This window comes from Patagioenas fasciata, chromosome 19, assembly GCF_037038585.1.
Source record: "Patagioenas fasciata isolate bPatFas1 chromosome 19, bPatFas1.hap1, whole genome shotgun sequence".
Taxonomy (NCBI): Eukaryota; Metazoa; Chordata; class Aves; order Columbiformes; family Columbidae; genus Patagioenas; species Patagioenas fasciata.
In genome coordinates, this window is record NC_092538.1 from 11,416,775 (window position 1) to 11,538,670 (window position 121,896).

Here is a 121,896-nt window from a genome sequence, read left to right on the forward strand (position 1 = left end):
TCCATCACCATGGATGCTATAGATCTCCGGTCCACCGCCATGGATGCTACAGATCTTGGTTCCACCACCATGGATGCTATAGATCTCTGGTCCACCACCATGGATGCTACAGATCTTGGTTCCACCGCCATGGATGCTATAGATCTGTTCCACCAGCGCTCCCTGGCTAACGCACTCACGTATGTCTCTCGTTAAGACAAAGCTTACATGGTCCATGGTTGCACGAAATGTATAAACTGACTTACGAACAGTAGCTTTATTTATACCCGGCTCTTTCCTGAGGCTGATGCCAGTCAAAATACAGCTAAATATTAGTGCTGGGAAGCCCATGTGTAACACATGTGCCGCAGTTACGAAATCTGGGCTCAAAAAAAACGAACTAAATAAGGAGAATCTGATTTTTAACAACAAAATTCACCAAGAAATTAAAACACGAGTGTATAAAGATATCCAAAATATTTAGAAATCCATACATAAAAAAAACAGCAAGTAAAAAGAAAGATAAGAAAAATAAAAAATGTTGTGAATAAATACCTATGTCTGGAGAACTTTATACACCGTAACACACTTAGGGCAATCCTATATATATATTTGGAGCTTGGGGTGGATGTATGGAAACGGTCAGACATTCACCACGTCCAACATATGGCTCAATGGTATGTTTTATACACTAAAATACCATCCACCAGTTTCCAGCACTAACTGACTACAGCTAATGGCCCAGTAAATACTCAGAACTGATCAAGACGGGTTTGTCCCGCCTGAAACAAAAGGGCAGACACAGCTGAGTAAATGAGGGCAAAAGATCAAAGGGAACAGAGTCCCCTTTTCTTCTATCCTGCTTGGAATTCCTCATAAAATGGGTACAAATCCACAGCCACATCCCCACGTCGGTGCTTTGGGGTCCGGTAGTTGCAGAGATCACAGTAAACACTTTTACCAGCCCAGCATTTGCGACAGAGACACAGTCTTTGTAACTGCAATTCATCGAATACAATGCCATAATGTTCATTTTAATACATTTGTCTTCAAAGGTGCTAAAAACCAAAGTCAAAATAAGCAAGAGAAAGACAAATAATTATTCTGTCATTAAACAACGACAGCTCGTTTTGCTCTAGATGACACATCTGGGAAGGCAATGTTCCCAAACCAGACTCATCTTGCAGATTTGAGATGAAGCTGCAGCCATTGGAAAAGTCCAGCACGGATCAGGTGCTGGTTGCACTATCAGTGCTGCAATAAATACATTTATACAGCACTTACCATTATAAAAGATACCTCCAAACCTTAACTAATCCACACGTTTAATAGCAGACTGATCGCACACCTTATGTAGGAAAACAGAAAGAAAACACAAATTCTCTTAGTCCGTGAGGCCCTATCAGTGCTTCCCAACAATCAAATCAGGTGTTTTTCTGCCCGCTTGCTCTGATCAATGGGAAAAACTTGAGCAGAGACATTCTAATTTAAACCTCTTTAACTATTAACTCAAGGCCACCATCGCATTTTGATATAGAACATTTAAATAATCAGAGGAGTTTCAGGTCCGTTAAAGGTGCAGTCAGGCATCTAAAGGGGTGCACAGTTTAATCTGGTTTACTGCTGGTTCGACATTAATTTTCACATTATTAATGGATGGAAAAGCTCTTTTGGAGCCAAGGAAGCGTAATTATTTACAATCTTCGATGTGTTGCGTTTCACAGCTCTGAGCTGCTGCGCTGGCAGCACTAACGCTCCAGGAAAGCCGCTCATTTATTTACCACATTTACAAGAAAAACCCCAGATATTTATAAAACAGCACCATTTTTAAGCTATTTACTATTGAGTATCTTATTTGAAGTTTCTTCTTTGACATTCAAATTACTGTAATTAAACAACAACGAAGTCAAAGCACAGAAGTGACCTGAACCTGATGTGTCATTTACTGGTGTCAGCACTGGATTAAGAGTCAGGGATCCTGTGGATTATTCATCCCTGGCACCAAGTTACCGTGCGGCTTCTCCATCCTTCATTGTCCTCAAACGAGCTTTCAACCCCTTTCATCCCTTTCCTGTCCCAGAACTCATCCCGTTCTGAACCTGCAAGGCACCTCTATGAATTTACACTTCTCTATTCAACATTCGGATGTCATACATATTCCTTACATATATCAGAACATACCTACTCCATCCCACCAATGTTAAAGTTGGTGCTACTGCCAAATGGAGGGTGTTCTTAGCTACAGGCATTTTTTACATATAGTATTTCCAGTTTGATTTTAAGGGCTTGTACTGAAAAATACTGCACCTTCTGCTCCTCCTAAACCGGTAAGAAGCCGTGACTGAATCCTGCAGCTGGCAAACACTTCTAGGAATGCATTTAAGGTGTATAGAAAAAAGCTTTTATTGCAAAAGGCTGTCCCAAGGGAGCATCACTACGCCTTCGTACTGAATGTCCTTTGCAGAGGCTCTAAGTCCAGTTACTTGTCAAATTGGTAATTGAAGCACAACTAAAAAAACTCAAATAGAGCATAATTCTCATATTTCCTGGCTACCCACAGCCACCTACTGGAGTTTTTGTAGATAGAGTTCTTGGTGTCGAAGCCTTCGCTCCCCGGTGTAACTGAGAACTGAGGCACAAACCTCACACGGACTGCGATGAACGATTGAGAATGAAACAGACTTCAAACAGATGTGGAAGCTGCTACTCCAGGCCAGGATCCCCAGAAAATACCAGTAACAGATACTGGGAGCACATGTATCGGTGTAACAGGGAAAATCCCCCCCGGAGCAGGAACACCCAGCTGAGGTTCCACAGGAAGGTGTCCAGGCGGGTTTGAATGTCTGCAGAGAAGGAGACTCCACAACCTCCCTGGGCAGCCTGGGCCAGGCTCTGACACCCTCACCATGAAGAAGTTTCTTCTCAAATTTAAGTGGAACCTCTTGTGTTCCAGTTTGAACCCATTACCTCTTGTCCTATCGCTGGTTGTCACCGAGAAGAGCCTGGCTCCATCCTCCTGACACTCACCCTTTAGATATCTTCGCTGTTTTTATCGGACTCAAAATCTCAAACATGGAAAGCAAAAGTTCAGATTGATAAGTTATGCCCTGATCCAGCTTCCTTTGCTCTTCCAGTGTCTCCAGCAAAAGGCCTTTGGGTAAAACACGTATTTATTTGTTGTGTCAAATCAAGTCCAATCAATGACTCAAGTTAACCTAAAAAAAGAATATTCATCCTTGTGATTCGTATTTCTATAAATCCCGAAAAATCCCCATTTTATGACCCTAAACGACAGCAAATAAACAGAACCCATGTGTCAGCTGCAACACTGACTCCAAATCCTGAGGAATAGGTTCCTTTCTCAGCTAATCATCAAAAATTCCATCCCACACGAGCCACATCTTGCAGGCAAAAGATTCTACTGTAGGCAACATATATTTGCCTTAAAATGAATGAAGATACAAACAGAATTAAAACCGGGGGGTTGGGTTATTTGGTAACATTTGCTCCAGCAAGAGGAGCAGCTGGTCAGGATTCAAGGGCTGAACCAACTGTCCCCATCACTTACAGTCTTTGCATTTAGGAGGCAGGTGAACCAGCCCTGTGAAATCTGCATCAAACCCTTGACGGATGCAACGTCCAAAACCCAAATAATCGAGTTTATCTTCTTTGAAATACTAGTAAGAAGTGTCTAGATATTAAAAATACATACCTTCCACATTTCTATTAAAAGTTGAAACAAAAAATTCCATACCCTTAGCTTCTCCGTTCATAAAACTTAAGCAAGCTTGATGTGCTTATAAAATTCTCTGTTTCCCTAGAAGGTGGAGCGGAAACCTACAGTTTCAGCTGATAGAAATGGTAAATATAAGGTAAAAACTGATCTGCCTGGATCTGATTTCTGAAGCACTGATCTCATTTCCATCCTTATGGATTCTATTTCTACTGTATTATCTGTGGCTGTATAGAACCAGCGCAAGTGTGGACAACAACGTATTTAGCAACTCATGTTCAGCTTTAGCACAAATAAAATGTCTATAATTTGCTTTTAAATGCGGTGCGAGGGCAATTTGCTAAAATAAAACTACAGCCCCGTAGACTCTAAAATTACTCTTAAAAGCACATAGAACAATTCCTATAGTAGGAATAGATGCGTATAATAATTTACGCACAAGTTGGTTTTAATTATGACAGCTCATAAAGGCCTTTATACCTCAGACCTGTCAAAATGAAGAGAACAGTTCTTAGTTTACAACGTGGTAAAAATCATAGGATGCTGCTGAAAAATGAGACCCTTTAAGCACGGGCAGTTTGCTAAGAGGGCTACAGAGCAGATTGCGGGATGCTGCCCAGTTGTGCCATTTACAGATGTGCCACTTACAGATGTGCCACTCGGGAAGGTCCCTCCGAGGTGAGTCGGAGCCATCGGGAGGCACCAGTTCTCACCAACAGCACAAACGCCACCATTAAAACAGTCATTTTAATTCTGCCCTCACCGCTAATAAACCAGAAAGGCAGCGAGAAGCTGAAAACCAACCTCGGCGCAGCTGTCGGACTGGACACTTCACAACTGCGTTGAACTGCGTCCTTTAATTTGGGCTCTATGAATAGCAGCCGCTCGCCACAGCTCACGCCAGCCGCTCAGCCGGCCCCGCTCGCTTTGGAGCTCATTTTGCAGCCTTCGTCCGTCGCACATTTTCCTGTATTTTTAACTTTTCCCTTGAGATGCAATCTGCAAACAACGGTCAAATATCCACTGGTGGGGTCTCATTTGAACATGTCCTAGCGATGGGTTGCATTTGTATCATTAGCCCAGAACTCCCTCACACGGAATACGAGCAGATTGGATGGATGGCTAAAAATCCAACCAGGAGTGACCTTATCTTCACTAAGTCACAAAAGCAACTCACTGGCACATAGCATTATATAAATAAATCATTATTTTGACATATAGCAAAGCGTATAGAAAAACTGTGTCAGCTTCCTATGGAAGAAAAGGACACACAAAATACCCCTATTCTGGCAATTAAAAAAAAAAGGAAACAGCAAACAATTAACACTGAACTTGCAATGGGATTGCTGAAGCGCTTCCAAAGCAGAATGTTACAGAGGAAGCGTGTCCAGGAGAAACGGCGTCCCCACGGCTGACGGCACAACGGGCACAGGGAGCACGTTAAGGAGCCTCACATCGTAATTTTTATTGTTACCCGGTTAGCGTTTCAGGTCTGTTTCCAGAAGATTCAATCAGCAACAACTGCCAAAGGAGGACCAGTTCTTTTTCACTTTTATTGAACTACTACGTATCTTACCTATTAAAATGAAAAACGTTAAGCAGAGAGGCAATAACGACACACGCAGGGCCTGGTTTTGGGAATTCCGCAGGACTGGGGGATTTGTGGAGGAGATGCCTGGCTGACGGTTTTCGGCTGCAGCGCAAACGCTCCCTCCACACTCCAAACCCAGTTACCCGCTCCCCCCGAACACCATTTGATGGATACAGGAAAAAACACAGAGAAAACCTAAACTACCAGGAACTGCAGTTTTTCTCCTTTAGTTTTTCCCTTTCTAATGATTTGCTGTATGTCTTAGATCGCGACTGTAAAGTCTCCACAAAACAACTGCCCCAGAAGGAAGCTTTTATTAACATAAGGGTCTGGAAAAGGTATCCGGGGACAGGCTGCGCAACATTATAAGAACAGCTACGGTGCCCCTTAAATATACTCAGAAACGATCCTTCAAGTTTGCTATTTTATTATTTTGCTAACACAATCCTCTAAGTTTTTATGGACTTGAATACCTGTGCGGCTCACGGGCTTTTGGGATGGCCATGATGAAATTAAGCATTTTGCTCAGCCATACAGGATGAAATAGTTCACTGCAACGGGCCGGTGCTCCCTGTTTGCAGTCGCTGTGCTCTGGTGCAGCACCACTGCACTGCAAAGTGGATTTTCACTCCAACCAGCCCATAGACAAAGACGGTATCAAAAGCCACTTCTTGTTTTGTTCTGCTCTGTAATGAGATCAGCTCGACTGGCAATATACCGCTATATAATGGATTAAGATGATGTTACTTACAACTCTGGCTTCAAACAGAATTCTGCCTTGATGTTAAATAAAGGCCAGAGAGGGCTGTGTGGAGAGCGGCTCTCACAGCGCGGGCAGCACGGCTCCCAGTTCAACTGGCTTGATATTCCTGTCCCCAGAACAGCCCCCAGGAATCAATACCTTGCTGTGAATCAGCCCCTCTGCAAATATCTCAGACGTAATCAGCAACCAGTCAAAAATAACACCAATTAGAACAAGTGTTTTGCCATTGGGTACCTTGTGGCACCATTAGATCTCAGGTAACAGTCTGTGTATGATCTACAAAGGATTGTCATTTTAGTACCTGAGCAAACCCAGAGAACTTGATTACACTACAAGTAACCCAATAATATGCAAGCATATCCTTCAATATAAAAAAGAACAAGTTAATTTGCTTTTGCATAAACATTGTTTCCCTTAAATTTACACAATTATAAAAATAGTCTTAAGAAGGCATTTCATTACTACCTATAAAGCATCCTCATTTAAGCAGCTGTATTTATTTCACTTAATCAGCGTTGCTTAACTCTCGGTATCTTGCCACAAAGCAAAAATATTACTGTTCTGGGATCGGCACAGTCGACTCAGTGAAACGCACAGAGTTCCACAATAAATTCTCTGAAGTATCAGAAGAAAATCCAGGCAGATGAGAACACGGTTTTCTGTGTCAAAACCCCCCAGTGAAAACGCTGTGAACCGCACTCCACCATTAAAGAGTTCTGACATAACAGATGGGATGTCAGGATCAGACCAACTGGCCAGGAAAAGTGAAAACATAAATGACATACATTTAGTTTTAGCCTTTGAAATGTGACTTTGTCCTCAAGATCTTCGTGGCATTCGCTATGTTTTGGGAACCGGTAATTTAGGCAAGTGGAGGCTGGGGATTCGGTGGCCATGCCGCTGACTGCTCCATCAGCCAAGCCCCTTCTCTGCTGTCTGTAGACAGACTGATACACACATTAATTGGCAAGTTAATCTGATTTATTAACTGACAAGATTTGTAGTTCTGTGCTGCCCACAGTCATTGTTCATTTAGAAAGAGGAAGGAGAGGAACAGGTACTTCTGAGGAGATTCTTAAAAGTATTTTCAGATTATAGTTGGCTCAGGAGAGAAGGTAGAATGGCTGACTTCTCACCAACCAAACACGTAATGGCAGCGTAAGTTACTCTAAGAACCAGGGCTGGTGAAATGATTCATTTGATTTCCATATTACGGAGGAGTCCAATTCACATGTGCTGATCCTCTGGATCCCTGCGCATTGGGACACCCGGATACCTGGCTGGACACCCAACAGAAATAACTCCTTAGTCCTTCTGCTACATCTGCAGAGGCAGAACGAACCTGCCCACATACACCACGGTGTGAGAGCTGCTGAAGCTTGAAATCCCCACAAAAACACAAATTACCCAGCGTATGACACATTCAACACTCAACAGTGAAGGTCAAAACCCCTGGGGCAGCAAGTAGATATTTGCAGGTATCACAATGCATAGCTGCAGTTCCTCCAAAGCAATGGAACAGACACCTATGGCATTTTACTGGCTCTGTCGTGTTACAACTACCGCATTAAAATGGTAAAATAACTCACCGCTGGGGTTAAAAGCCATGCAGCAAATCGGCTTCTCATGCGCAGGGAAATGGGCCACGATGCCATCGCTGTCCGAGTCCTCGCTGACCAGGACCTAACAACACAAACGGAGACAAAGGGATGTCAAGATGTAAAAACACACCCGAGAAAAATACATGATACAGAGATTCTTTTATAAGGTACACGCAGCTGAATGAATTAGAGATAGAACTGCACGTGAATTAACACAAACTGCTCTAAGCTTTCAGATACGAGACATGCTCCAATGTGGTTTTTAAACAAAAGGCTACTTGAAGTCGATAAAACTCCTCGGGCCACTCTAAAGCTGATTGAAGACACACAAAAGGGCCTCTAAAGGACGCAGCATCCCTAATATCTAAGTCTATGAAAATATATTCTTAGATGTATAGAAGGGAACCAAAAATGTGTGGACAAAACACATGCAAGAGCTGTAGAAGTGTTTTACTCCTTGGTTACACCACGTTGGAAACTGAATTAATAAAACAATGAGAAAGCTCTGTCAAAAAAGGCCTTAAAAGGGTTTCTGTGGTGAGTAAAAACCACCTTCTTAATAAGACAGTGCAAAATTCCCCATTTCGAGCTCAGAATAATTTGTCTGCTGCTTCCAAAATAATCTGAAAGGTTTTTAATACTTCCTATTCCGAACAGATATCAGAATAATTTGAAGATATTTTTATGCTTCAAAAAGAGAAATCATCTTTAAATGTTTAAAGAAGTCACGTAATATGGACCAAGAGGCCTGCGCCTGCCTGGCTTTGAATGTTCCAATCGCTTGGCACTGTCACATCAGCACAATTATGGTTTTGCTTTCCGTTGTCAGCATTTCGTGCTCATTCCAGAACCACTAACCAAAGGGTCTGGAGATCTTCCGAACAGCTTTTCAAAGCAGCTCTTCTTTCCTCGGCCTCTATGAGCTGCACTAAATCACTGCTACACAGCGGCTTTTCACAGCTTCCACTTTTAGGTAACTTGGCTTTATCCTAAGCATTTTGCTCTAATTAAAGAGACACTATAATGATCAAGTCAAATCATAAAGCAGCTTTACAAAAGAAACAGAAGGGGTTTATAAAAATCTAGAAGCAATAGTATCTAAATCACTGATAAACAGTTATACAGCTCATTTCACATGCATCATCTTCTATACAGTGTAAACTGGATTAATTCAGCGTGGCTTTTGGTTTCTTAAACTAAGGATAAATGCACCGCTGTTATTACATTTGTATGCTGTGCCAACCGATTCTACGCTTTAAAATGTGACTTTCAATCACTGCTTACAATCATCTTCCTGGAAAAACACCCTTTGCGTTTAATCTAAAAGGAGTTTTTAAAGGCCGTGACTTTTCACTGTAAAAGCTGATTTTCGGTCCTTATTTTGGCTGTTCCACAATTCCATTGTCTATCACAGACACACAAGGAAGAAGCGGCATAGCATCCCATGGAGATGGCACCTCCTGCCTTGACAGCTGCTAAGTCCAAAAAGACGCTCGTCCTTTTAAAATCAACATGAAAAAACCAATACTTTGTGGAACACTGGAGAAAAGCACTTATTTTCAGATCACCGATTTGTATTTAAATCTTCAGGCGGCACCGCGAGATCTGTCGTGTCCTTCCCCTGCACTTCTGCAGGGGGCAGATGGGGAAAACACACATCGCTGTTTAAAATCTCAGAGCTATAAAGGAAGGGAGGGGGAAAAATAATCAAAAGGAGTTACAGCAGTTGACTCAACTACATCATCAACCAAAGAAGAGCCTGTTTGAAATGCTCCTTCCAAACCTGCCACAAAATCGCCTGGTTCCTGTGCCAAGCGGAGCTTGCACAGCTTCACAAACACAGGGTGATTCTCACCATTGGAGACAACCCAAGGAAGACTCAATTACGCTGATGTAGCACAAGGTGCTTCATACTGGAACACATTATTTTGTGTATTAGAGATCTTTAAATGGATATACCTGCCTCAGTAGAGGGGGGTTATAGAAATTTGGATAGATCAAGTAGGACAAAGCCAGAGCTGTGGAGTAATGAAGAGTTCCCGGTCTCCTCACATTGGAGAAACCCCTTGTGGCGGAGGCTGAGGCGGAAGATGGATCTGCAGAGGTGCTGGAGAGAACCGTGGCCGCAGGTAACAAATAGCACATTAAATCAACGCTGACACTGCACAACCATTTCCTTTCGGCCACTTTATGCTTTCTTACCACTGAAAAGAGTGGAGCTGGAAGTTTTTCTTGGAAGTCGAAACAGCAGTACAAATGGCCTAATAACGCAGGGAAGTGCTGTCGAAACACAGCGGCTCGTTCAGCTTCCCAATGCACAGAGCGCACAAAGCCCACAGCAATCCCTTCTTTCACGCCAAACAGGCTTCGTTTCCCAAGGCAGTGCCCTCTAACCACTCTACTATTACAAGCAGAACACCTTGCGAAGTCTCTCACTGAAAAAGGTTCAGAAATCTCAGCACGATTCATAACTGCAGAGTCTGAGGTGCAGAGGATGCTCCAGCGTCCTCCTTGCAGAGCTCCCCACCATTCCCAACAGAAACACTGTTTTGGGAAAAACAACCCACAAGAAAGAAACACCGAGGCTCTTTTACGACTCAGCCTATTCGTGACACCCAAATAGTATCTTATGGAGAATACAATCTGCAAACACGCTGCCCAGGCCACGCTGAGCCCACGCGGCCGCTCCCTCAATCCAGCCCTGCTGAAGCTCCACAGACCAGAGAGGAATCGAGTCCACTTTATCTTAGTCTGAAAGAAAAACAGACAAAACACCTACGGGATCATCACATTTACCATCAGAACACAGCCTTTGCTTTGAGGCAAGAGATAGCCAAAGTCAAAGCTTTTTTCCCCTATGCCATCCATATTTTTCTTTGTTTGTTATATCTTCCATACAGCTGAACAGAAGCCACTAATAATTAGGACTTCAATTATTTTCATCTTTAAAGGCAAATTACACCACTTATCCCAGTGGAGACATGTTTTTAAATAAAACATGAAAGTAACACAAATAAAAATGGACGCAAATCTAATCAAGCGGGTCCTACCCTTAATAAAATTAAGAAAGAATAATCCCATCATCGTAAAAACAAATAGGCCTGGCGATATTTATAAATACGAATACTATATAATAAAGAGATCTTTGCATGTGTACTGATGAGGATGCCCATTCATTTCCATGGCTGAACTCAGGGCAGGGGTCGCTTGGGTTCCTAAGACGCGTGTACCAAACCAACCCCCCCAACTTACAGCCAGGGTCAAACATCAGTGGAAAAGGGCTCCAAGTGATAAATCTGGGGCATTAACTCCTGCGCTCCTTTTAATAGAACCCAGCGAAACTCAAACCAGCCCTGCGCTCAGCCTGAACCATTTATCTGAGACAAAAATGTCTGCTTGACGAAAACCAGATCTCCTTTAATAAAAGTAAGGCAGACAGTATTATGCTCTGAGGGAATCCTGTTGCTCTCTTTATATTTTATATATAAAAAAATTCTTCTGTAATACACATAGATGTAAAAAGTGAGGAAAGTTGATGCCGCGTATATGAGCATCAGAACATCAAATTAGCCCTTGTGAAAGCTGTTCTTAGAAATAAAAGCACCGCTGCTAATGACCAGTGGAATTATACATGCAGTTAAAGTTTTATTATCAAATACTCCTTACTCTTCAAGCCTCTTCTTGCTTTAGACCAAAGTTTCCCAACAATTCTTGCTCCCGATAAGCATCTTTATTTGGTTCAATTGTTATCGACTCCTTCCCAAATGCAAATGAACTTTCCAAACCGCAGCAGTCTGCAGTTTTTTCCGAAAATTCCTCTTTAATGCAATAAAAAGTTAATAGGGAACAGCAAAAAAATCACCGCCTTTTAAAACAGAAAAAGCTCAACATGTTATCTTGTTTTTACAAGTTATTTCTTAAATATTTCCTCAAATATTTGCACGTGTTTCGGATGATCCGGGAACGCAACGATGACCCATCCATCACATCGCTCCAGCGAAAGCATTAAGAAGCGAGTTTTGGAGTTTTAAATGAGCGCATATTTCTCTGTCAACTAAATGTTAGATGTTGAGCAGATTTACATGCAGTCACAACCCGGCGACTCGGGGAAGGTCGTTATTCCGACCACACGTGGGTGGCCCGGCCGAAGAATTCATTAAGAATACAGAAACAAACGCTGAAAGAAAATCATTTTTCTTTCAAACTCAAGCCACTAAAGTCTTACACATTTAATTCCAATTACTGAAGAAGAGGACATCTGTACAGCCTTAGTTTTACCCATTTCAACTAATTAACAGATTCACATAAATAGTCATTACATGTAACTGAAAAGTTCGCTAACACTTCATTAGAAGGAAGTTTAAACAAGCGCACGACCTTGTTAACATATTTTGGTTTACCACAAAGTTACTTGGGCATCTCAATAATTATTTTTACTCCTTTTACAAATATATCCTGACAGCCAACTTCACTAATTCTCCATTCCTTTGCATTTATTTCATTACTTCATCATTCAGATTTTCTTCAAGCGCCGTCGATTTTGAAAGTAGGAGCCAACCCGTAAACAACCGCCGGGTAGGAGATTTTACTACAATATCTGCATTCATAAGGATTATTAAAAATATCTGCCCTACGGATTTAACCCTGCAAAATGACATTAGAAGATTTCCTTGCTCTTTAATTGTATATTTTCAGTGCTAAGGCAGCATTTCAACCTCCGCTGTGGTAGCACAGTACGGTTCACTAAATGCATTGAGTTCCACCTCATGTTCTTTACATTGGGTATCTTTGAAATAGCAGATACGATAAACCACGAGAAAGAGGTTCAAGCTGTACTTAGTCCCTCTGCCTTACGTCCAAAACGTGTTCCTTAACTGTCTGAATTGCAGATAAATCTGTGTTTGCACACAGAGAGCAGCTCGTTCCATCTCCACAATGTGCTGCTGTGCTCAAGGTAAATGGACAAGCACATGCATCACTTTGGAAGCCTTTATATATATAAGAATACATAATAATGACCACGCACACACGAACCCCACAACTGCTCCCTTGCTGAAAAGGTGCTTATTTCTCCTTCAAAAGGAGAAATGAATTAATTCGGCCCAGAAGACACTTGGTAGGCACCCCCAGCGCTCCCGGCGGTGCAGGAAGAGCGATGGTTGCTTTAGGCAGAGCCACCAGCAGCATCCCCACCCAGCACAAACTCAGCATTTCAAAGAGGCACCGTCCGCACGGAGGAGGCAGGAACAGCACTACGTGGCTCTTTGTAGCCCCCAGAGCTCTTATTTCCCACCTGGAACCTGAAAACTGGGATGAAAAACCAGTACCTTTGGAAAAATCACTGCCAGGCGGTAGCAAGAGAACCGAGACTAAACCACAGATAGAACGGCTGCAAGGCGACTCCTTCCCCTAAAACACAGGTGAGCTGCACTCGGTGCTGCTCAGGCACTCCGCTATTTCAACCGGAGTAATGTACTTCGGATGACGACTCTCAGCAGAACAATTTGCCACGGAAAAGTGAAATCATTTCAGAAATTAATGCTGTGAGAAGAACTATGTAGCTCAAAGAGCTGCACGGATTTCACATCATCACGATGCTTAACAAGGAGTTTATTAGGGGCAGTCAACAGGGCTTCACCAAGGGCTTCAATTCTGACCCGGGAATCAGCCAGCGGGTCCTCACTCGCCTGTGACACCGGCACTGGGTCCCTGACACTCACACAAGTGCCACATCGGAACCTGCTCAGAAAACTTCCCTTTCCACCTGAAAATAGAAACAGCTGAGCGACGGCCAAGAACTCAGTTGGGATCACGAGCACGGGTGACACCCCTTGGGTTAGGAGGTTCTCTATGGGGCAGTGCTGAATGGCACCCTGGATTCAGACCATGCACAAGATGTATTTATTTTAAATCAACTTTCTTCCTGCTGGATGCATATTTTAGTGAAAACCAAAATTGTTAAAAGGTCTCCTGTATCACAAAAATCTAACAGTGCAAAAGAAAGATCCCTCTATTTTCCCTGGCAAAAAAAATATATATAATGCTAATTCTGAAAGCGAGGCTGAGCGCTGAAAATAAATTATTAATTTACTAGCATTTAAAAGTTCAGATCACTAAAATACGCATGCAAGAGATACAAACAATTAGGATTTCTAACTTAAAGCCTCCTTCCCAAGAGATTCAAGACAAAAATGATTTTACTGGAACTGATGGCTTATTTATGTTACAGCAGCAGTATTTGGACAAGACAAGCGTTATCATTTTTACAGCTCCTTTGCCATAATGCCCTTTCGGCTTGATGGCTCCCGACTATTGTTAAGGTCAGAGGACAAGTTCATAAAACCCCTAAATCATCCATAACAAGACTTACAAATCTAAGCTATGTCTCTGCTTTTCCCCAGACCTCTGCAGAGGAATATGTGGCAGATTCCAATCCGTGGCAGATAAAACTAACAGCAGAGGCAATGTAGGCCCACTGATGAACGAGGTGGGTGCCCTGGTGACAGAAGATGCAGAGAAGGCAGAGTTACTGAACGCTTCTTTGTCTCTGTCTGCTCTGCCGAGGCTGTGCTGAGGATCCCGTACCGCTGAGGCCCCAGAGGAAGGCAGCACAATGGAGGAGTTTGCCTGGGTTGGTGAGGACTGGGTTAGGGAGCAGTGAGGCAATCTGGACATCCATCAATCCATGGGTCCAGATGGGATGCACCAGCAGGTGCTAAGGGAGCGGGCTGAGGTCATTGCTGGACCGCTCTCCATCATCTTGGCCAAGTCTTGGGAAATGGGAGAGGTGCCTGAGGACTGGAGGAAAGCAAATGTCACTCCAGTCTTCAAAAAGGGCAAGAAGGAGGACCTGGGTAACTCTAGACCAGTCAGCTTCACCTCCATCCATGGAAACTGATGGAACGACTTCTCCTTGGTGCCATCTCAAGGCGTATCAGGGATAAGAGGGTCATTAGGGGCAGTCAACATGGCTTCACCAAGGGGAAGTCGTGCTTGACCAACCTCATTGACTTTTATAAGGACATAACAAGATGGATGGATGATGGCAGAGTGGTGGACGTGGTCTATATATAGAGAGTGTCAGGAGGATGGAGCCAGGCTCTTCTCAGTGACAACCAATGGTAGGACAAGGGGTAATGGGTTCAAACTGCAACACAAAAGTTTCCACTTATATTTGACAAAAAACTTCTTCTCAGTGAGGGTGACAGACCCTGGCCCAGGCTGCCCAGGGGGGCTGTGGAAAATGAAAGCACATTCTGTTTGAGTGCGAACTGCATTACCTGCCCTTCTGCGACGGTCTCGGTGTCGATGATGGTGACGATTCCCGGCACCAAAGGGCTGCGGCGGACGTTGCTGTGAGCTAAAATCTCTTCTTCGGTGGCTCCCGACGGCAGCGTCCCCGTCAGCTGCGTCACCACCTTCCCAACCATCGTCAGTCCAGTCTTGATGGTCTAGAAAGAGAACCAGGAAATAGCATTTAGGGCTGGGTTTAGGACCCATCTTCAATTTTCTCTCAACACAATCAATATAACGAGACTGCGCGCACCAGAACCACACACGTGTTTTTACAAGGGATATATAAGCCGCAAAACGCTGGATGGAACACAAGTGTCTTGAAAATATTTAGCATCCTATCAAGTTGAAGTATTCACCTTTATTTCGGAATTAAACGCTTCCAAAACATTATTGAAAAAATAAATATTTTAAAGTTGCCTAAATGATGCAGTGTTTTCCTTTCTTTAACTTTCTTACTTCTTTATTCCAGGAGGTGCAGAGCATGGGTAGTTGGAAGAATCAAATGATGAAGCCAAGATGTGGGTGTGGACATTGTTACCCAGAGAAATCCTCACAGCCCATAGTGGTTAATGCCGAAATAGTTAAGACTTCTGCACAAGCGTGAGGGACAAGGAGCTTGGCCTCGGGTAGAGCTGACAGACACGTCCCTTTGTTTCTCAGCAATTATGCCTTTTGCAGCACTAAAACTGAATATGGGACTCAAACTTGGCCAAATTAAAAAGGTACCAGAAGGGACAGCTCTGGACAAAGCACATGCAGATCCCATTACAAATAACGTGACTTTCCAGAGTCTGCGTGTTTGCCAGACGTGGGTTTGAAAACATATCCATCGCACCAGCTTTTATTATCTAAAAATGCCGCCAACTGTTTTTATGCTATTTGATTTGGAGAAAGCGGGACAGTACGCACAGTAGGAGAGAGATAGGTAAAACAATAAGTAAATAAAAATCCAAGCTACAACTTTGAATGCTTTCTCCTTGAATCAAGGACTGCGCCTTATTCGCCTATAAAGAACTGAGCAGATTTATTATGCAATATAAATAAGAAATAGCAAGAGAGATCAGAATGGAATGGCACTATAACAAGCCAATTCTTAACTAAAAAGACAAGCTAAGCTGCCTGCTAAATTGAAAAAGAAAAAAACCATACAGATCGCAGGCTGAAACCAAGAAGCAGCCACAAATCAATTGCAACTGCTTTGTTTAGTGCTAAAATCTCAAACTGCAGTGATTAGAAAACACATTAGTGTTCATCAATTAGCAGCCAAACGTTTGTTTTAATAATTCATAGGAAATGACTTACACAAAGTCTGTTAGTGTGTTGTCAGGAAAGCCTCTGAAGGGCCAACAGAACGAGGCGCCACACGGTATTGACGGCACATCCCGCCAGGAAGGCGGATTAACCTCTGAGCTGCCTCGCCTGATGGACTCGCCCATTACTGCTAATGGAGACACCACCGCTGCAATCGAGCACAGCAATGGCTTTGGGGTTTAGTGTCTTGAGCAATATCCTGCCATTTGCTCCTTCGTCTTTCTTTTTATACTCGGATACAACAAACGGGAATAAGACTTAAACAGTGGCGAGTTCAGAAATGTGACATAAAGCAGATGACGGTATCTGAGGAACAGGCCCAACGCCATCGGGAATGCGTTTCAACAGGCCCTTTCCTCACAAAAACTGACAAGGCCGTTTTCTGGTCAAGAGTTAAAATCATAGCAAAAGCACTGGCAGTTTATACACCAAGAAAATCAGCCTGGAAATACTATTAATATATAGCAAGATACCTACACACATTAAAAGAGCAAGAATCATAACTGACCTATTTTAGAAAATATCTTTAACTAGAGAAATAAGATGACAAAGTGCCAGGTATAAACTTACAGCTCTTTAGAATAAATTCACCACTCTTATCTAGGCAAACGAATTCCCATCACGCGCTGGACTGGGAAGTCCAAGGTGTACAACGATGTGGCCGAGGCCATTAGCTCCGAAATATCAGCGCAAAACCATTACGGCACTTACTTCTCGGTGCTGTGTGTATATCTGCAAAAACTTCCCTAGTAATCTTTAACCTTTCCCATGCCATATCAGCTGTCCCTTCATCCATTAGCGCTAATGACCTTGCTCTCACATAAGCTGTTTGTACTCATTAAGAAGTTATCAGGTAACAAGAGAAAACAGATGCAGCCTTTGCTAAGTCACTTTACCACTATAGGATTAAAAGATATGGAGAAAGAATCAACTAAAGAAGTTATGAGGTGAGAAGAACTTGGTTTATAATTTGACGCGAGACATTTGACAGACCCAATACATTTTAAATGAAGCGGGGTAAAGTTTGCACTGTCCCAGGTCCTTTGTCATTGATGGGAACCTGCCCGTGTGCACTCAGTGAAATCTTCCTATAAATAACATTAAAATACTCGGTCCATTCCCTCCGTGAGCAACGATGCACATTGTGCAAACACACGAGTTATTTGTGTGCTCACGTGTACACTATCTACTTCAAAATAAGCCTGTTCACATTCATTCAGATATAAAGACAGACATATATTTAATTAAAATAAATGTATGCACTCATACCTCACTTAATTGAAAAATAAGCACGACTTTAATTAGATGAGAAAAATAAAATGCATCATTCAGTGCCTGTTAGGCTGTTTTGTTCCAACAAAGGTCTTACATCCTTTTAGTGAGAAAACAACATATTGTTCCTGTTTCTCATAATAAATACATTTTACACGATTTATTTGTTTACAAATGAAAAATCTATAGAAAGCAGCAAGAGATATCAACAAAATATGCCTGAGTAATCAACAATGTGAAAGCCTCATGGTTAGTTTGAGCAAAATGAACATACAATCAATTAGAGATTCAAGTTCCAAATAAATGTTTGCTGCAATGCTCAGGCTTTGCAAAGATGTTTCCCCATTTCCCAGGCAAAACACAAAGTAGTACAGAGATCGTGCCCTTACGATTATCCATCTTCCTAACTTTCACCATTACTTTATCTCTGTGTTAACAACCTTTTTCTTTCTTATGATCATAAATACATCCTCTTCGGTAGCTATTCACACGATGCAATATCACTATTTCAGTGTTCGTTTATGTTCAGCTTAACGTGGGAATTTCAGGCCTATGATCCTCGGCTCAAGAGGAGAAGTCATCACCTGCCTTTCAAACCCAGTTATCCACGGTCTGGGGGGGTACAGGCTATAAAAAACATCCTCCTTTTTTATATTTTTTATCAATTAAACACAATATTGCTTAATTTTCAATGCCTACGGGAACGCTTTGACAATCATTACAGGGTTTAAGAAAGCTCGGGCCTGTTCCTCGGTCATGCCCAGGCCTGGCTGTGGCAGCGCAGCGATCCCTTTGCGAGACCTCACCACACGCGATCAGAACCGTGGCTGATCGTGCCAAGCCGGTTGGTTTTTCAGACTCATCTGTGCTATAAAAACCACGCTAACGACGCCGAGATTGAAGGAGCCTGAGGAGATTTTCCCTCCTTTTTGTGTTTTTGTTGCTCCCGGTGAAAGTATGCAACGAGACACGGCAAATTTCAGACGCCTTCAGACGACCAGCAATTCAAGCTCCCCTCAACAATGTAAAAACCTGTGATTTTTCTCCTCTTCCAACCACAGCGAGACCGTGTCCAGAGCTCTGCTGATGGGTTCTGTTTGGTTTTCTGTTTTGTTTTCACATGGGATGGCATCCTCCGGCCCTCTTTGTGGGTTCTCGTAACTGCTGTTTTCCTCAGCGCCGCTGAGCTTTCTGCTCCGCGCTGTCATTTAATTCCTATTATTAGATTTGTTTTGTTGTGTAGATCAGGAACGAAAAGGCTGGTGGTTACAAAGCTTGTAATCAGCACAGGGTTTGCCAGGCAATGCCAAAACTCACTCGGCGTGCGTGTGTGAGAAGAAGAAATTACTTGGCAAAATGCTGCAGGCAAGTCCTCAAGGAAAGGAGTGAGCAGGGGACAGTGGAACAACAGCTCTGCACACGCTTTGGCTCGCTGGAGAGTCTTCCAAGCCGTGGTCTTTGATATTCTGAAAGCTCAGATATTTCTCTGAAACCAGACTGATACTATAATGTCATCTGAACCAAGAAAACCAGGCAATGGAACCTTGATATCAACAGTCACTAATAAACTCCAACCTTCAAAGCAAGCTGCCAGGTAATTAATTAGCTCAAGTACTCACTGCCATCCTTCAGAGAGATTAAAACGTATCACGCTAGTGTGATTGAGTCCAAAAAGCACTTGTAAAGTCAGTTTTCATGATGTTAAAAGACTAATAATTCACTATATTCATTTCTAATAATGTGAAGTTGTAATATTACGAATAGCACTCTACAAATCCATTTTATTATGATTTTCCTGTAACGGACATCACTAATATGAGCAACCGTTTGCAATAAATAACATTTTAAAACATTAGGTTCGGTAGGATAGGGATACTTTGTGAAAAGCATCGGCTACTCAGAGCTTTGCAGGATCAGGACCACATCCCCGGCGCTAACGGCCTCATGTTTCTTAAATGCGTTTCCAACTTTGTGAATGGGGGGGCGATGACACACAGTACAATTCAGCAGGGAAACCTAATAATTCTGTGACACGCTAACCTCTCCCGGCGGCAGATGTACTCACTTTGGCAGCACTAATGACTGTGGCCGTGTAAGACTGAATGTTGTCTCCGCAGGCTCCGCCACGGGACTGATGGCACCGGATCAGCTGCGAGAAGAAAGACAGCGACCAAGTCACTACTATTAAACTACACAAACCCCAAGCCCATTACCAGAGCTCTTATTTATCATGTACACTGGTGTGTTTTTTCCTACAAATAGCAGAAAGCCCTGCTGAGACACTTAACCCCTTTTTCTAATCTTCTGGGTGCCACCCAGACTGTCGCGTCCTCAACTCCAGTTTTCAATTACAAGATGAGTAGTCGCTGAGAATTCATAAACTTTGAAATGGTGGGATTTTAGCTCTGGCAGCAATACCACAAATAAATTTAAATAAATATAATCAAAAGCCTTAGCCATGTATACGTAACATTAAATATCAGACATGCTAAGAATCCGAGTGTGGCTTTCCCTTCCTTTTTATGACTGGCGAGCAAAGAAATGACAAAGGGAAGGAGCTACTTTCAGCTTTACGTTTAATAGATTAAAGGAATGCACCTGGGGTTTACTCCGCATTGCCTCCCTTCAAAATTCATAAATCAAAACAAGACTCTTGTACCTGCCATCAACCTACAGAAGCAGCTTTTGCCTTTGAACCCTAACAAACAACAGAATCTGTGCTTCTGAACAACAAAAGAGCACAAAACTAGAGGTTTGTTGCTCATACACAGAATGTGTTGCTTGTTTAACTGTTTTAGCTTTCCTCGTAATCTACAAACAGAGAGAAGTATTGTTGGTAATGAATCCTTACCTTATTTTCTGCGTAAGCAAGCCAGCGGCTTCCAAGAGCAATGGGGTTCATGTTTGGGCCTGGACAGGGATAGCAGCCTGAAAAGTTTTAAAAGGCAACATGAAGAAATAGCTTAATGACTTCTCACAAAGAATGTTATTTATTGCCAAGAAAACAGAGTCTAAACAAAACCCTTTCCATCGCTAATATCACTCAGTAAACGCTTGCGTTTTTGGTCCTAAAGATAAGGCTGTGGTTAGATGAGTTATTCTGAACTGATAATTATGTGTAAATACTCATTTCTCCTTATGTCTGCATTTTTTTAATGCCGTTTTGATACAGTGGGGTGAGGGGGATATTTGAGTTTGACTGGATTCATTCTGTATCTTCATATTTGAATTAATTTTACTCGATTGGCGTCTTTCTGTTGGTCACCAGCTGCAGTTCACTTCAACTCTTACCGCATTTTGTGGTGTGAAAGGGTGTTTTGTGCTTTTGGTTATATTTGTAACAGCTCTCCAGACGGGCCCTTCGCCTCCAAATACTTGTGCACACACTTAACTTTACAAAGTGAGATAATCTGTAATTCCTTTAAAATCAGTGGCAAACGTTCCATTATCCACCTGCTTCCCATTACCTTTCTATATCATTAAAGGCAGATACATACGTATGCATAGAAATGAACATATTAATAGAATAGAGAATTATTCCTTTGGATTAAAAGGTGAAAATGCCTCTAATAGAAAACAGCTGTGAATGAAAATATGGCAAGGCTTCAAATCCATCAGGCCCATGTTAAATGCGATTTTACAGACAGTCCGAGTTAAAAACCAAAACACACAACAAAAAATTGCCTTGAGAAACAACCTCCAAGAATATCACGCTATTTGCTATTAAATTTTAAAATAAAGAATTTTAAATTATTGAAAATAAACAGAAATGAAAAGCTTGAGTGCATAACAGCATTTCCGAGAGCTGAATCCATTCTGGTGCGGCAAAACATCAGATAAAAAAGAAATATTGCAGAAGGGGGGGAGACGGGGGAAGGAGGGGACTATGGAGTGAATGGTTAATCTCAGTTTTCATCAGTTCTTAGGCTAATATAGACACTCCAGTGATTCATATTCTCTCACTGGTTGGCCAAGCAGCAGAACACAGCAAAGGCACCCATGTGGGTCTCATTTCGGAAAGCCCGGCTTTGCTGATCCCGCGTCGCGGGCCGAAGGAGCACGGAGATCGGGAAAACACAGAACCAACAACTGCCGCTTATTGCATAAAATTCTGCGCTGCATTCTGAGAAATTAAATCCAGCCAGCTAAGCTTCCATTTCTCCGAAGTCTGCGTTGGACTCTCAACACTGATCTGCCAACCAAAGAGGAAAATCAAACCTCTTCACTGTCTTCTTTTATCAGGGTCTTTTCATACAGGCCCCCAAATAGTCCAGAACATTTACTGAGCACAACAGACTTAAGTTCAGTGGCTTTATTTTCACGCCTGCAAAATGATGCAAAAGGTGCATGGGAGGGTGTTAACGAAGCACGTAGGTAAAGGTTTATATTGATATTTGGCAGCACTTAAGGCCACGTTTGATGGCATTTGCTGGGCACGTGCAGAAGCAGCTGCTCCACTGTTCTGCCGGCCAAGATAAACTGCTCCTTATTCCATTTTTCAGAGCAGAGCAGGGAGGGTATTGCAAAATTCAAAAGACCATAGCAAGCTATTTCAAAGGTCATAAAGTGATGGAAGGAGAAAAGCCACAATTCATCCAATTAAACCCATCTCAGGCCAGGAAAGCAAAACCAAGTGACTATTTTGTGCGGCCTTATCGCCGCCTCGATCTCAGGAAGGAAAACGAATTCTGAAGAGATGATGCCACAATTGTTATTGCATTCCAGAAGTGCATAAAATGTGGGTAGCCAGAGCCTCTTAAGGAACAAAGCAAGCAAAGAAAGAAAGGTTGTAAATACAGCCCCAGGTTGTAAATACAAACATGTTCTTCCGATGACATTATAGATCAGGACCGGTCAGGTTTGAATGTTGAATTTTGCTTCAGCAATTCTTATCTGGGCCAGGAAAGAATATTCAGGTCCCCTTTTATGCATCAAATGCGGCATTAAAGGCTGTGGGATGACAGCCCTCACCATAGAAACTTCCACAGCCACTTCAGAGCCAACCGCCTGCGTTTCCCAAACTCCACCAGCACCTCCCAGCATCCCGGAGGCACAAAATAAGGAGGCAGCACCAGCCAAGGGATGCGCTGGCACCACAAACTCGGGCAATGCAGCAGCGCTGAGTAATGAGAAAGGGCTTGCTTGGGAAAAAGAACTGCGAAAGGTGTTCTTCTTCAAGTTAAAAAGTAATCAATTAAAAATGTAAAGTTATTTTAGAAAAATTGCAGCTGTCTCCAGCAAACCCACTATGGGCAGTAGTTTGTTCCACGGACTGGACTCTCAATCGGACACACAAACCAGCCAGCTCTAATAATAACCTGAGAGGTCAACAATTCAGCTCAGGACTGAACTTGACTCTCCCCGATACAAAAACCAGCGTAAAAAAAGAGCCATTTCCTCCCTTTCTTCTCTTTGCAAGTCTCTGCGTTTTGGAAGCTCGCAGCAGTAGAAGGATAAACAAAGGGTTATACTTTATGGGAAGGAAAGGCAAATTGTTTTTCTGCTTTCCAAAAAAACAGCTGGAGTCAGCAGAACATCATCTACTGGGCAAATGAAAAAACAGACACGGCGTGACCTACCGAGCTGGGCCATCCAATCCCCACCGGCCTCGCTCCCTTAAAGATTAACTTCTCCTTCTACCAAACTTCAAAACAACTGAGGGAAAAAATCCATTCTAAGCAACAACAGCAGCAATTTGAGCATGTTTACAATAGCAATGAACATAACGAGAATGCAGAACTAACTGTCAAGAAGAGCAAAGTTTCCAAGTTTTAATGAAAGGTCATCCAAGAAGTGAGCGCTCGGGAAGGTCCTTCCAAAAGTACAGAGACCAAGCAAGGACTAAAATCATCTGATCTCAGAACAAACTTTACTCGGACTATCACCCGCAAAGATATAGGGGAAAACCCACTGGAAACTATGTTGAAAGGTTTTAAGTGCATAGTTACTCTCCCCCTCTGTTTTACTGAGAGCACAGGAATCCTAGAAGTTACTTAACATTCTCCAAAGAGCTATACAAATGTCGCTTAATGAGTCAGCAAAGAGAAGGCACGTTTATTTTACATTATTTTTCAATTACTTTTATGAAAGGCTCTACCACCCTTTGGAGATTCATATCCACATGCCCATAATAAACAGAATCAGCTCCTCGCATTCTGAAAACTCCCACAGTCTGCCCTTCTCTGCCTATTGCATTGATCTGTGCTGCTACAGAAAACGGGGCGCTGGGATTTCTCCGAAATGGCTTTGAAAAGCTCGTTCTCCAGCTCCAATAGGGGCAGCGGGACACACGGACAGCGACACGTTCCTCCCCTCCCACTGAGCCTGGACACAAACGGCACGACGGGCAAACACTGACAGAGGAACAGGCTGCTGGAAGTTTAAAGGTTAAGCCGATAAAGAACAAAACATGTGAAAACTTGAATCGTTTGAGCCAGGGCAGCTCTTCATCAAGCTCCACTGCTTTTTCATGAGGAAAAAAAGCTTGAGAAGAAAATATAATCTATATATGAGGATCTATATAAACCCAAAAGCTCAGTGTGGGATGGAGAGTTGGGGGCCGAACGCCACAAGGCTCCCGATACCCACAAAACCTGGCAGTCTGTACTTCCCACCCAAGCACACGGCCTTTGAATCCACAGGCACTTAAATCCTAGCAGCACTGGCCTTCCAGCAGCTCAGCATTCAGGATGTGCCCGATGCTGCAAAGCCAACCCACATCTCGGGTGTGTTGTACCCATGTGCCCCTCTTGCTCACCTATGGGTGATGGATGTGCCCTACGGCACTCTGCCTATATACCAGATATAACACCAACACCACCTGCTCAAAAAACCTGCAATGCAGGCAGAGAACCAGTATTTTAATCACCATTTTGCCCAGAAGTGAGCACGGCCATAATTAAGACCGTCATTGTTTCACTTGGTCCTTCTTTAGAAACCCTGCGCAGCCCAAACGGCTCCGTTAACGACGAGCTAAAGACGAACTTGTCACGGCAAAGTATTCAGACCTAAAAACGCCGCAGAAGGGAACGTTTCTGTCCAGAACAACCCGACACTCGCAGTCAGAACTTCCCTGAACGAAGCCAGAACCTATTTCCAGTTTACATAATGACGTGGCTGAACTCGGGCTCTGTATCCCGAGTACAACCGCGGCTCCTTATCCCGAGTACAACCGCGGCTCCTTATCCCGAGTACAACCGCGGCTCCTTATCCCGAGTACAACCGCGGCTCCTTCTCAGACCTAAAACATCGGGAACTGCTGCAAATTACTGTGTGAATTAAAGCTGAGAGAATGAAAAAGCCCAATCAGAAGCACCCAGAACAACACTGCTTCTCTTCAAACACATCCCAACACATTTATCTTAACACACTGCGGGTTGTTTCTTAATTCCACAGCGTATTTTAAGAACCTTTATTCTCTACACCTATTCTTACAGTCCAGGAGGGTATGGGAAAACAAGGTCAATCTGTTTGTGATATTTGACAGGCTTTCAGCCCCTCTGCCTTCACTTTGTTTTACTTTTTAATGAAAACCATTTTAGTGAGTTCTTTTCTGCCTTTTTTCCACCCCCCTGCCTGTTTAATAGGAAAACCTCCTTTTCCATCATTTTCCCCGCTTTGTTTTCCCTAGTTCTCTCTGCACTGACGCACACTCATCCTCTTTTGGTACCGGTTATAAGAGTTATCTTCCTAGAACTGGTTTTAACGGATGCTGCACACCTGTGTCTGTGAGCAATGCACACCAGCGCTGCCCACTCGCATTTCAAGCTCCTTCTCTGTGTTCATACAACATTACTATAAAACCTTCTTAGGATTCCGTCTCGAATCCCGACCCACGGGAGACGCCGCATCCCTTTGGAGGCCAAGGACGCAACTTCTCACTCACTGGATGTAGCTTATAATCAATTGCTAATTCTTTTTCTTGTTCTTATGAAATATCCAGCACTCTATGGCAATGAAATTGCAAAAACTCATTCTTAAACCTCACAATCCAAAGTAGGTAGAAAACAGATCCCTGACAGAGAATACACAATAAATAACGAGTGGAGTGATACTTGGTTGCAAAAGCATTGTTTATTCCAAGGGAAACAAATCATGTATTTGTTTATAAACCGTATCAAGTAATATTGTTTATAAATTCCTCCGGGTCCCTTCTAGATGAAAGGCCCTATGTAAATGTTATGACCCTCGCACTGTCACATACTTTCCCAAACTCTCCTATTGTTCTTGTACTTCCTTCTGTTTAAGTATCACCCATAAAACCGGAGCGAAAGAGCAGAGCGCAGGATTGCACCCCACCGGGAAATCACGCTCGCCAGCCGGGCCTTGTGCTTCAGATCATAACGGCCTGAGCGCTATTGAAACACCAACAAAAATCTAGAAATCAAGTGAAAGAGTAAAGCCACAAATGCTAAGTGAACTGTCATCATCCTCCCTTGTAGAGGAATAACAATGATTATAATAATAATCTCAATAATTGTGTTCACAACCCTGCAAGGAGCTGCAGTTTGTGCTGCCTTGGATCAGAAAATCTCAGTTCCCTCATACAAGCTTGGGAAAGGACCCGAGGTTTATTATTATTATTATTATCATTATGATTATTATTATTATTATTACTGCTAATGTCCTTACTATTATTCTTATTACAGAGACCTCCTTTCCCTGTCAATTCTATTATGGCAGTTTTAAGTATTTTGCTGTTACTCTACAGGTCTAAGACCAACACCAGACCTTTCACTAAAAATATCTGTGGCCTTTAATGTTCGTTAGGCTTGGTTGTTTAATTTAGCACAGATTCCACTGACTTCAGGACAAACTACATTTTCATCTCAGTTTTACTTTCTTTTTTTGCTCCGAAAATCGGACAGTGATAAATAATCATGTTACTCTAGAGGCGGCTGTTCCTGTAGGACAATGTGAGTAAGATGCTTTGCTTCGGCCTTTCACATGAAGGCTTTGGGTGCTTTAGATAAAAATAACTTACACAGAAACACACAGCCCTTCCCGTTCTCCGTATTATTTAAGCTGTCAAGCCCAGGAGATGTGACACATCCACATCTCGGGCACCAACACCGCCTTGCTGTCTTTATGCAATTTTTCTGTTGTATTTACACTTCCCTGCAATACATCAGAACACCCGGTAAGCAACCAAGACATCCATTTCCATACATCTACTGTGTTGCCGTTAAGACCTTTTCAAAAAGCATTTCGACATTACCCTGTGATTCCCACATGCAGGAAAAACCGCTCTTCTAAACAACGCTGTGAACAAGTAAAACCAAGAGGAAATCAAGGTTTCTCAGGGAAAGCAGTTACAAATCGCATGGAGTGTGTGTGTATATATATATATATATATGGGTATATAGAAAAATAAAAACTGCTTATATACAATTCACAGGAACACACTTGGCTTCTCTTGACTGATCAAACAAACCTTGTGAACCAGGAGCTCAACTCCCACCTGCCTCAAGGACTTTCCATCTGAGCCAAGGAGTCTCCCTCCACAGACAGGAATCCCATCAATTATTACACCGTGTGGGATATTCAGGATAAACTCCACTCGCTGCCCACAGCCGAGAAGGGAGACGCACAAACCCAATGTCTTGAGAAACGTAACTCTTCAGGCATTAAACCTTTTCATAAGACATCCAGTGTTTTCACTTCAAAGCAGAGAGATCAAACTGCTCCCTGTGCGCTGGCGGAGGAAACGGCGTTCGAACAAAAACGCACCAAAAAGCCTTGATGATTTCCAGATCAGAGCCGGGACAAACTGAAACAACCATATTCTTGCACGTGAATGTCAGCGAAAAGAGAAATACCCCATCCCAATCGCAAATTAGAGTATCAAACACTGGTTGGTTGGTTGGGTTTTTTGTTTGGTTGGTGGGGTTCTTTTAATTTATTTTGAGAGGTGCAGCTGGGGTACATTTAACATATACTGAACAATTTTTGGCTTGTGGTTAGGTAAGTCTTTTGAGACTTTCTATACAATAAAGTACTCTGACTAAAATCTGGAAAATTACCTCTTAAGGCTCTAGCTGCACAGCATCGATAGAAATGTGGTGCCAGCTAATGGCTGCAATAACTGTCTCCATCCCTAGGGAATAATGGATGGAGAATATATCAATATGAGGAGTGGAAGGGCCAGCGAATCTGAGCAGACACGTTATCGGACACAAAGATGATGCCACATGTATGATGTTATCTGGGATAATCTTTACTCGGGGCCCAGGGGGTGGGCAGGATGTTCTTTGCAGAGCGGAGCGTCCATCAGGCCGTACTCATCATCGGCAGCGTTCCACTAAGTAAGCATTTCTGGAGAAGGGCTGAGGGAGCACTGATGTAATAGAAATCAATGAAATTCAGCTTTTCTGCATCTATTGTTTAGAGCGAAGCAGGGGAAAAAAGCTTCTACATCACTTTCATTTCTGATCGGTCGGTCATACACAGCATTCAGAACAGGGCTCTGAAGGAAACCTTAAGTGAACGACAATGTAATTCTTAACTACTTAAAAATCTCTTTCAAATCTGCACCTTGACATCCCCAACTAGCAAAGGAAACACATTCTTACTAGAAGCATCAAATTACTTTCAGTTTGGCCACGTGGGTACTTAAAGCAGCGTGGGATGTGAAATTACCGTTTGGCTTTATCCTTCCCTCTCGTAACAAATCAGAGCCGTTCCCAGCACAGGGACGGCACAGAACGCGATGCCCAAGGCAAGTTACTGCCCTGAGCTCTTTCCAGACTCATCCTACACCTTTCCTTAGCAGACATTTAAAAATCAGGACACCACACAGCGGAGATTACAGGGTATGCTGGTGATTTTTCTACAATATCCACAGTATGTTTCCCCTTCAAGCTTAACACGCGTCTCAAATTCAGACACCAAGACTGGAGGCACCTGTACGCTGAGGTTTTGTCCACACATAAAATGTGCTGGCTCCCCGCCATTCGAACCAGCACACTCCCTTCTAATCATCTGCAGAAAAACACATACAAAATTAAACATTGTACTATGTCCGATTTGCTCAAGAAAAATCAGGAAATGCAAGAGTTAAACATTCCAACAGCAGCACGAACCTGACCATGTTCTACATCCTGAATATTTTATGGTATATTTATTACAACAATATATTAAGCTACACATTCAACCACAAAAACAAAAACAGAAAGACAAATCCGACTCATGTGCAACACAGCTGCATTAGCGTTACTGAGGAACACAACTTCAGAATTCCCGACACTGTTTAACTGGACATTCTGCCTTTAATTTCTATGTGTAAATAGCCAGGAATATGGACAAGACCTCCTGTTTAATTCCATTTGCTCTGTAGCTGTCTCGAGGTTCTACGGCTCCCACGCCACTCAGAAGAAATAGATGGATCCACATCATCACCAAATATTGAAAAAAAGACTGTTTTTTCTCTACAAAGTGATTTACACAGTAACAGAAATGTCTTCAAAGGGTGAACAATCCTCATTTAATATATTTGACCTTTTGTGCCATCACTTCTGACCAAAAACAGCCAGATAACCCAGCAGAGACTCTTCTGGGCTGGCCCAGGAGCACAGGACGGACCCAGTGGATCCCGGATGCTCCAGCAGCGCAAACAAAGCGCCTCCTCGAGCTTTGCCTGAGCTTCCTTTACCGGGATTTCTACTTTTCCAGTTCAAACCGACGCTGCCCTCTCCTAAATTTTTTTAAAAAGACAGCAAAAGAGTCCAGTTGGCCGAGTATCAAAAATCTGTGCGGCTAACTAGCTCGCTCATCTACATCAAACTTCAAGTACATCAGGGAACTGAAGCCTCTAAGGATACGCTCCTGGGCTGAAGCGATTCCAGCCCATAGGAAACGTGAAGGCGCAGACAACAGCTTTACTGCAGCTTCTGACGGGCCCGAGCGCAGCACCCGCTGGATCGCAGGAGCTGTGAAGTGAAACAATTAAGCTTCAAAACCCTGGGCACAACTGTGCACCAGCACAGGGCCAAGAGACACGTTTACCTAGGGGAAAACAACATCATATTTTATTTAATTGAATGTATTTGTTTATTTTATACTACTGAAATTCTCCCGCTGTTCCATAAAAGTTCACTTCGAAGCCAAAGTTATGGTTGGGAATAGAAAATTCCTGTTCCTCAAATTACAGTTTGTTTTTAAAAATAAACCGCACTATCTTAAAGAAACTACAACACGCAACACCTGGAATTAGAAAAGCACGAGACTCGTCACAACACACACTTGAGGGTTTTTGTTTTTTGACCTAAACTAAAGCAATGCTTGTGCTCTGATCCCCGTCGGGGGAATAGAGAGGGGCAGGGAGGACCAGAGGACACAACCAGCTCCTCTGGGAGCCCCAGCAGAGTCCTCCATCCAGCCATCTATAGGAACAAACTGACACCTATTGGCAGCTTTCATATTACTGCGTAACGCTGCTTTTCTTCAAACTCCTACAAGAAACAACTTCTTTAAATCCATAGACAACCTAAAAATGATAATTTTGAACTTTTCCACTTGTGACTGAAAATACACCAGGGAATTGCAGATTTACCTGTTTAACAGTAACATTCAGATCCTTCCAAAGTGAATTATGATTGCTCAGTAACCTATGGATTTGAAAGGCGATTCTAATTGGTATCAGTAGCACAAGTCACTGCCTGCTTGGAAATAGCAGATTGTCTCTTTTTCTGGGGTAAATAAATCCGTCCTCGGTGTTTAGCGTCTCAGGTAAACGAATGACCCCCTAATCCCAACCACGTCTGGGGACAGAGCACAGCACAACGGGTAGAAACACACCGGTTTGCTCTGCTAACATAACAGTGACTTATTGCAGATGTTAAAACTTTTGCATATATTTGTGCAAGTGAACAAAAGGATTTTTCAGCTCCCTGTGAAAGTCGGTGCACGTGCTCTGCACAACAGCGAGGAGCCACTTACAACAACAAATATAGAGGAAGAGCCAAAGATTCACAGAGTAACATTTGGATTATTTGGGGGTTTTTTGAAGCAACAGATTTCCTGAAACTCCAAATGAAGCCATGGAGACTCGCTATGAGGATTTAGAAAGAACAGCAAATAAACCACCTGTTTTATGTCACTCCACCACTAGAGCAAAAGGACTGAACCCAGCTATTATACATACTTGTAACGAAGAATTTTTTGGTGAAAGTGCAGCTGTCAAAGGCGGCGATTTTCTCCTGCAGGACCACAACAAGTATCCTGAAAACACAGAAAGGGAACATGGACTTTAAGCATTAAATGCATCGGTTTAAAGATTCAATATCTAAATGTAATTATTTCAAAAGCATCGATATAAATTCGGCGGTGATAAAGTGCCAGGTTACCAATACGTGGCAGTTATTGAGGATTCTCTCTGGTCCCAACCACACAGGAAGCGCCTCGAGCTGATACAAACAGCGGATTTATGACACACCTCCTGCAGTAAAAGCTCCATTAAAGAATGGAATCACAAGGACCCTGAAGGCTGTGCTGCCATCCAGAGACATGGACAGGCTGGAGAGTTGGGGGGGAAAAACTGAATGAAATATAACAAGGGCAAGTGTAGAGTCTTGAATCTGGGCAGGAACAACCCCAGGTTCCAGTATAAGTTGGGGAATGACCTATTAGAGAGCAGTGTAGGGGAAAGGGACCTGGGGGTCCTGAGGACAGCAGGGTGAGCATGAGCCAGCACTGGGCCCTTGTGGCCAAGAAGGCCAATGGTACCTGGGGTGGGTTAGAAGGGGGTGGTCAGTAGGTCAGAGAGGTTCTCCTGCCCCTCTACTCTGCCCTGGGGAGACCACACCTGGAATATTGTGTCCAGTTGTGGCCCCTCAGTTCCAGAAGGACAGGGAACTGCTGGAGAGAGTCCAGCGCAGCCACCAAGATGCTGAAGGGAGTGGAGCATCTCCCGTGTGAGGAAAGGCTGAGGGAGCTGGGGCTCTGGAGCTGGAGAAGAGGAGACTGAGGGGTCACCTCGTTAATGTTTACAGATCTATAAAGGGTGAGTGTCAGGAGGATGGAGCCAGGCTCTGCTCGGTGACAACCAGTGATAGGACAAGGGGTAATGGGTTCAAACTGGAACACAGGAGGTTCCACTTAAATTTGAGAAGAAACTTCTTCATGGTGAGGGTGTCAGAGCCTGGCCCAGGCTGCCCAGGGAGGTTGTGGAGTCTCCTTCTCTGCAGCCATTCAAACCCGCCTGGACACCTTCCTGTGGAACCTCAGCTGGGTGTTCCTGCTCCATGGGGGGATTGCACTGGGTGAGCTTTGAGGTCCCTTCCAATCCCTGACACTCTATGATAGAATAAGCTCTGTTCTGCATCCCAAAGTCTTTCAGGACCCTTCGGTTTATAACATCTCATCTCTATCCAGAAACAAGAAGAAGCACAAATTCTTGGAAGGAAGGTGGAAATCAAGGGACATTTTCAGACGACAGATTTGCAGATGGGGAACACAAACACTTTACTTGCCAAAAAAACAGAGGGCAGAACACACAACTCAACAAGAGGGGTTCGAGTCACACATGGAATTATTGTGGGATTTCTCATTCGCTTGTAGCTCTCTTATTGTGAAAAAGATGCTTCCCCACCTCCTCCTGATTCATAAATGCCCATTTTTAAAAGTTATGAACACTGCATATATAAATTAATATTTGTTTTGGACAAAAGAGTAGTTTTAGTTAAACAACAGATCTTCCAAATGCTTAAACTGTAGGAGAGAAAAACAAAATAAAATGTATCAATTCTGACTTCTCCAACAAGAAAGTTAACCAATGAAGAATGGAAAGACACTGAATGCATATGCAAGCGTCGTGTAGGTATAAAAGCCCCTACGTATATTTGATTGTAATATTTCCCAATCCTGGAGATCTGTTGTTTTCCTCTCTCGGAGGGTGCACTGTCTTTGTGCATTAATGAAACCGACCAGACGGATGATTCCTGAGTACAAATACATAAATAATAAACAGTTTTCCCTTCTTCCGCAACTCAAGTTTTGTTTTAAATTCAGATTTTGGACTCCATTAGTCTACACTGCAGTTAACGCACCATTAGCGCTGCACTTGGCCACATTTAATGCATTTCCAATCTGAAACACTGAGCTTGCCTTGGATAATAACAGAACCCGATACGTTCCAGCAAAGCCGCTACGCTGGACACAGCCACGCAGCTTTGAAGTAGCTTTGCCATTCTTACCACTGAGGAAAAGAAACATTAGCACCTGGAAAGGCTCTTTAGCTGGGAGAGACTTTGAACCATGATTTGCCTTCTGACTGTTTTTACAATTGGGTTTTGCTTTGGCGAGGAGGCCGGGCTGGAAAGATTTACTATCAGCACATAGCACACAGGGGAACATTCGGTTTTCCAGTTGGACAGGACCCGTTCCCAGCACCGAATCATCACCAGCTCAGCCCTGCAGGGAAACCCCACCGAGCAATCGCACCCACGGCCACAAAGAGCAGATTAATGGGGATAACACACGCTCCCACCCTTTCCTTCTTCAACCATTCGCACCATCAAAACATCCTCCTCGTTATTAGATTTGCCGCAGTATTAACGATGTTGGTTCAGTAGCACAACTTGCCTTCTGTAATTTACACTTCTAATTTAGTCATGAATGTCTGGATTTTTTGGTACGATGACAGAGAAATGTCTGTTTAACAAAACCTTTGTGGTGTTTTGTTGTACTCAAACGGAAATATTACTGGAGAAATGGAGAAGCAAAGCTATGTCTACAGTAAAGTCAAAATAACAATACAACGAATGCGCTCCCTGATTTTCATGACCAAAATCGTACATGCCCTAACACAAAAAGAATGTGTAGTAAATATCCTTACCTTTTATTGCAATGCAGATCATAAATGGGAGTTTTGAACTGTATGGACTTGACCATCTCTCCCGTTCGCAAAGAGTAAAGGTCCACACAGCAGTACGGCGGGCTTGTGCTACAGGGAACAAAACAGGAGCTGCATGTAAAGAAGGATTTTTGTACAATTATTTTCAATTATTTCAGCCTATATTATTTAGCACAGCAAGGGAAAAATCCAGCAGAACGCTAGAAAACAAAGGATCTCCTACATTAATGGAAGGTGTGATTAAAACTGAATTATGATCTCCGCAACAGTCAAGAACCTGTATTGTGCAAGCACTTAGTTTCCTTTGCCACAAATATGACTTAGGGACATCAGATCTGACCAGAAAAATACAAGTTATTTGATAGGCATGAAATCTTAGACCACATTCTAGTTATTCAAAACAATATTCTGCAGTAACACTTTGCTAAAGGGAGCAGTTACTGCCCTCTGCACCAGCCAAGTCCCGCGACTTGATCAGATAGAGACGCGTTACACACAATTCACGTCACATCTCTGATGGGCTCGTGTTTGAAACCCCATAGATCTTGCCAACCGCCCTGTGTCACTTTTATCATTTTAATATAAATAAAACTCCGAGGCCATTTCTTAATAAAAAGGCTCGCTTTCTTTGGAGAGGGAGAAAGCGCCGAGTGTGCCGATAGGGCCGGGGAAGGCAGCGGTGGAAACCATTTTACAAGCTGAGCAGAGGCTTTGATGTGGCAGATCTCTTCCATAACACCTTTTTTCCCCTCCAAGAACGCATTAAAACGTTGGCTACTTCTAGGTCAACCAATACGAAGCAGCACAAATTGCCAGCTGTACAAACACATCGCAGGGGCTGGGGAAGGAGGGCGCTTCCCCCAGTCTATATCTGGTTTATTTTACAGAGTCTAACACAATTCCCAACAAAACACTTGCTTGTCTTATGGAGCCGCTCAGGAATATTCTGGAGAAGCGGAGTACAAACATCAACTGTTCCCCTTGAAGGCCTCAAGATAATAAAATGGTACGTACAATAGGGATGCAGCAGGGAAACAACGTATGGTATACGCACAGAAAGACAACTGGCAAAGAAATAATAGGAAAAATATAACGTTGACATTCTGCCTAGCGGACTTCTTCCCAAAATCTACATTTTTCTAGGCACATACCTCGGCTAATAACTAGAGGGTGCTATTTATTACTTTCAAGCACTTCAAAGGCCCTTCAAAAACACTTTGGGAACAGTGAGATTCGAGTGCAGTTTCTTTACATTAGAAGCTCGTTGTGCTGGGAAACACAAAACGCCACGGCGAGCTCCATGTACAACCTTTTCTGATTAAAGTACATTTCTTACCTACGGGAAATTATTCTTTGATAAAAGGGTGCACAGATTCTTATTTCAAAACAGAAATCGCAGAAGTTGATACAGCTAAAATTGTATTAGCATCATTGATACCAATGACTGTTTTCGTATAAGCCCGTGTTGAACAGTTCCATTGGGACTCGACATCGAGCTCCGTATGTACTTTCTAACACAGATTGCACCAACAAAACGATGGGCAATAATCCTGCCACTCAGATTAATTCTATATATATATTAATGTGTCTAGTCCCCTAAAATTCCCTGACCCTCTGCATCCCAACTTTTCACAATAAAAGCTTGAAAACCTAACTCTGTAAGTCATTTTCATACTTTCATTGATGACACTTTACAGATTGATTCAGAATCAGGAAAAGCGGGTACGGTTTCTGAGGAAGCGCCACCTCCCAAACCCGTGTGCGGGGCAGGGGAACACAAAACAGCAGAGACGTTTCAAGTGGACCACAAATTGCAAAAAACATGGAAGCACTTAGTTTAAATCAGAAAAACCTGCAGCAATCTTAGACACGTGTCACTACATCTAATCCTTTAAAAACAAGAGAGGAAATTACTTGATACAGCACTGAAATATTGGTGTTAAATACCATGAGATACAAACATCACTCATGTATTTTGCTCAAATATTTTTATGAAGTCGATCAGTTTAGTAGAAATAGTTCCACCTTATCCTCTTGACCAACCTCACTGACTTTTATAAGGACATAACAAGATGGATGGATAATGGCAGAGCAGTGGATGTGATCTACCTTGACTTGAGTAAGGCATTTGACACAGTCTCCCGCAGCATCCTCACAGCTGAACTGAGGGAGTGCGGTCTGGATGAGCAGGTAGTGAGGTGGACTGGGAACTGGCTGAAGGGAAGAAGCCAGAGAGTCGTGGTCAATGGGGCAGAGTCCAGTTGAGGCCTGGATCCAGTGCAGTGCCTCAGGGGGCAGTGCTGGGCCTGTATTATTCAATATATTCATCAATGATTTGGACAAGGGAAGAGAGTGACTGTCAGCAAGTTTGCTGGTGACACCAAGCTGGGAGGAGTGGTGACACTGGAAGTTGTGCTGCCATCCAGAGACCTGGACAGGCTGGAGAGTTGAGGGGGGGAAATGTAATGAAATAAAACAAGGGCAAGTGTAGAGTCTTGTATCTGGGCAGGAACAACCCCAGGTTCCAGTATAAGTTGGGGAATGACCTATTAGAGAGCAGTGGAGGGGAAAGGGACCTGGGGGTCCTGGGGACAGCAGGGTGACCATGAGCCAGCACTGGGCCCTTGTGGCCAGGAAGGCCAATGGTACCTGGGGTGGGTTAGAAGGGGGTGGTCAGTAGGTCAGAGAGGTTCTCCTGCCCCTCTGCTCTGCCCTGGTGAGACCACACCTGGAATATTGTGTCCAGTTGTGGCCCCTCAGTTCCAGAAGGACAGGGAACTGCTGGAGAGAGTCCAGCGCAGCCACCAAGATGCTGAAGGGAGTGGAGCATCTCCCGTGTGAGGAAAGGCTGAGGGAGCTGGGGCTCTGGAGCTGGAGAAGAGGAGACTGAGGGGTGACCTCGTTAATGTTTACAGATCTACAAAGGGTGAGTGTCAGGAGGATGGAGCCAGGCTCTTCTCGGTGACAACCAATGATAGGACAAGGGGTAATGGGTTCAAACTGAAACACAGAAGGCTCCACTTAAATTTGAGAAGAAACTTCCTCTCAGTGAGGGTGGCAGAGCCTGGCCCAGGCTGCCCAGGGAGGTTGTGGAGTCTCCTACTCTGGAGTAGTCCTCCCAACAAACATCAAGGAAGTTAAGCCATTTGTATTTCAACACCAAAAAAAGCATTAATTAATGGCATAGGTTTTCTCCCGGTGAAGCCACCAATATAGTCACCTCCTTTACTGGGCCACATTTTGTACAATCTGGAGGAATTTTATAGCTAAATGCAGCTTACAAAGGTAAGGAAAGGCAACAGAAATACCGCCTTCTCACCCCATAGAGCAGATGCCGAAATGGGAGATACCATCCTGCAAATGGAACCGATTAAAACCTCCAGCGTTATTTTATTAATGCCTCATCTGCAAAATGAGATTATTACGCTGTACAAATATTCTATTAATAATTTAAATCACAATTAATTGTAAAAATAAGTTTGTGAGCAGCCATCCAGAAATGCGGTGAGGGGTCTACTCAGGTGATGTTCTGAATATATCACCCAGTCAGAGTGTATAGAAAGAATGGATTAAGCAAGACCTGTTTTTTAAGAACACGCCTTACAGCTTTTTCTCAAAAAAAAAAGGAGTCTTGGAAACCCCTGGTTTGAATTACTGGAGAAAAATTTACTGTATTATGCATTTAAAATTATTTATAAACTACAAACTTTAAAGCCAACAAAATATATTCATTCTCCTTCAGAAATAGATCAGAACTAGAGAAAAGGAATGATTACATCAGATTGCTTAACGGTTCACTTCTTGTGTTTTAATTGTCTTTTTCCTCACTTCAGAGGTTTAAAAGAATCTCATCCGTACACGAACGCTTGAGCTCAGCAAACTCCGCTGACTTTTCCTCTGTATGTTAAATATTATTGAAGGAAAGAAAGAGAAGAAAAAGGACAAGGGCTCCCGAGAGCCCCCTGTAAGGCAGAAAATGGCATTTAGTAACCGATGTAAAGTTCAAATACCGTTGAGCCACAGTGAATTACACAAGTGGCAGCAACTGTGGAACAACACAGATACAAGGGCTGGAAGTCAATGCAGTTTGTAATCGGCTGCTCCAACTATGAGCGTGAATCAACAGGCGTTATTTAGGGAAAAACATATTAAATAGCATCTTTGAATTGATTGAGAACTCAGTATCTGATGGTGTTCATATCCTCGGAAAAAGAGAACTTAAATCATCCTGAAACTTCCAACTATTTTGCAATGAACTTCAAGTCCTTCTTGAAGTATAGAACACAGGAATAACCTAAAACACCGAGGAGAAGAAAATATAATCCTGAACTGCTCTCTGCGCCTATGTCACATTGATTTATAACAGTTATTTCTAAGACAGACAAAAACACACAGATGCAAACAATTACTCTATTTTTGTAGGCAACAAGTGAGGTGGGTGGTAACTGAGAAATTCTGAAAAATCCTGTCACAATATTCCATTTTTTGGGCAGTAACCCCCATCACACAACAAACGCTCGCCACATCAGAGGCTTTGCAGGGCCTGAAGGGCCACTTTGATTCCAGACCGCTGCAGGCATTAGCGGGGACGTAATTAGGGTAAAAAGTTCAACCACAGCTCCATGGCTTGAGTGCTGCCAGAAATAAATTTCCTCTCATTCACTGCTTTCTACTGTACCCTCCCTGAGAAACATATTGAAAACACATTTATCTTTGTAGAGTTTGTTCCTCTTCTAATTAACTTTATAGCGTTTACAGTATTTAATAATTTAAAGTGGAACTTAAAGTGGCCCTGGAAGCGGCGGCTTTGCCGTAATGGTGCTGTGCATTATCCGGTCCCTGCGGTGCCGCTTCTGCCGAGCTCCTCACGGAAGGTTCGCGCTCCAGCGTTCGGCAAGCGGCTCCTTCCTGCCCTCCGTCTCCTCCCCGCGTCGTTACACGGCTGGGAACGGCCGCAAAACGAAACTGCTCGGCAATCTGCTCTCCCCAACCTCCCCGTGTCCCAGCGAGCGCTCCGAAAACGTTGCTCTTTTTACAGCTCCATAAATCAAAGCTCGAGAAGGTCAAAACTACCCGTAGTTCTCACCGACTGGTCAAGGTTTGACCCCAAATGCTCATTTTCTTCCTTTCAGTTTTGATCCAAGATTAACAGTTTATTATAGTTCAAAGGTTATTTTTTACTATAGTGCGCGCAAACATTTGCTGTATCAGAAGAGCTGCAGATCTTTCCGGCCCTCGCTTTTACAAATGGAAACACTGCCTCATTCCATTAAACTGGCTCTCCTAGCATTCCCGTCTGTGAAAAAATCCACAGAATGACCAATAAACACTACAAAAATACTTGAAGTACATTCATATAACTACAGAAATGAGCCACAAGGAAAAAAAAATTAGGACCTGAAGTGTTCTTTTTAAAGAGAAGAACATTGCTAACTTCAGCACACAACATAACAACCAAATCCAACGTCACTAGAAGGAATTCAAACTCCTTTATTCAGGCGTTGTGCCCCTCAGGATCTTAAAAGCTACCACACAACCTGCTAAAGACCAAACCGATTCTTCCTACAACACCCAGAGATGATGGTTTTTCATGTGCTAGAACGGAAGGAAATCTTTTCCAGGCGGCTGACAGAACAGCACACGTGGCACTGAATGATGCTCTAGGGATTTTCAACAGTACAAGAGCCTTCGGGACTCGGTCCCTCAAAAATAAGACACTACAGAGCTTTGCCCAACTTCAGAGGTTCTCCTGTACTTTTTAGAATAAAACCAATTAAGTTTGCTCTCTAAAAATTGAAACTTAGACATCCTTGACAGTCTTCAAAAAATAAGGCTGGGGAGAAAAATATACATCCCAATTTTGCGTGACCACACATCAAGACCACAATTATTTGATGAACTTCATTAAATTGATTTCATGGCGTCCGATACAATCGAAAACCATAACCACCTCTCCAAGCCATTCCTATGTGTGATGTGTAAGAAGCATGGCGTATTTTATCCGGAGCGGATCCACCCTTTCCACACTCGGCTGTGTGATCCAGGCCCTGTCCCGGTGGTATTGGCGATGGCATCCGGGGAAACATCCTGGGAAAACATCCCCCCCGGGCCGTGTGAGACCCGCGAACAAGAGCTTCATTCAGTGCAGCTCATCTCCTCCTCCTGGGTGATCCTTCCAGAAAGCTTTGCTGTTCGTCTCTGACAAATCACTTCACAGCGAGCTAATTTTAAACATCAAAAGCCACAGACACAACTGGACACTAGATTTTACCATTAATTAGTTACTTTGCCAGATAAGGAGCGGGGTCATGTGATTTTTGAGATATTAATGTGAGAAAATACTAACGCTTTACTTGTTTCTCTTCTTGTTCCACCTAAACTTTAACACTCCCATAACCACATTCTGAGTTTAACTTGTGGTAAGGTTAGTAGGTTTTAATCTAAGCCGCCTTAATAACGTTTGCATCCTGCAAACCAATTTGCCCTGAAAACTGATCAGCAGGAGAAACAAAAGGCCGGCCAAAGTTATCCACTTGTTTGCTGCAGCTACTCCTCCTGTAACTTACCCTTATTTCCTTTCTCCTCCCATGATTAAAAGACTATTACCTCTGGCTTCTCATGCCCTCAAGGGACCTCCATCCAGTTCTTCAAGTCACCTGAAATTTTCCATCACTCCAAGTCGTTCAATTCATATGTTTTCCTAAAAATATGTGCTAGAAATGTAACCCCCACTACTGCACAGGTTTCTGGTTGAGTCCTTTACTGTCCATCATCTGGAAGGTGGGAAAGTCTAAAGGCCTCAAACTCTTTCATCTTCAGTAACAGCACTACTTATTATTAACAGAATCCTCTGTTCTCTTTATAGATTACTAATCTTGGTGTTTCATCGCATAGAAAACTCATCAATATGTACCAAAACCACCTATTCATTTAGTGTGTGTACAAAGATTTCCCTTATCACCAGGAGCGAGGCCTGCACGCCTCTACAAAACGCCACAGAAACAAAACTGATGCAGATGTTCCTTTTGGGTTTTCCTTTAATTTGCAAATTGTGTAATCTAAGACTGGAGCTGACTGAACCAACATCTAAACCAGCACAGTAGTATCGGCCAAAAACCGCAATCTGTTTCCCATTTATGTGTCAAGACTGCACCTTTTTGGGGGCCGAGAGCATTGTTTTGAAAGGATTCTATAGCGAAACCATGCTAGACATCGCAGTCATTTTACGAGTGATACGGTCCTAAAAGATTAAATACTATTAAACGACAGCGCAGTGGTTCTAGGTTAAAACTATATTCTATGGCTTGAATGGTTTAGCATCTTTAACTCTGACAACTTGGATTCAATGGGTTTTAAACATTGAAGACAGGTAGCGTTAATATTCTAATTTAATACAGTAATAATATATAGAGAGAAATTTACAGACTTGATCTTCCTCCACGCCCAGAGGGATTAAATTCTTAATAGAAAAAGGTGTGGCACAGAATTAGTTTTACTACTGTAAGAAGATTTACTCCAACTGTTTAGCCTTCGAATCACTGTGTAGAGGATTAACCTCGAGAAGCAAATATTTTCCTGTAGGTATAGATACTAATCCCTCGCGTCGTCTGAATCAACGTATCAAACAGACAGAACACGTTTTAAGTCTCTTTTCTAAGAGGAGTGATGCACCAACACCGCCCAGAGAGCGCACGACGAGACTGGTAAATTATGTTTCTAACTCAAAGAAGTAGATTTAACAAGTATTCTGCTGACAAACAGTGGCTGTAACAACGCAATTGCTCAGTGCTTGTAATTCATTTAGTACGAGTGCTGCTTGAAGGCATCTTTTAATTACTTTTTAAGACACATATTTAAGACACTTCTCAGTGATTCTGAATAGGATTAATATCAGAAAAGGCTAATAATAAAATTGTGATTACACTGAGAACAGATTAAACTCTAAATACCTCTTAATTTCATATCAAGTCTCTATTTTCTATTTCTTCTAAAAAGTCGTAGGCAAACGGGTGCTGACACACTGTAAAAACACTTTAAAAGCACTTCACGGTGTTATCCCATCCGCAAAAAAGGAATACAGCTTTAAAGACGTAACCTACTGGGGTGTTTTAGATGCTTTGCAATCTATATATTAGACTTCATTCACAAAAATCGTTCTTACCCGGAAGATCCAATGCTTTTGCACACACCAAGAAGAGGCCGCTTCTCAGCAAAATTATCACATTTCTGAGCACCTGAGAAGAGGGAAAGCAAACAAGAAAAAGCAAATCAGTATGTGCTGCTTGTGTTACCTTTCAAAGCACAGGTGTGTGTGTCGTGGGGGCCCAATACATCGGAAAGATATTGAATATATAATACAAAACTCACAGCCTGTACAAGATCAGTGCTAGAAATACAAATAGGCACGGACACGAAGAACTGTTCTTGACAGAGACAGCAACGAGCAGCAAAATCCAGCCAGGATTCTGGAGCTGTTTTCTATGCGTTTCAGTTGGGGTTAAGGCTTGTGTAGTAACAAGTACCACTTGCTCGCTTTGCATTGTTTTATAGAAGTTGTTTGTAATGAGGATGTCAGCAGCTCCACGGGGGTTTCACACACTGGTTTCCAGTAGTTTCTGCCGAGGTTGAAGCGGAATGTGAGAGCATTGACGAGCGCATCGGGGAGAGAGAACAGCTGGGGAGCTGGGCAGCGTCTGCCCCGAGCCCCTGCCCCAAAAACACAACATGCAACCCAAAACAGCCGTCGGAAAGCTCCACGGGCCACTGAAGCCTTTAAGAAAGGAATCAAACCTCCAGCGAGACTCGGGCTCTGCCTGCTGTTCGCTCCAAGTGAAAACGTGACTCTTAACAACATATCTGATCTACATTTGAGATTAATTTCTGCAGGTAACGGCAGTGCAGTCCCAGCACAGCTCGGCCCATCCTCTGCTCCAGTGCTGGGCCAGCCCGGCCTGCCCAGGATCCAGCAATAAAACCAACTCCGGTTTCCCAAACCGCGCTCACACCCCCACTGTGGACCCATCGAGTTGTTAAATACACCACGCTTCTTAAAACGGGATTGTAAAAACACTGAAAGCTTTGCCTTATTGCTACATGAAGAGAAATGAAACCGACACAGAGTCAAACCCCCTCTCTCCCACTTGTGAGCAATGAGCGCTGAATTCCAGGGTACAATTCTGCCCAACTGGAATAGCAGCCACCACTACTATTGAATTTCCTCAACCTTTGAGAGTTTAATTATCTATCTATAGGCATGCATGTGCTTGCTGAAAAACACAATTTTATCCTTTATCCTCCATTCTACACCAAACCCTTTGATCTATAAAAAATATCAGTGATACAGTCTGTTCAAAAATCTAATTCACAAATACTGGTGTACTGCACTACATCAATTATTCAGAAGGGCACAACAATTAACAATATACATTTTCACATCACAGTCTCTGTTAATTATTAATAACTCGGGTACATGTAACTAATTTGTAACAAAAAAATGCTCAGCGCTCTCCTCTGTAGGAGGATAAGCCTTCCCTCCTACACATTTGGGTATTTATAAAGTCAAATGGGTCACATCAATAACTTCACTGTCAACAATAGCTTTACAAGTAACCTAAAACAGCCAAACGTATTTTCCTTTTATTCCTATTATTTCAAGGGCTTTTGTGAGTCATACCTGTACTGTATGTACTGACCTGTAAATTGATAAATGAAACATACAGTCTTCTTAAGAATCTGGCAACCAATTTGTTTTCTGCAGGACAAGTAACAGATGAACTCCATTTGTTTCTGCTCACTTAGCCGGTCTCTCAGCACTAAGGGTGAAACGCTGACTACCAGCAGCTCTGACATTGATTTAAGTGGAGCCAGCATTTTACCTTAAGCATTTTACTACACTTTCCGCCCCCCTTCTTTTTTTACTGGGATATATTAGACATGAATTCATGTGTCTCTTTAAGGTCTGGTTCTAAGTTTAATGACAAGGAAGGGGGAGCAAGGGGAAAGAAAAGCGGTGGGGAGAACAGGGAGACAACTCCACAAAATCCAAAGGAATAGCAGTTTTTAATACCTTCAATAACATTCGTACAATAGGTGCTTAAACTTCTGATTCCAGCCTGTAATGGCTGAGCATCTCATTTAAATAAAAAATACTTCAAATATGCACTTTCAGAATGTAAATATTAATACTGCAGAAAAGACTCATTATTTTGAGGACTCTGCAGGGCATTAAATCAGGTTAATAGCCGTCCCATTCACGAGATTGCAAAAAGCGACATGTGTTGCTCTCCGCAATGCTTAATGGAGTCGGCAGCCCTTTCTAGTTCCGCGGTGGGATTTAATCTTCCAAGTTATGATGGATTAATTTTTATTTGTGAAATGGTGTTTATTCGCATGTGCAATGCGCTGACGTGCGCACACCTGCTCCGCACACAGTGTTTAACCCAACGCAGCGGGATGATTGAAATGAAAAACAGCCAGCTAAATCCCTCAAATACAAAAAGTATTGAAATCCTGTTGCAAAGTCTTCTCCTTAAACTCCTTTTATTCTAAATCCTTTTAATTCTGTCATATAACACTACAGCATTTATAAAAAGCTGAAAATCCTGACAAATCACACAATTAAAGTAATGAAAACTGTCCTTCCCACCCACAAGGCACCACCTTATCTACAACTCAATTTAGCTAAATGATATATGCTTTAAAAAAAACCAAACACGCTAACTCCAGTTAGTGTACTTAAAACTGTGGCTAAATGAAATGTCATCCAAATCAACATTTAGAAGTTTATGAAGTCAAAAGGTTATCCACACATAAGCTCAAAGCCGCTTATGTCCCGTCCTGCTGGAACTGCACACAGGTGACTCCGGGCCTGCCGAGCCCAATAATCAAAGTAACAGCGGCAGCAGCCACGCACCTTTGTGGGGAATAAAAATGAAAGCCCAGTAATATCCACAAGAACTCAAAACCTATTCAAACCTGTGAAGAGTACACTCATTCCACTCGAGGAACAAATACACTGTATAAACACCAAATTCTGACCTATTTACCAATAGTGTATATGCACGATGGAGTCTGTTTTTCTGGTTTGTGTTTCCACTGCTCAAGTTCAATCACAGCCACTTAATATTGCAGTGCAGCTCCCATTCAGCTAAACCCCTCTCAGTTCTATCTGTTACTTGAAAACCCTGTTGCATGGTCCTGCCCCACGTCACACAGTTGCTACATATGGTTTTCAGCCCATTTTGCTGCTTCCTTTCGGGTGGGTGGGGGATAAATCCCTCTTAACATTTCATAATCGCTACCATTTTGTGTCTGCTTGCTTATTGAACACCAATGCAAAAAAGTCTACGTGCTACCTGAAACAGAAGGGAAGAGACTCAAATCGGTCCCAAAACCAGCGTGTGAATTCTTCCCCCAGCTTCAGGGTAGCATCAAACGCTCTGTTTCTGCACAGATCAGCTCTAGGTGCATCACCCGATATCCTTCTGATCAAAGGTGCTGCGATTGCCCTTCTCATCCCAGAAATCCAGGCACTCCTTTAGGATTTAGTGTTTCAAGTTTCCAAGTCCTCCTTCAGTACCTGCATCATCACCCCTGTTTCTTACATCCCCCAACAGTTATCACTCCAGAACCCACCCTGACTCCAGCTGAATTCCACATCTACTGTCTCTTCAGCCCATTCCTGATAGATCAGTCTAATATGCTGAAAGTTTAAGGTCTAATGGTCTAAAGTATGGATGTGGTTGGAACTGAAGCGATGGCACAGAGGTCAGTCCACAGAGCTTCAAATAAATGAGTTCTTAAAATGCTGTGCTTCGGAATTCTTCCCTATGATATTTATAAAAGGCTTACTCGCTATGCTTGAGAATTCTGTTCTGTAATTTCTATAAGCCACATACATTAACATTCATTATACCGTAACAACCCACGAAACAGTCACAAAACACCAAAACTTAAATGCACACCTGCATGACCCGCTTCTACCCACCCAAACGCAGCTACCGACTGCGACGGCTCGCGCAGCTCGTTCCTCTGCGATACCTCCTATGCAATTATTTTGGCCTTCGGGGACTTCAAACCACTAAGCCACCCAAGTGGTTGAATCTGTACAAAACTCACATCTGCCTCCCTTCAGAAAGCCACCTCAATATTACAGTTCTTTCAAGTCTACCTGCACGTACAGCTGAGTCAGCTTCTGAGGTTCCGATTTTATTTTACCAACATCACAGACGTAAGCGGCAGAGTACAGAGAGAAATCTGCTGCAAAATTTAAACCTTTACCAGCTTAAGATTTTCAAATGCAAAACTATTCTGTGTCCTATTTAATTTTAGCTTTTCGTGTTAATATAATTCTAGTTTCCAACGCTTCATCCACAACGTCCACTTGGTTCATAGTGGCTTTAAAAACAGTATCTCTGATTGAGTTGATTGAGCCCAACTCCTGTCCCTGTATAGGGCAACCCCAAAACTCATATCATGTGTCTGAGGGCATTGTCGAGATCTGGGGAGCAGAGAAGAGTTAATGTCTACATTTTTCACTGTTATTTACAGAAATCACTCAGTTCCTTATGGCCATGTCACCCGGGCTGCAGACTGACCATGCCATGGACACGGAGACATCAAAGCGCTGCAGCGCTGAACCGGGTCAGGCCTTGCCTGGGTTGTGAGCTCAGACAAAACCCTGGCCCGGCCTGCGGCACAGCTGCCAGGTCAGAGCGCCTCCAGGAGCCGTTTGGCCGCTCTGGCCGTGGCACGGAGCCCGGCCTAACAAAGCTCACCGGATCCGAGCTGGCAGCGCCAGATACGGCACCGCGCTCCTGACACCAGCACCGCTTCTAACCCGCTAAACCAGACCTGAGGGGGTCTCCAGTGCAATAAGCCCACGTGAAATAAGCCTGTATGAAATAACTCATTGGAAACAAGGCTTTATTATGCTGGGAAGCACGTGATGCAGCAGAGGATCTGACATCAAAGGACCAGAGTATTTTAACAAAATAGTTGACAAACTATTAAGTTCTGCTACTGCGAAGTCACCAAGTTAAAACCATGAGCTTTCCTTTCACACCTGGGAATGAGCTTCTTATCACAAACTAAGATCTGTTTCTAGGAACGTGCCAAATCCATCCACTAAGAGAGTCCTATTTTCAATAATTCCCTTTTTACAGCTTTACAGTAAAATAGTGTTTGAGCTTACTGATGGTAATCAGCTTCTCCTTTACAAATTCCTTTTATTTTGTTCAGAATCATTAAAGCTCATGTGTTAGTTATCTAAGGTTCTTATTACAGCTTTACTTTTATCTGATTCCAGATACTGGTCAATGATACATTCATGTACTTTTAATCAAAGATTTATTTAAACCAGGCCATGCAAAAAGAGACCAAAACATGTTTTTAAGAGGTTTGACTTAATTTAATATGAGCTAATTTGAAGAGTTTTCTAATGTAACAACTATCATTGTCAGATGCTAAATACACGCAGCTTAGAGACGGAGTGGAACTGCTTGAAGGAGTTCACTACTAGATTAAAAAAGCATTTTACCATCAGAAAAAAAGAATATGCTTAATTATGAAACATATAAATATCTACTTACTGATTTGAGGAGCTGGTAAAATCCGTGCAGCTCGAACTGGACCATGGCGGACAGAAAAGAGCTCCTGAGCTTCACCACTGATCTGCAAAGCACACGGATTGTGAACATACAATGTAAAACATACACACACTTATCAAAATATAGCTATTTAGCAAGTAGAAAGACATCGTACAAAAGGTAGGTAAGAAAGCAAGCCGATAAGACCTCGCCATTCTAACCAACCATCTGCAAATTCTCTAAATTTCTCTACATCACAGAAGTCTTGAATAACACAAATTACAGCTACAAAGAAACATGCGATACATGAGATACTTGCACTATCTACATTAGGAAGCTCATTTCCAAAGAACCAACAACTGAAAACAGATGCAATGAGACTAAGCCCACAGCCACCATGTCGGCATAAAGTTTTGCCAAACAAGCAGTTTATGGTATCAGAAGTGAACACAATTTGGAACAAGGTTCTTGTGAATCAATGAGCTACAAACCCCAGTCCGTTCTTCCGAAATGTCACTTTATAGTTGTTCACATTAACTTTCTGATGTGGGATCTGAAGTGCAGAAGGAAAATACTACTGGCTGACCAAAAAGTCATAAGTACAGTACTTCACATTCTTTGCTAACTTCCCATCTTAACCTCGAGTCTCATCATTTATTATTGATGCATTAGATAACGTTGGCAGAATTATTACACCATATTGCACCCAGAATAACGTTCACACTACACAGGCCCGGCTGAGAAGCGAGTTGAGAGTCTATAGGTGAACGTTAAGGGGCAGCATGGCAAGGGTGATCCTGTTGTGGGTGTCCATTATAGGCCACCAGGCCCCTGCTCTGAGGAGCTTGCTCACCAGATTGTACACAAGACAAAAGGATGATGATCCGAAGCCAACTCAGTGAAGGTTTGCTGATTGTTCTTTACAGATCAGGAGTTTGGAAGCGCAGAGAAAACAAAACCAGCACATAGATAGCAACTGCATCCAGAAAAGGCAAATGAGAGGAAAGCAGAGTGCAGCCAGGCAGAAAACGAGAAAAATTAAAGAGAGCAGTAAAAAGATAGAAAAAAAGATGAAGACAGCAATATGTTTTCTACCCTTTGGAACACAGCAGTCCTATGAAAAGGGAAAGGAGGAAATCAAGAAGAAGAAAAATATAAGGCTTTGGAACTGTTATTATTGGCAATTAAAGATTTTTTCCCCCAAATCATGAAAACGCTGTTTCACATGTGTAAGCACAGCAATGGCTCTGAATGAAAACAGGAGGGAAAGGAACCAGTATAACAAAAGTACGGAAGAAGTGATTCACATTGAATAATCCAACCCAACTCAGTCACCTCCTCCTGCTTTTGAACCACGCCAGCACATCAGCGCTAACTCCAATCTACTCCAACAGCGCTTTACACAAACAACCTGGGCATGACACGAAAATATGGATCAGATTAAAACAGCAATACCCGACCTACCATAGCTTCATAAAAAAATCCCTTAAGAAAACAGTTATTTTAAGTTCTATGTCCTTAACTGTTCCACGGAAGGAGGAAAACAGAGGGCATTGGAGTTTGTTGTATGCCATGAACAATCTCAGAGCTTGCTCATTCCTCTGGTTTGCTGGCATTCAAAAATGCATCAGAACTTCAGACTTGAAGATCTTCCCTGATATATAATTAACTTCTCTTAAACACTGTCACCAGAAGCTTCTGTTATTTGCAGTCTTCTAAAATTCTGAATTAACTGCGGTTGATGCTAACGCTCTTCATTTACCTATGTAAAATATAAAACTCTATTACCATTGCTGAGGGCACGTGTATCAATTTTGGCCAAAAGCACCGTGTTCAGGGCAGAGAGATTATACAGTCTGATCTTCCCGGCAGTCCCGGCCCTATCGCACTCCTGACACAGCCAAGTTTCCCTGGGAATGGGCCATTTATTCCACCAGGAAGCGAAGTGGGAGAAGGACCAAGGTTGAAGCGCAACCCCAGCGCTGGAGGCGCCCGACTCCATCGCGCGTGAGATGAGGGGCTGGCAGGGATGGGGTAAAAGGCTCCACATCCCATTACCAGCCCCTTGAGCTGCATGGTCTCAGAAGCACAGACAAAACATAAATAGACTTCACCAACTGAAAACGGAGCTCTAAATTCTTCAAAAAGCACCTGTGAAGGACCGCGGCTGCGGCTGCCATGCTGGATTGGATCCAGCCAAGTAGCGAGTCCCTGCGGCAGCTCTCAAAGCTCTTCAAAGTTTTTCTTTCCCATTCCAAAAGCCAAGGCTATTTCCAAACAGGTTTCAAGAATGGAATATTAAGCTATAAAAGCAGCTTCAGGTACTCGTTCTGCGGAAGAGTGAATCCAAAATGACGGCTCCAAGCTGGTCCGATAGAACATTTCAGCGTTTCCCAGCGCCTGGTATCAAACCACAAAGCCCAGACCTACACGGAAGCTGCGAGCAAAGAAGACGCGGAACCCGGCCCGACCGAGTCTTCATCGCTCTCATCAATGACAGATTGAACAAGCAAGAACTCGCTTCTCCACTCAGACGTCTTGAGCTACTGCTTAAAATACGACAGACCAGGAATCTGGAGCACTGGTTAATTTTTGATGACAGAGTTTTATTGTTTGGAGCACACCAGTTTGCAGCCATTAAAAAGGCCAGAACAAAGGAAGTTTTGTTCACACTGGGGATAACTAATAGTTTCCGACCATAGAAAATGGTTTTCACATGGTGAAAAGAAAAAAGTCAAATGCACACCAAACTGAAACAAAGTTCAAAAATCAACGCTTAAGCTACTGCATAACTCTTTAAAAAAGCAAAACTGCTTGTTTATTAAAAAGAAACTATCAAAGAGCACAGGGAAGAAACTAGGTGTGTCTTATAAATATTCTGATAGGCTTTAAATATTATATAGATCACAATATGTTATAACAAAAAGCAATTAACAGGTACCACCACAAAACACTGTTTGATACAACTACGCTGGGTTGAGGATCATTGCCAGTCACCTCGCTACTGAGTGAGGAAAGGAGCGTAAGTAAAAGGGCACATTGTGTCATTTGGGTGTAGAAATTCAACCAGTCTGCTTCTTCATCAACAGAAATCTCTGTAATCATCTAAAGATTTCAGATGCTCAAAGAACTCACAGACATCTTCTCTAGTGACTGCATTAAGTATGAAATTGCACCTAGCAGGTAAAATTCTGACAACAGAAGTCTAGAAATGGTTTTTGGTTTTGTTGCACATGCTTTTTTTCCTACTGCTGTAAGGTGCGATACGAATAAAAAACCCAACCAAACAAAAACCAACTTCCAACAGTTCTGCAGTCACTTAATGAGGGCAAAACCAGAAAACGTTTCGCACACTGCCAGTATCTTCAGTGAAAAAATCCAAAGCCTCAGGAAGTTATTTGCGTAAGTGTTTTGTAAAGTCCTCGGCCATTTTTCAGGGTTACTGGGTCCCTGGCGCGGCTCTGGGCAGAGCGGGGATCGCAGCTCAGCCCACGTGTCTGCGCCTTTTCCAGCTGCAAACGGGGAGAGAATGATGGGGAGCAAGGAGACGTGGAGACCCAGCAGATGGGGCTTCTGACGGCCAGTGGAGGGAACACAACTCACCATATACATCCAGCTACATGCTCACATACACACACCATCTGCTGTACAACTGCAGTTTTAACAACTTTAAAAAATCATAGTATTATTGACAGCAGCATTTAAAGAGATTTAAGGCCTGGCAGTGTGTGACGCCATCAGTGTTCAATGAGTTCTGTGCATTGCAGATTCCCCACCACCGCACGGCTGACACCTCCCCGCAATCTGTGCCAGTGTTCTTATACCATGGCCTTTACATCTTCATTTGTTATTAAAAGTTCTCTTAGGTAGTTCCTAATTTATTCAGCTCGAGCTTGATCATCCTTTTTTAATTGTAGTATGAACCATTAAATTAAGATGATTTTTCTACTTCTGAAGCTTCCAGCATCCAATGATTAAAAATTATCTGCCACAAAGCCAGCCAACACGCATTTCCCTGAACAGGAACATCTACAACAGATACTTGGAAACCACATCAGGCAGAAATCAGTTCCAGTTGTATTTGAAACATAAAACCGGGAGCAATGGGTAAAAAACAAATTCCAAATAAAACACAAAACTACGCTGCACAATTATCAAATAGGAACTCCTAGTCATACTTTTGTATATTCCCAGATTTCTCCCCACTTAGAGAGACATATTTTAAGACCACTTTTAACCTTCCCACCCCCACTTCCAAACAAAGATCAAAAGCAAAGCCGTTTGGACGGACACCTTCCGCTCCTTTCCCGGCCGTGACTCCAGCGCCCAGCAGTCCAAACAGCCTCTCGGCACTAACGCTATCTCCCATTTGCAAGTCACACTTGTGTAGTCAAAGATCTTCCTCCAAGGAGATGTTAATGGGCAAGCACTCAGAGTGCAGGGGGACGCGCTCCTGGAGGCGGCCGCAAAGGTGTTCGGGAGGCAGCGAAACACCATTACCGAGGGTGTCAGCTCAGGACCTGTCATAAACACTTCATAATCACTCAGACGCAAACCCGGCTGCCTGCAACACGTTACTTTATTAAGTGCTGAACTGAGGTTCAATCGTATGAATAGAAAAAACCCAAAAAAAAAAAGCACAATGCTGCAGATAATGGCCTTACTGAGTGGGCTCGCACATAAATGTCAAGTTGCTTTGTCAGATGGAAAGGTTTTAAACTACAAAAAGATGGTTTGTTCCCAATAACTGGAATGACGGTGCTTTAATTACAGCTAAATACTCCGCCAGATCAAGAGGAAAGGTTCATATAATACCAAATGACACCAAAAAGCATTGCCGAATAAACTCGAAATATTAAGTCGGTCATATAACTGCCATATTTTACATAGATGGAGAAACAACAAAGTGGAAGAAAAATAGGTTGTTACCTCCAAATTCATCAGATATATAAATCCTGCTCTGAAAAGATAGTCTCTAACATTCATCGGAGAAGCTCTAAGACCGTGTCACTAACTGAGAATGGTTCCCACACCAAAATTCTACCAACACACACGAGTCGCCCAGCTGGAAGCTGCACCTCACTGGATGTGGCCTCAGAATGTCACAGAACATACAAGCGAAGGGCTGCCACGGTGATGCAGTATCTCTACAGCTGAGATACACTCAAGATGGATCGCAAAATATTTCCACATTTGACATTTTTTCCATCTCACTAGACCTTCCCCTGCACTAAAAATACCTCCAAACCCCCCCGACACTAAAAGAAATCATCCTGCAATTCCATTTTTCTTATTTTTCCTTAAAGACTGAAATCTATTAAAATCTAGGAATTATGAAGAAGTGATATACACTGGGGAAAATAAGCCAACCTGGCTGTGACATCCTGTTGAGAAATAAGTAACATCAGGCACTTCATGGCCCAAATTGCTGCTTATTCAGACACAAGAAGAGGAGAAAGAAAAAGAAAAAGGAAACAGCCACAAACCCAAGGAAAACCCCTCTTTCCCTCTAGGAAAAACGGATAAACTCCCTTGTACTACTTGCCTGACAGTACCAGTGAGCACACCTGGGGTTTGTTAGGAATCTCCATCCAATTATTTCATGTTTAGTGCAGTGCGCCATGGGGCAGGAGTTAATGCAGAGCAGGTTACACCCAGATCATCCCTTCAAACAATCTGTGCTAAACACAAACCTGCTCCTACCCAGTGGCCAGGACAAGGCCCAACACACCGCACTTCCATAAGGAACACACACATTCATTTGGATAAGGACACTCCAGTAGGATAAAGAAAGCTGGTTTATCAGAATTCTTTAACTCAAATCTCCATGACTACTCACAGTGTTTTAACTCATTGATCAACTTGTGCTACAACTCCTGGTGCTGCAGTTGTGTCTCCTCTCTTAGCTCAGGATCTTAGTGACACCTAATGTTTGTTTTCTGTAATACATTCTGAAGAACAAAGCCCTTCTGAGCCATTTTAATAAGCCGATCCGTACACAAATATCAAACTGATCAGGCTTCACGATAGCGTACAGAACTAATCATACACTATGATCCCGTTCTTAGTATTCAAAGTCCTTCCAGTGTAAGGCAGTTTAAAAACCACCACCACAATCCAAAGATAGGTTTTGCTGCAGTAAAAATAAAGCCATGAAAATTAGAATTCGACAGTTTCTCATGACATACAAGCAGACAAAATTTCCTTTATTTTGGTTAGAATGTACCTAAATTTTATTTAAAGTTCCTAAATGTTAGTAAAAAGTTCCTAACCAATGAAATGTAGTGAAGTATGCTGGGTCTTACTCCATTTCTGTTCAACTCTCCTTCAAATGCAAAAGCTCAGCAGTTTTTTCCCTCCTCCATCCCCAGCTAACAAAACGCAACCAAGAGGGGAAGAGCCAGCTCTCCCACACCGCACTGCAACGCAATTTAACTTCACTTTTGGTGTACAAATTGACGTTATTTTATGTTATACCAAGTATATAAACATGTCCCACATAGCTAACCAAAAAGTCATAAAAAAATATATACATATTTGTAAAAAAACCAATGCATTTTACCAATAGGAAGAATTTGATCCTCTCTACGTTATTTTGAAGGACAAGATGTTATGAGCATTTTTTTTTTAAGTTAAGAATTTTATGACCTACTGTATTAAACCTTATTCTGTAGTTCGAAGAAATTTGGGGGAAATTCCCCAAATTAAGACCATGTGCTCATAAACCACTCCGAAACACAAACTGCAGGGTGCGTGTATGACAGCGTGAAATCAAACCCATATGCACACATAGGCTTTAGTAAAATTAAAATTGCAAATCATGTACATGACAAACATGTGATTGTAAAATGCTATTAATACTGGCATACTTGCATTCCTGGGACAAACAAATTCTTTTCGTATTTTCCGACCCTTATTCCTTTCAGTAGGCTAAAAAGACTTCTGTCCTTTGGATACAAACTACTCCTTAATGTCAAACACAACTCCCAACTCCAATCCAAAAATGCACTTAACAGAAATAATTTGTAAAGAGCCTTCAAATCTGAAGGTACCTGAATTCAAGTGTTTGATCTACGCTCAGTATTAATCTTAAAATAAGCGTATTACATACAAACCATATGACATTGATGGTAAATGTTGGCTCCTTCCGCTTCAACAGCAAAAAATAAAATATTAAAGTAATAATGGAACATTATAAAGAAAAAAGCCTCTGGTACGGACATGCTCTGTGTACTTACAGGTATGCTCCACACTTGCATTCCATCGCTGTATCCGATCATCAGCAGTAGCGGGGGTTCATTCCCAGTGCTGTGTATTTCATGAAACTCCATGTTCCTTGATGTATCTAAATTGGATTGAAATATCAAAGCCATTATTAAGAGGTTAGGAGCGGTTATGGCTGGTGTCAGTTACACTAGATGTACAAGAGAACTCCGAGGGAATGCCTGAGATTTTTTAAAATAAATATATATCGGAAAAAAAAGCCACAACCAAACACACCTTAAGTGGCCTAAAGCTGGACATAATGCCCTGGAGAGGTTGATGGGTCTTTCCTAGTTCTAATGGTCGTGAATTTATGACCTGCCAGCCTCTGTGCCATTTCAACAGGTGGAAAACATACAATCTTCCCTATTAATCTCGCAGAAATGTTGAAAATTCCCCATCACAGCTCTGGCTATGGTTGCTATTACTTCATCTGAGGCCAGAATGAGCCTCCACCATGGAGCTCTAGACAGGGAAATAGAACAAGGGCAAGTGTAGAGTCTTGAATCTGGGCAGGAACAACCCCAGGTTCCAGTATAAGTTGGAGAATGACCTATTAGAAAGCAGAATAGGGGAAAGGGACCTGGGGGTCCTGGGGACAGCAGGGTGAGCATGAGCCAGCACTGGGCCCTTGTGGCCAAGAGGGCCAATTGTACCTGGGGTGGGTTAGAAGTGGGGTGGTCAAAAAGTATACAAAAAGTGCAGTTATTCACTTAGAATTTAGTCTGTCTAGAATAGGGAAATGAAAGACCTAATTTGGACCTAATTTTGGACCTAATGTGTATTGATAAAGCTGAAATTATTGTACATAGACCCAGAAAATCAAAAATAAGTGAGAGCAAATGAAGCCATACCATTTAGATCTGCATTTTCAAATCTGACCCAAATGATCTTCTCCTTTTCTTCTGCTGGTGGGGTTCCACTGTAGGCCTGGAGAAAAAGCAGAAAGGGTTGAAATAGAAAGTTTAATGCAAGCTTTACCTTTAGCCATTGTACACCTCTTCTAAAGCAACGTCTCAAGATTCACATTCAAAACCCAAAAGATTTGGCTTTTCTTTTTTGATATTTTGGTACACCTGACACACACTTCAACTGCTTTGTACACCAGAAAAACAGTTTTAAAGATCTACACGTACCTGTGGCACAACATCTTGAAGAAACGTGACGACGCTTTCCATATACGACTGTTCCCTGGAAAACAGAAGGAGAATTTTAACTTCTGTTTATGAAATAACAGCTTAGGGGAAAAGCATAAAATGGAACAATAAAGAAAGAAACCCCGTTCTCCACATCAGAGTGGGTGACTGAAGTACTACAGGCTATTACGACATGAAGAGGAGGACGTGAGCTCTCAGTGTGGGGCAAGGAAACGGTCAAACCTCAGCTGCTCCATGTGCAGGAGCTGGAACAAAACCCCAACTAAGAACAGTAAGGAGAGCTATTCCCAGATAACATTCTATAGCTTTGGAAGCTTATTCCTTCTTGAAGTTCCTTAGGAGCACTGATTTAGAATTCTATATAGTGCAAGATACATTTCTTCTGGTAGATTTAAACTAACGCTCTTATTAGCTCAGCCCTGCATGAGTGGGGAGTCTCTTGTGTAACTCCTGAGCAACCCACAATGTGGGTTGACTTTATCACACAGACGGTGTTGAAACTATGCAGAAAGGCTGATTTTTTTCTGTAATTAGTAATACTGAAACACGCTGGCAACAGGAACTATCTTCATTAATTTTTATATTGGTAGTAATTTTTCTTGTTTTAACTCAAGATTTCCAACAGCAACAAACAAAGATACACAAGGAAATCGAGACTCTTGATGTCCAAAGGTCCACAAGTTTTCTTCGTGCTTTCTTAAACCATGTTGTGCGAGATTCTTTTAATAGAACTCGGAGTGTTTAACCATTAAGAATTAAATACTCTCCCCAGCAATGTGGAAGATACTGCAAGTCAATGCTGCAACACCTGGGTCAGGTGAACGCTTGACTCCTCTCTGAAAACAACAACAAATCTAAACCAAAGTTTCAAATTTTAGAAAGCTCATTCACACTCACAACAAAAACAGATTTTGCTCAGCAATGCCAGGATTACAGCATCACCGTTTGTCTTACCGCTTTAAGCTGAGGCCTTACAAGTGAGCTGTGGTTTCCAGTGCTGATTCACTTTGATTTATGTAGGTCACCAAAAATGTCTGTGTGTCCCTTCAAAGCCCTTCATTACCCAGCAGCAACACTGGTCTGCAGGTACGGTATTAAATACGGTGTTTGAAGTTCTCACGTGAATGCCTACCAGCCAGAGTCATCCTGCCTTCATTCATGAACTCATCAGCTAGGGTTTTTCTCTTCCCCCTCAAGTACATCTCAAAGCTGATGTTTGGGAAATGCTTTACTCAGTGGATCAACTCTACATCTCTCCTGAAGTTGGAAAAAACTCCAAGAAGAGACCTTTACAGTGCTTATAAACAACAAAACCCACCCAAAAAAATAATCTTCCCTTAGTAGGAATCTAGGAGCTCCACATAAGCATTTCTATTACTACATTTTTAACGCATATTTTGAAGAAAAAGTAATTACGAACAGAAATGCATTTGATTAGGAATTCTGCAATCTAAAAAACAACGGTTATTCTACCACATGCCTGCAAGACAAACCCCTAACACAACTTCTTGTGTTACAATGACCCGTTTCTTGTGCTCCCTAGTAAAAATAAAGAGAATCTTGCTGTCGAAATACACAGCTATCTCCAGCGACAAACTAATAGCCCCTGAAACTGATAGTACAAGGGAACGTTTTGCTCCAGTGTCATTTTGCAGCAACAGTTCAGCAGTATAAACACCCCCAGAAAAAACAAACTGCTACAAAAATCCTTTAACAGACACAAGATCATAAACCTTCTAGACTGCCTTACTAAGCTGTTTTACCACTGAAGTATTTGCACGTGAACGCAATGAAAATAAGGATGCCCAAGCACAGAAACGGTCTCTTATGTGCTGTGAGTGGGGAGACAGAGATTCTTGCTTTGTTCTTGGTTTTCCTCTCTGAAGACAAGAAAAGTTAAACTCCAGAAATGTATTTACTGAAAGACTCTAATGACAGGCTGACATGTTTTAACATATCCACCCCTGTGACACAGTATTATTAAACAGAACTTCCTTCTAGCTAAGGAAGAAGTTTGCAATCATCAACCTACAGCTGGTGTAGTGTTCGTACCGCAACAAGATTGCACAGACAAACAACAGGACATCGCAACGTATTCATCTTTAAAATTCACATCTTTGAAGGTTTTGGTGTATAAGCAAAAAACACCCCATTTAGGGAAGCAGTTTGACTTGCACAGTCCTAGGAGACAGGAATGCAGCATCTGCTCACTTTGTTTTATTGGAAGATACTTAGTGCAACAAAACTGTAGTGTCAACACAAGCCCTCGCAGGTGGCTCTGAAAGAAAACTCAAGCTTGGTTCTTCTCCAAGAAAATAACAAGCACAGCCAACAGGGGCTACTCTTCTAAAACGTGCTTACGTGACAGCTTGGGGCCGAACCACCACCCCTCCGGTACATCGACTAGGCCGGCGAGGAGATTCTGTCGCCATTGCTTCTTTGCAGATACCTGCAAGAAAGACATCTCTTTTAAATAATAATTTGTATCACGATTATTTATTACACTAGTTCTTGATCTATCCTCTTGAAGAAAGACGCTTAGCTCGTACAAATCTGTAAGGCTCTATGCCCCTTTACAGCACCTTCAAGAAAAAGCCCAAAGGACCAACACTCAACTCCTATTTTCAGTATCTCAATCACTATGGCCCCTGCAATGTATGTGAAGGCAAAAAGAGAGCACAGACCTTGATGATAAATGGGAAGATTTTCCTCAAACTGTGTATCAACGATAGTGGTACAGGTGCACAGTTAACATCACTGTTATATAAGACCACTATTTACTAACGAGCTGTTATCTTTAAAAAACATTATATAAAGATAATGTACAATCACAATGGCAGGGTATCATACTCTTGAAAAACTAATGGGTTACAATGAAGCTAACCCAAAAAGCGTGACAGAACACAACCTGCTTCTTCTATGCCTGCTTTTTGCATTGAGTTTTTCTTCACATTTCTGATCTCCACGTGAAAACTCAGGGTCACATTCCAAAGGGCAAAGAAACCACTTGAGGAGCATCCCAGGTCCCAGCCACCCCCTCAGCCCCTTGTTCGGCCGCTCCATTGTCCACCAAACGAAGAACCAGGGCAGAAAGGGAGAGAAAAAGCCAACTCCACAATGCCCTGTCGATTATCAGCATCATCCTCATGTCTGGGAGCCTTTGTAAGGGTTTTTGAGACACGGATAAGCACTGAGCCTCACAGAAACTGATAACAAAACCTTCAGCAATGCAACTGAAGTTTGACAAACACGCTCAGCAACCTTAAAAGAAAAAGTAGCACGTAAAGGATAAAATAACCCTTCACATTATGTGTTAGGCCAGCAGGACACCTGCGCCGGCCGGTGCTCGTTCCCCGAGCCCCGAGAAGCCGCCACCTGCCCCGGGCACCTGCGGGGCTGAGGCGCCGGGCCCTGTCCGGACCCCCCGCGGGGCCGGTCGGGCAGTGCCGGGCACCCGCAGGCTCCTGAGCTTGAGTAACTCCGAAGTAAAACACTCCGACCCGCCCGGCCGCTCCCTCGCTGAGTCAGTCAGGCCGCGGACACCCCGGGAGGCGCCGGGACCCGCCGGCCCCCGCTCTCCGCACGGCCCGCGCCCGCCCGGCCCGGCTGCCGGGGCTCCCTCAGCGCCCCGGCCTCACATCCCCGCGTTCGCCCTCAGTGCCGGCCACAGCGCTCCCCGCAGCCCGGGCCCGCCCCTGCCCTCGCTGAGCGCTCCCCGTCCCGGGCCTGGTCCCAGCCCGCGGGTCCCGGTGCCGTTCCCGCCACAGCCGCCCTGACCCCCTCACCGGCCGCCTCGCCCGGCTCCTCACTGACAGTGTTTGGGACCCTCACGGAGAATAACACCCAGCGCACCGCGCGCTAGCAGCCAATCAGACGGCTCCGAAGGCGGGTTGCTCCCCGCCACCGGCCAATCCGTGCCCCGCTTCCCAGCGGTGGGCGGGACGTGTGGGACACGAAGGGCGGCTGCGCCCCAAGCTCGGGTGAGAGGGCGCGAGGCAGCGGGCGCCGCCCCCCCCGCTGCTTTGTTTACATCGCGGTCTCGCGAGAGCCGGTCCCGCGCACGTGAGGCGGGGGAGGAGCCGCGAGGTGCCGCGTCACGCACCGCGCAGCCAATGGGCGGGGACGCACGGGGTGGGCGGGGCCGCGGTGCGTCAGTCTGGGCGGGAGCGGCCGCAGTTGCGGCTGCAGTTGCGGAAGGAGCGTCCTGAAACCACAAGTCATCATCTAGAAACAATAAACTATGACAATGCAGCGTAGCGCAGCACGATTCTTCACAACGTACCTATTAGCAAAGTGACCACTCTTTATTCCCTGTGTACCGAACAGAACGTCAGACGATGGTAAGTTGCCCCACAGGAGAGTCGTCCTCTGGAAAAAACGAATGTTTAACCCTGTTCGTCATTGAGTAACTTCCCCAGGAAAACATGTAGGTTTTGCCTGGTTTATTAGACATGAAAGCCAATGTCTGTCTGTCCAGCTGGAGATGCCCCAGTCTACAACCGTTGTGAGGCAATGTGGAAGAACAAGGCGCACATTAATGAATGTAGCAGGATTTGATAAAAATCTCAATTTTGCGTCTATATAGAGAAAAAAAGAGCAGAAATCTGCCTTTTGTGTACTTAGAGTACAAGCAGCAATAGCGATCTTCATCTGACATGTTAGACTGGCATCTTTATTGCGATCTGTCACCTTTAAAACATCCAGTGTCATGAGGTTAAACTGGAAATGGACAATGACTCAGTTCTTTGCAAAGATTGTTGCTAGGTAAGTATACTTCACATCTATATGCTTCCCCCTCAATATATGGTCTGTAATTTCAACATCAGTTAAAGCAAAACTTCACTGGTTGCTGTAGGTTACATCCAATATGCACAGAAGTGAATTCTTGAATGATCCCACTTGGACAGAGCGTTGCTTTTGTCTTTCACAGCGCTGCGTTCACGGGGTGGATGAAAGAGAATGAGACATGGGCAGAACGCATCCGATCCCTCCAGGATTTCTGTAACCATGGTGACATAGACATAACAGGCCTGATTTCAACTCACCTTTTATTGTTTCAGCAGCAAAGAATTAATTCTATAAATACCCACCCTAGCCATTGGAATAAAGTATACTGACCTTCAACTTCTTAGTTAAAAAATAGATGATATATTGCTATTCAGTACAAAAAAGTGCCAAGATCAGTTCCATAATAAAACCACGTGGGAGGTGTTGTCTCATAAGCCACGTAGCTGCAGTGAAGAAGGGGAGAATGAGATGATTAATGAATATAAAATAAATATGATTGTGCTCAACAGAACTTTGGGGAAAAAAAAAAAGGCACCCCCATGAAATTTTCATGTGTTTTATTTAGGTGAACATACACATGGTCCACATACTCAATGAAAAGAGTTGTAAAATAATTTAAGAAGTTACGTTGAAAGGTATTAGCAGCACCATCGGTATTGGAATAGTGGAAACCTCGTGCCTCTGTGGGCACACATTGATGCCTGGATAAACGCCGTTATCGGCAACAGGATGGGAACGGCTTTGCAGGACGGCTCGGGGAGCTGGAGTTTTAAAACCACACTTTTTTGCTAAATAATTTGACGATTAATGTTACAAAAAATACAACTAAAAAAGATACTGCATAGTATTTTAATTAACATAAGGAAATCAACACTGAGCTGTGTAAAGCAAGACCCAACATCTCCGCTTCCACGTACATTTCTGAGTAGAGAAATCTAAAATTTAAAATATAGACCTAGTGTATTCTCTAAAAGACAAACTTTAGGTGGAACGTATAGTACTACGAAAATACATATCTTCCATTCTGTTTAATAATTTACTTTAGTTAAAAAGGTGTGAAATCCTCATCACAAGAAGCGTATACAAATTCATGACTTTAGTAAATTAACAAAAAGGATTATTTCTTTTTTTTTTAAACAAAGTTTAGCCCCGCTGTAACAATTATACAAGGAAGAGAGACTACATTTATATGAAGGAATACAAATTTACACACATTTTACAGTGACTTTTACCCTACACATCTACAAAATTCACAGTTATAATACAAGCAAGTACAAGGCTGGGGTAAAGCTGTTTGATACCAAAAGAAGTTTCTACTTTAAAAAAAAAAAAAGGATTAAAACAGGAAGAGTTTCAGACTTCTGCACCAACTTCAAAATCCTCATCAGCCCCAAGGCCGCTTCCATGGGGGCCGCTCAGCAGACGCAGACGGTTTTCCTGGGCGGGTGGAAGAGCGAGCTGCTCAGCTTCTTCTGGCCGCGCAGGCTGCGGCGCATGGCCAGCTTGGCCGAGCCACGGCGCTGCGGGGTGCCGGACATGCCCTCGCCTTGGACACCCACGTTTCGGCCCAGGCCGCGTCTCGGCTTCTTGATGGCCGGGCCGGAGTTGGATTCTTCCAATGTCCTTTTAAAGTTCGCTGTGGGTGTCCTCTCTGCTTCGTGGGCTTTTGTTTGGCCGTTAGGAGACACCTTCAAGGCTTTTTGGTCCGTGCCTGAATTGGTGGAGTTGGAAGGGGAGAGACTGACTGATAAACCATTGCTGTAAGACTCGTGTATCCTCAAAGCCAAGGCTCTGCTGCACTTCTCCTCCGGCGGGCCCGAATCCTTCAGGGTTGCTCCCGAGGAGGGTAAATTGCTTTTGGCAATCTCGTTTGGCAGCTCTAAATACTTTTCTGAGAGCGCGTTGCTGTGCATGAGGGGAGGAACAGGCTCAGAAGCATTCAGTCGCGGCCACGGATCATCGTCCGGAAGCTGAGGGAAAAGAAAAGAAATACATTTAGGCGTAATTATTTTGCTTATGTTACCTGTCCTGACTGCAGACAGAAAGGGGGGGCATTGGACAAAGCTATTCTAAAAACAGAGTTACTGTTTGCAAAGTCATCTATTTTATCACCCAGTTTTATACTCCGCAGCTTGGGAAGAAGCTGCTCTGTTCCTCACAGTACATCGACCCCCTCTCCAGGAACCACGGTCATTCTGGATGTCAAAACAAAGCTGCTTAACATCACGTTCTGAGAACCAGGAGTGTTCTGAACACCAACCCACCTCCAGCCACTCGTCCCTCCTGCACCCTCAAGAAGGTTTTGCCTCATTCTCAGTGGTACTAATGGGGAAATGGGGACAATACTTGTTTCACTGGCCACAGGGGGATTATGGAAATGAGTATTTATGCAGTGCCCTGAAGAGATGAATTATGACCTTGTTAAAGATTTAATTGTGAAGAAATCCCTGGTTACTCAGCGAGTCCTTCAAAAGCGAATTTCAAGGCCACATTACACACCATCCATGTACAGCAAATGACAACGGCTGCTTTAGGAAAATAACACGCTGAAAACTCAGATCCACACACAGCTGAATCAGAGAAAGTCAATGTAACATCTCAGATGGGCTTCTGCATTAAAATAGAATTAATTTATACATATATTATCCATGAAGACCTGTAGTCAGTCAAATGTTTCTTTTGGGCTTTCCACATTAAGCAAAAAAATTAAAATAGGGCCTTATCTGCTCAGCAAACACCAAAATTATTAGTCTGAAGTTTTTCAATATTTAAAATTCAAGTGATTTTTCTGCACTCAAGAGTTTGCATTTTCATCTCTTTTGCTACCCTGGATGGAAGGGGACAGGCTGAACTTGCCACTTCATTAACAGCCTGTTTCTACCAAGGGAATGCTCAGGATTCCCTTTCTACTTCTTGTGTTCTTTTTTACTTTGCCCAAAGGACAGTTATCCAAAGATACCACAGAACATCAAAGGACCGACACTTAAAGCAGGAGCAGCTGGTAATTACTGAAACAAACATCCACTCCTGACTGCACTCCAGTTCTTAGAGAAAGGAGAAAAAAAGCTTCTGAACAGCTCAGCTTTATGTTAATGGTAAAGCTTCAAACCTGAAGAAACACCTCATATTATATCTCTTCCTCTTAACAAGGAACATCAAATCTACCAGAAGATAAGATCTCCCTATCCAGAAAGAAAACATTCTTTACAATGTGTGTTTGAATGCATCAACCATGGGTTACCTTATTAAAAAAAAAACAACACACATCACCAAAACCAAATCAAATGAGATTAAGAACATATCCACAAGTAGGCTGGAATTTATCTGCTGTGCAAGCTCTACAAGTACACGGCAAGGCAGGAAACCCAACTGCAGCCCAACTTTATTCTCGTGGTAAGCTGCATAAAGAGAAATTACTCTAATACTAGGGGAAGAAAAGGGAGATTGATACATATTTAGTGGGCTCCACACACAGAAGCAGAACATTTAAAACACTGAGAGAAAAGCGTTACCTTGACAGGTGGGGTGCAGCAGCGGGAGGGCGTCATGACATTCACATCGGGGCTGCTATAGCAGGGACTCTCCGCCAGGTTCAGGTACAATTCTTCTTCGTTTTCCAGGTTGCTTTTGCTGTCCTGCAGCGGCGAGATGCAGATGACGATGGCACTCGTGTTATCCGCACGAAGCATTCGCTGCCGCCACCGGCCCAGCGCTCTGTTCACCAGCATTTTGGCACAAGACTGTCGGTGCTCGCCCTTGGTAGTAAAAAAGAGGGGCAGAAAGCGATCAGGTCCACTTGACTTTATAAATGAAGATGGGACAGTTTATGTGGCACAACCTGAAATACATGTTCCTATCTACTGTGTGCTGAAGCAGCTTGATTCAGAAGCAAAAGAGAATATCAATTGAAACATCTTCTTACTGAAATATAACTTTAAAATCTGTAGTAGAATCCACAGGAGTTCTTGAAACCACAAACTGATGCAATGACTTGCATAAATAGCCTGGTTGTAACACAGCCTATGGTGTTTCCAAAAGTCTCTCAAGTAAAATGCCAAACAACAATTGGTCTTCATTGTAACATGTGTCTTAATGTGAAATAAACTGCATTTTCAGACAGTATTTTGTATAGCTGCCTTACAGAAGGAACGTGTTTTCTTCATTGCTCACAGATACCATCCTGGTAGTCAGATTTCCCAGTAATTGCAACCAAATTATTTAAACAACATTAACATGCAGGGTATCTGACAGTATATGCAACCACAATGTAACAACATCTATTCCATGGCAAAACTGAATATGCCATCATTAGGTACTGTTCATACATGCCAGACTACGCAATATTTAGAGAAAAGTAGTATTAAATTCTCAGAATGCCTTCCCGCCCCTGCTCTCACCATGAAGTACTTTTTCTCCTCGTGATCCTGGCACATGGAGATGGCGTCTTGCGGGGGGATCATGTTCCACAGCCCGTCGCTGCCCAGGATTATGTACTTGTGCTTCTGGGGATCAATGGTGTGCACACTCGTGTCGGGCTCCGGAGACACAACAAACTCACCACTGTAGAAGTCGTAGCTCCAGAGATCACCTGGCGGAGAAGACAACGTTCTTTGAATTGTTACATTTTACATGAAAATCTGAATCTTGGAAACTACAGAAAAATGTTCCCATAGAACAATTACCCCCAGTCTCAAGTCACCAACAGTAACACAAAGTAATTTCCACGCAATTACTGTTTTGCTGCTCTCATTTTCCAATCATATTAATATGTAGCAATTTAAATTTTAAAAAGGGTAATAAAAACACATTCTAACCAACCTATGTTTATAGGAGGTCTTCTACTCTCTTGAAACTAAGATTTTCAGAATAAGGGGAAATACAACAGATTAATACTTAGAAAACAGTGAAGCCTCAATATCCAAACTAAAACCTGTCCGAACAACTGAAGTTCTCCTTAAACAGAAGTAAAGCCTTGCTTTGTTAAACCCACACCAAACTTGCAAAACTCTGCCTTCCAGGGATTGGTACTGGAAATACTGGAGACAAAATCCTCACCTCTTGCACAGGGAATCGAGGCACAGTTTATGGAACTAGCTTGGGGTTTGGAGGGGAAAGATCAAATAATGCCCTTTTTCTCCCCAATATCACGTCATTCTATTGTGCATCAGGACGGTACGCTGCTCTGCGCCCCCAACAAGCCCTGCTGATAGAAAGGGAAAAAACAACCAAACAACCCACACAAAACTCAAACTAAAAACTCCGCCTGCTCACAGTCAAGGTGCTAAACTGCCCTTAAAACAAAACAAACAGAACTATACATTTCTCTTTCCCATTCCTCCTCCTCCCACAGCATCACCACCAATGCCGGGCAGTGTGTGTTAGAGCATCTTTCCAGCTGAACACCGTGTGCCAAACTCTGCAGTTGGACAGAAGCCACAGGCACACAAGGAGGGCCGGGGTTCCAGCAGAGAATGGGAGCTGATGCCTCTCCTTGGAAGGCCTCACACAGCCAGCCTTGCTATTTTTAAAGACTTCTTGCTACGCGAATGAGCTGGGGGTCACCTCAGCAGTAAGGATGGCCTGGACTGAATTTAAACACATTTGAATCACAGCATCTATTGGTTCCAGTGCCTCCTCCAAACCAGCCTCAACTAACAACCGCTCCAACAGGAAAACACCTTTCCACATCAATCTATTTCAACTTGGTTTATCAGGGGTACTTAAAAAAATAAACTTTTTCTGAGGTTGGGCCTTTAAATCAAGAATGGTGCTAACTTGCACTAACGCTTTCTCTTCCTTTTTTATGTTCATAAATAGCTTCCTACAGTGATAAGCAACAAATAGTAACATTATTATTTGCAAGTATTGGCTAGATCCTGCTGTACAGAACATATGGCTTTAAAAGTGGAAATTAATTAAAATGTCAGAGTTGAAAAGCATACAGCAGCCTAAGAACTCCAGTTTAAGGTTTAGTTGGGTTTTCTCTTTGCTGGCTTCAGAAAGCATGCCTGTAGCCTTCTTCCACATCCTTCGCCGCCCTTTTAAAGATAATAAATAAGCTTTTTGTCTTCCTACATCCTTCCATTAGCTCTGCCCTAAGCTATCAACCAGTTGAAAGGACTTCTCCAGGATCAGGAAAGGGAATACTTCAACTCAATTACTGCACTTCACCACCGCTGGCATGGATGGTCCATCCTCATTAAAGCACCAATTCACCTTCGCTGCAGCAGCCGCAGCCAGAAACGTTGCTAATAAGCGCTAATTGAAAGCCAAGCCTGCTTTTATAGAGGTGCACTCTGCCTCCAGCCTCACAACAAAGCAAGGCAGCTGGCAACAAGATCAAAATAAATCCTGTAAGAGAAGAGCTGAGCTCCAGTGCAGCAATTATTGTATATGAATTGCCACAAAGTCTCAGTGCACTGAGAGTTCTTCACGTCCTGCCTGTCCTAAGTGCAGAAAGTAAAATAAACAAGAGCTTGGGATCTTACAACAGCCAGATCTTGGAATCGGTGGCAGCAATTTCCAACACGCATAATATTTTTATGCTTTCATTTGCTAGTATGTTCAGACTCATTTAGGAGAAGTGACAAATGTTGCTAGCTGAATCACTTTAATTAAAAATACTGTGCTGTATGATAAAAATAACCCGATGCTATTTACTTTTGGTTCATCTACATATGTCGTCATGCCCATCTGCTGCTCTTCCCGAGGAAACAGCTGAGTAATACCCATCCCGACTCCAGAGAACACGTCTCCTCATGGGGATATTCTTGTAGCATCACCTCTGTCAAAGCTGCATTCCAAGTCTGCTGCAAACGTACCAAGAGAACTGAATCTCCAGGAGTCTTCAATTCAGCTGTACTCATCATCTATTCAAGCTCAAAAATCTCTAGTAAATACACAATAACTTATTTGCAAAGTTGTGAGGTGAAACAGCATTAAAGCACAATCAGATATTAGCTGACCAAGCCTGGAGTTACTGAAAGCTAATGAAGCACTAGACGTCAAACAGAAAAAATAATTAAAGCTTTTGGCTCTTTGGCCCAGGAAAAATTCCACAAAGTATATTTGAAGCCTGAGGTATATAGAAAAACCCAGATTATTCCGTCCTCAGCCTAGAAGGAAACAACCAGCGCTTGCAGTCACCCTGAAGAAATGGGAAAGTTATCTTCGGTGTTGATCTTTCATTAGTCTACTCCCAGAAACCCCAAACTCAGCCCAATCCTTGGTAGAACAGCACTGCAGAATGAATATTCAAGAATCATTCTGGCAGATCCGTGTCACCAGGGTGAAGTAGTAGGTTTTTTCCCCCCCCCAAAGGGCAGAGCACCACAGATCAAGTCGGTGCTGCATAGACGGAACGGGACTGTCAGCTCCGGCCAGCTGGGGAAAATGTGACAACCTCGGGAAGAGCCAGTGTACATGGCACCCTCTGCCGCAGTTCTGCCAAGGAAAAAGGGAGAGGACAGGAAGGCAGGAGGCAGAGTACACTCTTCCCTCGGCATTGCAAAGTGCTCCAAAATCTTTACTTCTGTCCCAAAGTGAGCAGCCAGCCCAGGGACCCTTCAGATGGCAGATGATGTGATGTGCCAGAGGCTACTGTTACACGACTGGAACGCCGGGTTCTCAGACTTCACTTCATGGGCCGTACTATTTTTGTTCATGATCAAAACCCAAACATTTCTAAAACTTAAAAATCTTGTTCTCTAAAGCATACAGACCGAGATTATTTCTTTCAGTGAGAGGCTTGCATGTTTCTTTTCCAAACAAAAAAAAAACCCCAAATAGTATCAATGTAGTTCCTTCCATATCTTCCAGAATAGTCATACCTGTTTCCTAGTCACAACTCCACACAAAAGTTACACTGCATCTTACAAAATGAAAAACAAATGTTTGAAATCATACCCTGGTGGAGCAGGTAACTAATTTAGCTACCTATAAGAATATATCAAAGTGTGCAGTCTGATCTGCTTACTATTACCTTACACAATGAAAGAAACCTAGTTGTAACCCAGCTGCTGCCAGGAAAGTAATTGAAGTTACAAACAAAAACACCCATCGTATAAGTAGACTGGATTGGATTAAGCCCAAAGCCGCCTTGCAGCAAAAGTATCTCCAGAAGTCATATAAATCAAGTCTTTCATTTATGTTTCTGGAGCGTGCTGTTTTGAATACAAAAATATCTTTTGGTTTTAATAGAGTGGGAGAAAAAGTCTACTTTTGTAAGTCAGTCCAAAACAAAAACCCAGTTTGATTAATCCCAGATCTTTTTACATCAAAGGTTTATCTAAAAGGTCTGTTAGTACAAAGCAAAGACTTGCAGAACTTCCCTTCCTCCCGCTCAGCGAGGCGGCCCTGCTGGGAAGCCAGACAGATCTCGGGGAGAATCCCAACAGGAACCTCTTAAACCATTTAGGCTGAGCTGGGGTGGAAGGAGTTTTCACCAAAACTGACAGCAAGCCAGTCCTACAGCCACAAGAGGGCATCTTCACAGCAGGCTAAGGATGAACACAACAGCAATGTCCAGGGAACACAACCCAGAATGACCACAGACAGTTCAGGCTGAGGGATGGGGACAAAACTGCAGGCAGCAGTAAGTGGAAAAGTCACACAGAAGCACTTGAGGCTTCACAACTTTCACGGCTCCTCTAGCAGTACTTTTTAAAGAGCTTTTTACATGCAATTTCAGCCAAACCTGATGAAAGAACGTCACCCTCAACACAATGCAGAAAAGGAAGCACAGGCAAGAGAACCGTATTTCAACAGCAAGTTAACAAATAATTGCATTTATAATGAACAGTGAATTAAAAGCTGCTCATAAGGCAGTCTTTACAGTGGGTGCTCATCACTGCTTGTATGGGAGCAAAATCGCAGGCAAGAGAGATAAAAAAGGTGTCTATTCAGGGCTATGCCAGAGCGTGCTGCACGAGAGGTGGAAAAAGCTACTCACAACTTGACAAACTTGGAAAAAAACCAACCCTATATTCTAAGTTTCAGGTTTTTTAATCAGATAATCTTCTCACTTCAAAGACAGAGAATTCACAACTCTCTAGGCTTCTCTCCAGAGAAGAGCAGAGTGTGAGAGTCTTGCCCTCCTACTAAAAATTATTGCCCTGTCTGCGATCTGCATGGAATTTCTATGAAGAATAACAATGGAGTTTGGAGTCGGCAGAAAGAGTCACTGTGCTGGATCTCAGTGGGACTGACTGGCGTACTGGTAACCAGTATACGTCAATGTGGACAGTTATTACTCCTCTTGGAGAGGCTCCAAGGCAGCAGGGCTGTGCCAACCAGGGTAGCGATCTGGGAGGCAGCCAAGAGGTCGAGCGAGCCTCAGCGCGTGAATGCAAACGGCTTCAGTCACGGCAGGTCTTTTGTAAGCGGCGTAAGGGGCGCGCTGGCCTCAGAAAGAAGTTAAATCCTGTTTCCAAACTGTGAGCGTCTGTGCACCATCTGGGTCCTACGGAGCAAAGCAGCTGCGCTCCTGTTTCCAGGCCTGTCGCACCTCCACGGGGGAACGCAAAGAGGCTGCGGAGGCTCCTGGAGCAGCAAAAACACCAGAACATGCTCACATTGTAAACCTGTTCCTCCATAATTTGAAGATGCCAAAGCTTTCAAATCTCTTAATTTTAGAAACCAAGAATTATTAAACGATGGGTGTTCTCATCTCTTGGACCTGAAACTCTCCAGTAATCCTCTTTGTCCACATAACGGGAACAAACGCAATAGGGCGCTAATAGACGCATCGCTCCTTCAGCTCCATCTGCACCCAAAGCCCAGCCAAATCCTCTTGTTCAGTTTGCTGAGAGGAATCGGATCAAAAGTCATCAAGCTATTTAGACAAACAACAAGCTCGCAATCATAGGAATGAGTCACTGAAATTAAGCATACACTTTTTGTAATCTACGGGGAACACTTACGCTTCTGCGGAAAAGGGGAAAAGAGGGGTATGTTCCTCAGTGGATGAAGATCTGTTTGCTAGTCATCTATTAACTCCAGAGGATTTACTCAAAACTCTCGAGTCAGTTTTACTAACCACAAAATAAGCACCTATCTTGCCTAAAATACACACTACAGACTTGTAAGATCGAGAAAAATGTCCATATAGTTGAAATTTTTATGAAAAGATGACTGTTCAGCCACTGAGATACCTGTCCCTCCTTCCTTGATACACAGTTGTCTTTTACAATGTTAGTTATCACAGCAAAGTTCTTCTTAATGCTGGATAAACCCGTGTGAAACAGATAGTGCTGCCGTTGAAATAAGACACAGTAATGCCACGCAATTATCAAGACGACCGTGGTCCCAGGAACAGACTGTCCCCACCACACGCAGCCGGCTGACCTAGGAACACTGACAACACTATTGGGTAACTGGCAAGCTTGCCAAGAAGAAATTAAGTCACAGGACACTTCTCGCAGGTAAAAATAAGATACCACATTTCCATAAAATCAGACTTGTATTGGGTATATCTGGATAGAGACTTCTTCACTGGGGCAGAAGGGGAGAAGAACAGAGGAAGGATGCAAGGAAGGACACAATGAACTGCAGTAGATTAGAATTCTGCAATGAAATCTATGGAAAAATCCTGACCAGAAAACACTAAGACTCAGGGGCAAGACGTATCCAAAGATTTAGTTACGAAGTACTTCCCAAAAACCATTTGTAACAAGTTTGATTGGTACTGGAATACGCCTTCTTGTCCTTCAAATAAGATATTGCTCAAAGATAGTTTCCCATTACTAATACTCTCGCAAAGGCAACTTACAGCTAAAACAGACTTTCATCCCTTTGTTCATTCTGTCTTGAAAGCGATTAACCACCAAAGGAAGACCAAAGTAACTCACATTCCATGCAGCAAACCTTAGTATTACCACCTCCTAGTCAAAAATTACAGCCCTATTATTTCAGTAAGAAAAAGATCAATGTGCTCTCCATCTCAGACACGTACTGCTTTGCACATTTTCATTTGCAACGGAAAGAAACGCCATCCTTGTAAAACTGACATTGAAAACCCTACGTGTTGTAGAATGAGTCCTTCACTCACCAGCAACACTTTCTACAGCTTGATTTGAAAAATGAAATCCATATAGAATTAAAAAATAGTTTTTGAAGGCCTTGTAACACAGGTGAGTGAATCTCCCAAGTTATGTGTTTTGGCAAAGCAGCATATAATTCTGTTCGGTGCTCTGTATGAGGTGGTGTCTCACTTTCCAGCCACAGGCACAACTTACCAAGTGCTCTAGCGACCGCCAGGAAGGGGATCTGGTCAATGACGGTGCTGCGGCGCACGGGGCCGTTGTGGGTCAGACGGGGCCTCTTCCAAACAACACGATTCACTCCAGACTTGTTGATCACACTAAAACCACCAGAAAGAGGCAGGGGTTAAAAAGGAATGGAAATGAAAGCATGAAATTTGGTTTCAATGACATAAAACCAGTTTAAATATGCAAATACGGAATCAATAACAACAGCACCCTCAGGGAAGTTCACAGCACAATCAAATATTTCAAAACACGCGGTATCACTTAGATGGTTTCATTCCAGATCAAGCCAAAGGAAAAAGTGAGAGACGAAGGGCAGAAGAAAAAAAACAGGGGAATGAAGACCTGGAAGAAATTCTGGCTGGCTGCAACCACCAGATGTAAGCGTATCTTTTTAATCTGTCAGAGAAAAAGCAAAACTGAATTTGTTTTCCTCAGATGAGGACCATCAACACCAGCTCACTCGGGTGGAAATATCATGTGGTTCCTCCTTTGGTTTTCTCCATCTGCTGAAGTCTGGCAGTAAAGAGCAACACAGTACAGTTGGGAACAAAAAAGAAGCAAAAAGAAAGGAGCAGCCTTCTGCAGGGATTTCCTTACTGGTGCACCAACAAGAAGCAGAAATAAAAGAGGAATTGTTCATAGCTGCTATCTGCTGAAAGCAAGAGATATGAAGAAACAGCTCTGCGCTTGAGTATTAACACCTGCTCCGAGGCACTGAGCTCTGGTTTTAGTTCTCACAGATGGCAGCACCAAAGTCAAAGGGGAAGCTGCAGAGCAAGTACATGGGGCAGCTGCTATCGGGAAGGGAGGCAGGGAAGAAAGAACAGAGAGTAAGAGCCATCAAGAAAAGGCAACGGAAGGAGGAACTAGCAAAGCTTGGCCCCAACCAAGTTAAGAACTATTATAGATACTTAAAAGCTAGCTTTTAGCTGAGGAACAGCCATTGGTAATTAGAAACTGAGAAGCCCTGGAAGCGCCTCAAGATTCCCCATACCGAAGCTATTTGAGATGCATTTCCTGAGACTTCAAAGGCCTTAACAACAAGGGCATGTTCAGCTCCATCCTTCTGCATGCACAGTGAGCAAAGTCAAACACCACGTCCTAAAATCAACCTAATCCACTGGTGCAACTAATGACCACACCAAGTTAACTCAGTCATTACTGGAAACAAGACCTTATCCCACACTCAGAAACTGGTACTAGAAAAATACCATTTTTAGTGAAAGATTCAATTATGCTCTCCCATTAACTTTCCCCAATCTGCTCCCATGAAAGAGAAGACATTAATAAGCATAGTTGCACAGCTCTACCTCACAACAACCTGTAAGAGCCAGCCTGGGAAAAAAACAGGACTACTAGTAAAAATAAAGGTTTAAAAATATATCTATATATTAACATTCCAGGGAATGCTGCTTTGAAGCTTCAGAGACTTTCAATCTCTGAGGTCCAGAACTTGGAAGCTCACCGGCTGCCATTGTCACCACAGGAACAACACAGAATAAGGAATTACACACTATTTTGTATTGAAACTGCTGTGGTATCACCACTCAGCAAATCGGGTATTCCAGAGCTCATATCACTATCCATGTGGAAAGGCAATTCCTCCCACAGCCCCAGATTCCATAGAATTTAATGAAAAACAGGGCAAATATCAGTATTTCTACTTCAAGTTTTCAGTGAATGTGGAGAATTGTAACCACACCTCAGCTGCATGGTAATCCAGCAAAACATTTACATTTTGTTTATATCAAACCATTAGCAAAAACCACAAGAGTGTAACAATGGATCACTATAACATATTACCAAACTGGGAGGGGAGGGGGGGAAGAAGCGTAGATAGAGGAGGAGTATAAATAGACCATGAGATTCACAAGCTTGCTTGCCCCTCCCTAAACCAAGCAAGCTTAAGCCTAGTTGAGTCAGAAAGACACAAATAGCACCCAGAGATCAGAACTGAAGTAAAAAGCACCGAGACACTTACCTGCCCCCAAGGCCTTCAATTCTCTCCCTTTCTTTGGGAAGTTCTGGCTTGTGGTCCTGTGTCACCTCCACAGCCCTCACAAAGTTGTCCTTGGGGTCATCCTGGACTCCCAGCACCACGCCGGAGTCGCCAACGTGAGCCACATACATCTTGGAGCCGCGGATAATCACCACGCTGGCTGTAGTGCCCGACGTGCTCGGGAGACCCGTCATGGTCTTTGGCCACTCTGCTGCAATGAGAAAAAAAGCAAATAAAAATAGTTTTGTTTTTAATTCTCTAGAACTGGAAACGTTTTGAAGATCAAAAGGAAGGGTGTGTCACAGAGGTTTCCATAGCATCACAATACAGAGCGTACTTAACTAGTACGGCCAGGCAAACCAGTACCCTCAGGTCCCCCCCACTTTACCATCACTCCCCCAGCTGCAGCTTCAGTTGACACATACGTATATAGTGAGAGTATCAGAGCACCAAGATAGGATTCAAAAAACTGTCTCTTCCAGTGTAATATTCCAAGCATCACTAGAATAGAGGGGAAGATGTGCTCCTCGAGTGTTGAGCAGTAAGATCTACTGTGCACCTCCCCGTCCAAACAGGTAGAAACATTATAAGTTACGTCATTTTGTCTGGATATGCGACTGGCAACCAGGTTTTCTGGACATTCCTGGTGCTCTTGGAGGGAAAGAAAATTCTATTCTACTTCTATAGGTTGAACATTTGAAGTTGAATAACATCAACCGTTTCATTCATATTTCCTTTTGGAGGACTGAATAACGCAGACTACTTAAGAACAGTATCCATGCCCAACATCAAATCTTCTGCTGAAGATATCCCTTGAATTCAGAACAACTCAATACCTAGGGTAGCGTGAGATACACAGTTAGGGAAATCTCCTTTCGCAACTGCTTTGCCCTCAAAACACTTGAGTTAATTTCCTATTACACTACTCTCTCCATTTACATTCAATCCAGATTTCTCTTTCATGCCTTTTCTTGTCTATTTTTGTGTCTACACACCCAAGCTCACCATCTTCCAAAACGCCACAAAACCACTGCAGCACCATCCCAGTTACAAGAGATCAGCCGTGCCGTCCCAGTCCCCCTCGGGAAACCCAACAAGCTCCCAGTGATCGCTTGATTTCAACTGTCAACAGCAACCCCGTGTTTCCCCGTCGCCGCACCCACTCACGTCTCCAGACACACTCTGAAGGGAGACTCATCTCCCTGTCACATTCTATCTTCCGCACTTCGCCAGTCACGCTCACACAGTACAACATTAAAATTCCACCGTGAGACACATTCTGTTTGCAGGAAACACCCGAGCCAGACTGCCAAAGTACTATATTGTTTATTTTCCTATGGCACAAACACACAAGGAAGAAAAGAAAAGCAAAACACAATTAGGCCTTCCCCTCTGTGCAAACAGATATTTAAAGCTTCAAAAGTTTTAAGCAGAAGGAAAATATTAGGAACTTAAGTTCTAATGCCACTGAATGATGTTCAGATGCCCGAAGCAAAAAGCAGCAGATGTGCTGAAGGAGAAGCAGAATTCTATAGATCATCTGGTGATAAAAGCTGAATTTCCTCATCATTAGCTACCAAGAAATCCAGCATAACTTAAAGTTCTAGCTTTGTATTCTAAATACCAACATACTATTTCTCCCTAGGAGTAGCTTTATTTCAAGAACACAAACATTCAATCAGCTCGTTGGAAGTACTTTGGCTGGCAATTTTAACTGTGGATATTAAATCTAACACATTCCAAATGGAAAGAAAATGAGGGAGGAAGCCGAGTGGTAATGAGGACTTCAACCATGCACTTAACAGAAAACAAGCTGCAACTAATGAGTTTCTGTCAGTGTAACAACCCCTCAATAGCAATAAAATATATTAGAGAGTAAAAATCAGTCTTTATGGGAATGAAGAGCACGGAGAGTGAAATCACCCACTTACAAGAAAAAGAATGATACAGCAACCTCTGATTTCAGGCTCCAATAGAACCAGAAATTAATCTGTCACCAAGGGGTTTCAGTTTATGCCTCGCTCCTCCTTAAGGTAAGTATTATATATTGCGTAACGATTTCTTTAGAGACTCTGTCTCACCAGAAATGAACGAAATCATCAAAACTCCCGAGTTTTCTTCTGAGCTCAAGCATGAAACTTGAAGTCACTTACCCAAGTCCTCCACAAATCAGAAGCACGTTTTTATCAACCTTAAGCAACAGCAGAAATACCTCTAGGCAGCCCTCTGGGAAAACAGAGTCAAAGTCTCCTTGTGGGCCTGTATCCCTAATTCTGTATTTAGAGTCATGAACTTTTCAATACACCCCAGGACGGACCTGAATCCACCACAGTTAAGGGGTCTTTGATGTGAAATATCCCACATTTTCTGGAACACGCACACAGGCTGAACCAGCAGATGCTAACGTAGAGCCGAGCTAAACCCACAGCTGCGTCTGGCAGGGACCGACAACTGCCTGGGACCCACTCGCAACACCTGCCCACAAAATCCTACAGTTTCCACTTTAACAGATGCACTTCCCACACTTCCAAGAAAAAAAAGCGCCTATTAAGTATTCTGAAACTACCATATTTATTATCTAGTTTGTTCCTTTAGTAGAAGACAGTTTCAAGACACAAATCCACGCAGTTTTCCAGGCCTGTAAGTTGATTATGCACTTCTTACTTTTTCACCCTTCTTCTGGTTGAGGGACTGGAAAGGGGGGGAAGGAATTGGTTTAAAACCACCAACCCCCGCCAAGCAGGGTATCTGTTACACCAACACACGTATCCTACACCTGGACATCACATCTGTAACAAAAACATCCTCTGCCACAGTCTAAAAAGTAAATTCGCTTACGATGGTTGGCGTGTGATCTGAAACACAGACTGCTCCAAAAGGCATTTGTGCAAGTTCTGCTCATTTCTGAAAATGATTTGGGATTATTCTGGGAAGCACAAACTGCTGAAGAACATATTTTATTTTTACTTCATTGGTTTTATATACATTAAGTCAAACTACAATACCCCATTTGAAATTAGTTTGATTCTAAAACTCTTGAACTTTCCAAAAATGAACACTATATAAACTTTCAATACAGCAAGACCCTAAAAATCATACATAATCCTGAAAACCTGCATTGCCTCAAGTAGTCCAAGTCCTTTTCACATAAGAATACATACATTAACTCTTCAACATTTCTAAGAATAGTCCTGAAATTATGGACTTTGCAGTGAAAATTACAAAAAACTTTTTACACAAGAGAGGAAAACATTATTTGACTTTTATTGCTTCAATTAAATTTAATGGGAAGAGTCATAACCAAAGCAGAAGGATGCAACTCTTTCTAAATTGTAACTAGTAAAGCTGAAAAATGTTTTTAATAGTATCAATCTAACTAGAACATTCATAAACAAGCTCTTGGCCACACAAATTGTGAATTAGCAAAGAAACACAAACCAACACAATCCTCAAAGTCACATCAACAGCTGGGTCCTCCTTGTCAACACCTTTCTTCCACTGCCAGTCCTAGAAACAGGTTTCAAATAAGAACTTTCACTCAGGAAGCTTTTTAGCATACAGGTATTTTTATTACTGTATAATTAAACCAAAAATGACCAGGTATCAACTGGAAGCAATCAAGGCTCCACCCTTTACACCAGAAATTCAAACCATTCTCCCACCCCCGTTTCAAGATACCAAGCACCCAGTGGCCCTGTCACACCCATAGTGTCACCAATGCACACAGACCTGCTCCACATACGATGATATGGGACGCTATTGTACGTAAAATTTGCATTAGGATTCCATAACATAGTATGAGAAGTTAAGAGCCAGATATAGGAATGTTTTGCCCCACAAAACACGAGCTGCTACGCACATGCAGCAGAAATCAGCACAACCAGACTCTGTACAAGTGCAGTATCCAGCCTACCTGAACCTGCCACCAAAGGCTCACAGCCACAGCTCTGATGTTTCTCCCAACAACTTAAATTGGTTTCACCACCCAAGTACTGTTTCCTAAACACTCACTCCTGAAATACTATTTCCTACATTCTGTCATTCCACCTCTCTCCATTTTGTATTCACACCTAGTTGCAGTGACAAATAACAGATACGGGTACTACAACGGCACAACTCAGCTCCGTATCTTCCTCCCCATGCCGTTTTCCCCGTTCACTCATCTTTCTCCTTATCGCGCGTGTCTGCAGCCCAGAAGGTCACATGCTGCTCACCACTCGTTCTTCAACATCAAGGTTGTGGTTAAGTCCCGGTGCTTCTAAAATTCACAACCCTTCCTTTCTGGCCAATATCAGCCTCCCCCCAACCTTCCCATTCCTTCCCGTGTATCTTTTTAAGTATCTAACATATGCACAACTTCTCTATTTTGCTATTCAAGAAAAAGGGAAAAAGAAATCGAAACTGTTTTGACACTATAAGCCCCCCCATTAATCACTTCGTTGAAACCGCACGGTGCTCTAAGCGCAATTCGTGCTTTTTATGTTTGTTTCCCAAGCTCAAGTGTCAGTATCGCAGCATTTTCGATCCAATGTTACTGTGTTCCCCTCCTGCCTGGCCGTCTTCATTGCTATTCACTGCTCCGATATTTTCTTTTTCTGGGGCTTTTGAATACATAAATACACAATACACACACACTACACATAAACAATCATACTCTACGCCATAATCTTTCAGATCTCAATTCTGTGGTCCCACTACTCAGGGAGAAGGGAGAGTACAGGAACGATCGCTGTCACCTGTCTTGTCACTCTCCTTTACCCTTCCCTTTTTGGGACCCTAACTTCTATCCTACTGCAGTTAAGTAGCCAATATCTTCACGATATCAAGCGCATTTTCTGTTTTGGCAGGTACCCTTCATGTTCCCTGATGCTCAAATCATAAAATGAGTGAATGATTATCCTTTATGAAACGGTCACACTTTGAATCCTTCCAGCAGGACTCAGTAGAAACAGTCCCAGCCCACTTAAGGTTGCTACATATATAGATATATATTATTTTTTTTTTTTTCCTTTTCATGATATTCTGGACCAGGGAAATCCAGGGGAAGTTCCATTCCACTAGATGGAGATCCCCAAACTGAATTTGGAGATCCAACTTGCAACACCCTGAAAACAAGCTGCAGCTCTACAATCACCCCATCTTCAGCTCCATAGCACAATCGTCCTACAACGTGTCCTCATCCTCCGATTGTATCTTTTCTCCCACAGTTTGCTCTCCAGTTTTCCTTGTTTTACCGAATTACTTGAGTCAACATCTCCAATCGCATCCCGCTTTTCCTCTGGTCCAGTAACGATGCTGCCCTACTCCTCAGCACAGATGGGGGGGCTTTCAAGCACGCAACTCACAATAGTGCAGGGGGGGGTTGGTGGTGATAAAAAGGCAGCTAAAAGCGGGACATCCCAAGCTCAGGGGATCCCAGCACATGGAAAAAGGGACGGATTGGCGCCTCGGGTAGGTAGGGGAACTGCTGTCCCCTGAGCTCTCACTGCAGGGCCCTGCAGAAAGGAGAAGGGGAACCCAGGGTAGGGTACGGCCGGGCGCGGCGGAGAGGCCGGGCCGGCAGCGTTACCGGCTGCTCCGGGGGGGAAGGAGGCGGGAGGGGACGGGGGACCCGGCGGAGCGGGGGCGGCTGGAAGGCGCCAATCGCCTCGAACTTACGCAGCTTCTTCCACATGGCCCGGTGGCAAGCGATGAAGCCCTTGCGCAGGGCCGCGCACACCTCGGCCGGTTCCGCCGAGCCGAAGCCCTTCTGCTTCTTGATGAAGCCCCACAGGTTCTCCCGGGCGAACTGGGCCGCCTCCCGCCCGCCGTGCCCGTCGCACACGGCGAAAAAGGCCACGGAGCGGCGCGGGCGCCGGCCGGAGCCGGGGCCGGGCGGCAGCGCTCCCTCCTCTGGCGCCCGGGGGCTCCCTCCCCGCCGCCGGCCGCTCTCGGCGGGGGGCTCGGCGCTGCGCGGGCCTCCGGGCGCCGCTCCGCCTTTGTGCGGGGGGCCGCGCTCCGCCTCGGGCTCCACCACGATCTGGGTCACGTCCTCCATGTATTTCCTGCCGCCCTGGTCGGAGAACACGCTCACCCCCAGCGAGTACAGCCCCTCCATGGAGGGGTGGGGAGGGGAGGCTCGGCGCGGCGGCGCCCGCCGCTCCCCGCCCGCGATGGCTCCCCGCCCGCCGCCGCGGACTATTGTTGATGTCGGCGGCGCCGCTCGGGCATGTCCGCGCCGCCGCACCGCGCCGCCCGCCCCCGGCCAGCCCCGCCGAACGGCGGCCGCTCCGCGCGCAGCGCCCCCTGCCGGGCCCCGCCGCAACGCGCCCCCGCCGCGGCGAGAACGGCGGCCAGCACGGCGCCCCCTGCCGGCCAACGGCGGGCACGCACGCAGCGCCCCCTGCTGAGTCGGAGAGGGGGGGGCGGGCGCCTACTCCAGGCGGGCCCCCCAACTACTCCGGGCGACAGGCACATTGCAGCAGCTCCTAACTCAAAGCACGGGACTCCCCACATTGCTCCAGGAAGCCCAGAGTGTCACTCCAAGTCCCTCCATCTTTCGCTGCTCCTGGGCTTAAATCCCTGTTTTCTCCCTTGGACAACAAGGATTCCCACCAGAATTTCCCTGGAGTTACACATCCTGATACACTTTTTACACTTGGGACTATTTAAGACACCTGCTGCACAGTGGAGGGTTTTGTGCATTTCATTTTTATAGTTGAAATTCTAGACATTGTTTTACTTGCAATCTACCGCCACTTTCAGCTCTCCGAGCCCCTTCCCACGACCAGCTTAAAACAGCTAAATCATTACTGAATTTTGCAAAAATACTTCTGCTGTCAGTAAAATGGAGATAATGGTTTGGCTTAAGTACTGCAAGTACTTTGGATTTCCTTCCATTAACCACATTAAAGTCAACAGTATTTAAAAATAAGAAATATATCAGCAAAGCTTTGAATTTCTAGAGCGCCTAGGGATCTGAAAACCTGTTACGTTAATGAATTAATCCACACTAATCCAATAAAATAACTATCCCTTCCTATTTTACAGGTGTTTATACCATCAGATCAATCATCAAATCATCAGCTGAACGTAGAATTGAGAAATCCTGCTTTAAACATTACCTATTAAGTTTCATAACTGAACATTTTATACCTTTGCCACAACTACAAGGTGCCTAAAGGAGACAAAGGCTAATTCGAGAAAAAGACCAATTAGAGCTTTATAGGATCAAAATAGATAGTTTTCAATTATTTTTAATACAAAGAAGCCATAAAAAAAGGTTATTTTTTCGAAATCATAGACAAAAATTGACGATATTGCGAGACACAGAGACAACTGAAGTCTCTTACTTCTGAGAAGCACAATATCCCTATTTCATAGTAGAATAAACATAGCCAGAGATGATGCTACAGAAGGATTAGTACCATTCCACATAGGTAATACTTTCCTACACAATTTAGAGTGGAAAATCATAGCCTGCTCCAGAAACAGCATCAAACAGATCGACCCTACCCCATGCTTTATGTTAACATAGGCTAGGTAGTCTGGTATTTGTAAAGAAGTTAAGGAAACAGAGGGGAAAAAATAACTGGTTACAATGGAAAAAACTCCTGTTCAAACTCTGAGGTTTTCTGTCTCATCTTTTTACATCTAAGTATCACTTTTGCATTTTCAAGTGGAATAAAGCACTTTGGTTTTGTCAATACTAACTTTTACAATGAAGACAACAACCCCATATACATATCATGCCTACATGCACAAATTTAATCAAATTACAATACATTAAAGATGGTTTTGCATGCAACAACTACATTCCCAAAACCACCAGCGGAAAACAAAAGTGCTTCAAGACTTACAGGGCACACAACCAGCAGATCCTTCAGCAACTAAAACCAAATCTCAAATAGGCTTAAGCTAAATTAAATTAGTTACATTTCAAAAAAAGAATGACCCCATCTTTAGCCAGAATAGATTAATCTGTAGTTTAAAACCCCAATGAATCTGTTAGGTTTGCTGACATCAGAAGAAAACTGTCATGAGTTCCATAAATTGCTTTACTTTCTAACGTTCACTAACGCACTGCACAGTCTGTTAGATATGACCATCAGTGATCTCACTAGGGTATCTTTGATAATCACCTATCTGCAGGCTCAAAGCCGAACAGTAAAAAGAAGAAAAAGCAGCACACAAAAGGGAACGAGATACACAAGGTCAGCTGCCTGGAGCTCAAACACCAAGGAAAGGAGAGGGATGTTGTAGCAGAGACAGAAGAACCAAGAGAAAGCGTTGTGCGCCAACGCGCTACATCGCTCCTCAAATGACACCTCCTGTGAATCGGAAATTAAACATTTTATAGGTCTGCACTCAACTAAGTGAATAACCAAGTCTTCCTTCTCAGCAGGGGTGGCAGGACAAAGGCTGCACAGGCACTGCCAGCCCTCCCATCAGACAATCCAAAGAACTGGCACAGGTACATTCAACCACAGCTTAATTCCACATCACAAGCCAGTGCTAGGAGGCCAGCACCTGCCTTCTCTCTTTTCTGGTAGCATGCTTTATCTAAAGTAACACAAAGTTATGTTTTGTAAAAGCCATGATTAATTTTGTCTGACAGACAAAAAACACAAAATTATCTATAGCTCAGATACATAAAAAGCTCATAACCTGGGCACAAACTTATTAATCACAGAACAGCAGAAAGCAGCACTGCACACCTGGCTTTGGCAAACCGATGTTATTAAAGCCTTCTGCACGTGCAAAGCATCTCAGCTGCGTCTGGTGACCAACCTCCTCATCTTAGTGCTTCCAGCCACATAACGATCCTTCTCCCTCCTCCAGCTCCCAAGCAGCTTCAACAAGCCCAGCTGGTACTGACCACAGGTTATTATCTCTCTTGCATAGACTACGTGAAATGTGTCAGTCACCCCAGCAATAGTCTCGGAGCATGAGAAACTCACGTAAAAGAAGACTCTAAAACTGAATATTATCCATATTTTTCAAGGTTTTTCCCTATGATTCTATGACTGCATGACCTGACCATGCTTGGAGTCAACACCCTCTGGGTCTGACAGAATATAATCTCAGTTCCTAAGTATTCCCCAAGGTGTGACCATAAATGGTATTGCTTTAACTTTCCATCCAGAATGTGACTACTAAACTGACGTACACGAAGAATACAAAGATGAAAACATATTTATCTGGGTTGCAGTAAACATGAAAGAAAAAAATACCAGCATTAAAAAAAAAAACCTGACAAGTTCATGTGAATGCTCTGCATTTAGCTCTTGTTTTAGAGCAACAGTCTGTTATGTTGGCTCATCTACACTTTAATGATTTCCTGTTAAGAATTTAAAATTAGAAGCCTCCAACAACTTCCCCATAAACTATTTTCAAGGTTCCTTTAATATCCACATCAAGGAGATATAGTAGGTTCATATGTTATCCATGTCAGTTCACTTCCTTCCCACTTCAAAATAAGCACATTGCAGGAAAATTCAGCAGGTTTTTTATTGTTTTCTGAGAGCCATTTTTCCACTAAGTAGGTCCAGCTACAGTAATTAAAAAAACCAAAGCTGTTCACATATACAAGCCCACATTTAAACCATGACAAAATGAGAACCTCTTGTCTAATGTGAAGAGTCTAAACTAGGCCAGATTATAATACAAACCTAGGTTTTTCATTAATGAGCTAGCTTGAATCTTCAACTATATTCATACTGAACTTCATCTATGTGAACACATCAATTTCACAAACACATTCTTGCTCTTTGACAGTTCCTTACCTTTTAGGAATACACGCAAACAATAGTCTTCCACTGGCAGCATCTGAAACAGATCTGATCTTTTTCATCCATGTTTTCTAGAACTATACTCCTGCAAAACAGACATGGTATTTATTTAGTACTTTTCACCTATACATCTCAAACTATATAGCACTGTTTATTCTTTTGACTATAAAACTGCACTAGTTACGCTATCACACCATATTTCCAAACTGTTTAGGACAGGCATGCAACAGGCAAAGCATCTGCAGACAGACATCCCATTGCAGCTCCTCACCGGGTCAATGAAAGGGCTCGCAAACACTAATAACCACCTTTCTAACAAAAAAAAGGGGTAAAAATTGTGAGACAAAGACAACACTGCTACTTTTTCCAGTGATTTGCAGACCAAGTTGACTTGGTAGTTGTGAAACCATGATACAGGTTTGGAAATGCTCATGAGAACAACGCCCTCCAGCAGAGGTGAACTCCAGCAACTCACTGCTGTCCAGAAATAGTAACTTGGTACCAATATGTGCTTGGGGTTGTCTTTTTTTAAGGGTTTTGAGGAGGTTCTGTGGTGCAGAACATCAGGCTCTACTGACATTCTATTGAAATTACACAACCATCTTTCTTGGCAGATGTAAAATCTCTTCTATATGAACTTCAACAGAAGGAATTTTGACAACCAAGAGATCATTTGATCTCTAAGGGCAGTTTTTATAATAGAAGGCTATGATTAGATTTTCTTTAAACATTTACCCATTATTAGGCTTGTCTGCATCCCCATCCACCACAATGGTCCACAGATGTACAGAACCACCGCGCTCCATACGCTTTACATGTGAGTTGTTCAGATACCCACATGCATCTTCAAAAGCAGAGATTACAGAAGACAGACTGACTGAATGCTTTTGCCTAAACAACATACATTTCCATTTTATTTTCAGACACAGGCAGTGTTTGTAAGTGTCCTTTAAATGTTTCCCTACATAAAGGAGACAAAAGAAAAGAGAAAGATATCAACAAAGATAAGAATATCCATCAGAACCTCTGCCAACAAGTAATGGAGACAGAAGGATTGTCTAACATCTGCAACTATTAATGAGTAATTGCATTAAAATAATTTACGGATGTGAAAAGCACATCACTGAATAAAACCATTTTGCTAATAAGTTCCCAGTACAGCTTACGGAAAAAAAAAAATAATTCAACAACAAGATACTCTAAAGTTTAGCCAATTATTTAAGAGAACAGACTTTTATAAGTCTATTTTACTACTAACTTTAAACAGTTATCTACTATCTCAACATTCAACACACAGTTACTGAATCAAGGACTCCACCAACTCTCTAATAATGCTGTTAAAAACAAAATATGTATCTACAATAGAAAAATCACAAAGTTGTTCAATACATAAACATATCAACCCGTGCAGTACTAATAAATAACAAATGCTACCATATCTAAATTTTATTTCTACCCAGCGATTAAATCACTTCTGCCATAAAGATTATTCCTCAGGCTCTACCAAAATGAACTGCAGACCAAATACATAACATAATATACTGCAGAAAGGGTTTATACCATGTCCTTCTTCCATAGATATATGTATTTCTTCTCCTTAAATACGCACACTGTAGTTTTGTCTACAAAAAAAATTACAAGAAAGCGGAAGGCATAGCCTAATTTTTCAAGATGCAGTAATTTATCAAGGAGGTAAAGTCCATTGCCACAGCACCACCTTGAAAAGCATATTTACTTCTACTATTATTTTATGAAATCTTATTAGCTGCTCCATTTTATATTATAAGCTCAAAAATTACCATTGTCTATGCATTATAAATTATTTTTCCTTCTTTTACTGGAATGCTCCTTATCTGTCCTCTCTCCACAGGCCTCCAACTCTAACCCTCACAAGCAAGCTCTCCAGAAAGCAACTGGGGTAAATAGCCTTTCCGTCCTGTGGGGCTAATTGCCAATAGAAACCAGCTGGCTTTCCTCAACTGCAAAAAATCACACAATCTCAGAAAATAATTTTAAAAACCCACTGAAGCCACCAATAGGAGGACAAAGCAATCTTCCACGGTCTGTTTATGTCACATTCCTTCCCTCCCACCCCATAACATTTGTTTCTGTAAGTAAAGGACAAAGAATAATGTCTTCTCATAAGATGGGGGGAGGAATAGTAACAATTTAGCATTATTAAAAACAGTTGCTGAGTGAAACAGCAGAACCTCTGCCTCATATAACTTTTAAAACAAAAAAGAACAAACAATAAGTCACAGTATTAATCCTGCATCAGCTAAGAAACCCAAAATAATACTTGACAGAAGGAGAAATATTTCGTAGTATAGTTAGTGCATCTAGGATTTGGGTTTTTTCTATGCATGCTATGACAAAAAGTCTGAAAAATGCAGAATATCTAACTCTTAACAGAAGTTTTGTTCAAGACCATGCTAGAGCAGTCAAACATGAGGGATATTAACTTAGTGCAATATCCACATCTACACCAAGTAGTAAACTTAGTGTTCTTAATCACGGCCTACACACAGTGTGAGTCTGATTTAGACCAAATGATCCTAATTGCCTCTGCCTAAAAGTCTACCATCTGTGTCCGAGAACTATCCAATATGTTCCTAGCGGTGTGTGCAAGCCCCACACGGAAAGCGAATTAGGAAGAAAAAACACGCCTCAAACAGCCTGGTGAAGATAATGAGATATTGATAAAATCTAGCACCATTTCCACGAGGGGTCACAGGTTAATTTATGGAGGGAAAAGGGTGTTTTTACCACATGGCAGTTGAGGAGGAACACCAGGCGAGGCAGGTGCGCTTCAGGTACCTCCGCAAACCCCCTCAAGTGCCAGGCTCCGTAATTAGCACCTGGAGCTGCCAACACACCTGAAAGCCACAGAAGGCCCAACATTAGCAGTTGGTTACCACAGGTGAGGCTGTAAATACTGACATTTCCACTCATAGGAGCAGGCTTAGGTAGGTGCTAGAGCTCAGTGAGGGGAATACTCAAGGTCCCCCCTTAGTTCAGCTGCTGGGGGTGCTCAGCTGCTCCCCACACACAAATAAACCCCTCAGAGACCCCCGGCTGGGCAGCCCCGGGGTTCATGTTGGCCGTGATGAGCCACAGTGATTCCCCACACACCCTCTCCCCCATGTTTTCTCTCAGCCCCCTCGATATAACCACGTACCCCCACAGCTCTTTATCGCCCCCAGTTTTTCGCTCTGCCTCACGTTCATTCCCTCGAGTGTCCGCGCAGGCGGATTAACTACTCCCTTCTTTTCTCTCCCCTGCCATCCCTGCACCGCTCCCCACATCTCCCGCCGGTCCCTCCCCGGGCAGGGCGGCGGGAGCCCCGAGGCGTGAGGGGCGGGAGCTGGAGCGGCCGGGCGAGCACGCGGGGGGGGAAGGCGGCTCCGCACACCCAAGATGGCGGCGGTGGAGCTGGAGTGGGTGCCCGAGACGCTCTATAACACGGCGATCTCGGCCGTGGTGGACAGTTACGGGCGGGCCCGGCGCCGGGACATTCGCTCGCTGCCTGAGAACATCCAGTTCGACGTGTACTACAAGGTACGGGGAGGCGGTGGGGGAGGCTGAGCGAGGCCGGGCCCGGCTGGGCCTGAGGGAGGTAGAAGGAGAAGCGGGCCGGAGGAGGCGGCGGGAGGGCAGCTCCGCTCCCGGCCTGCCCGGGGGGTGAGGGGGTGCAGGGCCTCGCCCCGTCGCCTGGGTCTGGAGGATGGGCTGGGGGTGTGAGGGCCTGTGTGTGGCCGCCTGCGGCTGGGCGAGAGGAGGCTCCGGGGGGCGGCCCGGGCCGGGGGCCCGCGGCTCCTTCCCCCTCAGCTCCCTCCCCCTCACCCGCGGGCGTTCGGCCCGAGAAGGCGGGGGAGCCCCGTTGGGAGGACGCGGAGAAGGGGCCCGTCCTTGGGGCTCGGGCCCGGGGCGGGGAGAGGGGCCTCCCCGTCGTTGGAGCCGGAGAGGCGGCAGGGGCAGGGTGAGACCGAGCAGTCTGTGCTGCGAGATATATCTTCTTCCTTTTCTCTGTTTTTTTTTAATGTATTGGAGAAGGTGATGTCAGTGGTGGAAGCAGGAGAGCTTGCTGTGCTCTTTTACCTTCTTTAATGATCTCGTAGGAACCAGGTGAAAAAAAAATTGAGACTCATTTAATGAGATAGTTTATTAGTGTTAAATCATTCTTTCTAGAAAAGGGAATTTCTCATTGAGCTGCCTCTAAAATACCCAGAGTCTGAGTAAAAGGTACACTGAGATGGTCCATTAATTCCTATTGTCCATCAAATAGGCATTTCATCCACGTACAGGAGCGGCTGGAAGTGTGCATTCCTCAGGAGAGAAATAATACGTTAAAAAAAGCCCCAACCAAACAACAGAAAGATGGGGATAACCTGTTCTTTCCTCTGTTGTAAATTTCTAAAATCCTAGGATGTGCTAGACAAATCCTTTAAAGGAATTTTTATGAATCAGGGCTAGTGGCCTCTACCTGTGTAGAGCGTACTAGTATTTATAAGGAAGGCTGATCTTCCCTAGAGACAGATAAATTGTTTCTACAGCATTGAAAGAGCCATTGCATTTTTTGTGTACTGGATGTTATTTGCCTGCCTTATGGGCTGAGAAGTGTGGAACCCCATTTCTAGCACATATGGGCATGCTCACAGATAAGGATGTGATTTACATATGGCAGTTGTCAGAAAAAGACTAAAGATGTGGAACTAACAATGTGGAAGAATATTTTGAGGTTTATTTTTAACTGTTAGTAGGTATGACCGTTGGCAAACAAACTTTATTGGCCTGTCCTGATGTTCATTCAGATGATAGAATGAAACTCTGTGGCTTTCAATAGCATAAAAACACAAACTCCTTTTAATGATGGGAATATCTAAGTATATATTATTCCTAGATTGTTTATAAACTCATCTGTAGCTAATCTTAGTAGATCATTGACTTCTCCTTTTACTAGCACTCTTGAGTGGTTGCATTGAATCAAATTCATATGGAGTTGTTTCATAATGAGAAAGGAACACGCAGTATATCTTCTAAAGAGACTTTCTGATCTGTTTGTTCGTGTGTACATTGGTACGCTGTCTCATTGGGCAGTTGATAATAAACATGCTAAGTACTTGTCCTCAAAATAATGTTTCTGTTGTACCAGACTAGTCAGTATAACTTTTATTAATGACGGTAATTTGCGTTGCTTTTCCTATTATTTCTGTGTTTTACAACAGACTGATCTTTGATAGTCTGAAATGTGTAAGGTGCACCTATATTCCTCCTACAAATACACATCTGTGAGGCGTCCACATACAGAATGAATAAAACCAGGTTATGTGGTGCAGTGAGTGTTTTCCCCTTGCTGCTGATGGTAGGCTGGTCCTCCATGTCTTCACTACTTACATATACATAAATCTTTTCTGTGTAATAGAATTTGTTCTCCTTAATAGTCACATTCAAATTAGCTTATCCATAAATGTAACTAAACCTTGGATGGATACTGAAAGGAAATCCTCAGCCCTTACTGAGGGGTGTTCTGTTTGCGGTGATGTCTGCCCGCAGTGGGTGCCTTGAAGTCTAGCACAGATGACAATGTTTGCATTTTTCTATATATCTATACAACACATAGCGACTGGTTCTTGATTTCAGTGTTCGGATGGCTACAGCAATACCAGTGACATCGCTGAATGGGCTTAGAACAAGGGCAGCATCACACCTTTGGACAGACCTCTTGTGTGTGGTGCTTGCGTTGGTTCTGGACACAGTTATTTTCAAAACCATGTGGCTGTTAAATACCATTTCAGGTTGGTGAGCTAGGTTCAATACATCCTCACCATCAAATTCTTTAAAGCAGAAGTAGAATTTCTAAAGTCAATAACAGTGTTTAAAGCAAGACAAACTAGAAGACTTTTAATTCTTCTGACTACGTGGTTGTGGTTCTTGATGCTGTGTTGAGGGGGTGTCAGTTGCTAGTATCATGTGGAAAAGTCTTATTCTTTAAGTACAGCTGAGGAAGTGTGTGTAATTGAGGATTTCTATGAATATACTTGCATTTAGACCTTGAAAAAGAGAATAATTTTCTTTTTGTCATTATTAAAGGAATAACAATGTTTCTAGTCTTTCACAGCTAACTTGTAAGTAATGGTTTGTGATACAGGAGAAAGTACCCCTGATTTTGCAAAAAAATCGAAGGTAGTATCAGTCAAACTTTATTTTGATACATAGATGTTAATTAGCTGTGGCCATACAAGACTTCTTTTTGTCATATTTGTTGGTATGAACACTTGAACTGAACATTTGCTCAGTTTGCTAGTGTGTTCAGGTCGGTTGTAGGCAGGACACAGATATAACAGCGGAGATAGTCTGTGTGCTGTTTTTTAAAAGAGCCGGAATGCAAGCAGAGCATCTTGGTCTTTGGTGTTCGTGGGTTTTGGTGTTTGTTTTCCCCCCAGGGTACCATCTAATCCAATGTTTGGTTCTGTCCTAATATATTGCCTTTATTGCCTATTCCTTAACAAATCCAATTACTTTTAATTGTGTATTCCGGGACTGTTAACTTCTAGGCCATGGCCTATAAACCTGTGGGTCTGTAGTTCACAATGAGGAATCAAACCTGGGATAGCTGCAGAATGTTCTTTGTTGTGGACTTGGTAAGAAATAGGTTCTGCTGCAAGGTGACAGGAGCAGGCAGGTTCATAATACTGAGCATATTTATCATTCTGTAGCATTCTTAAACATTTGACTAAAGCTTAAAAAAAGGCAATATCAAATAATCGTGATCGTACCTGTAATGGTCCAGCAGGGTCTTACTGAATTTTTTTCAAGCGGTGTTTGACTTTTCCTTGCAACCATTCTATAATAAAAAATGATAGAGGCAGAACAGAATGCTCGTAAGGGTATCCTGGAAATTTTCAATTTACATTTTTGCTAAAATTTAGATGTCTTATCACAGCTGTATTTTGAAGAGCTTAATAACTAGTACTGTCACAAGGAACACCTGCATCTAGGGGAAAAAATATAAATGTGCAAACGTATCATATTTTGTCTCCTTTTTGCATTTATGTATATCCTGGTTGTGTTGTTTCCTAGTAGGACTAGTTAGGTTCTCTATTTAGTGCAGACCTGTAACCTTTAGTCATTGTACTATGCTCACTTGTTTTGCATTAAAATCTTTAGCCAAAATCCAGGAGGTTATTATCATGCTTCCTCTTTGAAGAGGTGGATGAAACTTCTGAAGTGCTCCACCTTGAGAATAAAAATAGCAGATTTTGAGTTGAGATCTTGATAGCTCCAACTTCTATAATAATGAGCATAGCTGCACTATTGTGTCTTCTCACTGTATTCTCATCAAAAAAAAGAACAAGCGTGGCTAAGAAAAGCTCTTGTATCGCAGTGAGGTGTTCTTTGAACCAAACCAAATGAACGAACAGGAATTTGCTGACTCTTCAAGCCAAGCAATAGAATGTTCATTCTCTGCATTGCAGTAGAGATTGGTTTTACTGATGAAGAATCATTATAAGCATAATTTCTAGAAGATTAGAATAAAACTAGCGCTTGTCCTGGGTGTTTGATGAGGGTAAAGAGGATAAATTACCCATGAAGTGCAGCTGTGCTGCTGTAGTTTGGAGGTGTCCTGACTAGAGGAGTAGAAACAAGGTCATAACCAGTGTCTGAGGGAGGCACAAGTCCCAGAGCAAAGGGGTCGTGTTCTGTTCTTTGGAGGGACATCCCAGAGATTTAATTATGTTGATGTTGCTGTATTTTGGGGGTCACAAATTAAATGTATATGTGGGAAATTATCCTGATTTGTTCATGTGTGCACAGACACATGTACAACCGTTGCCATCATCGAGTTCAATGTCCGGAGTGGTGTGTGCGGTCAGACTTTTGAGTCCTGCTTGAATTAAATCATATTTAATCTCGCCATCCAATGAGACCTGGAGAGTTGGGCAGGGAAAAATTTAATGAAATAGAACATGGGAAAGTGTAGAGTCTTGATTCTGGGCAGGAACCACCCCAGGTTCCAGTGTAAGTTGGGGAATGACCTATTAGAGAGCAGCACAGGGGAAAGGGTCCTGGGGCCAGCAGGATGACCATGAGCCAGCACTGGGCCCTTGTGGCCAGGAAGGCCAATGGTACCTGGGGTGGGTTAGAAGGAGGTGGTCAGTAGATCGAGAGAGGTTCTCCTGCCCCTCTACTCTGCCCTGGGGAGACCACACCTGGAATGTTGTGTCCAGTTGTGGCCCCTCAGTTCCAGAAGGACAGGGAACTGCTGGAGAGAGTCCAGCGCAGGGCAACAAAGATGCTGAAGGGAGTGGAGCATCTCCTGTGTGAGGAAAGGCTGAGGGAGCTGGGGCTCTGGAGCTGGAGAAGAGGAGACTGAGGGGTGACCTCATTAATGGTTACAGATCTATAAAGGGTGAGTGTCAGGAGGATGGAGCCAGGCTCTTCTCTGTGACAACCAATGACAGGACAAGGGGTAATGGGTTCAAACTGGAACACGAGGTTCCGCTTAAATTTGAGAAGAAACTTCTTCATGGTGAGGGTGGCAGAGCCTGGCCCAGGCTGCCCAGGGAGGTTGTGGAGTCTCCTTCTCTGCAGACATTCAAACCCGCCTGGACACCTTCCTGTGGAACCTCAGCTGGGTGTTCCTGCTCCATGGGGGGATTGCACTGGATGAGCTTTTGAGGTCCCTTCCAACCCCTGACATTCTGGGATTCTGTGTGATTCTGTGATATCCTCATATCACCTTTCTAAATTAAAGCCTCACAGTGAGAATCACTGCTTCAAGAGTTTTTCCAATTATTATTACTCCTTAATACGTGCCATGTTTTTATAGTCTAAATTTAGACTAGAACTGTACCCTCTTTCCTTGTTGTCTTTACTGGTTCGAAACTTCTTGCCTTCGCTTACCATTCTTCCAACTCGTATTACTCAGTTTGTGTTGTTTTGTGTGGGGTTTTTTTGTGTTTTGTTCTTTTTGTTTCTTGTTATTGCCGAAACAATAATTCCTGTTTCCACTTCATTTCCTTTGTACTGATTTAACTTCAAAGTAAACTGAGTTTCCCCACTTACCGCTTTGGAGAACGACACGTGTGTGACGGAGGCTCAGGGTGCGTGTCCCTTGTCCTGGAGCCGTAGATGTGACACAGTTTTGCTGATACGGCTCAGGAAGCAGAGTGGGTGTGAAGTGTATGAGAGCAGTAGCTCCAAAAGTTGTCGCTGAAGTTAGGCTCATTCAATAAGGTTGGCTTTGGGTTTGTATTTGGTTTTTTTGTGGGGGGTTGTTTGTTTTGTTTTGGTTTTCCTCCATTATTTGATTGAGGGTCGTAAAGATCAGGCAGTGTGTTTTCAAAGAACTGTAAAGTTCGGGTTTTTCAATGCCCTAAACAGTATGCAATAGAACTAGCACTTGTCCAGAGGCTTTGTAGGTGGTTCTGAAATTGATTTTAAAAGAATCAAATATACCAGAATTGCCAACTGATGATTTTCTAAGGCTGTTCTGCTCCCCTCCGCAGCTCTGTCTATAATGAGTCATTGGTCAACAGATTGATTCTGTGCACTGTGGACTCTCAAGAAATGTTTTCCTTCTTCGTTAAATAGGGAAGGAAGATTGGGCTACAGCCAACCTTTTTTCCGAAATACTAATCTTTGATTAAGTGTACAGTCCTTTGCAAATTTGGCATGATATTCCGCATTACATTATTAGACATTATTAAACATGCTGCGGAGCTCCTTGGCATTCCTTGTCTCTTTAATGAAATACCCATATTTATTTTTCAATCCTCTTCCAAACTGGAGCAATAGGAGCATATTTTTCAAATTACATATGCTACACTTCCTCTTCTAGAGGGTCCTTTTACAACTGGTTAGAATTAATCTCCAGCTGCTTTAATATGTAATATCTTTTTTTTACATAGTCATTATTTTTTCATTAGCTTTAGAAAAAGTCTCTTTTGTTTTGCTTGTACATCCTGGAATGGCCCAGAATGCTGGTGATACAAATATGATATACATTTTCCCTTGTTTTAGGGCTTTGCTTTTGCCAGGAGTTCAACCGATCTTTGTCTTTATTTTGAGGGCTTTGCTAGGAAGCGGTTAGAGCTCAGCTTAGTCTGTTCCGAGAGGGAAATCTGACCGGGACTTTAAGAGAATTACATGTGCCTCATGATATAATAACCTACAAGTTAATGTTATATGTTTAATTGGGGATACCACCATAATGTAGCTTTTGAATGTTTAGGTGTGTTATGAGTTAAATATTAAGCCTTACATCCTGGAGGAGGATCAAGGTGATTTTTCTCAGTTATACCGAAGAGTTTGTGTGTAATATTACACACACATGTGTGTATATATATATAAAACTTATACCTTGTTTCCTGTCTTCAGAACCAGAATTAATGTGTCAATGTGAGCTGGTGAAGTTGGAAGTCATATTGTAGACTTTTATTAATTTTTCTCTAGTTAAAGTCAATCTCTGTCAGTCTCCAGGTGGGTTAAGTTCATGTCTGAAAGACTTTCGTTTCTTGAGAATAGTTCTTCAGGAGTTCAGACCTCTGCCATTCTTGCTAGGGTGTGTTTTCCTTGAATCACTGTGTTCTGGATGTTTTTGTGTTTCGTAGCAAGGCTTGTGATCAGGAATTTTGTGTCTCTGGAGCTTTAACAGGAGGACCGTTTCTTCAGTGCTTGCAACTGCTTCTCAATGGACAAATGAGCATTACTGAATCTCCTGGAATTGCTTCACAGTTGGAAATAGTGTGGAAATATATGTCAATGTCAGATTTTGTTTGAAAATATTGCTGTAACAGCTACAACAGTTCCAAGGGACTTCCAGCTGAGTTCGTTCTTTAAAAATGTTTGCCAGCGTGTCAAGGGAAGGGGTGAATAGCGTGGTAAACGTGCCAGGGATACTGTATTTCTGGTTAAACCGCCAAAAACTGGTTGGGTTTTTCCTGTGTGCCAGGATAGTGTGAGTGTTCACTTTTGACGTGAGCTGAGAGATGTGCAGGTCCAGGCCTGGACCTCTGCGCCATGAGCCAAACTTTGCACGTGCCTCAAATAACTGATGTCTCAAAATTGAAGGTCTTATCTTAACAATTATTGATAAGATGTCCACCTTCAGTTTTGGGCACGGACTACTAGGTGAGGTTGAATCCTCTGTTTTTTCTTTGCGGAAAATCCATGTTAGGTTTTAGCAGAGTTTCCATTAGACAGCTGCGTTGAAGAAAATGAGAACACTTAACCATGACTGCAGTTTGTAAATCCATCAGACTGGCTGTTCTTTCCCTTCCAGAGCGAATACAGCTTCAGAAGAGATTCTGATCCCTTTGAAGTCCAGGGACATGGGCTGTTTTATCCGAGGAGTAACTTTGCATGCAAACTTGCACTGCTTTTTAAAATATTTCCTTTTTTTTTCCCCCAACAAAATAGGTGACTAAAAGAAAAACATTCATTTCTGGCAATTGACATTTTTAGGTCAAAGTATTTTTGAAGTTTTTTTTGTAGGTTCTCTTGTTAAAATAACAAACTTGCTGTGCTGTAGAATCAGTGTCATGTGCTTTTATAAGAAAAGCTGACTAAAACTAAGTTCCTGGCTGGAGGAAGATGTTCTCACATGCTTTGTTTGGAACACTAATTCAGCTGCTTCCAGGGTTTGTGGAGAGAAAGGTGAACTGGACGCAAGCTGCTTATCAATACAAGTTTTTTAAGAAGTTATTAAAACTGAGAGAAATATTAAAATTTATGGATTGGTTTGGTTTTGTTTGTTTTTTTCTGGAACACCTAAAATAACACACAGGAGATGCTCCACTCCCTTCAGCATCTTAGTTGCCCTGCGCTGGACTCTCTCCAGCAGTTCCCTGTCCTTCTGGAACTGAGGGGCCACAACTGGGCACAATATTCCAGGTGTGGTCTCCCCAGGGCAGAGCAGAGGGGCAGGAGAACCTCTCTGACCTACTGACCACCCCCTTCTAACCCACCCCAGGTACCATTGGCCTTCCTGGCCACAAGGGCCCAGTGCTGGCTCATGGTCATCCTGCTTCCCCCCAACTCTCCAGCCTGTCCAGGTCTCTGGATGGCAGCACAGCCTTCTGGTGTGTCAGCCACTCCTCCCAGCTTGGTGTCACCAGCAGACTTGCTGACAGTCACTCTATTCCCTCGTCCAAATCGTTGATGAATATATTGAATAATACAGGCAGGCCCCAGTACTGACCCCTGAGGCACTGCACTGGATCCAGGCCTCAACTGGACTCTACCCCATTGACCACGACTCTCTGGCTTCTTCCCTTCAGCCAGTTCCCAGTCCACCTCACTACCCGCTCATCCAAACCGCACTCCCTCAGTTCAGCTGTGGGGATGCAGTGGGAGACTGTGTCAAATGCCTTACTCAAGTCAAGGTAGATCACGTTCTTAGTATTTCTAGTATAACGTAGCAGATAGTTCTGCAACTTAACCATGGTTTGTTTTCTATCAGTGAGTCAACTGATGTATTTACTTAGTTGCAGGCACAAATCAATTTGGGGCATAAAATGGGCTGGTGCTTTGAATAAATGCATGAACGGATTCTCCTGAGTTTTCCTGTGCACTTGTGCAGGAATCGCTTGTGTACGCACAAGTATTAATGGGCCAGGGCTCTGGGGATCCGTGAGTCACCCATTGCAGAACATGTGGGTTTGGGATTTATTTATGTATTTATATACAATATAAGATTGATTGGTACTGCTGTGTTTCTGTGTGGAGATAGTGGAACTATTGCTCCTTGGTCTGCTATATTGCAGTACTTTGAAGTCTAGATTTCATCGTAAGTCATCTTAAATACTAAGCTAAAGTTCCCGGAAGAACTCCTGGTCTTAAATTTTTAAATATATTTGTGTTTTTCTTTCAGCTTTACCAACAGGGCCGCTTATGTCAGCTGGGTAGCGAATTTTGTGAACTAGAAGTTTTTGCAAAGGTGCTACGAGCTTTAGATAAAAGGTAGGTATCTGAATATACTGATAGTTCTCATTTCAGCTCTTAACCTCTTGATCTGGATTTTGAATTTGGAAGATGTCTCTAATTTCCTTGGTCTTACTAGCCCACGTAGCTTTAGCTAAAACGTCGTTTCCCAGTTTTAGTACTGTGTGGGTAGGTTGTGTTTTGCGTACGCTGGAGGGAGTCCTTGTAGAGAACTTTGTGTACACTCACTTTATTAGTTGGATAATCCAACAACTGTATTCCATTAGCCTCGAGATTGACAATTATGCTCGTATTCATCTGGGTTTGCTTTGAGAGAGGGTTGGAGTTCTTTCTCTGAATCACCACTCATTTGAATTCATGGCATTCGAGCCAACTGACTGCAGTGTTTTAAAAACTTTGTGTGTAATCTAATTCTGTTTTCTTTTGTTTCAGACATCTGCTTCATCACTGTTTTCAGGCTTTGATGGACCATGGAGTAAAAGTTGCTTCCGTACTGGCCTATTCTTTCAGTAGACGGTGCTCCTACATAGCAGAGTCGGATTCTGCTGTAAAAGAGAAAGCAATCCAGATTGGTTTTGTCTTAGGTAATTGGTGACCATAGACTGTTTAACATATGACACTTTCTTTCCTGCTGGTTTCAGTTAAGCTAATGCAATTTCTTTTTACGTTAATGTCTGTGATTTCTTTTTAAAGAACCTGTGACGTGTGTGGTTTTGGGAATGTAATTTTTAGAAAACTACTTGGTGTTTTAGGAAAAATATCTTGGATTTTAATATCTAAGAAAATATAGGTGTGTCTTTGCTATTTCAAATGTTTTAGATACAAAATTTGTCAGTAGATGTGATGCTTAACATTAAGACTTTGTGTAACTTTAGTATTGGTAAGTATTTCTTGACAGATAACTGTAGGAAAACTGTGTAATACCAAAAAGTCACCCTCAACTGAAGGAGAATTCTTCTATTATATTTTATCCTTTTCAGTTCAGAACTGGATGGTTGAAACTTGCCAGGATTCCCCTGTGTAGTGTGCAGTTCTAGGCAATAAGTTGTCCTCTTACAAGACTCGAGCAAACCCTTGTTGTCTTAAGAAGGTGTTTTGCTGTTCCAATTTGTTTGTTGTTTTTATTCCAGGGGGTTTCCTATCGGATGCAGGCTGGTACAGTGATGCTGAGAAGGTCTTTCTTTCCTGCCTTCAGTTGTGCACCCTTCACGATGAAATCCTTCACTGGTTTCGTGCTGTAGAATGTTGTGTAAGGTGAGCTCACCTTTAATTCCTCTATGTCTTGCTGTGAAATGCACATTAGTGTAATATGCTACCAACTGCCTTGGAGCCATCAAGCTTCAGATGCTTCCGTTAGTGTTCTCATTTTGGAAAACTGCTCCCAAAAACCCCTGTGTCTTGTTTATGGTGGGGCAAATACGAAGAGCAAATAGGCTTTGCCAGGAGCTGCTTATTTTCCGTGCCAACCAGAGGACCGTGGCAGCGGTCGCTGCTCTGCCTTGTGCTGTGCCAGCTCCTGCTGGCTCATGTTCCAGGAACGGGGTGATGCCAGGAGAGCATTGGGTACATGTCCCCACCTTCCGGAGCTGGGAGTGATGGGTACAGTGCCACTGGGAGGACTTGGGCCTCGAAGTCATGAGGCCATAGGATAAACTTTTTGTTGTTACCGTCTAATCCCTTCTGGGGAATATCTTGTTCTTACTGCTGTGCTTGCACTGGAGTAGGGTGTAGTTTTAAGAGAACAAAATTTAAGTCCAGCTTTTGAAAATACAAAAAAAACCCCAAAACTGGCTGCTCTTATTCTATGAGCTAGAAAGTCTGGGAGTTTAATACATTGCATTACTGATATAATGCAGTTTAAAAGCATGGAAAGTTTTGCGTTGTTTAGACATAATTGGGTGTTTCTTTGTACTAGCAATAGTAAATTATATGGAGAGACTTGAAAAAAATGAGAAGATTTGAGATTTTTATAAGCTTGGATACTACTTTCCTGCATGTGTTGTGCTCCTTTTGATTTGCTTTCTCTCATTATTCTATATTAAACAATAAGGCACAAATACATAATACAAATACGTGGGTCTCCCACTTCATTATTTCCCATTTTGCTGATTCTTGGGTTTTTTTCCGATGTTTTTTGACCTCCAAAGCTGCTGTGTAACGTTGTGTTTGCATGCTCCTGGAGAATTATGGGGTTTTTTTGGGTAAGGGACAAGTTATTCCCCAAAAGCTGCTATTGCAGACATCAAAGACAATCCAGAGCTATTAGCATAAACGTCCTAAGGCATTTATTCTTCCTCTTGGCTTTATCTTCTAAAATTCTTTTGGCTTAATAAAGGATTTTTTGTTGCTCAAAACGGGATCACATCAACTCTGCTTATCCTAGAGGATTGGGTTAGGTTTAGCCTGGGTTTTTGGTTGATTTATTTGCTTTTAGACACTATCACTGAAGCATCCAGATACTGGATATTATCTCTGCTGGGCGCTTATCTCAATTGCAGCACTGTCCGTTCTGGCTTAGACCATTACATGGGATTTGGGGGTTTGTATTTTTGATGTTGCGTAGCAGCTTCCACTTGAATGGTGTCGGCAAAATCCCAGAGTGTCAGGGATTGGAAGGGACCTGGAAAGCTCATCCAGTGCAATCCCCCGCCGGAGCAGGAACACCCAGCTGAGGTTCCACAGGAAGGTGTCCAGGCGGGTTTGAATGTCTGCAGAGAAGGAGACTCCACAACCTCCCTGGGCAGCCTGGGCCAGGCTCTGCCACCCTCACTGAGAAGAAGTTTCTTCTCAAATTTAAGTGGAACCATTTGTGTTCCAGTTTGAACCCATTACCCCTTGTCCTGTCACTGGTTGTCACCGAGAAGAGCCTGGCTCCATCCTCCTGACACTCACCCTTTATAGATCTGTAAACATTAATGAGGTGACCCCTCAGTCTCCTCTTCTCCAGCTCCAGAGCCCCAGCTCCCTCAGCCTTTCCTCACACGGGAGATGCTCCACTCCCTTCAGCATCTTTGTTGCCCTACGCTGGACTCTCTCCAGCAGTTCCCTGTCCTTCTGGAACTGAGGGGCCACAACTGGACACAATATTCCAGGTGTGGTCTCCCCAGGGCAGAGCAGAGGGGCAGGAGAACCTCTCTGACCTACTGACCACCCCCCTTCTAACCCACCCCAGGTACCATTGGCCTTCCTGGCCACAAGGGCCCAGTGCTGGCTCATGGTCACCCTGCTGTCCTCAGGACCCCCAGGTCCCTTTCCCCTACACTGCTCTCCCTCTTTAGGGAAACTGTAATTGCTTAGTTTTTTTCTATAGTTCTTTAAAGATTCCTGTCTCTCATGTGGATGTTGGATAGTTTTCTGCTGCCTGTGACTAAGAACTCAACATGCTTCCGCATCATGTGTAGTTCTTAGACCTTATTTAAAGAAAAATGTGACTGTTGCTTGTTTCGTTCTGTTCCCAAGCCGTGTTGCTGTGTTTCTCATTGGAAGGCTGGTGTTTGTGTAGCTCAGTTCAGATTTTTTGGTTTTTTTGAATGTCTTTTGATCTTCTCTCTGCCTGGCTGATACTTGTCTGCTGTGTGCTTGCCTGCCACTCCCTTCTTGGGAAAACGGGAATTTTATTTGCTTTCTTGTTAGTGTTTGAATTTCATGATACATTTCAATGGGAAAGTGTAGGAGGAGGCTGTATGTACAGAACAAACTTAGGTGACTTTGCTTTTGCAGGGGGAATGGCTACAACAACTTATAAATCTCTACTCAGGTTTAGAGAAACACTTGATCAAAAGTCTCACTGTTCATTCCTCGCCTCTTGACAGTTTATTGGAAGGTCTATCTTAATGCATCATGAAAGGTATAAAGTGCTGTACCTGCACGTTAGCTCACAGTTTCAGAATTGCAGCCTCTGTGCAATCCAGCCTTACGTTCTGTTTCTCTTTTTCTTCTTCCTGTTTTGTGTCATCCTCCTGATTTGCAAAGACCTGCCTGATGATTTTCAGTCCCTGTTACTCAGTGTCTAATAACAGATTTCCAGGAGGGACAATGATGTTCATTTACCCCAATTTCATGTGTGTTAAATGGCAGGCCTTTGGAATAGCTAAGGACCAGCTGTCTCTCCTTAGTCCATGATGGGTAGGAATACAGTTCTGCCCTTTAGGCTTGCAATATGACAACACACACATTTCTAATGTATCTCTTTAAAGTAAATAAGCATCAGCCTGCACTTAGGAAAAAAACCATCTTTTGTTTTAAATAGATGCCAGAAGCTGAAGTTGTTAGTTCTCTAGAGAAACAAGTATGTTCCAGTAGTGCGGGGTGTTTCTGTCTGTGTTCGGCTGTCATTCCGTGAAGCTTCTGTGAATCCTTCAGAGGGAAGGGCAGGGGTCAGGAGAGGGGTTTAGAGTTGTTGTGAACTGGGTCAACAAAACAGCGTTTTCTGGTGGTGCTAAGTCGAGCATTGAGAAGAGTCGATTTTGAGAAATAATACAAAACCACCTCACCAGACTGATTGGAACGCTGGGTATGTAAAACTGCGTCAGTACGTAAAATCATTTGACATCTCCAACAGTACAAATTCTTACCGTGCAAGAAACAAAGTGTGGTGCACTGAAACAGCATTCTGTGACTAGTTCTTCTTCGTTGCTGAGTTCAGACAGTGCAGTTTTGTTGGGATGACAGCCCAGTTCTGTTGTGAGGATAACACCAAATTGCAGATCCCTGATTCTACTGCATATCAAAATGGTTTATTCAGAGACCAGAAGATCTTTTTATATCTTCCAAAGGCTGCTACATGTTCGAAACGGTAACTGTAAATATCACTTGGGAGAAGAAACATTCAAACTCGCTCAGTCTTACATGGACAAACTGGCAAAGCACGGCCAGCAGGCGAACAAAGCCGCGCTCTACGGGGAGCTCTGCGCGCTGCTCTTTGCCAAGAGCCACTACGACGAGGTGAGTGGGATCTGGGGTTGGTTTTCCCTCAGAAAACTGGTTGTGGAATCTCTCAGGACATTCCATGACTGGCTCATTATTTATGTTATCTTTCTAGTTACAGGTCCTGGTGCCTATGTGGCATTTATCTGCCTTTCTTTCTATGTGTTGTTCTGAGTTAGTCTGCAAGCTCTTAGTGGTACTTTGGCCAACATTAAGCAATGATGTGATAGATAACCAACACACACTACCAATCTGTAAATGAGATATTATTAAAAGTTTATTTTTAATAGGTAAAAGTGAATAGCAGAACATGGGTAACAATTCTTGGCACCTCTTTTATAAAAACCTGTGACCTAAGTGTCGCTGCTGCATAAAGTGCAGTCTGTCTGACCAGGAAGCTGTCATACACAATAGTTGTGAGAATTAAAGATTATCAAATACCCTTTTTTAGCTGTAAAAGCCATTGTAATAATACATACCTTAGGCTAGCATAAAATACTTACGCATCCACTATTAACCTTAAGAGTGCTTTTTAAGTCTGTCTTTTAAGACTTAGCTGAACAAGTTACATTACACAGAAGCAATTAAACAGAATTTTTAATGTTTTCTAATGTAAATGACCACTTTACTTTTCAGAAGCAAGTAATATTATTTTAATGTTGCAATACAGTGAAGTTCCAGCTTCATTATGTTGGTAACTCTCTGTTCAACAGGCTTACAAGTGGTGCATAGAAGCTATGAAGGAGATCACAGTTGGCCTGCCTGTCAAAGTGGTAGTGGACGTTCTCCGACAAGCTTCCAAGGTGAATTTAAAATCTTCAATGTTTCCTTTGTAACTAAATTCCTACCAGGAGTGGGTGTGGATAGGGGGCACCTCCAGGAGACTTGGGTGACCAGGCTCTTTTCTGAGCCTCATAACTCTGTAGTTTTGGTTTAGTTGTTCCACCTCAGTCTCAGACCTGTGAGGGGTTTTTTCCCCTTTTTTCCTGAAATCGAGTTACAGCTGCTCAAGTGACCATCAGGATGGCCAGAAGGGGCTGTTCCCGCTTGATCTAGGCTAGGTACTGTACTATGGCAGAGTAAAATACAAGTCATTAATGTTATCTGTGAAACTTTTCTTAAATAGCTCAAGAGTCCTTTAGCAACCATCACAATATTTTGATATTAAAAGCAGTAGTTAGCAATTGGGCTGGTATCTGGAGAAGGCAGGTTCTGAGTGTACCCCTTTTCATGTGCTTCACTTCAACCCATTTAGGCTTGTGTTGTAAAACGTGAGTTTAAGAAGGCCGAACAGCTGATAAAACACGCAGTATACCTTGCCCGGTAAGTAGTGTTCCCAAAAAAACCCCTCTTAATATTATGCTTAACTTGCCTCAATTTGTAATGAAAGTATGTTTCTGCAGGGAGCATTTTGGAGCCAAGCACCCCAAATATTCCGATACGCTACTAGACTATGGATTTTACTTGCTCAATGTAGACAATATTTGCCAGTCGGTCGCGATCTATCAGGTACGCACGGGGCTCGGTGGCCGACTGCTCTTGCTCTTGACATCCATCATCTCTCAGATGTTTCCACTGAAACTCACGTACAGTTAATTCAGAGAGAGATAATAGTTGATTTAATTACTGCGATGCTAGTTCTTTAATAAAAGAAAAAACACACCTTTTTATGTATTTACTACCTCAAGTACCTAGGTATAGGCCTGCAGAATTGCAGAGCCAATAGATTTCACCCCACCACCCCCTTTTTATCAGTGAGAGAGAGAAATTTGGGGTTTTTTTTCCTGTATTAACTGATAAACGGTGTTCTTGTAACTCTTTCAGACAGCTCTTGATATCCGGCAGTCGGTATTTGGAGGTAAAAACATCCATGTAGCTACAGCTCACGAAGACTTGGCTTATTCTTCATATGTTCACCAGTACAGCTCTGGAAAATTTGACAATGCGCTGTGAGTATAGTTGTGCAGGTACTGGCAGCAGATTTAGTGCTGTAAATGGAGAAAAGTATTCTTAAATATACAGATTTTCCAACTGGAATTTAACTGCATCTGTTTATTGCATTAATGTTTCAAATATTTTATCAGTCAGCCACTAATTTAAACATATGAGTCTTGAATTTTTAATTTGAACTCTTTCAGGTTCCACGCTGAACGTGCTATTGGCATCATAACTCACATTCTCCCAGAAGATCATCTTCTCCTGGCATCTTCCAAGAGAGTTAAAGGTGGGACCCTTCATTACGGTGTCGGGACCGTTTGAAATCGCTCATTCACATCTTTTTATCCTGTTCCCTGACAACTCGAATTGTTTATTTGGTTTTGTGTTTTTCAAATTGTCAAGATAGCTGTTGTACCCGTTTGAAACGGTTTGTAATGAACACAAATGATTCATGTCTTGGGTACTTGGCTTTTTGCTCCCTGCAGTTGCCATCTCATGTTTGGAACACTGTAATGTTGGTTTCTTTCTCCTCTCTCAGCACTTATCCTGGAGGAGATTGCAATAGACTGTCACAACAAGGAGACGGAGCAGAGGTTACTGCAGGAAGCTCACGATTTACACCTGTCCTCGCTCCAGTTGGCTAAAAAAGCCTTTGGGGAGTTTAACGTACAAACGGCGAAACACTACGGCAACCTTGGGAGACTGTATCAGTCCATGAGAAAGTTTAAGGTGAGATTATAGTGGTGTAAAGGTCTTGACTTAAAAACTCACATGACATCTGCCACAGCAAATGATGATTTTCAGTGTCTACAATTCAGAATTTGTTGGTAGATTTGGTTTCCTTACTTTCTGCCTTTCACAAAATACTACAGACTATTTAGTCGCTACATAGTTAACATTTCTTTAAACCTTCCTATTTTCCCCTTTTTTTATGGCGTGATGAGGTGTCTGACTGTGTGAATCTGATCCTCACAGGAAGCAGAAGAAATGCACATCAAGGCGATTCAGATTAAGGAGCAGCTTCTAGGTCAAGAAGATTATGAAGTTGCCCTGTCCGTGGGTCACTTGGCTTCTCTCTATAACTACGACATGAACCAATATGAAAACGCCGAAAAGCTTTATTTGAGATCCATAGCCATCGGTAGGTGGTTCTGCTAACCTGGGGCTTTATGGTGCTTTTAATACTACAGGAGACATTGTTAAAAACCTTGTGACAGTTTTGAGTGAAGAACTTAATGAAATGCAAGTTGTTTAGATTGAAAATACTTACAAAATTGTGTGTTTTCTGGAATGTTCTCCTGGGGACTGAATTCTGGGGTTGTGGTTTTAGTGTTCCTTCAGAATTCACTCTTGAGAGCATCTGGAAGCATCTGCTTTCAAAGCTGGGCTGTTAGTATTTAGACTACATTTTGCAGTTGTGGCCAAAATTTAAGTGCAGAATGTAGCTGAATTTAGAAAGAAATGGGAAACTATTGTGCCCATCACCCTGACTATATTCTTGTTAAGTATTTTCCTTCCCCATTATCATTTGCAGTGAACTTACAGTTCCAAATCAAATGTGTCTTTGGGCCACACTGTGGCTCGATTTTGAGACTGTTTCTATAACACACTGCACAGAACTGTAGAAGAATTTGTGATTTTAAGGTAGAAAACTGAAAAACAGCTTCCCCATTAAATTGAATTTGGAGTGAAATTGGGACGTGAGGTGACCGCCTTCGTTATACAACCAGTAGATTTTTGTGTGTAAAGCTGTGGTGCAATTAATGATCTGATTGTAGAGTCCTTGGGGACAGGTTACAAGACCCTGGGAGGAGAAGGCAGAACTCAAACCATCCTCCAGGAAGCTCGTGTGGTGTTTGTGTCCTGATTTAATGCTTAAAAACATGATGATTTGCCGTAACAAAAGTTCATGTTGTTGATAAAAATGATGCGGTAAATAAGATGCAACATATGGGTGAATTTTGTTTTCTTTTGGATTTCTTTAGGGAAGAAGCTTTTTGGTGAAGGATACAGTGGACTTGAATACGATTACAGAGGTCTCATTAAACTGTACAATTCCATTGGCAATTACGAGAAAGTTTTCGAATACCACAATATTTTGGCCAACTGGAACCGGTTGCGGGACCGGCAGTTCTCGGTCACGGATGCGCTGGAGGACGTAAGCACCAGCCCCCAGTCCACTGAAGAAGTGGTCCAGTCTTTTCTGATGTCTCAGAGCGCGGACGGACAGAGTAGCTAAGAACTTGGTCAGTCAACCAGTTTGGGGTTTTTTCCCCCGGGTTACAGGGGGAAAAGTCATACTGTGAAATCTCTAAACCGTGTAGTTCTCTGGGGGCTGGAATTTGCGTTGAAACACTGGTCCAGTCTGCTGCAGAGCGCCCATATGGATGAATGTGTGTTCAATTCCTATCAGCATGTGGATGGCATGTTTAGTTCGGCTCACGTTTTTAATTTGGTATTCCCGAGAACCCCTTCTTTCTCTCTTCTTTCAAAAGAAGCTACTTTTGCAGAAAGCCTGCAAGAAAACATGAAATAAAACTGTTTGAGTTCAAAAGAGTTGCATTCTTGTTATGAATGGAAGGTTTCATCAAGAGATTGCTTCTGAAATGTAGAAAGAATAAATGCTGTACTATAGGAGTTACGTGAGAAAGGTCTTTCTGCTGAACGCATTGTAGCAAAATTAACCGTAAATATCCAGAAAAGGGAGAATGTCCCGGCCTTGGCTGCTGCCTTATGAAGAAAAGTGGCAAAGAACCACTTTGGAGAGCAAATACCCTTTGTGAACCGCAGTAGGTCGTTGAGTGAGTAACCGCCCTATGTTGTGTTTAACATCCTGAACTGGACCGGTGTTCATCTGGGAGGGATGGATGGAAGATCCGCTAGACCAGCAATCGTAGTTTTCGTTGGTACCAACCACGCGTGCTAATCTGAACAGGACCAGGAAAACCACAAGTGGACCAGCCTGCTAGAAACAGTTTTTGGACCAGTGGCTTTAATTTAATATTTCTGCCCCTGCATTCACTTTTACAGTAGAATTATTTCCTTTAGATGTATGATCAGTGCAAAATTATATTCATGTAATAGATACAAAACTAGGAAGTGAACGTTCTTTAGCGGTTGCAATGGCATGTGTTTACCTAGTAAGCTTATACCGATATTAATGTCAATGCCACAAGCAAAACTAGAAATGCTTAACTATTTGCTGCAGCCATTTTTTTCCTTTTTGAATGGGCTCACTCTAATAATTGAGGCCATAACTTGTTTATACCAGTTAATAAGTTTTGTATTACAATCCAGCTCAGTTTTGTTTCTGGAGAACACAACTTATTGTACAGTGCGCAGGGGTCAGCGGAAAATGCCAAAAAGCACAACACTTTTTTTTTTTGTGATGCTTCATTTCTACATTAAACAATAGTACAACCAGAAACTGATTCCTTTATATTAATTTAAAACCAGAAGTCATCTGTAAAATCCTGTAACAATGCCTATCTCACTAGCTTGTCTTAATTTTTCTTCTGTTGGGGGGGCTGCTTGGTTGTGTGGGTTTTGGTTTGAGTGTTGGTTTTGGTAGTGGTGTTTTGGTTTTCTTTTAATGTTGAGTTGTAGTCTGTACCGCAACACAAGAGAACAACGCGCGGCTCTGCCCTCGCGGCCGGTGCTGCTGTGGGTCGGGCTCTGCCCTCGCGGCCGGTGCTGCTGTGGGTCGGGCTCTGCCCTCGCGGCCGGTGCTGCTGTGGGTCGGGCTCTGCCCTCGCGGCCGGTGCTGCTGTGGGTCGGGCTCTGCCCTCGCGGCCGGTGCTGCTGTGGGTCGGGCTCTGCCCTCGCGGCCGGTGCTGCTGTGGGTCGGGCTCTGCCCCATTGGGGTTTCTCCCTCCCCTGTTTTCAGGGACTGAGCCGGGGCTGAGGCCGCTGGTTGGTTTGGGGCCTGGTTTATAGTTGGTGAAGTTCAGGACAGGGGAAGCTGCTCGTTGGTCTTCAAAAGAGTGTGGAGAGGAAACAAATTTCACACGCAACTCTGAGCTTAAGGGCTCTTTTGAGAACTGAATCTTACAGGCCAATAGTTCACATACTGGTGCCTTTAAGTGTATTTTGGGGGGAAAGGCTGAATAATACCAACTTTAAAATGCGGTTATGTAATTAGGAAATGCAGAATTAACGATCGCATATTTGGAATATCTTCACTGGTGTGAAAAGAAGTGTTTGCATTAAAAAAACCCTGTGGTATTGTATGAAGTCTTAGACTGCAGTGTATCCTCAGTGAAAATCCAACTTAAAATTATGCATGGATTTACAATCTAGTTAATTTAGAGCAATGTTTGACTGCTTTTTAGGTACTACGAATTTGGCTGTCTACAAGGTGAAATGCTTTTATCCCTGAATGCTCATACAGCAGGGCACTGAATTAGAAGAATTAGAAAGTACTTATGAATTCTCTTAACTATTTAAAATTAAATGAAGTATGTAATGCTAGAGTCAGAACTTAGGAAGGTGTGCTTAGACTTGTCCTCGAGAAGCTGTGTAATTTCTGTACTGCCGAAGCATTTAAAAGCTTCAAACTGGGTACGTGGATTTACACTTATGTGGAGACCGTTTGTTTGCTCAGGATTTCCATTTCCAGCCTTTGACTACGGGACCTCCCCGGTCTGGGGTTTGGGGTGAGGAGCAGGTTTGGCAGTGGTGACGAGTCCCTGTGTGTCACTGCAGGATTTCAGCTCTGGTTTGTGTACGTGTTCCATGCTTTGCCTTGAAGTTACAGCACCCAGGAGAACTTCGAACACAGGGCAGGTTAGGGAGGCGTTGGGCCTCTATCGGGGAGCCAAATGTGGTAGTTGAATTAATTGAATTGGTAGCTTTGTTCTGAAGTCTTGTTGGGTGGATGTACTTTCTTTCCTAAAGTGGCGTCACCGTCAGGTTGTCTACATTGGTGCATTGGCTTGTCTGGAAGGAGTTACGGTCCTAAAAGTCACCTGGAATTCTGTATGATAATGGACTTGGGCCAAGAAAGGGGACTCGGCCCGGTGTAGTTGCGGTGTTGTGGTGCTGCCGGCGTGATTGTTTGTGCGACTGAGGGAAATCCTGACTTGTCTCTTGGGTTGAGGTTCCCCTTGTAGCATCCCACAGCCCCAGTTAGGCCATGATGCGCGGTTCTCGAGGACGGTGGCTGCGATGCTCTCCGTGCTGCAGGCCTCATGTTCTCCTTGTCATAACATAAAACTGACCTTGCTAGGCTTTGGTTCTGTATCTCCTAAACCAAGTTCTCAGATGTCTCTGCTGTTGTGGTTTGATGACTTTGAGTAAGCAGGAGTGCAATGGGAAGGCTGTGAGCGACCTGTCCCTCCGTGCCCTGGGGCTGCAGGAGATCTTGTGGTGTTACTTCAGTATTTCCCGACTCCTGCCCCGGGCAGAGCTGAGGGAGCAGAGCGTCTTGTCCCCTTAGTCCTCCAGCACAGGACTTGCCAACGTGAACCCTGCGCCCCCTCTCGATGGGGCAGAGCTGGGGAGTTCCCCTGTGAAACACTCGCTGAAGTTAATTGATTATTGGCACTTATAGACGCACAGTTCATCTACCACTAGTGGAACAGGTGCTGTTCGGTGCTGGCATTAAATGGGGAGCGCTGGGAGTGGAAATCCAGTGAAATGCATCTTCAGAGTTTTTTGGAAGGTAAGTAATTTATCACACCGGAGGGACTGGATGGAAGTAGCGAGGACAGGTGCACCCTTAAGGAAAAATATTTAAATTATTGTTTAAATTAAACCCTTAAAACTTCATTTCCAGTATAATGTTGTTTGATTCAGTCATTTGCGTGCCCCGGGTGTCTCCCCGCTGTGCTTCCCGTGCTCTCCTCACTCTACAGCCATACCTGTTGCTGAAGACTTTTTTTGCACACGGGTTTTGTTAAATACTTGTGAAGGGGTTTTGTTGTTGAATTCTAACTTATTAGGATGACGATGTTATTTTGTAATTTTAAAAATGAAGTTTTTCTTTAAACGTGCTGCAGTCTGAAATTCGCTAAAGGTGCCATTGCGCTGCTTCTCGTGGTACAAAAAAATGCACAGTTCACTTGATTTCCTTTTTGTAGTCCTACGTATTGGTAGAGCACAAAAAGGAAAATGCATCGTGCCTAAAGCATGATCGAAGCTCTTTGGTGAAAGCTTTGGTTTGTGCGGATGCGATTTGGCTCGCGGGCTGGCGGCGAATGGCACGGGGCGGGTGTTGCTGTCACCGGTCGGTAGATGGAGATTCTTCCCTCCGCCTGTGCGGAAACCTCGTGGTATCTGAAGGTCCCTGTTCCCTTTTTATGGTTTATAATAAGAAAACTCCTGGTCAAGCGCTAGTTGTGAATCCAACTCTTCATTGTGGGTGTTTCCGTGTTTGACGCGACCGGCCAGTTGCACCTTGTGCTTCTTGGCCTTGGATTCTGTGAGAAACGGGGAAGAAATTCCCTCTTTTACCTGGAAATAAACTAAACGGTGTATGGAAACCTGGCAGTGCTGGTGACGCTTCTGTCCCTGAATCTCAGGAATGTTTTAGGCAGTGGAACAGGTTTCCCTTTGGTGATCTAAAGGTGCGTGCTCTAGGGTCTCGTTTAAGGATATTTCATTGCAATCCTAGGTATCTATAGCATGAGTGGCCTTAGTGAGTTTGTTGAAGTGCACATTTTGTTTTTTCAAAAGTAAATTTTAAGATGAAAAATATATATACTATATAAATATATAGAGATATTTAGAAACTTGGTTTGTGGTGCACAAGTTCAGTGTTGGATCGCTAAATAATTGTCGCAGGTACCATACGTGTAACTTTTTTCTTTTATGTATATTCCTTTATGGGAAGCGATGTTGCCATGGTAACTACAACTCCACCGTTTCTTTACTACTTAATGATGTGAATGAACTCTACATTTTATTGAATATTACCAGGTTCAGTACTATTTTTATACTTTATTGAACTACAGGGGATTTTAATTTAATAGCATTTTGAAAAATGTTGCTTGAACTGTATAACTGTATAAATCGAACTCACCCAAACCCACCTCTAAAGCAGAATCTCTACCTGTAGTGCCACGTTCATTGATACGAGTTTCTTGGCCATCACTGGACTTTGGAGACCACCCGACGTGTCGTGTCCAGACTAACGTTTCGTACCCTGTTCCCCCAGACTGCAGTGCCCGACGTTCTTTGTAACCATCAAACCATCCTATGTTTGTAACCAGCATTGTGATATTCTGTAACTGTATTGCTAAAATGAAATATTGACCTAATAAATATAGTGTTCCCGCGCTTCCAAGTATCTGCATTGAATTTGGTTAAAAGTTGGCTTTTGACAAATACCTGCTCTTGCTCCCCGTGCCTTCTTGTACCATCTAGAAAAGTGGGGATTTGGCTGTATCCACTTTTCCACATAACTTGACCGTTAGGAAAGCGAGGATGAGTCCAGAGGTGGCGAGGCTGAAGCCCTTTGGGGTTGTGTAGCCCGATACCTTGTGTCCGTGTGAGTTGAAATGGGTGAAAGATGCAAGTTCCTGGGTAGCTGCGTGTGTTCCTGCAGCTTGCTCAATTTTTTCCCTTTTCCCCAGGGAAATGTTGGTGTTTTGGGAGTGCTGAAGCCAAACTACCAACAGGAGACTTAATAAAAAGTCTGCTAACTTCAGCTGGTATGAAAGGAGAACGAGAACCAAAACCATTCCTGCCCACGGGAAGGTGACCTGGTGTTGAAAACAGGTATGAGGGCAGCGGTGGCGATTTGGGGGGAGTCAACAAGCTGGGTAAAAGCCACTTCCCAGCAGTGACTGCCCTGGTTGGTCTGAGCAGAGTCCAGCCCGACACCAGCATGGGGGTTTGCGTTTGGTTTTTGTGGGGTTTGGGGTTCTGTGTGTTTGGGGGTTTTTTTTTTGTTCTACATTTCACATTGACACTTCCTAAAATGCATGAAAATGTTACTTTCTGTAAGAGCCAAGGTTGTGCAACGCTTCCATGGGTTCCCTGATGCTCCAAAACCAAACAGCAGGAAGAAGCGATCCCTGCGATGCTGTCCGAGCTGCACCGATGCATCCTGGAGTTCGTACCCAAGGCTTTCTCATCGTACGTTTAGAGCAGGGGCCTCTGAAGGTGAAATCTTTTCTCTTTGCCCACATCATCTGGTCAGCAAACAGTGAGGTTATTTCTGGCAGAGCTCAGCTTTCCTGGAGAGTCTTTCTGTCACTTCTAAGTCACCTCAAGTCCTACTGGAAAAATTGTGGAGTAATCCAAGTCTTGAGCAGACTTTAATCTTGCTCAGTTCTGTGTTAAGCAAGTGTGACATTTTGAGGGCATACAGTATTTTTCTGACACAGCTATATCCGCTGCTACATTTGCTTTATAGTGCGCATGCTATGGAGAAAGCTCAAAACGTAGCTGAAAGAAATATTTGATTATTCAAAGAAAATTCCCTGTGTTCTGCTGCTGAACCAGGTCTGCACCACTCTTGTGTGCGCAATGAAACCCAGTGCAAGAAACCGAGCGTCGCCCAGTGTGGACAGCGTGCGACATCCTCCTGCACAACCTCTCGCAAGCGATTTTCTGTGTGCGCTTGGCAGCGGAGCCTCTGCCAGGGGCTCGGTCTCTTGCCAAGGCCCGTGGATGGGATCCAAGATGCCGTTTAGAAAGGAAATCTGTTGTCTTGGTTCTAAAAATGGCCTGCGTTATCTGCCCTTCCAAAGGGATCTGGGAAGGGTTTTTCTTGTTTGGGTTCAGATCCGAAAGCAATAACTAAGCCCCCTCCCCAAACATCTGATTTTGAGCATGTAGGAAGGCTCTTCATGTTTTGGGTTTTTTATGAGTTTGATTTTGGTTTTTTACTCAGACTAAGAGTTTTCCATGCCAAGCTATTGATGTTTCTGATATTTTCATAAAACCCGGTTCCACTATAAATCAAATTGAGCCAACCATGAAGACCAAACCAGCCAGTTCTGTTACTCTTTTCTGTTTCTGTCCTGCAGCATTAGCTCTCAGTTGAGCTGCTTCCTGCAGCAGCGAACAGGGCTATGGGCTCACTCTGGATCAAGGGAAGGCAGCGTCTGCCAAGAACATCCATGTGTGTGTGGGCTCACGGCTGCTGTTTACCTAAAACAGTGAGAAATAGCAGGTGTATGTGTAAAGTTATGAAACTTTTTTACCAGAATATATTGTGTACACCGGTCCCTTCCTGTTTCGTTCCCTCCTCCCCAGTCAGTGTGGCTGCTGAGCACGTGGAGGGTTTGTGTGTCTGGGCAGAAATGCAGGGGGAGCAGCCCTGGTCACAGGAGGGTTCTGCCAGAGCAGGGCTGCTCTGCTGTTGTTGGGGTTTATACAGAAAGCAGCAGGTAGGAAAGGTAGGTCTGATACTTACGCATCCTTGGACAGGTCTCAGTGCTGGTGCACAGCTGTTAGGAAACTCCAGGATAATAATAAATAGGATCACATGGTTTTAAACAGCCTAATTTTCATTTTGCTCGGATTGAAGCTTGTTGCTATGACGCTGCAAGTATTTCAGTATTCTGTGGTTTTGGGAAACCAGGAAGACTGCCTTTATTCCTTGTGTTTTGTTCAGGTGATGATACAATATGGATTGACTTCTATTTTTCTGTCAGGCTCTGAAGTTGTCTGTGAGAACCTTAGAAAACAAACAAGAGAAAAAAAAGTAAATGGAAGATATAACTCCTCTGAGCAGCTCCATCTGCTCCAGGAGCTGGTGCTGGTGAGCCTGAGCTGCCCTCTGGGGGCTTCACTGCGTGGATCCTGCATATGGTTCAATTCCCCGAACACATTGTCCCCAGAACTATCTGGGAACACCAGGCTGCTGGTGTTGTCTCGCCATCCAGGCTCTCCAGCATCCAGCAATCCCAAGCCCTTGCTATGTTCATGACACCTCAGCTGCGGTAATTTTAAGTATTTCATGCACGCTGTGCCTGTGGTGTGTTTATCTATGTAAGAACTGGTTGGACGGTGTTTTCTCCGTTCATAGGGGGAGCAGGCAGACGGAGGAGGATCGCCGGGAGCCGCACAGCCGGTAGGTTAGCGTGGGACTCCTACTCAGCCTCCCAGATCGTGCTGTCTGGCTAGCTCTTGTTTTTGGACTTTTGGTTTATCAATTTGGATTGTAACTCAGAGGTGTTACACACCAGATTGGACTTTTTTAGAGGTAAATAAAGAGACTCGGGAGAAAAGAGATGAAAAGCAAGATGGTTATGAGTGCATGAGAACTCCCACAGGCCATGTGATTGCATTTTAGCAGCTTGAAAATAGGCTTATGTGGGACAACTCCTTTTGCAGGCAGCCTGTGGCACCTGTTTGTGGCAAAGCTGATCTCATCAGCAATTGCTTCTAATGGCCCTTTTTCATTCCTCCTTGGGGGTTTTGTGTGCTGGAGCAGCCAGGCTGTCGGTGACTCCGGTTGCAAACACGCCTGCTACAGGTCGGTCTGCATTTTTGCTGCTGAAGACAAGCATGTGTGGCTTTGCCAGGGTGAGCCAAAGGCAAAACCACAAGTATGTTCTGAGCATCCGGATTGCCAGGTAGAGACGCTAATTAACACCAACTGATGTGGGCCAACAAAGGGATGGCTTGTTCCTTACTGCCACCTTATGCTTATAGTAGCTTTTCTTCCTGCTGTTTTCCTTGCTCCCGTCTCTCTGAGCAGTTCAACCTGCCTAATTCCTCCAGCTCCACCACTGGTCACATCTGCACCTGCTGCTTCTTTTGCAAGTGTGGACAGCTCTACTTGGGCAGGAAAATGCTTTTCCTGCTTGGTGCCCGTGTGTCACGCTGGCTGTGCCCGTAGCTCCCACCTGTCATCCTTGCTGCTGAGCGGTGACAGTGGGGGTGTGTTGGTGGTGACCATGTCTTTGACCTGGGTGTTCCCGCAGGTCTCTTCTACCTCCGTGGAGCCCCCAGCTGATGTAAAGCTGCTTCAGTTTCTTTTTTTTGAGTCCTGAAACTTTTTCTGAAGGACGGCATAATTGCTATAAAAAAAAAGAAAAAATGCCACTTTTAAAGGTATTCATATGAGCAAGCAGCACACATTGACTCACGCTTGGGCAATAACTCTTGCTTAACTGTGGTTCTGTCGGGTGGCAGCAGCAATGAGCTGAGAAATGACTGTACCGGCTGCACAAATCCTCACCCTCTGACGTGTTGGCTCCCCACAGTTGAGCTCTGAGGCTCCATCCCACCCAGCAGCGGGTCCTGCTGCCCTCCGCAAAGCCACGTTTTCTGGTCTCAGTTTCCCTGAGTGCACGTCCAACCCAGCTATTAGTCCAGCACAGTCTACCCAAGCATCTAAACTCTGTGCTAAAGCCCTTCTTGGTGTGCTAGCCAAAGGATTGTTGGTTTTCAGGCGCTTCGGGGAGATGATCAGTGGCCGAGGGTGCCGTTTGGTGGCTGCATTTGAACCCACGCTCAAGGGTGTGTGATGGGACGGGGTGCTGTGGACAGGCACGCACTGCCACTGGATGTCACTGTCGCTTTGTGGCACCCTGTGTGCCGGGAGGACGGCTGGGGGTGGCGATGGGTCCCACACTGAACATCCCAAGGGGGGTGGGATGGCGCCAGGGAGCGGATGGGCAGCAGCTGCCTGACTGCGCATCCTTCCAGGCTACCCCACGGGACAGCGATTTTTGTGTTGCCAGTGGTCATGCTGTTTCAGTTCTGTGTCTTTTTATTTAAATAAATTTCTGGAGTCTCAGCGCAGAAGACTTATTCCTTTACTCTCCCAGACAGGCGTGGGGCTGGTTCCTGCAGCTTTCGGCAGCGTGCAGGAGCCAGCAGACTGCAAAGGAAAGTGATGCTCTGTTTTAGCTCTAAGCTGAGAAGTGGGTACGATCTGGCATTTTCAGTAAGTCCAAAACCAGAGTTGGGACAAGTGTTTCAATTCAAATCTGGTGGATTTTCCAATGATGATTTTTAAAAGTCCAAATGTGAGGAAAGGGGACGTAGATCCCTGATTTTAAGATGACTGATGAGCAAGGCTAATGGATGGCTGCTCATTAGCCTCCCTGCTTTAACAAAACTCAAAAAATTATCAAATTACCATGTTGACAACCTCTGTCACTCACTAATTACGTATTGATTCTGTATTTTTACACTCACTCATCTAAATAACAAGACGCTTCCAAATAATCTATTTCTGTTGCATGGAGTGTGCCGGTCCCCCCCGGATCCACAGCCTGTTGTTTATGCTTTAGCAGGGAGCCAACTGCTGTTCCCTTCCCACAAAGGGCAAAGATGCTTATTTTTCTCCCACTTGTCTTGCATAACAAAAGGCATTTGTCAACCGTTACATAATGGCAGAATTTGTCGCTTCTTCTGGCGGTTTTTTTGGAGGCGGCCGCATCCCCAGCGCCGTGCAGCCGGGGCCGCCGGGCTCTGGCTGCCTGCGGGCTGGCGCATCCCGACAGCGCACGACGCAGCGTGACTAACGCTTCTCACCCACCCTTCCTGTGCGTTTGGGGTGTTTTGGTAGATTTTTTTGGTTTGGTTTTGTTGAGGTTTTTTGTTGTCTCTTATTCTCTCCTTGGAGAGGATGATGTGGAATTTTGTGTTTTGGTTGTGGCTTTTATTTAGGGGAGAAAACCAATGTGAGGGTTTGGGGGCTTATCTGCTGCTTAGTACTTGTTTTGAGGTGGCGTGGGGAGCTGCCCTCAGGCTGGCGCCCTGTGGGAGCAGTGGGGTTTGTCCCAATTAATCTCAGGCGCCTCACGCTAGCAACAGGAATTTGTGTTTGGGTTTTTCTTCTTTGCAATAAGTCTGATTTCTTCGTTGTTGGAATACCTTTTTCTAAATAAATGGGTTTGCTTCTTTGTAAGCTAAAAACAAACCCATGTTTGCCTCCTTCTTTTCTAACTGGAAAGGAGAGAACTGTTTACCTGTGGCTTCAAATGTATTTATGGCCTTATCACTGTCAGCTATCGGATGACCACAGCTCCTTTTAACGTGAAGCAAGGAGTACCCAATGAGTTCTTTCCTGCCACTGTTTTCTCATTTATTTGAAACAATTTCCTAGTTTACTCCTGGGTTTTTTTTTTTTTTGTTATATGGGTTGTATTTTTTTTGGTAGATCTATTTTCAATTTCTTTTTAACAAGCTTATTAAGATATGTGTTTCTTGTGGACCTTTGAACTTCCTGGTGTACTGAGCCTTTGCTCAGGAGATACGGTTGACTGTAAGTGTGTTTAAATGGGTTAGCCCTTTGGAGCTGGTGTTCTTAGGAAACTTACAATTTCCTTCTGTTGTACAGCTGGTGCTTGGGCAGAGAAATCCCCTTTGGCAAGCACAGGCTCTATCTGATCTAACATCAGATAAAACTATGAACCAGATTTGGTCTGTAAAGCATGACTGGAAACATGGGGTCAGCAAACAGCTCCGGAATTGCAAACCATGGTGCTGGGGACACCAGCTCAGCTTCCCAGAGCTTGCCAGGGAAAGCTGCTGGCGGCTGCGATGGCTCAGTGCCTGCTTTATGTAGGAACTGGCAATATCTGCAGGATTTGTGGCCTTTTGATAAAGACTTCTCTGTGGCAGGATTCTCCTTTGACATGGATCAACCCATGTAAGCTGCATGGTATAGTTATTCCTTCAAATCCGGTGCGGCAGGAACACCTTGTGGCGTATTAACTCCCCTGTTTGCTTACCAGAAACTTGTCCATTTGGTTGTTCTTGATGTACTTATACAGCTTCTGCAGCCGCTTTGCGTCCATCTCTGAGAAGAGGGAGACAAACCGCCAGAACACCCTTGGGAAAAGAAAGACATGTGGATTGTGCATGTAAGTACAAACTTCATCCTCTTCTTCGTTCTGCTCCCTAGTTCTGGCTTGGTGAGTGTAACTGCTGACATACCCTTTGCACAGCTTTTGTCTTCCCCAAACTTATACATTTTTGAACAACTGTTTTTCCCTGAGCATGGATTATCTGTTAGCTCAGGGGGTCCACGTAGGGCTCCCTTTACTTGCAAAGGGATGTTGCTGATAGCACATCGAAATTGCCCTTGCTCTGGACAGGCGTAGTGCTACACGGCCTCTGCTAAAATTACCTGCAAAATCTGTGAGCATCCAGCAGTTAGAGCCAGCTATACAAATCTCCTGAAGATACCTAACCTGATCTCCAGTGCCTGGGAATGTGGGACGTGCCTAAATGCCCATTGGGAGCAGTGGGGCAGGAGCCCAGCGTGCTGGGGGCGTCACTGGTGCTGGGTAGGAGGAACCCTTACTTCTGCCAGTGCTTGACTTCCGAGGCTCTGCAGTACCGCTGGAGAAACAGGTCGATGCGGCCCCCGATTACGGCCAAACTTCCCTTCAAGTACTTCATTTTTTTCTCTCTGGGAAGGTGTTGGGGCAAATGCAGTTTCTGAAGTGACTTCTTAAAGGGTCTGAAAAGCTCCTTGCACTGTAAAGAAAAGAAGTGTTAGTGTAAATATTCAGCACTTTAAATCCGGGTCTCAGGAATTCCTCTTCACTAAATAAACTGATCAAATGGCTGGCTGGGAAAGCTGTGAAGGAGCGTTATGGTTTGAGTGTCTCTGTGTGGACGCAGAGGAGCTCACAGGGACCTTCAGCAGGACCCCTGTCAGGTGCTTCCAGTGCTCTGCACGTTGCGAGGCTGGTGACACACTGGGTAGAGCATGGCGAAAGTGACAGGGAGAGGGAGTTGAGAGAACGGTTGCTTTGTAGTTCGGTGGGGTTTTGGTTTGGTTTGTTTTAATTTTTTTGTCGTTGTTTTAAAGTGCGATGTCCAGATGTCTGGAAAACAGTGGTGAGGTAAAAACTTTCAAACATGGAAGAAAACTACAGAACAAAGTGTCTTGTCCTGCTTTTTTGCTCCTGCTGGCAAACTCCTGGGTTTTATTTGCTCCCTCTCCCTTGAGAACCTGAGATGCCACTGACTCTTTTTTTTTACTGCTAAATTCTATTCAGAATCTCACAATTTTAAAGGTGTCCTGGTCAAGGCCGTCTGTGCAGCAGATGAGCGGCTTCTTGCATGGTGCTGCGCTCTCACTGCCCGTTACAGAGGACGCCTCCTTCGCTGGGCCAGCCAGGTCCTCCTCTGTGCTCTACAAATTGCCAAAGCCATGGGTTAATCTTCCAGTTCATGCAAAACTTGCATCCTCTCTTTAAAAAACTGCCAGGGATTAACTGTGTCCTAAAGCTCAGAAGCATTTCTTGTCCTGCCAAATCATTTCAGATTGGGTTTTTAGAGGTGCTTAATGAAGCTATGTATTCAATTCTAATTAAAAGACCATAAGAATTAGGTGCCTATTTGAAGTGCCTTTTGGAAACCCTGCCTCTAATAAATTACAAGGTAAACAGTGGCCACTCATTCCTAATGGTGTTAATCAAACAGGGGCTGGCAGTCACTTGTGAAGTGGAAATATGTGGCTACAATGGGCTTGTTGTAATGCCGTGCTGCTCCATCCACAGCTTCTATGGATGTACCAGGGCTGGCCTACTGCAAAGCCAGGTGGAAAACAAACCAAAATCATCAGCCACTGCACTTGCATCTCCCTCGTCCAGGGAGGGGGCTATTTTCTCTTGGAAAGGGCAGTGACTGTTTTCCCTGTGTCAACATTTGTGTAGGTAACTCCTCCACTTATCTTTCAGAAAGCGACACTTACATAACTTAAACACAAGCTTATGTTGCCTTTTAAAACTGAAGTGTGTAGGAAGAGATGTCCTTTCCTCTCTGACATGCTCTACTCTCCTGGAGGATTACTCCTCTGCAAATTTTAACCCAAGTCATATTTCAGAGATGAAACTGAAGCCGGACTCTGCTTTACGTTCCCTATGTGCTGCTCACCTGGCTGTGCACGCCGTCCCTGCTGCCATCGCTTGCCTTGGCTCCATCCATTTAGTCCCTAAAGTCGGTCTCCTCAATGGGGCGCAGACCCCTCTCCCTTCCTCACTCACGCCAGGTGGGAAGGGAAACCTGCCACGGAGCTGTGTTTGGACCAAAATGTGCCAGGGTGACCAAGGTGACCGGGCTGCCCGGACACCGGTTCTGAGTTCCGCCAGCCATGGAGACCGCTGGGATCCTCCAGCCCCACAACACTGCAGCCCTCTAGGGCAGAGTCACTTCTCCCGGTCAGTTTTACCATCAGTTTGTGGTCCTAAAGAAATAGACAGAAAATCCTGGAACTTCCCCTTGCTGGTCGTGGTCAGGATGTTCAATTCTACCAATGGCTCCTGTGGGCAAAGGGAAGGAAAGATCCTTTGTGTTGTTTGTACCCGTGGGAGTTTGGTGGAATCTTTGGGGCTCTTGGTTGGCACTGGGTTTGCACCTGCAGCCAGTCCAGCAACTCAAACTGCATCCGTTTGGATTATTTTGGCCTCTGAAGGTGGTACAAAGTGCAGCTCTGAGTCACACGTGTGTCTGTGTGTGTTGTGTTGCTATCTGCAAGTGTGGGTGCAGCTCCTGGCTTGAGCAATCACAATTTTCCTCCATGGCCTGTGCACCATCAAGTGTACTGGGCCCAGGCAGGAGCCAGAGAACCTGGCTCGCGTGGGGCCAGGGACGATCTCCGTAACAGAGACAGTCCCATTTGATGGGGAGCAGAGGCGCGACCAGGAAGAGAGACCTTGGGCTGCACCCTTGGTGTTTTTCAGGGAGCTGGTTGGAGTCGAAACCTCAATTCCCATCACAGTATAATGGAAATTCAAGGTTACCTTCTTCACAGGTGGTGGTGAAAGCCAAATGCAGTGAGATCTCACTCTCCTGGGTAACATCTCTTTTAAAGCTCTCCTTTTTAGAAAGAATAAATTGTCCTTGCCAGGAAGAAGTCTGGAAAGGCTTGGAGTTAAAGGGACTTTGTTTCGGTAATTTACTTCAAGGCAAAATGCTTTCACAGAGAAAAATGTGTCGGGCTCGTGTCATGCCCTGACCAGTCAGACAAGTGCAATTGTTTTGTCCCTTGGACAATTAGTGCAATTGCTGCAGCTGTGACTCAGCTGTGCTCCTGTGCCAGGTCGCTGCTGGCACCGGGAGGCCTCTCGAGGGCCGCACAAAGGCCCCTGTCTCGGAGGTCCCCCTGGGCATGGCTGTGCACAGACCACCACTGCTCTTGGCAGAAGTTTGGATGGTTTTGTCAGGTGTTTCTCTGCAGACAGCAATGCTGAGCACCCACTGAGCCAAATGCCTGGTGCAGGTAGCATCCTTGGGAAAGTACCTATTGATGAGTCTTAAAAGAGAAGCACGTTCTTATTTTCAGGCTGTCTTAGGGAAGCTGGGCCTTTATCTGTGATCGAATTCAGTAATGACAAAAATCCATTAAGACAAGCTCTCCCCTTAAGATGTTCGCAGCATTTTCCCTCCTGCATCTGTTTTCTGCCTCATGCCTGAAATTTTACTGTCAGCTCTGTGACTCAGGAACCTTGCACAGGCTGGTGCTGAGCAGATGCGATTTCCTTCTAATGCTTTGCAGTTCATTTTGCTTTGACCATCTGCGGTACGTTACGACTTGTTTAGCCTATACTAGGATTTTACAGTACGTATGTGTTACTTAACACAAGATGAACTACGCTGAGTGAAGCAGTGGTGATAGCATGGATAACAATACCTGTGCTGCTTCAGCCTGATTGTTGTGAGGACTATGTTAGAGGTGGTTTGGTTGAAGGGAATGTTGAAAATGCAGCTCGTTTCCCAGTGCCTGTTACCAGCTGCCCTCTTGCTGTGTTTGCTGCCTGTAATTGTGACATCTGTCCTTGGTGTGGCAGCCTCCAGAGGCTTTAAACCAAGAAGTTACCAGTTTATGCTTTGACCTCTCCAGTCAGGGTATTGAAGGGTAGTGTGTTCTTGGCTAACAGAAGCACAAGAGAAATAAAGAGGGTTCAGCACAAGCTTTCAGATGTGTTGGCAGCTAGATTAAAAGCCATTTAGGAGCTCTAGGGACATAACCAGTTGTTAGCATAGGCATAACCCATATTTGCATGGCCGTATCTGTGTCCTTGTGAGATTACAGCTTCCTCGGAGCATGTGACTGCAGCATGGAGTGGCTCTCCTGGTTTATCGTGTGTACACTTCAGTGTTTTGGAGGGTGGAGAAGGCCTTGAGCTCCCCTTGAAAATCCCGGTCTTTGTTCTTCTACCTTTTTGTGTACGCTGCACTCAGAGCTCAGCAAATGTCATAAATATACAAGCAGGAGTTATTGATGGACTTCCCTGGCCTGCATTTATCTGAGGTTCTCATTGTGTTTAGGAGTTGTCCATTAACCTGGTTTGCAGTGGAGCAGCGATCTTAGTAGCCTTCTCTGGCATTACTTGGTAAGGTAGCAGAGCAGGAGACTGGACAGCTGAGGCTGCAAAATGCCTTTTTTCACTGTTGAGCTGTATAATAACACTTAAAGCTGTGCTCTGACTACTGAAGCTGCAAGCATTCTCTGTTTCATTTTTTTTTTGGCAGCACTGAGTCAGATTGCGGTTCGTCTTGCTCATCATGTAGGTCCTGTGGACGAATCCACTCCTGCGAGATCAGGCATGAGACGTGCCTTTGAGTCCTCGGAAGACTGTGGTTGTATCGCTTCCTTCTGCCCCTTTGGAAGATAACATTACTTTCTACTTTGAAGCCTATCATGTCAGAAGATGGCATAACCCAGACCACGTATTATGTAAATCTATCAGATTATATTACCTACTTAAGGGCAGGAATCCATTGAAACAACATTCTAATTGGATGGGGAAAAGTCAGGAGTACAAACAGATTATGCATCTCATATTTCTCCCCGTGAAGGAAAGGGAGCCTGAGTGCCAGTCAAACATGCTGTACTGTAACAGTGCACCTTAGGGAAAGCTTTCCCTCTTCCCTTGACAGCTATTTTGTGGATATTAATTTCTACTATTTGAGTTGTCTTTTAGTCTTCCAGGA

At 43.6% G+C, this 121,896-nt stretch overlaps 4 protein-coding genes across 21 annotated transcripts in view; 1 reads left to right on the forward strand and 3 right to left on the reverse strand.

Moving 5' to 3' along the window:
• The window catches only part of BCAS3 (BCAS3 microtubule associated cell migration factor), a 285,403-nt gene extending 226,109 nt beyond the window's left edge, over nucleotides 1-59,294 (reverse strand). For 17 of the 18 annotated variants that reach the window (XR_011741909.1, XM_065852777.2, XM_065852781.2 and 14 more), the window contains exons 1-13: nucleotides 59,188-59,294; nucleotides 57,764-57,851; nucleotides 55,382-55,436; nucleotides 55,100-55,175; nucleotides 54,221-54,327; nucleotides 46,986-47,067; nucleotides 41,558-41,630; nucleotides 33,379-33,486; nucleotides 30,688-30,764; nucleotides 20,398-20,474; nucleotides 19,612-19,695; nucleotides 14,948-15,118; nucleotides 7,656-7,749 (exon numbers count right to left, since the gene is read on the reverse strand). Coding sequence is in view for 17 of the 18 variants with exons in the window: in XM_065852777.2 (XP_065708849.1) it covers nucleotides 7,656-7,749; nucleotides 14,948-15,118; nucleotides 19,612-19,695; nucleotides 20,398-20,474; nucleotides 30,688-30,764; nucleotides 33,379-33,486; nucleotides 41,558-41,630; nucleotides 46,986-47,067; nucleotides 54,221-54,327; nucleotides 55,100-55,175; nucleotides 55,382-55,436; nucleotides 57,764-57,834 (1,075 nt within the window). In the remaining variant the exon portion in view is untranslated. The remainder of the gene's footprint in view (nucleotides 1-7,655; nucleotides 7,750-14,947; nucleotides 15,119-19,611; nucleotides 19,696-20,397; nucleotides 20,475-30,687; nucleotides 30,765-33,378; nucleotides 33,487-41,557; nucleotides 41,631-46,985; nucleotides 47,068-54,220; nucleotides 54,328-55,099; nucleotides 55,176-55,381; nucleotides 55,437-57,763; nucleotides 57,852-59,187) is intronic. The other variant, XM_065852775.2, reaches the window with a different exon arrangement.
• Nucleotides 59,295-60,732: 1,438 nt separating this feature from the next.
• Nucleotides 60,733-79,693, reverse strand: PPM1D (protein phosphatase, Mg2+/Mn2+ dependent 1D). Its single transcript, XM_065853380.2, has 6 exons — nucleotides 79,115-79,693; nucleotides 73,439-73,667; nucleotides 71,425-71,549; nucleotides 64,588-64,778; nucleotides 63,703-63,945; nucleotides 60,733-62,160 (listed from the first exon to the last, which is right to left on the reverse strand). Exons 1-6 carry the CDS (start codon nucleotides 79,551-79,553, stop codon nucleotides 61,606-61,608), a joined length of 1,782 nt encoding a protein of 593 aa, XP_065709452.1. The 5' UTR covers nucleotides 79,554-79,693; the 3' UTR covers nucleotides 60,733-61,605.
• A 6,901-nt stretch (nucleotides 79,694-86,594) lies between these two features.
• APPBP2 (amyloid beta precursor protein binding protein 2) lies at nucleotides 86,595-105,589 on the forward strand. Its single transcript, XM_065853064.2, has 13 exons — nucleotides 86,595-86,784; nucleotides 96,101-96,189; nucleotides 96,604-96,755; nucleotides 97,302-97,425; nucleotides 100,947-101,115; nucleotides 101,811-101,900; nucleotides 102,353-102,420; nucleotides 102,501-102,606; nucleotides 102,922-103,046; nucleotides 103,236-103,321; nucleotides 103,574-103,764; nucleotides 104,011-104,176; nucleotides 105,021-105,589. Exons 1-13 carry the CDS (start codon nucleotides 86,644-86,646, stop codon nucleotides 105,272-105,274), a joined length of 1,761 nt encoding a protein of 586 aa, XP_065709136.1. The 5' UTR covers nucleotides 86,595-86,643; the 3' UTR covers nucleotides 105,275-105,589.
• Nucleotides 105,590-113,840: 8,251 nt separating this feature from the next.
• On the reverse strand, nucleotides 113,841-118,887 carry CHCT1 (CHD1 helical C-terminal domain containing 1). The gene is made up of 5 exons (XM_065852844.1): nucleotides 118,837-118,887; nucleotides 117,965-118,093; nucleotides 117,254-117,429; nucleotides 116,679-116,778; nucleotides 113,841-114,011 (listed from the first exon to the last, which is right to left on the reverse strand). The coding sequence occupies exons 1-5, from the start codon at nucleotides 118,885-118,887 to the stop codon at nucleotides 113,841-113,843; spliced, it is 627 nt and encodes a 208-aa protein (XP_065708916.1).
• Nucleotides 118,888-121,896: the final 3,009 nt, after the last annotated feature.

Excerpts from the sequence above, each read along its gene's own strand:
- PPM1D (XM_065853380.2), bottom strand. The coding sequence starts at position 79,553 with ATGGAGGGGCTGTACTCGCTGGGGGTGAGCGTGTTCTCCGACCAGGGC. Across the intron at positions 73,668-79,114 it reads GGCCATGTGGAAGAAGCTGC|CAGAGTGGCCAAAGACCATG; the intron begins GTAAGTTCGAGG and ends TTCTCATTGCAG. Across the intron at positions 63,946-64,587 it reads AGGAGAAAAAGTACTTCATG|GGCGAGCACCGACAGTCTTG; the intron begins GTGAGAGCAGGG and ends TTTACTACCAAG.
- APPBP2 (XM_065853064.2), top strand. The coding sequence starts at position 86,644 with ATGGCGGCGGTGGAGCTGGAGTGGGTGCCCGAGACGCTCTATAACACG. Across the intron at positions 96,756-97,301 it reads CCAGATTGGTTTTGTCTTAG|GGGGTTTCCTATCGGATGCA; the intron begins GTAATTGGTGAC and ends TTTTTATTCCAG. Across the intron at positions 103,047-103,235 it reads GGAAAATTTGACAATGCGCT|GTTCCACGCTGAACGTGCTA; the intron begins GTGAGTATAGTT and ends GAACTCTTTCAG.
- CHCT1 (XM_065852844.1), bottom strand. The coding sequence starts at position 118,887 with ATGGATGGAGCCAAGGCAAGCGATGGCAGCAGGGACGGCGTGCACAGC. Across the intron at positions 118,094-118,836 it reads GGGACGGCGTGCACAGCCAG|AGCACAGAGGAGGACCTGGC; the intron begins GTGAGCAGCACA and ends GGCAATTTGTAG. Across the intron at positions 116,779-117,253 it reads GAAGTCAAGCACTGGCAGAA|GGTGTTCTGGCGGTTTGTCT; the intron begins GTAAGGGTTCCT and ends TCTTTTCCCAAG.